The 144,179-nt window shown below is 42.9% G+C and overlaps 2 protein-coding genes and 2 long non-coding RNA genes across 10 annotated transcripts; 2 read left to right on the forward strand and 2 right to left on the reverse strand.

Annotated features, from left to right (window-relative positions):
* The first annotated feature begins 28,757 nt into the window (after window positions 1-28,757).
* API5 (apoptosis inhibitor 5) lies at window positions 28,758-47,787 on the forward strand. Its single transcript, XM_083434483.1, has 14 exons — window positions 28,758-28,972; window positions 30,444-30,605; window positions 31,689-31,782; window positions 33,521-33,586; window positions 34,593-34,744; window positions 35,710-35,916; window positions 36,859-36,963; window positions 37,395-37,484; window positions 38,902-39,083; window positions 40,692-40,785; window positions 41,452-41,508; window positions 42,079-42,155; window positions 43,429-43,565; window positions 45,536-47,787. Exons 1-14 carry the CDS (start codon window positions 28,904-28,906, stop codon window positions 45,613-45,615), a joined length of 1,572 nt encoding a protein of 523 aa, XP_083290609.1. The 5' UTR covers window positions 28,758-28,903; the 3' UTR covers window positions 45,616-47,787.
* LOC310681960 lies at window positions 43,933-50,250 on the reverse strand. The gene is made up of 2 exons (XR_014513688.1): window positions 50,115-50,250; window positions 43,933-44,282 (listed from the first exon to the last, which is right to left on the reverse strand). It is a non-coding gene; the product is annotated as an uncharacterized lncRNA (long non-coding RNA).
* TTC17 (tetratricopeptide repeat domain 17) lies at window positions 50,121-107,620 on the forward strand. 5 transcript variants are annotated; one of them, XR_014507529.1, is made up of 25 exons: window positions 50,121-50,388; window positions 59,575-59,664; window positions 60,750-60,919; window positions 62,210-62,321; window positions 64,222-64,353; window positions 65,654-65,763; window positions 66,646-66,790; window positions 67,264-67,403; window positions 67,703-67,863; window positions 68,646-68,758; window positions 69,538-69,684; window positions 70,294-70,409; window positions 70,888-71,062; window positions 72,052-72,129; window positions 73,655-73,879; window positions 74,717-74,903; window positions 88,191-88,358; window positions 92,922-93,178; window positions 94,410-95,648; window positions 96,088-96,904; window positions 99,131-99,290; window positions 100,598-100,681; window positions 103,021-103,140; window positions 103,976-104,119; window positions 106,603-107,620. XR_014507529.1 is itself a non-coding variant. In XM_083424788.1 (25 exons), the coding sequence occupies exons 1-25, from the start codon at window positions 50,155-50,157 to the stop codon at window positions 106,732-106,734; spliced, it is 3,687 nt and encodes a 1,228-aa protein (XP_083280914.1). In that variant the 5' UTR covers window positions 50,121-50,154; the 3' UTR covers window positions 106,735-107,620. The 5 variants fall into 5 exon arrangements, 4 of the variants coding, with proteins under 4 accessions (XP_083280914.1, XP_083280915.1, XP_083280917.1 ...); XM_083424788.1 differs by having other exon boundaries at window positions 94,410-94,575; window positions 96,784-96,904; XM_083424789.1 differs by having other exon boundaries at window positions 50,158-50,388; window positions 67,315-67,403; window positions 94,410-94,575; window positions 96,784-96,904.
* LOC310681091 lies at window positions 107,005-111,373 on the reverse strand. Of its 3 annotated transcripts, none has more exons than XR_014513112.1 (3): window positions 110,073-111,373; window positions 108,198-109,740; window positions 107,005-107,582 (listed from the first exon to the last, which is right to left on the reverse strand). It is a non-coding gene; the product is annotated as an uncharacterized lncRNA (long non-coding RNA). The 3 variants fall into 3 exon arrangements; XR_014513113.1 differs by having other exon boundaries at window positions 108,198-108,961; window positions 109,159-111,373; XR_014513114.1 differs by having other exon boundaries at window positions 108,198-111,373.
* Window positions 111,374-144,179: the final 32,806 nt, after the last annotated feature.

Genomic DNA, 144,179 nt, shown 5'->3' on the forward strand with positions numbered 1-144,179 from the left:
GGAGGGGTTCTTGAAAATCACATAGAAGGAAAGTAAAAAAGGTTCCCCCCCCCACTCAGTCCCGTTGTCAACATACCCAGCCTTTGGTGTATCTTCATCGTAAAATATTCCTGTTTCTCCAACTCATCGTCTTCTTTTGCAGAGGTCACTTAAATTAGCAGACTTCACTCCCCTTCTTCACTTGAAATACGTGCATTTGCTTCTTTTGTAATTAATTATTCCAAATTGCTGCAGCTAGTGCGCGATCAGAGACAGCGTCCAGGAGAGCCGAGGTCCACACGGGGGCATTCTGCCTAGTGCCCTCACCCCCTTCTTTCGAATTAGGGGGTGATTTATGGGCACAGCAGGCAAGGGCAGTGTTCCCCATTTCCTTGGGGCAACAAGGGAGGCTGCCTACTCCCATAACAGCCTCTTAATTACCCCGTGTGGGTCGGAGAGATGGTATTGTCAGCCATCTTCCAATGCGCCCCTAGTGGCCCCCCTATTCCTTTAATTTCTTAATTACATCTTATTCTTTGCACCAAAACTTCTAAAGCTAATATAAAAAATAAAGGTGACAGTAGACAACCTTGTCTAGCGCCTTTAGTTATCTTATAATTCTCAGTCAATACATTATTTACTATCAATTTTCCCTTAACTCCTTTTATAAAAGTGTCTCCACAGCTCATATATTCCAAAACTTTAAAGTCCAAGAAGAGATTGGCCAGCATTCTTAAACCCGTGCCATGAGAAGAGAGGCCCACAAATTCAAATCTGAAGCATTGTGAAATAGTCTGCGTTATTGCTATAATCAACTGTAGAGTTGGTTTGGCAGGGAGTAGCATGTTGTTTTGCTCAGTGTCACATTGCCCTTAAAATAATTTCTATGCTAATTGGGAATATATATTCCAAGAACATATTCCAATTCACATTTATTCCAACCCAGAGTTCGTTCTTCATCTGTTGTGCTTGGAAAAACCTGTAATTTGCTACTGATTATCTGTAGATTTAGATATTATACTGAAGCTGCCTGGTTCACTTCTTCCTCTTGAACTTTCAGCCCTGGCTAGCTGAGGACCCATACCTCACAGCTGCCAAGGTTAGTGAGTGGCACAATGGTGGCAAAAATGCATGCTAACTCCTAATTTTTACCTGATTTTGGAGGTTGGGAGGTAGAATTACATGGCTTATGTTGCCCCCCTTTTTTTGGACAAGTGGGAGATATCTACCATTGCAAGAAATCCATTCCTACCCTTTATTCCTCCCAATGCAACATTTAGATTTCCAGGTTCTTAACAGTGTCCCTAGTTTAATAGATGGCATGGTTTTCTTATATTTTACCTTTTATCAGGAGATTCATGTTCTCAGCTTTGTTCAATCTTCTATATGACAATGACATGTTAGAATGTGGGCTTGTTGCTGATGCTATCACAGTGGAGAAGAGGTCAGACCGATTGAGTTACACTGATTATAGAAGTACATGGTAGCTGCTGATTTTCCAGTGATATTTGTGTGTTAAATCTTCCCTGTGTTTCAGCACATTGACAGATTCACGCACACACAAGACTACTTCATATAACAAAACTCACTAGCAGGTGATAATTCATCATGTAAAACCAGTTATGTGAATTAGCCTTGACATACAAATTAGAGATCTATAAATAAAATTGACTTGAAATTAAAAAGGTAAATGGTATTAAATTTTTGCATTGTTGCACTTCTGCATATTCCATACTGTATTGAATTGAATCAATTGCCTTTCAATAATTCCTGCAGGAACTATATGGCTGTTTTTTAAAAATGGGATATTCTTCTAGGTGTCTCAATTAATTAGTTATTTTTCAGTGTCCACAGGGTGATGGTTATTGTTGTTTTCTAAACAGTTTTTCTGAATAAAACTTTGTTTTTCTTTACCTGCCTAGAAGCTCAAACTATACCAGTCTTTATGGGTTTTTTGCTAAGCTCTGTAATAGCCTGTTGTTATTGTCCAGCAGGGAGCCCCAGGTGGGATCTAGGGCTGAGACATCAGCTGCTTAAACAAGTGGAACGGCTGCCATTAATCTCTGCTTGTGATGCTCATAACAAGAAAATGGAGCAAGCAGGGAATTGGCTCTCAATAAAAGAAGCGTCCTTCAGCCTTACACAGTTCCATGTCCAGTCACTGATCAATATATATATCGTGCCCATAGATCATAGATCAAAGCAGCAGAGGTTGAGGAATTGCCCAAACTAGAGACCTGTGCAAAGTGGACAGTGGAGCATTTCCCAGTCAGAGAGTGATAAAATCCATCTCATGGGGACAGGGCTCTAAGAAAGATCCAGGCAAGGACTGGGGTGATGAGAGCTGGACTTGGGAAGCAAATGTTTTGTTTTGTTTTTTATATGTGTCGCTTCCCATGAGGTTTGTCAAATCATTCAACAATATAATGACAAGTATAAAAACAATTGCACAAAAACATTTTAAAAGACAACTATAAGTATAAACATATTTTAAAACAATAACACATACGTAAAATATTTTTTTCCTCTCTCCCAACCTTAATTGGCCCCTTTGGTTGGGTTTGTCCCTACCTTTCCCTCAATGACTTAAGACTTGCTTAGTTAGGCTTTGTATAATGGAAATGGCATTGAGCAAGATCCACATAGTAAATGAGAACCTCTGAAGGGGCCTAAGGGGAGGATTGGCTATTGTCGTGGGCCAGGAGTCAGCTTACCTGCTCAGCAGCAGCCTGAAGGAACAGAAGGCAAAGTTACCTGCTACTGATCAGCCTTCTTGCTCCTGATGAGAACCACCTGGCTCCAGCTTTCTTAAGCAGGGTCTCCAGCCTCAGTCAGTTGCTGGAAACAACATTCATCATTGCTGGCCAGACCTTGTTGCTTCTTGCTTCTCGTGACCTTGGACCCTCGGCTTTCTTGACCCCCGGATCATCTGACTACGTGAACTGAGATAGTTGTGACCTTGGGACTGGACTGAAACTTGTATATGGACTCTGCCACCAGGCGAGTATCCCCCTGAGTCTCGGCTGGTTGGCTGGCTTCTCCCTCCACTGAGCTCTGCCCTGGCTGGCAGCACAGGACTACAGCTATGACTTGTGCTAAGCTTTGGTTGGGGCCTCTTCCTGGTTGGAATCTCTTGCCCTGGTCACTCAGTAAGGCCCTGGATGCTTGGCTTCCACCATGCCAGAGCTCAAGACTGAGTGATTCCCATGTGGCATGGGTTGGAGCACTTCTCAACCCCAATCAAATGCCATTATATCAACATGGGGCAGTAGAATGAAGAACAGGATCCTTGTCATGTCAACCCCACTTGTGGCTGTAGTTGATAAAGTTTTGGCTTGAATTAATGAATGAGAGAACTATATTGTAATTTCCACTGACAATAATAATATAATGTCACCCCACCTCTCGTTTATATTGGCTTTGGACCCAATGATCAGTGCTGACCTTCATCAGACCAAAGCCCATCTCACAACAGCTAGCCAAATTCCTATGAGATCCTTCTAAGCAGGACATTAGTGAAATACCAGCATATGGTATTCAGAGGCAGATCACCTCTGACACTGGACGTAGTACACAATCGTGGCTAGTAGCCATGCACTGCCTTTTCCTTCATGTATTTGTCTATCATCTTTACTCTAGTTTCATTGGGTGCTAAAGACATGCCTCTTCTTTCAGGCCATCTTGAGGTTGTTGCAACTTGGGCTCAGAGAGAAGTGATTTATAGCGATGTTTTATAGTGGAGCCAAAGTGCTGTCCTTCTGATATGACCACCGCTGTTGTTTGCTTGGATGGGGCTGTAGTGAGGCGATGGTGAGGCTGAGAATGTACAATAATGCACCAGGAGGGACCACTGACATCAGTCTGTTGCTCCCATCGATGTACTTGGATAGCCCCATAGTCTCACCCAAGCCCATTAGCAGTGCTAATGTTGGAGTGGTGGCTGCACCACCCATGTTGCTACTGTTTGATTAGTAGAACAGTCTCTGGAATTGTTGACTTGGCTCTGTTAAATATTTGACAACTCGATTTGTGAGCCACTCTGAGATTTTTTAAAATTAAGGTAAGCCTTTAAATTAACTGAATTAATACGAATACAAGAAGAGTCTGATGGTTCAGGCCAATGGTCCATCTAGGCCTGTACCCTGTTCTCACAGTGGCCACCCACATGCCTGTGGGAAGACTGCAAGCAGGACCCCAGCACAAGAAGAGAAGAAGAGGAGTTTGGATTTGATATCCCGCTTTATCACTACCCAAAGGAGTCTCAAAGCGGCTAACATTTTCCTTTCCCTTCTTCCCCCACAAAAAACACTCTGTGAGGTGAGTGAGGCTGAGAGACTTCAGAGAAGTGTGACTAGCCCAAGGTCACCCAGCAGCTGCATGTGGAGGAGCAGGGAAGCGAACCCGGTTCCCCAGATTACGAGTCTACCGCTCTTAACCACTACACCACAAGAGCACTCCCCTCCTGTGGTTTCCAACAACTGATATTCAGGAGCATCGAGTGTGGAGGCAGAGCACTCCAAAGAGCATCCCTCTGCGGAACGCCCTCCCTTCAGATGTCAAGGAAATAAAGAACTACCTAACTTTTAGACGACATCTGAAAGCAGCCCTGTATTGGGAAGTTCTTCATGTTTGATGTTTTACTATGTTTTTATATATGCTGTAAGTCGCCCAGAGTTCCCCAGCCAAATGGGTGGGGTATAAATAAAATAATAATTAATAACAATAATAATCACAGCTACTGTGGCTAGTAGCCATTGATTGCCTTATCCTCCATGAATTTGTCCAATTCTCCCCAAAAGCCATTCACGTTGGTGCCCATCACTGCCTCCTGTGGGAGTGAGTTCCACAGTTTACACGCTGCATGAATAAGTACTTTCTTTTATATGTCCTGAATCTTCCAAAGTTCAGCATCATTGGATGTCCACGAGTTCTAGCCTTATGGGAGAAGGAGGCAAACTTCTCTCTCTCCACGTTCTCCAGACCATGCATAATTTTATAACCTTCTATCACGTCACTTCTTATAAATTTTGACATTGCCTGTGGATGTGATGATGTCCCTTAAGGTACCATAAGATGCTTTGCCTTTCATTGCCCAGCCAAACATATTCGGGTGAGAAACGTGACAGCCTCTTTCTCAGGCTAAGAAGCTCTTGGTTGCTAGAATGCAAACATTAGCCAAGCTAGCTTGCAGTTGAGCTTTGGATGTAGGACAGGTTTGGGTTTTCACAGGAGCAGATCAGTCTGATGCTGATCTTGTTTTAGCTCAGAAGAGGTTACAGCAACAGGCACTTGAATTCTCAGAAGGGCAAAAGCTATTCTGGTTGCATTACCAAGACAAATAGTGCAGTGAAATCAGCTCATACAGGCAAGAATGGGTCCCTGAAGGTTGGCTAAGTAAATTTTCAATCCAATACAATCTCTATGGTCCCCTGGTGTGTTCTAATTTTTTCCAGGCAGCATAGTGTGTGGCAGGCTCCCCACATTTTGAATAAGAGTGTGTATCTCTTTTCTTATGTTCATATCTTTCTCCTATATCTCCATGGCCAGCAGTTCAAGACCTTATGATTTGTTGGCACTAAATCAGGCATATTGCTGTCCCCCATATCTCCAGCTTGACAGCTGGAACACTGAGGAATTCCAGTCCTATCTGATTTTCACTCAAACCAGCTTAACATTTTGCACATATACATCTTTTAAAGGTCTCTCAGCCACCCAGGGTTGAGGAACAAATTCACTGGCAGGAGCAATTCATCAGAATTTGGAAAGGGGACCAAAAAAAAGAACTGTCATTGTTCAGAATACACAGGTCTGTACAAATGCCCTCATGGTTAATAGTTTTGCCGTGTGTGTAAGGCAGAAATTGCTTGATTTTACCCCCTATATGTACCATACATTTTTCATTAGAAAATAAACACTCCATACCTTTCCATTCTGTTACTACAGTTCTTTGAGTCACAGGGTAGTATCCAGCTAAGTCATAATCAGAGTAAACCCATTGAAATCAACTGGTATGACTCACTTAAGCCCATTCACTTCAATTTGTTTACTCTTAGTTGGATACAGCCAAGGGGCTAAATACACACTATTTAAAATGCATTGTGATCCCAGGTGTTGTTTTTTAACCTAAGGGGTCCCTAACCCGGATCAGGACCATAATATGAAAAGAGGGGAGATTTAACTCTCTCTTCCCCCACCACGACCCTGAAAAAATTGTTACCATCACAAAGCAAATAGCAATGATAATTTAAGCTTTGTTTTAAAAACCCACTTTCATGGGCACCACTGGGAATTATTTTAATTACTGCCATTGGCTTAAACCTCCACTCCCCGCATGCAGTGGTCTGGTCCAAGAGCCTCATACTTGGTTTCAGTTTTTTAAAAGCCTTTGTCTCTTTAGGGCCCACATTAAAATTAAGATGTAACTAGGCCTCAACATGTCAATGCAGTAATTTAACACATGTAGGAAAGTAGTTAGGTTACATGTCGGATGTGTGGACTAAGGGGCCCATAGTAATGTGATTCAAGTTCAAGGTGAGTCAATATGAAATGGTAACATTGGGACAGTTGCAGGAAGTACTGTCTCTTTGAATTAACTGTTGCTGATAACATCAAATCATCTTAAATGTTTTTAAAACGGAAAACAAAAACGAACAGGAAACTGAGTCTACTGAGCGAGAGCAAATCATCCCATTGACAATGATGACTGGCTGGTATTTGGAGCAGGAAGGTGTTTTTGCTCAGCAAAGGTTATCTTGAAACATATGCTACAATATTGTACTTCTCTCCACCTGCAGTTCCTAGCCACTCCTGAGTGATGGATGGTGTCTCAGAATGGATTCTCGTGACCATGAGGTGTGCTGTGGACTGATAAGCCTGGCCTTGCCCTCTTCCCTGTCGGGAACAACTTGGGTCTGTAATATACATGCCCACGTAGAACGCTGATTTCTCTTTAAGGTAGTGAAGATAAAAGTACAGGCACGTGGTGAGGAAGAGGCACCAAATTATTTTGACAAGGCAGCGATTACTTGTCCAGAATTCCACTCTTGTGTAGAAAAGAAGAAAGCGTAAGAAAGTTCAGTGATAAGGCAGGCCCGGTTGGGTTCCATAAAAGCTTCTGGCATGCCGAAAAGCAACAACAGAAGCAGTCTTCCATTGGGGGCTGCTTAGGGAAGGGAATGACAATAATTAGACGTTGCATCAAATCACCATCCCAATCTTTGCAAAGCCCTTAGTGTCTGTCAACTGAAGGCAAATGGGATCTCGGAATTTATTATCAACATTTCCCTCCTACTGCTTTTCAGCTCATAGGCACTCGGATCAACTTAGATACATTGCAAAATAATAATTTCATAAATTTAAAAGCAATGCAATTTTAAAGTCGCAATTGGTTAAATAATCAGTTTAAGACAGCAAAACATTGTGTTCAAGATCATTCCAGGGTCTGAAAAGAATGTATTAGGTTAGACAGATTAATGATATTGTCAATTCCAAGGTGTACATTTGCAAACTATGAGGCTTTGTACTTGAGAAGAACGCAAGAATTGCTAGATGTGTCTTTATTGGTGTATACTTTGTAGTGATGGTATTCTGTATTCTTGAATATGTCTCAGAGGAAAAAGATTCCCAGAATCTAGAGATGGGGGAGAAATTTGATTTAGTTAGGATTTAAAGATGAACTTACCTAATTCGCACTTTTGGAACTATATGCAAACCAAACCACAGTCATCTTTCAAAATGTGCATTTCTCTGAATTTTGTGGTTCAGGTCTTCAGTAAAGTTATTGCACAAAAATGCATATAGTAGGGTAAAGAATGCATTAAAATGCACATATTCATGAAAATTGCATACAAATATGCCTAAAATTCAGCAAAATTGCATTTAAACATGTGCATATTAGGAGAAATTTGCACTAAAATGCAGGTGAATTTTTGGAAGAACTTCAAAACAAAAAAGCTTGTGAAACAAGAGAAACTGAGAGAAACCAAAACTGATGGTCACCCAATCCTACTGAAATCCCGAGATAAAGTAAGGTTCTTTGTAGGCTGCCACGTTCTGTAGACATTTTGTTCTGCAGTTAGTGGGGGAAAGCGTCCAAATCATGAGAAAAGCATCCAAATTTGATCTGCTTTGATCAGATTCTGGGCAATTCAGTTGAAGAAGAATATCAGCACTGGAACTTATCAAGAAAATAGTCGCAAAGATAGTGAAGGGCCTGGAGACCAAGTCCTGTGAGGAAAGATTGTAAGACCTGGGGGTATGCAGCCTGGATAATAGATGGTTAAGCTGCAGTTCCACTCTGTAGGTGGAAGTTAGTGTTACTCCTTTGCTTAGTGCAAGCATTTGAGTTTGCCAGGTGGAACTATCTCCCCTCTCCTGCCCACTCCCATTCTGTTCTGGGTGTTCTCCAGACACCCTGCAGAGCCATAGGGGTGGGGGGAGGGAGTACAGGGGCACGTGAGGGAATAGAGGAGGAAAGCCCTACTGCTCAAGTTACACTCTAGCTGCCACTAGCACAACTATATTGTTGACTCTGGCCCTATGATTCAACTCTGTTGGTCTTACTGTTCAGTGAAAAATCATTTACCCCTCATGTTAATGCCAACATAATTTTGTATCTTTTTATCCCCTTCTAATGTAGGGAGGGAGGCACAGTTTTAACTAACACTAACTAGCTTACTATGATGTTGATGCCATGGAGAATGCCCTCTCCCAGGCCACCACAACAACCCCCTGAGAGCTTCTGAGAGTGACAGAACTACCAATAGGGGCCCTTCTGTCAATATTGGTGCCTGAGAGGTTCTGTAGTGAAGGAGGCTGTCTTTCAGATATTTAGGTATTTAGGACAAGAACTAGGAGTGAACCTCATAGCAACAGTTCACTGAAATGCTATACATTTCTGTCGTGAGTCTGAAGTACAACTCTCCTTTCAAGTATAGTTCAACTATATGATGAAACAAAAAGGTTTTTGAATTCAACTTCATAACGTATGCAGCCGGGAGGAGTGAGGCAGACAAGAGCCCATCGGTGGTGTCAAGGGCCTTGTACTGCAGACATTTTATTGCTTTGGTGAAAGCTCCCAGTCATATCGCCAAAATCCATGTTTACACAGAAATGACTTAACCAGGACTCGATATTTACTCATTCAGATTATATCAGTGCAGCTTCTCTATGCCTGTGGCGGGGAAGAAAAGCTATTTGCCTGTATTTGATCAGATTCTCTGTAAAAAAAAACTCCACATTCTTTAGAGCAGAATAGAGTTTTATTCTATAACTGTAGAGAGTTTTATTGTATAACACAGCTAACGTCAAAGCAGAAACGGAACATACAGTGGTACCTCGGGTTAAGTACTTAATTCGTTACAGAAGTCCGTACTGAACCTGAAACTGTTCTTAACCTGAGTTACCACTTTAGCTAATGGGGCCTCCCGCTAGCGCCGCACCGCCAGAGCACGATTTCTGCTCTCATCCTGAAGCAAAGTTCTTAATTCGAGGTACTATTTCTGGGTTAGCAGAGTCTGTAACCTGAAGCGTCTGTAACCTGAAGCGTCTGTAACCTGAGGTACCACTGTATATGCATTGTTGAACACATTACTGCTAGACAACAGCATTGCAAAATCCAGAGAGTAGCAAGTTTCTAAGGTTAGCTATTTTTCAACCTGAATCATATGTAACCCGAGGTACCACTGTATACAAGATACAACTTTCACTTTTTATGCTAAGTGCCATAATGGTCCCCTATCTATCCTATCCAAATATATAGCTAAAATGACCCAGCCTCCAAGACCAGTGCCCATATTTCAGTTTTAAAATATGTGAATTAATGATAGACCTGGTTTACCAATAAACGGACTTAGGGCAATAAGAAGCCATGTTCTGCAAAGAAGTGGCATATCTGGAAAAGATGAGAATCGTGTCTTCTTTTGTCTACACCAACATGGCCAATGATGAGGAATGGTGGCAGTTGTTGTCTAGCAACATCTGGAGGCACAAAGTCTTTGATCCACACATTGGTAAGTACTGTCATTCCGTCACTACCACCACCACCTCCAGCATGTGTAGAAGGAAGAAGGGAAGGTCTGCTTAAGATGCAAACAGGGTTCCGAGTCTCTTAGACACAGTGTTGCAAGCCTAAAGGGTTAGGGTTTGCAAAGTATGGAATGTTTCATGAAGCTCCAGTTTTATGGCCTCTCTAGCTTCCTGCCCAGCCATGGGTATTATAAAGCTACAATCGTTGCTGCCCAGGATACCTGAATTGCAGGAGAGAAAAAGGCTTATATCAAGGATGGGTAGATTGACCTATTTCCATTCTATGTCACAACTGCATGTGCTCACCCATAAGTCTGTTTTGTAATTTCCACAATTTAATCTGCAATTTAAAAAAAAAAAAAAAATCTGCACAAAATTCCATGTTTAAATACGCAATTAAATATTCTGCCAAAATACACAGGATTGTACCTAAGTCATACTTAGAGCAAACCAACTGAAATTAATGGGCATGACTAACTTTAGTTCTATTGGTTTTAATGGGTCTACTCTGACAGTGTTTAGTTGGAAACAACTAAATAAGTTTCTTTTAAAAAAAAAATCAGTGATGATTTTCTAATGAGCGTATGAGAGAAGTCATAAATATCCTAGCACAAAATATGTGCTGCAACATATTTTGGAACAATATCTGTAGATGGGGTAAATAGCAAGTAGGATAAATAATGGCACATTTCTGCCCGTTGGGGCCTGCCATTCTAGCGAATTCCCACTACAGACCAAATTCATTTTAGCAGGAGAGTTTTAATATATAACATTAGCCTCAAAACTCTTAGAGGAAACCTCTATGGTGTGAAAGTGTGTCATTAGTTTCTCACATCTACCACACAGCTCTCCATGTGGCGTCTTGACGCCATCCTTAGAGCACCCGATGTTTCCAATTAGGAAGAATGTAACCCAGCTTTCATGTCTGGGAGAAAAATCAGTGGCTTTTGGATTGCCTTTGCCCGCAAGCCTTTATTATGTACTTGTTGAGTCCCTACTGATAAACACATCTCCAGCCAAGAGATGTTTCCAATGTGTGGGGAGAGTGCATAGATCCAGTGACTGGCAATGAAATAGCCCAAGGCCCAACTGCTTGAGGTGGGGGTTTTTTGCTACAGAAATGCACAATACAAAGTGTTTTTTTCTCATTAGTCTTATCAGCCCTAGTGAAGCACTCCTGCTAATCCTCGCCTCCTGCTGTTCAATCTGGCCCTTCGAGCAGCCACTTCCAATGGTCACGGATTAATGATACACACAACTTGAAAAGGGATAAGAGAAAACAGAGAGATGGAACACTAAACGCAACGAAACAGAAGCTTGAAAAGTTGGTCAGGAAAACCTGGAAGGCTTCTCAGCAAAGCAGCATATCATAAGGCAGGCTTCCCCAACCAGGAGCTCCCCAGAGGTTTTGGAGTACAAATCCCATCAGCCACACAGTGGTGGGTGGGTTGATGGGGGTTGTAGTCTTAAACTTCCAGAAGCACTGTATAAAATAAGCCTTCCTTTTCACTCTACAAACTATAATCTGCAACGATAAAGCAAGTGAGTGTGGTTAAGCAGAAGCCTAAATGTGTTTCAGATGAGATAAAACAGAGGACCTGGGTATCATAGGTAAAGGTAAAGGGACCCCTGACCATTAGGTCCAGTCGTGACCGACTCTGGGGTTGCGGCGCTCATCGCACTTTATTGGCCAAGGGAGCCGGCGTACAGCTTCCGGGTCATGTGGCCAGCATGACTAAGCCACTTCTGGTGAACCAGAGCAGCACACGGAAACACCGTTTACCTTCCTGCTGGAGTGGTACCTATTTATCTACTTGCACTTTGACGTGCTTTCAAACTGCTAGGTTGGCAGGAGCAGGGACCGAGCAACGGGAGCTCACCCGGTCACGGGGATTCAAACCGCCGACCTTCTGATAGGCAAGTCCTAGGCTCTGTGGTTTAACCCACAGCACCACCTACATCCCATTAGTCACTAAAAGTTCCACAACACTTTAAAAAGAAGAGGCAGTTGGTTCTCGTTTCCAACGTGTGAAGCCAAACCCACAGTTCAAAAATGATTATTTCAGAATGTAGCAAAATTCCTGCATGACACTTTTTCCAGAATAGAATTCCGTGTTCTTTGATTACTTCCAAGCAACCCATTTCTTGAGCCTTTACCTTGATTTGTTTACATGAAGTTTGTCGGTAGGTTATATGACATCCTCTGTTAACTGAGCATTCATTCTGATTGGTTTGCAGGGAGTTTGCACAAAGTCAAGTTAAGCGACTGTTACCCTGCACTTTTATCCTGCCATGGAAGATGTTGCTCTCAATACTCATCCCATTAACACAAAGAAAATAATTCTGCTGGTGACTAGCTCAGGTCTGCCTCCTTTCAGTCTGAGCTCTTGCTTAGCGGTAATTCAGAAACAAAACATATTGTGACTATGGATCACTGCCAAATTACACCAAGGTGATTTCTAACAAGGGGGAAAGCCTGTTAGTTGACAAGCAGCTACAAAGAATACTAGACTATCCCATCCCTTTCACATGCTGGCTCATTCCCACCCACTTTCCACCGAATTGGCAGCTAATTGAAAATTATGTTTTTAATTCAAAGCCACTTCTTAATTCATCATTGTTTCAAAGCACTTAGGGATCCTGTCTCTTATTGAATCCATTTTTAGGGAAGTCAGGAGAGGGTCTTGTCAACATTTTACTGGCAGGGCTTTCATCCAGACTTGGCTGTTAATTGGGAAGGGCTGATCCATGTGTTTTGTACACTTGCACTTCAATCATTTGGCACAGCACTTTAGGGATTCAAACCACTTGCAAACGCAGGTTGGGCATCCTATCTTATATACCAATAACAAACTCATTTTCCAAGTACTTATCCATATGTAGAACATAACAGGGACATGACTTGGAGAAGCACAAGCAAAGTGACCCTAAGGGAGGAGAACCTTCACCCCCCCCAAAAAAAAAAAACAGTCCAGTGAGGACTCAACATGCTCAGCAGGCATGGGAATATGACTAATTGTCTGGGGTGTGGTTGAAAACCAAGGAGATGAAATGGGGAATCCTTGAAAAGGGCATAATCTCAGAATTGTTTGATGAGTTCCTAGGACATGATTTTGTTCCTCCAGCAATGAATTTGTTCATGAACTTGTTGGGAAGGAGCCTGTGTGTAGAGATAGCAGTGTATCTAGAAACAATAGCTGGGCTATTGGAGAAAGCATTTTCCTGGATTGCAAAATAGGTTCAGGAAATGGAAACAAGGTAACTATGTTGGGCAAAAATATTCCTGCATTGCAGAGGGTTGGGCTAGGTGTCTTTCATGGTCCCTCCTAAAGCTACAGTTCTATGATTCTATATATGCTTATTGCTTTGCTCTTCAAGGCAAATAAAATAAATACTGTGGAAGTTTAGGCCAAAATCAGAAAATAAATCTGAGACTGTGTGCCTCTTGCTGCTCTAGTTCACACATCCAGGGTTGAGTAGCAAAGGACAAGTGCCAAAAATGACTCTCTGGAGCCATCTCTGTCAACCACATTCAAGGAAAGCCATTAAGTTCAAACTAGTTCCAGATCCTTAAATTCCCCTGTCAGTTTCTGTGGTTTTTCAATCACATTTTCCTACTAATTGAATTTCTTTCCTCAGCTTTGCTCCTGTGCGAGTCCCCTTCAAACAAGAAAGGATAAGCTGACTGTAGATGGTAAAAAGGCAGCTTGTCAGAGATTAACAGGAGCTCCAACGCACATAAAAAACAAACCAAGCGGCTAAAGATTCACGGATAGCATTCCCTGTGTAGCCCACTTCAGGTGACCCCAGTCTGCTGAGATGTTCTCCATAATGCAGAGGAAAGCAATATAATTTATTAATTCTGAGATCTGGCACCCAGCACTCCATGCAGCTCCTTTGCTTCCCCCAAAGCAAGAACAAAGTAGCAATGCCGAAATTTGTCAGCACAGGGTCAGAATACAAAGTTACCCAGCTCATAATGCTCTCATCTGGATCATGGCCACCATTCTATCCCCAGAAGTTCGTCTCTGACTTGGAATGCTAATTGAAATTATGGGGAAAGAAGGTGGAGAGGAGAGAGTGTTATTAGGCTCAGGTTCTGCTTGTGTGGCAGGGGCATCTGGTGGGCCACTGTGAAAGCAGAATGCAGGACTAGATGGATCCTTGGTCTGGTCCAGAAGGACTCTTCCTATGTTCTTACCTGCACACTGAACTGAATCCTCTCCCAGCTGCTGATTGTCCTGCTGCCTAAAGGTATTTTTCCCCTGCGGGGCTAATGACAACTAGAGGAGGGTGATTTAGATGAAGAAAATGATGTGTATCAGGATGAAACATCCGTTCTCCCAGTGTTGCTCCTCTGATCAAATTTGGACCAGCATCCCAGCTGCCTATAATTTAAATTTTAAAAAATAGAGCCATTCACAGATCTCCCACGTCATGTGTGGTCTGGCCCTTTAGTAAAAAAATATAAAATGTGATTTCTAATTATGTTCACAGGAGACTATGTGCATTCAGTCAGAAGGAAATCTCACAGAGTTTAGTGGGGCTTATTCCCAGAGAATGATACATAGGATTGTAAATGTACAGCACAATCCTTTGTGAAGGTGGGCGTACCTAAGCCCACTGAAATATATCATATGATCACTATCAAGTGCAATCATGATGTCAGGCTTAGGGTGCAATCCAAGCTCTGCCAGGAAGTCAGATGAGGAGGAGACAGGAAGTGGTGTAAGAGACAGTTGTGTGCTGGCACAATAACACACTGCTGGAAGTCGCATCCCTGCCCTTCAACCACCTGCATGCTGGTGGAAAGCTGCACCATTGTAGATGGGTGTGCAGGCAGTCGCAACAAAATGGCAGAGCAATGGATGTGGTAGTCTTGAAACAAGCAGATTCCTTGTTACCCTACACCACCATGAATGTACAGTGGTACCTCAGGTTAAGTACTTAATTCGTTCCGGAGGTCTGTATTTAACCTGAAACTGTTCTTAACCTGAAGCACCACTTTAGCTAATGGGGCCTCCTGCTGCTGCCATGCCGTCGGACCACGATTTCTGTTCTCATCCTGAAGCAAAGTTATTAACCTGAAGCACTATTTCTGGGTTAGCGGAGTCTGTAACCTGAAGCGTATGCAACCTGAAGCGTATGTAACCCAAGGTACCACTCTATGCTAGGATTGTTCTACGTATGAACTCTCCAGGATAGAAATGTTAGAACCTCCCCCTCTGGAAATAGCCAGACACATTGAAGTCTGCAATCCACAAGTTGTAAAGTTGCACAAAAGTCTATTGATTCATAGAATATTTATTAATGTTCTGAATAAATTGTGGCGGTTCTGCCCTTTCTCCCCTCTGTTTTCAGTGTGAGCCTGCCTCCCATGCAAAGGATCAAGATATTCTGTCACAGTCAGACTTCTCTGCTGCCTGTTGTTGTTCTCCTGGCAGTGTCACTGTCATCCCCAAAAGACTTTGCTTCCCACTATATTCCTAAAACCTTTTTTTAAAAAAAGAAAAACCAGATTTTTAATCTCACAAATAACCATTCCTTTCACCGCCTCATTCATCTCTGTGAGGAAAGATCCATTGGCTCCTTGATTGGCCACTTAATTACAATTGCTAGAAGCAGCCACCACCTAGGAGGTTAATTGTCACAGAGGGACTTCAGTCAGCTTTTAGAAATAGGGAGGGAGGGGGGAATAAGTCCAAACAGAAAATCAAGAAGCAAAGAACAGACACACCTCTAATGACATAAGAATATTTTGGAAGGCCTTCAAGCAGAAAATATGTAGTGTAATGAGCAGAAGGGCAGGCTAGATAACAGGGCAAGAAAGTAGTTTAGTAGGAGGATATAGGTGATTGTTGTGTGTCTTTGCTGCCTTTGTTTTAAAAATAAAAGTGTCCTTTTTCATCTTCATTTTCAGGTTCCCTTGTCTGATTTTGAGTGTGACTCTTTCCTACAACAAAGGAATGTAACTTTTGAAACTGTCGTCCTCACTTATCTCTTGGAATAGAAATTAAGCAAATGTTGCTCTTATCATATTGCTATTGATAAGCAGTGGTTATTGTTACTGTACTGTGAGGTACTCTTAGATTAGAAAAGAAAGAAAGAAAGAACCTTGTTCGTTACAAGTCTGAACAATCGTTTCTCTTAATACTTTAGGTTTGTATCATATTTCTTGGGAGATGCCTGTAGTAGGGATGGAAGTGTGGATATTGAGTGTCCCCTGCTGGGCAAATAAGATAGAACAGAAGGAACTCAAATTTTACTCTGTGCCACTTAAACAGCCCAGGTCAAGTTCAGAGCACCTGTTTATTGAATATTTGTCTTGTTGGATTTGCACAAAGTTTGTGGGAAGGTCAGATGGCAGCAGTTACTTTTTATGCATTCATTCTGATTTGCTTGCAGAGAAGTTAAACAACATTGTGTCAAGCAGTTGTTATCCATGCTTTCCAGGACAATAGGCCATCACTTGTTGTTGTTGTTGTTGTTGTTGTTGTTGTTGTTAATTGAATTTGTTGGTTATAGAGGGAAGTTTCTGCCCTGTGTAAAGCTGTCTGCAAATGGGGAACCACTGCAGAAAAGGCCTGTTCTTATGTTGCCACCCTCCAGACCTCTTGAGGAAGGGGCTTACATGATGCTTGCAGAAGCCAGGTTGGTTCACGTGGGAAAAGGCAATCCTTGAGGTACTGCAGTCCTGAGCCATTTAAGGCTTTCAAAGGCCTTTCACTTTCCTTATTGCGAAAAGTTTGATTTGGGGGAGGAAGCAGGTTTGTTGTGCACCAACAGCAAATCAACTTTGCCAGTAGATGATAGAACCCCACCCAAAAAATAACAACAATTTGGTAGCATTCCCACTCCACAAGCCATTTAGCCTAGCAAATTAGATATAACCTAATTTATTCCCATCAAAAATCATAGTTCAATTCCAAAGAGTCTTGGATTACACTCTTGACTTTAAGGCTGCAATCCTAAACATACTTAAGCACTGTTCAAGCCTTCCACCCCAGGTGAGTTCAATTGTGTGAGGTGGAAGAGCCAGGATACTTGCTCTGTATCTGCCCCCTCTGTGGCATCACTGTCACCAAATTCATCACCCTCCAAACACTGGGGACTGAACATCCACACCAGGCAGCTTCTTGTACAGTCATACCTCAGGTTACAGACACTTCAGGTTGCACGTTTTCGGGTTATGGACATGCCGAAACCCGGAAGTACCGGAACAGGTTACCTCCGGGTTTCGGCGCTTGCGCATGTGCAGAAACACTAAATTGAGCTTTGCACATGCGCAGAAGCGCCAAATCTCAACCTGCGTATGCGCAGACGCAGCACTGCAGGTTGCAGATGCTGCGGGTTGCGAACGTGCCTCCCGCAGGGATCACATTCGCAACCCGAGCATCCACTGTACTCATTTAGGTGCCCCATGTGATTTAAAACCCTGGACAGCTAGGATCAGGTGTAAAGGAATGCCTGAAAAGAACTCTACTAGGAAGCAGCTCCCATCAAAGTCAGTGTGACCTACTGCCAAGAAAGTATGCATGCAGCTTCCTGTTTCCTGTGCGCCAGGGGATGGAAGCCTCTCCCAACACCACGGAGAGAGAGAGACGGAGATAATCAGAATATGATGGGGGAATTGCATTTTCTGCATTCCTCTTCAGTTGGAAGAGGAACATGGCTCTCACCCGCAGTTTGCCTGGAAGTCTGGCACTCACTTCCCCATTGAATGCGAGGACAGGCAAAGGCACTGGGTACAAGGAGCACTCTGGCTGCCACAACACCCCACCCCACCCCCAATCCCATTCCTGGAAGCGCAGGTTATCCTGCTAATTGGTTTTGGGTTTTTTTAATTGGAGTAAACTAAAGGTGCGTGCTAGAGGTGATGGGATAAGAAACTGCGAAAACGAACCCAGCTACAAGGATTTAAAAGGTTTGGACTGAGAGGGAATTTCATTCAGTGAAAGAGACAATGGGGGAGGGGAGCATGGTTTGCTTATATCAAAGTTTTTCTCTACATTTATGATATGGCAACCATCCCTGGAATGTAAGGTTTTTTAAAAAAACAACTGTACAAGTGAAGGAAGAAATTGAAATATATATATGGAATTTAACAAAACTGGAACTGTGTGTGTGAGGGAAAGGAACTGATAGGGAAGGGGAGGGAACGCCATGCTTTGAAAATATGGAACAAAGTCCTCCCTAATTGCCGTTATCCACAAAGGAATGTGTCTGAGATAAGAACAATTGGCCATAAATCAAGCAGCAGGGAAGAAAGGAGTTTACCAGCTGCAGGAATAGAAGCTTTTGGATTAACTATTTCATAGAATCATAGGATCTTAGAGTTGGAAGGGGCCCAAGGGTCATCTAGTCCAACCCCCTGCAGTGTAAGAATCTCAGCTAAAGCATCCATGGCAGATGGCCATCCAACCTCTGCTTAAACACCTCCAAGAGTCCACCACCTCTTGTGGGAGTCTGTTCCACTGCTGGACAGCTCTTACTGTCAGAAAGTTTTTCCAAATGTTTAGTCAGAATCTCCTTTCTTGCAACTTGAAGCCATTGGTTCATGCCCTACCCTTCAGAACATGAGAAAACAAGCATGCTCCCTCTTCCATGTGACAGCCCTTTAGATATTAGATATTAGAAGATATTTAGATATTAGAAGATGACTATCGTATCTCCTCTCAAAAGTCTCCTCTTTTCCAAGCTTATTTTCCAGACCCTTGATCATCTTGGTTGCCCTCCTCTGCACATGTTCCAGCTTGTCAACATCCTTCTTAAATTGTAGTGCCCAGAATTGGACACAGTATTCCAAGTGTTGCCTGACTAAGGCAGAATAGAGTGGTACTATTATTTCCCTTGATCTGCACACAATACTTCTCTTGATGCAGCCTAGAATAGCATTAGGGGTTTTTTTGCTGCTGCATCACACTGTTGACTTGTGTTAAGCTTGTGGTTCACCAAGACCCCTAGATCTTTTAGACATATATTGCTAGTAAGCCAGATGTCCCCCATCCTATATTTGTGCATCTGGTTCTTCCTGCTTAATTGCATAACCTATTTGCAGTCTGGATTCAGACCATTCTTCCTAGGCTGGAAAAATGGTGAAGACTGCTTGTTTACTGGAAGCCAAATCACAGGCCGAAGTGATGCAGAGACTTTTGGAAACTGTGAGATAACAGCTTCTCCCGAGGCATGATGGGAACCATCAATAGTTGTAGCAATGAAGGATATGGCACCATATGTGGACGAGAAAACATCATGGGGGAGAACTATCACACTTCGAAAAGAGTAGGGATTACAGTTAGAGTTCCTCACTTGAAACTTTATAAATTACCTAATATACCAACATGAATGAAACACAAGATTGTAGCTGTTATATAAGGGATTATTATATTGGAATGGAATGGAAATTTTTAAGATTTTGGAGTGCAGAAAAAATCTAGAAGAATGAAGTCATCAAATCTTGCACGCAGGGAGACCAGTTTGATTAAATTGTATAATTTGACATTGGAATAATTGGCATTAATCACTGTATTATTTGGATAAAATTGGTATAGTTATAATGAGGCTGCTATTGGAATGATATTGGAAAATCAATAAATACATATTTTGTTTTTAAAGAAAGTATGCATGCAATCAGCTTCATGTCTGCTAGCAGGCACATGGAATAGATTCATAAATAAATAGAAGTTGCCTTTCAGGAATAAAGACTGGAATATCCTTAGAGAAAAGTCAATGAAGGGATTCATTCAGTGGGCAAGCAACACAATAATTGGTTGTATTAAACAAGAAGTGAGGGAATAATAAGCAAAGTATCATAACACTCTACTGTGAGCATATGTTATGCCCTTGCTTTGAATAATTCATATCGTCTGGAACATTTCATATTCAAGAGACATAATATGAATAGCAAATTTCCAGAGAATGGTAATAGCAATTATTGGAAGCACTAGAGGAAGAAGGAATAAAGTTACTGTTTACAAGTGAAGCAAGTTAGCACTCCTAGAGCATCTCTTAATATCTCCCTACAACCTCATGAATCTGATCACATGAGAGCAGTAGCACAGAATTATCTGAGTGTTTTAAAACGTTTATTGGAAGTGAGTGTGCAAAATCCTTTGCTTGGAAAGGCCTAATATTCCCTTAATGCCTTGCATTCACCCAGAAATACTGCTTTCAAAAATAAAATAAACAGTCATACATTCATAGCTGGCATAATCACCAATGATCATCTAGGAGTTGATAAGATGCTGTCTCATTTGGGAGAAATGTCCTAAGAAATGTGCTAGAAGCTTGCAGAAAATCAGGTTCATGATTTAATCTGGTCCTTATGAATCGAATAGTTATACCCTTTCTAATAAAACCCAGCAAATGTTATACAGTCGTTATTGAATGGCTTGTTGCCCAACAAATCGGCTCCTGAACACCACAAACCTGGAAGTAAGTGTTCTGGTTTGCGAATGTTTTTTGAAAGTTGAACTTCCAACGCAGCTTCCACTTGACTGCCAGAAGCTCCTGCAGCCAATCGTAAGCCGTGCCTTGGTTTTCGAACGGTTTTGGGAGTTGAATGGACTCCCAGAATGGATTAAGTTCGAGAACCAAGGCACAACTGTAAATTTATTGCCTTGCTCTTGCCTTAGAATCTTGCAGGGGCACCAACTTGCCCCCAAGATTGAGGTGACCCGGCACACATGATGTCACACGGATCGCACGTAGTCTGAAAGAGGCCAAACACTCTGAAGGAGCCAGCCACTGAAGCTGTGCTTGGCTCAATGCTCGGCCTCCTCTTCCCCCTTGACATTGTGGGGGCTGAAGACACCTAGAGTTGACACGCCTTGAATCTTGACTTCTGGACCCTGTGGTTCGTGCTGAGCCTGTCCCACTATAAATCTGAACAAATAAGAGTCGCTGTCGTAGTGTTTTGGGGCAGGACCCTGACATAAATTACTGTGGGGAAACACAGACAACTGTGTTGGCGCAGAGGAAGAAAATCTAGAATGTACTATAGGGCAATGACTTATTAGGACCAAGCGTAATGGCACAGAACAGAGAACAAGCTTTCTAGAACACTTTGACAGGTTGGATGTCCAGCAAAATGGTGGTGAGGGAGGAAAAAGATGGTATGATGTTAAAGCTATGAAGTCAGCCGTTGCAGGTAGGATGCCAGATTTAAACCTGGGAACTTCTGCACTCAACGCAGATGCTTTACCAGGGAGCTATGACCTTTCCATTGCTGACAGGTTTTAGAGACAAAGAAATAACCATTACATATTCCCCATTTTTTTGGAAATGTGAAATCCAGCCAGTATTTGGACCCAACTCCAGCTCTAAGTGAAAGGCATACAGGTTCCTTGTGAAGCAGTAAACAGAAATAAAAAAGAAATCAAGTTCTATTTTATATTAGTAAAGCTGGAGATTAATTGCAGGTAGACGTTGAACATTCACTTATTTATAGGGTTTTGTTGCATTACCCTGAAGAAAGCAGGAAAGGGGCTAATCGTTTAAAAGTCAAAACCTAGCATAACAATATATAATTAAACCTTATTAAATTATAAACTGTAACTGAATTTTTCAAAGTTATCCTTTGATTAAGGTGGTACAGCAAATGTATCTGTGCAGCTCTGAAATGTCCTTCTGAGGGTTTCCAACAAGGCAGCTCAAAAGTGCCATGGGAACCCACCATTGCAAGTTTTTGTTTCTTTGTGTTTTTCTTACCAGCCAAGGAATTTTAATTTTTTGCTTCCCACTAGTGCTTTATTTCCACACAAGATAAATTGATACAGTGCCAATGCTTGGGTGGATGAAGACTGCCATGGGCTCTTACTGCCACCTAGGGGCAATCAGTTACATTCAGCCTATTTCTGCTTATTCGTGTCAAAATGGTTAAATGCTACCAAAAAGTACAGGTTATGCCAGAGTCTATGGCAAAAGCATTTTGAGATTATGCCATGGTAACTCACACTTCGTTTGCACAATGGTAATAACATATTTTGCCTTCTAATTTTTAAAAAACAGTTTCTTCTTTTCTGTCCAATGAAGTTTATATATTTAAATAGGGTTGTTATTCATGTGTTTTTTAATACTGGTGTTCCTTTGGATCCAATAATGTAGCCCCAAAGTACCATCTGCTCACAATAGTGAGGTTGAGGAAATCCTGAGATTTGCAACAGAAATATTTAGGGGGGGGGAAATCCACAAGGAAATCCCCAATGAGGACTGAGCATGCTCAGTGGTTATAGAACCCTGACCATCTTTGGAGAATAAACAAAGGGTATGGGGAATTTGGTTGCAACACTGAAAAGAAGCACTCTCATGCATATTTTACTGCAGTTATTTTATTATTTAGTTATTTTTAAAATGTATACAACACCCTTCACTGAAAGGCCACAGAGCAGTTTACAACATAGTAACATAACAGATACTTAACGTAAATACAAAACGTAGGCTTGTATCCAAAATTAGTTATGCTCAGAGCAGACCCATTGAAACGAGTGTGCATAAAGTAACTTGAGGTTAATACCAGTTCCCACTATTTTATTTAAACGCACGCACACATACAGATAGTGGTGGGTGGGTGTGTTACGCTGAAATGCTATTGCAACCCATATACTTTGGGTCTTAAAAAATACACACACTCCACAGTTCCAGTGCCTTTATGCAACATTTTTATTAGTCCTTGGGTCTTTTAAAGCACAACTGTGCAGTTTTGGAGCAGGATGGCTTTTATCACAATCATTCTCCTTTTGCTATTTTCCCAGCCCTCAAACAGCAATGTTTTGCAACATCTGCTACCAAGATGTACTCTTCCTGTTGTTATTGTTGTTGTTTAGTCGTTTAGACGTGTCCAGCTTGAAATATACTCAGAGTCGCAAAGTGATTTCATGCTCTTTATTCAGCTCATAGTGGTGAGGAGGAATGGATGAATGTCCCCTCAAAGTATCTGCTTATATACATTATTTACACAATGGGCTGCACATGATTGGCTAATTCTGGAATTCTACTGTAAGCCAATCAGGTTGTGGATTCACTTATATCTGGAGCATGATTGGGTGGTTCCTGCCAACCAATCAGACTGCTGCATTGTTCTAGGACCAATCAGACTGATGCATTCTGAATCCTATTGTTCTAGGACCAATCAGACTGCTGTGATTTGGATCCTATTGTTCTAGGACCAATCAGACTGCTGCAGTTTCGATCCTATTCAACTCAGTACATAACACCCCTCCCCTCTAAGTTCCAGTCCTGCCCGGGAGGTCACATTCATAGTCCTCGAGGTACGCCGGCGGCCTACGTGTGCGTTGCGGCCTGTGGTGTTCCCTGGTCCGGGGTTCAGGTTCTGGCTCGTGTTCCAAGGATGCTGGTTGTGATGGGCCTGTTTGGTCTGGCGCAACCGGCTCGCTCAGTCGTGGTTCTGGTTCCGGTGTCCTTTCGGCCTCGCGGGTCCTCTCTGTATTTACTGATTCTGCCTCTCCTGCTGGCCCCTCCTGCTCTATGGGCCTCACTGCCGCTCTGTTCCCTTGGGACTCCTCTGACCTTTCCTCCTCCTGGTTTTCTCCTGGGAATCGTCGCCGTATCTGGTCGCAGTGGCGGCGCCAGCATTGCCCCCCATCCGTTAGCACCTCATATGACACGGGGCCAGTGACCCTGGTGACTGTGGCGGGTACCCATGCTGGGCCTGCCCCAAAATTCTTTGCGTACACTGGGTCCTGGGCCTCGAAGGTCCGGGGGTTCCTGCCGTCCCCCACCCCTACCTCATCCTGAGCTCTATCGGGGTGAAGGCGGTCCAATCTGATTGCAAGGCGCCGACCCATTAGTAGTTCAGCGGGGCTCCGGCCAGTCGTTGAGCTGGGGGTGCTGTGCTGTGCTAGGAGGAATGTGGCAAGGCGGTACTCCCAATCCCCTTGCGTCATGCGGCGAAGGGTGTCCTTGGTGGTCCGCACCATGCGTTCTGCTTGGCCATTGGTGGCAGGGTGGAATGGCGCCGAACGGATGTGGCGGATTGCGTTCTGCGCTGTGAAGGTTTGGAATTCTCCTGACGTGAATGCAGTCCCGTTGTCTGAGACGAGAGTGTCAGGGAGCCCGTGGGTTGCAAACAGCCTGCGTAGTATCCGGATGGCTGCGGATGTAGAAGTGGACGGTACCAGTGCGACTTCCAGCCATTTGGTGTAGGAGTCCACCACTATGAAGAATGTTTTCCCCTGAAAGGGGCCAGCAAAGTCCACATGCAGGCGTGACCATGGTGCTCGGGCGGACTCCCAGGACTGGACTGGGGCCCTTGGGGGATCTGGGCGGGATTCTTGGCAGGCCTGGCAGTGTTTGACCCAGGCCTCTATCTCTCCGTCGATCCCCGGCCACCACACATAACTCCTGGCCAGGGCCTTCATTTTTACTACCCCTGGGTGTGTCTCGTGTAGGGCTGTGAGGACCCTTTTGCGGAGGGGCTGGGGAACAACGACCCTGCTTCCCCATAACAGGCACCCCTTGTGGGCCGACAGTTCATGTTTGCGGGTTGTGTAGCCAGCGAATTCTGGCCCAGGGCTGTTGCTGGGCCATCCCCTCCACACCCAGTCCAGGACCCGGGAGATGACCCTGTCTTTCTTGGAATGGTGTGCAACTTCTTGTGCCTGAATGGGGCGGTCGGGAAGCAGCTCCAGGCTCATAACCTCTTGTGCAGGTGCTGGGTCGGGGCCTGTTTCCGGTAGTGGTAGCCTGCTGAGGGCGTCCGCATGGCCCATCGCCTTCCCAGGTCGGTGAATCAGTGCATACTGGTAGCTGGCAAGGAAAATTGACCACCTGAGGACGCGAGGAGACAGCACTTGGGGGGTCTGCTTTTCGGGGGCAAACAAGCCAAGCAACGGCTTGTGGTCAGTCACCACGGTGAAGGGCCGCCCGTACAAGAAATCATGGAATTTTTTTACTCCCTTCACAATTGCCAGCCCCTCCTTGTCTATTTGTGAGTAGTTCCGTTCGGTTGCGCTGAGTGTCTGGGAAAAGTATGCTACTGGTACCTCTCTTCCATCCGGGAGTTGGTGTCCCAGGACAGCGCCAATGCCATAGGGTGAGGCGTCGCATGCTAGCACCACCGGCAGCCTCTCGTCGAAGTGTGCCAAGACCGAGTTTGAGACAAGCAAGTCCTTGACTGCCTGGAATGCAGCCTCCTGGCGCTGGCCCCACACCCAAGGGGCCCGCTTGTCCAGAAGTCTGTGTAGGGGCTCTGCTACCGCCGCTTTGTGGGGAAGGAAGGAATGGTAAAAGTTCAATAGTCCCAAGAAGGCCTGAAGTTCAGTCTTGTTCTTGGGCACTGGGGCATCACAAATGGCCCGTACCTTGTCCCCAGTCGGGTGGACCCCTTCTGCGTCCACCATAAATCCCAGAAAGTCCACCTGAGGCACTCCTAGTAGACATTTTTCCCGCTTCACCTTGAGACCCGCCGTCTGGAAACGGTGCAGAACGGTGCGGAGGCGGTCCTCAAACTCCTCTGGTGTGGGCCCGGCAATCAACACATCATCGAAGAAGGGGGTGACGCCAGGAATTCCTTTAAGGAGAGAGTCCATTAGGTTCTGGAATATGCCTGGTGCCACGCTGACGCCGAATTGCAGCCGCTTTACCCTGAACGCTCCTCTGTGCGTCACAATCGTCTGTGCCTCTGCTGTGGCCTCATCTACTGGTAGCTGTTGATATGCTTGGGCCAAGTCCAGCTTGCCAAAAATTTTTGACCCAGCCAGGGTGGCAAGGACATGGCTGACCACTGGCACTGGGTATGCATGGGCCGTGAGGGCCTTGTTTATGGTACATTTGTAGTCTGCGCAGATGCGGACCGAACCATTAGGCTTGACGGGTGTGACGATTGGGGTTTCCCAGGGGGCATTAGGCACCGGCTCCAGCACTCCTTGCTCCACGAGCCGGTCCAATTCCTCGTCTATACGGGGTTTCAGGGCGAACGGGACCCGGCGGGCCTTGAGCCTGACTGGTCGTACTGCGGGGTCAAGCTGTAGAGCAATGGGGGGGCCCGTATACTGTCCCAATTTCCCATCAAAAACCCCCGGAAATTCCTTGCATATGGCATCCACGTCCACTTGTAAGCTCGTGTTGTTCACCCCGGTGACGGCTAGCCCCAGTGGTCCAAACCATGCCAATCCCAGTAAGCTAATGTAGGGGCCCTTGACCACAAGCAAGTCCAGTTGCCGCGTCCGCCCTCGGTATTGCACCCTGAAGGTCCCTACCCCCATTGTGGGGACCTTACGTTTCTGGAAGTCCCGGAGGGTGAATGGGGCCGGCCTGAGTTTGGGACCCCCAGTAGGACACAGTTTCCTTAAGGTCCTTGCCGAGATTATGGATAGATTTGAACCCGTGTCAAGCTCCATGCGGCATGGGGCCCCCTCTATCTGTACCTCTACATAAATTTTCTCTACGTTGGGGTGGGGCAACTGGTATACCTGGAAGTCCGTGAGCTCCGTTGAGTTGCCTTGGTGCGTTGGGCCCCGGGACCTGGGGCTCTTGGATTGGTCATCTGATGCCTGGCGTCGGGTGGGCCGAGCCCGACACACCCGGGCGATGTGTCCCGATTTTCTGCACTGCCTGCACTCTGTGTTGCGGAAACGGCAGGTCCTCCTCTCGTGACTTTCTCCACAGCTTGCGCAGTTCCCTCCTTCTCGTCGAGGCAGCTGTGGTATGTGGGCTGCTTGAGTGCGCTGCTGTACTCGGTGCACCTCCTCCCTGTTGGATCCTGAGTCGTCGGTGAGGACTTCATGGTGGACCCTCGGTTGGGACGGCTGGCTCGGCCGTGCCTCTTGCGTCGACTTCTCAGCAGCTTCCGTTGCCAGGGCCTCCTCCAGAGCGACCTGGAACGTTAGGTTCTTCTTAGCGTAGAGGCGTCGTTGCAGCTTCTCATCCCTCAGGCCACCGACAAGGCGGTCACGAAGCATGTTCTCCAGCTCTGAGAAGTTGCAGAACCGGGCGGCTTGGCGGAGAGAGGTCACAAACCCAGTTATGGTTTCCCCAGGGGCTTGCCGCTTTGCGTAGAAGGCATTTCGACGAGCCACCACTGAGGGCTGTGGCGAAAAGTGCCCCTTCAGCTGTTCCATTATTGTTTTGTATGGAACTGTAGCGACGTCTTCAGGCGCAAGGAGAGCCCGGGCGATTTCAAACGTCTCCTCTCCGCAGACGCTGAAGAATATTGCCCTCTTCTTGGCGTCTTCTTCATCGGTGACCCCTTTGGCTTCTAGGAGGAAGGTGAAACGAGAGGCGTACGCTTCCCAGTCTCCAGATGCTGGGTTGAACGGCGAGAAGCTGCTGTTGGTTGCCATTCTGAGTTCCTTGTGTCCCGGAGCTGAAGCCTGGATACACGGTGCGAGGCAGCGGTGCGGCAGGTGGCGGTGCTGCGGTGCGGTGTGTGGCAGTCAGCTCAGCGGGATCCCACCTTCGTCGCCAGTGAAATATACTCAGAGTCGCAAAGTGATTTCATGCTCTTTATTCAGCTCATAGTGGTGAGGAGGAATGGATGAATGTCCCCTCAAAGTATCTGCTTATATACATTATTTACACAATGGGCTGCACATGATTGGCTAATTCTGGAATTCTACTGTAAGCCAATCAGGTTGTGGATTCACTTATATCTGGAGCATGATTGGGTGGTTCCTGCCAACCAATCAGACTGCTGCATTGTTCTAGGACCAATCAGACTGATGCATTCTGAATCCTATTGTTCTAGGACCAATCAGACTGCTGTGATTTGGATCCTATTGTTCTAGGACCAATCAGACTGCTGCAGTTTCGATCCTATTCAACTCAGTACATAACACAGCTCTTCGTGACCCCATGGACCAGAGCACACCAGGCACTCCTGTCTTCCACTGTCTCCCGCAGTTTGGTCAAACTCATGCTGGTAGCGCTCGAGAACACTGTCCAACCATCTCGTTCTCTGTCGTCCCCTTCTCCTTGTGCCCTCCATCTTTCCCAACATCAGGGTCTTTTCCAGTGAGTCTTCTCTTCTCATGAGGTGGCCAAAGTATTGGAGCTTCAGCTTCACGATCTGTCCTTCCAGTGAGCACTCATTTCCTTAAGAATGGATGCGTTTGATCTTGCAGTCCATGGGACTCTCAAGAGTCTCCTCCAGCACCATAATTCAAAAACATCAATTCTTCGGCGATCAGCCTTCTTTATGGTCCAGCTCTCACTTCCATACATCACTACTGGGAAAACCATAGCTTTAACTATATGGACCTTTGTTGGCAAGGTGATGTCTCTGCTTTTTAAGATGCTGTCTAGGTTTGTCATTGCTTTTCTCCCAAGAAGCAGGCGTCTTTTAATTTCGTGGCTGCTGTCACCATCTGCAGTGATCATGGAGCCCAAGAAAGTAAAATCTCTCACTGCCTCAATTTCTTCCCCTTCTATTTGCCAGGAGGTGATGGGCCCAGTGGCCATGATCTTCGTTTTTTTGATGTTGAGCTTCAGACCACATTTTGCGCTCTCCTCTTCCACCCTCATAGTAGCACCTTTTTTCACCTTTTTAAAAATAATAATAAAAAAGAATGGTAGCACATGAACCTTCTACGTAAGAAGGGGCTGGCGAATATCAGCATTCCTAGCGGGAAGCCGGCTCCTGATTCGACCGCAGCAGAAGGGCGAACGAGAAAGAGATTCCTGAATGTGACTGACATCACTCGCTCCGCTTCCGCGCCGGTTGCAACGACACCTCCGCGACGGCAGGGGCCGCTGTAGGCGGGACGGGGGCAGATGCGCTCTCTTCCCACCGCCGCCGGAAGCCGCGCGCGGCCTGACTAGGCGGTTCCGCTCGCTTCCGCCCGCGGGTTGGAGGTGGCGTGAAAGGGAAAGCGGTTGTTTTCGTCGCAGCTTCAGCCGGAGATTGAGAGAGGCCGGCCGTGAGAGGACCATCCGCGGCACGATGCCCACCGTGGAGGAGCTGTACCGTAATTACGGCATCCTAGCCGACGCCAAGGAGACCGCGGCCGAGGTGCGAGCGGGAGGGCGGGCGGCTCGGACTGCGCGCGGGGCTCCTGGGCCTAGGCGGCGGCGGGGGAACATCGGCGCCTTTATGCGGCGGAGGCGGCTATGGGGAGGGGGGAGAAAGGAGGACGAGCCAGGCTCCCCACGCTCTGCCTCTGCTCACCTCCCTCCCCCCGTCATGAGTCTGGATTCGGACCCCCCCCCCCCCTTTGAGGGGCACCTCCTCCTCCTCCGCTAGAAATCTTCCATTGAGAAGGTGCCCCTTCCTTAGCTAAACAACCTGAGGGTAGGAGCTTGAAATCACGGCTGGGCCGAAGGCTCTTGGCAAACGCCTGCTTACAAAATTAAAATGATTTCCGGTTCTTTTTCGTAAAAGGATAAAGAAGAGGTGCTTTGTGAGGGGGGGACGGGACGTGCAGTGTAGTAATCCCGTGCTCGCTTCTCCCAGCGCTCGTTTAGTTCAACGGGTTTTTTTCTCCTCAAAAGTAAACCTGTTTAGAATTGCGGCCGCAGCATACCATGTGCTGCCTGCTGCGCTGGCTTATAGAGGCAGGGTTGTAGTCGTGTTTATGTGGGCGTTCATTCAGAAATCCGTAGTCGCAAGTGATGCGATATAACATCTCATTTTGTATAACATGTAGCATTACGTTGTCGTGAGTATGCATCCCTACAGCTCAGCCCTATGCATGTTTACTTACCATTCCTCCTGTGTTCAGTAGTGTGTGTTTTAGAATTGTGGCCTTAGAGACTTGTGTGCCATGCATCCTCTTCTAACGCCATTGCCCCAAGGGATGCCCTTTCCCCAGTGCTGTACTGTACTCACAAACACAGGGTTCCCCCCCCCCCAGCTCTTCTTCTTGTAAACATCTGTGTTTGCTGTGTTGTACCTTGATGTGTGTAAAAGACCCGGGGGGGGGGGGTCTTCTTTTTTTGCACTATACTTCCACCCGCGATGATCCATGGCACTGTCTCCTTCAACACTTGAGACACCTAGCAGTAGGCTATGAAGAGCATATAAAGTATCCATCTAAAATTAAACACTGCACACATAATGGTAAAAGTGTTCAGCGCTTTCCCAGATTAAGCCTGCTCCCCAAAAGCTAGGACAAATAGGATGATATTGCAGTATTTGTAGAAGATGCTTGCAATGCAATCCTATACATGGCTTACTGAATGGAGTGAAACTTACTCCCATGTACATGGGCATTGGTTTGCAACCTTAGACTTTTAGGAAAGGTGGTTTTATAGTTATCTAACACACACTAAAAATAACTTTATGGATGCTGTTTGGCACATGAGTAGTGGTGGTGAGATCTGCAGTGGATAGTGGTGATATACTCTTGGATATGCCCAAGCTATAAATATCTCATTCTTTATATGTAAATTTATTCAGAGCCTTAGAACAGTATTCTGATATTGCAGTACATTATTGCATCTGTTAACTGCATAAAGCATAGAGTTTCTATCTTCTGTCTTAGCACAAAGATGCTTACCAGGTGATCTTGGATGGTGTCAAGGGAGGTGCCAAGGAGAAGAGATTAGCAGCACAATTTATTCCAAAATTCTTCAAACATTTCCCTGAACTGGCAGATTCAGCTATCAATGCCCAACTGGACCTTTGTGAGGATGAAGATGTTTCTGTAAGTATGTTTTCATCGGCAGTTAGCACTTGCCTCTTGTTCCTTCTGATTTCATCCGTTCCCCTCTCATCCTCACCCCACTATCAGATTGACTGTAAAAAAAATTGTGGGGGAACAGAACACTTTTCACTCATAAGGTCTAAACCAGGAGAAACTGCTATTACATCTTTGGGTTTTTTAACCAGGATTGGCATGCTTGTCAATGGATTGGTAAATTATTTTATGAAACAAAATTATGGGAAGTTGATAGTGTATTTTTTTAAAAAAAATGTACCATATAATCATCTGGGAGCAATCAGAGTGTGGGTGACTTTTTTACCTGTTCATCAGGAGTTGGGGTTCATACAAACTTTATTTAGGCACAGGCATCACTTTTCAGAAAGTATTTTTCATATACAGTAGTTTATTTATGAATTTATAAGCTTCTCTTCAACATGTGCTCACAACATATATAGTGTAAAATTTAAAATGAATTAACAAAATAATTTAAATACCAATTTCAAAATAACTAAAAGAACAATGCAAACTAGCAAAACCAAAACAGGAATAACTCCCAAAGGCAGGATGAAACTACATCTTTGCCTGTTTATAAAACAATGACATAAATTGAGAAAGTTGTACAGAAAAGGTTCATCCTTAAATCTGTTTTAGTTGTTGAAATGTTTAGCAACAGTGCAAGAGGAAATTTGTCATTTTAAACTTGTCTGTGTTGTAGTTTTATTTGGGTGTGTGTTAACCTCAGTAGATATTGATGTGACTTTTAGACTGTTCATCTGTTGTACTGTGATGATCTAATGACAGATAAGCATGTCATATTTACATATCTACCACAAAGTAAGTCCCATTTTCAGAGGAGCTTCCTCCCAGGTACATTGATATAGGATTTCAGGCTAAATCCCTTAGCGGAGCCTCATTACAATTAAGTAACGGTGAACATAAAAACTGACAGCACAATCAGACAATAGTTTGTGTCTGACTTTCCCAACCTTTTTTTTTTTTTTTTTTTTTTGAAGCTTTATCATCTGTGTAAGAGAATTTTACTTCCTTGGTTGGTGAATGTGTGTGTCTTTGTTTTGTTTATAGATCCGGCGCCAAGCAATCAAAGAATTACCTCAGTTTGCTACCGGTGACAACCTCCCCAGAGTGGCAGATATACTCACCCAACTTCTTCAGTCAGGTAGAAGAGATTGGTGTTTGTATTTGTAACCTTACAAGGTGTAATCAGAGCGAGGATATAGAGTCATTGCTATGCTTGTCTTCCTTAACCATCTTGTTTTTCCATGTCAATATTTGCAGTTCTGTATTCTAGCAGTCTTCACCACCCCATAAGTTTTGCTGTCTTACCTACCATTCAAATTCCTAAATGCTTTGAACCTCTTTTGTTTGAAAACTCAACATGTACAGGGAGCTGGCTGTCTGTACATTCTAAAAGGTGCCTATCAATCTGTGGTACATAGTACACAGTGCAGGAAAGGGCTATGCTAATGTACCACTGCAGGCAGAAAAGCACAGGCATGCCTCAGAACCAGATGGAGCCCGACCATTCTGTGTCTTTCCCTCATTATTTCACTAGAAGGTGCCCTCTTCTAGTGCACTGGCACAGCAGCTGGTACTGCTACTCTGGCTAGTGCAGGAATTCTTCGTGCTAGCTTCTTGGGGAAGAAGTATCCACAACCTCTAGGTCTTTGTCTTAAAAGCTGCATAGGTTTGTTGGAAACAATGCTGCTTCACATGTTGCAGTGAAACTTTTTGCTTGCCACAGTTAAATGGGATAGATAGATGTACGCTATATGGCTTCTAGACATTGGGTGAAATCCAGTGGTGTTCATTCACTGGTGGAATGTACACTTTTGGCAGAATGAATTCCTTCTCCTGCTCCTATCACCTAAAGCAATAGATTCCCTCTGGAGCAGAGGGGCGGGTGCATTGGGATATAAATGAAGGAGGAGGTCTGCTTGTGTGGTGTTGTATGTTGCCCATTGATTAAACATTGTTGTCTTTCTAAGTTTGTTCTGAGTATGAGCTTTCATGAGCATGCACACTTCTTCAGATATTCTTCAGTGTGCATGCACACGAAAGCTTATACCCAGAACAAACTTAGTTGGTCTCGTAAGGTGCTACTGGACAATTTTTTAATTTATTTCAACTGCGTCAGACCAACACAGCTACCTACCTGCATCTAGAATTGTTGTCTTTGTGCTTGTTTCTGTTGTATTCTGCTTCTTTTGTTTGTTTCTGATGTAAAATAAGCAGTGTTATTTATAAATTATAAATTCTTTATAAATTTATAAAGAATATTTAAAAACAACAGTGCCCTCAGGCTAAAACCTGGACTTGCTTTGATTAATTTTTGCAAACCACAATATGGATTATAAGAATAGTATTCAGATAACAGAATAAATGGTGAAATGATTAAAGAAGCAGTTTATTAAGCAGATAAGATAGACCTGCTTTGAGGAAGACGGAAGATGAGGAATTGGGGAAGATGAGGAATTGGGAATTAAGAATATGGTGGCATAAGTTCTTTTGTAAGAACATATGGCTTTATGGATATATGTATTGGTTTTTTTGTTTATCATTTTTGTTAATTTCTTGTGTGTGTTTGCTAAGTAAGAAAACTAATAAAAAGCATATTAAAAAAATAAGCAGTGTTATTATTATGCTATCATTGTGCATGTCTTATATGCTTCTTGGAAGGGAATAAACATAAGTCAGCCAGATGGAGCTTTGTATTTGTACTGCTATGTTATCTGCCTTCTGTTTTTCAGACAATGGTTTTGCCACTTTCATTCTTCACCTGGTTCTTTGAATAATTTCTTATCACATGAGATTCTAGTTTGTGTCGATTTCCAGTGCTTCACTTTATTTAGCTAGAATTAAAATATTTTTCATCTTTAATTTTCTCTTTTCCCCAGATGATTCTGCAGAATTCAACTTGGTTAACAATGCTTTGCTAAGCATATTTAAGATGGATGCTAAAGGTAAAGCATGCCTTATATCCTGACATTTATAAATTGTTTGTACGCTCTGTTGGATCTTTTGGGATGAGAATTGACTATCTTATGGGAGATACGGAATAGTTACCAGTCTGAATACCTTTTTGACAATAATAATAGAATAATTTGCAAAGCTACAAAGAATATAGTTTTGTGTATTACAATAGATAGCTATTCCAGAGGAGGGTGTAGATCTTTTAGAAGCAACAGGATTTTTTCTACTAATGTGGTATATAACATTTACAATTATTTATGCCATTTCCATGTAGCTGACTCATGCTATTCTTTGGTGATCACTTGTAGCCAAGTAAGATTGTCTTCCATAAACACGGTTTTAACAGTGAGTCCGTTAATGGCGGTGGAGGCCAGTTCTGGATCCACATGTCCTTCCACAGTGGCGACATAGGTTTCCAGGCGGGAGTTGATCACAGTGAGGGTTTGCCAAGCATGCCTTCCTCTTAGCACATTTCTCCCTTTTGTCCTGAGCTTGAACGTCTTCAAAGCCCATGACACCTTTGGTAAAGGCTGCTCTCCAATTGGAGTGCTTGCAGGCAAGTGTTTCCCAATTGTTGGTGTTTATACTACATTTTTTAAGATTTGCCTTGAGAGAGTCTTTAAACCTCTTTTGTTGACCACCAGCATTACGCTTTCCATTTTAAAGTTTGGAATAGAGTAGTTGCTATGGAAGATGATAATCAGGCATCTGCACTACATGACCAGTCCAACGAAGTTGATGTTGAAGAATTATTGCTTCAACACTGGTGATCTTTGCTTCTTCCAGTACACTGGCATTAGTTCGCCTGTCATCCCAAGTGATGTGTGGGAAATTTTTGGAGACACCGTTGACAAAATCTTTTGAGGAGTTGGAGATGGTGTTTATAACATAGAACATATGTTATATAACATATACTTGGAATACTCAAATATCTAACAAAATTATATTCCTTTCAATTGTAAAGGGATGCTTATGTGATATTTATTTCTATTTTAGGAACACTGGGTGGTTTATTTAGTCAGATTCTTCAAGGAGAGGATATTGTACGAGAAAGAGCCATCAAATTCCTCTCCACAAAACTCAAAACACTGCCTGAAGAGGTGTTAACAAAAGAAGTAGAAGAACTCGTACTAACAGAATCAAAGAAAGTGAGTACATTAGTTTAGTTAAATTACGTTCTTCATAACAGAATTGCTTCCTATCAGAACACATTAAGTACCACCTATGGGTGTAAATTAAAAATGTAGCTAATAGTGTAGCTTCACCAGTTCAAGATTCTGAAACATTTTAGTTGAGTCTAACAAAGGTATGCTATTTTTCCTGTTGGGTGGTTGCTGACCCCCCCCCCCCCCATGAACTATCAAGACTACAAACATTTTTGTCTGCTTTGGAGAATACCTAAGTTAGATATCTAGGGGGGTGATACTGGAATTGGAGGAATAAATTTTACTACCTCACATACCATATGTGTAGGAAACACGTTGTCAAGCCACTTGATAATGTTACCCATCTAACATCTATTGAATCTTACATTTTGCATTATCTAAAATTGAATATCAGCTTTGCTAATAAAAAGACTATAATCTTCGTATTCACTATTCTTCACAGCCACATAAGGGTCATTTTCCATTTAGTGCTGGAGACGCATCCAAGTGACAACTGGCATTTATTTTAATGTGGAGAGGAGCCATTGTTCCTTAATCCCATTTTTATATTTGCTCAGAGAAAAGTCCCACTGAGTACAGTAGGGCCCAGGTAAATTTGCAAAGGTTTGCTGCCTTAGACCCATTGTATTAAATAAAACCAGTTAATTTGCAACAGCACTTAGGTTCTGTGTGGTATAATGTACAAAGTGTTGGATTCAGAATGTTCGCCCAAGATTCAAATTCTGCTCAGATATGAAGCATTGGGGGAGATCATTCCATCTGACTTTTATTGCATGGAAGCTTTAATACTAAAGGAAAAGCTTTTTAAAATGGTTTGTACACTGAAATGTGCTGTAAAAAAATTAAGCGAGGAATGATCATTTGCAAGGAAAAATAACACATGGGCACTTGTTCCCACCTGCATTGGTATGATTCTTCATTCTTTTCTATTTTTCTCTTTTCTTAAGGTGCTCGAGGATGTGACAGGAGAGGAGTTTGTCTTATTTATGAAGATACTATCAGGCTTGAAAAGCCTGCAGACAGTGAGTGGGCGGCAGCAGCTAGTTGAACTAGTGGCTGAACAAGCTGATCTTGAGCAGACCTTCAATCCATCTGACCCCGATTGTGTGGATAGACTCTTACAGTGTACTCGTCAAGCAGTCCCACTTTTCTCAGTAAGTATTTATGATGTTTTGTTTTTTAAGTGTTGTGACTGTTGTGTCAACACAGCATGGCTGTATTGGTTGTGTCAGAATGACTATCCCATAATACAATACAGTGGTACCTCGGGTTAAGTACTTAATTCGTTCCGGAGGTCCGTTCTTAACCTGAAACTGTTCTTAACCTGTAGCACCACTTTAGCTAATGGGGCCTCCCGCTGCCACTGCACTGCCAGAGCACGATTTCTGTTCTCATCCTGAAGCAAAGTTCTTAACCTGAAGCACTATTTCTGGGTTAGCGGAGTCTGTAACCTGAAGCGTATGTAACCTGAAGCGTATGTAACCTGAGGTACCACTGTACATGACTGTGAAAAGTTGCAAGACCGTTGCATGTGTCACTGATATATATTTACAAAATAGCTTGTATGTTACTTTTGTCCCCTCAAGGACTCTCCCAATAAATAGAGCAAGGCCATCACTTTCATTGGATCTGCCCTGAGTATGATTAATGTTTGGTATCACCCAATAAAATCTAGTTAAGATAGATTAAAATCAAGTGCAGAATAAAATCAACCAAAACAAATCAGGGAGGAGAAAACAAAATTCAAATCAGATTAAAATGAAGTGGAATTAAAATACCTTGGAAGCTGAGTTTAAAGCTTTAAAGAAAGGAAACCAACCCATTTAAGGTACCTGTTTGCTAGAGTTGTAGCTTTCCTATCTCTCACTGTATGTAAGTCACACCACTGTTTTATCTGAGCATGCTTGCTGTCTAAAATCTTTGAAGGTGTTTCAGTCTTGGAAAACAGTGTCATGTTTACTTAGTAGTATGCTAACTTAATGATCTTGTGATTAAAAAGGCTTTTAGTGCTAGCTGTTATCAAATGAAAGATTGGAATTGTGCAACAAAACATTGGAAAATGTTGCTGTTACAGCTGCTATTTTGTTTTTCTACAGAAAAATGTTCATTCCACAAGATTTGTCACTTACTTCTGTGAGCATGTGCTGCCAAACTTGAGTTCCCTGACCACCCCTGTTGAAGGCCTTGATATACAGTTAGAGGTAAGCTAATCTGGAAATATCTCATGGAGCCTGAATTATAGTTATCCAAGGTATGCCAAAATAAGATAGGAAGAAATTTATTGCTGATTTGGACCACAGACAAGGCTGATTCTGCTTGTCTTATTTTATACTCTCTCCTAAAGTATTATATAGATTTGCTTTTTTTATCATGTGTGCTGCTGTGCAGAACAAAATTCAAACAATTTATGCACATAGTCTGCAGCCTGAAAGAATGCTATTCAACTAAGATCCTACAGGAGGCACTATCTTCTGCCCTCTAGGCACATTTTCTGATTTGCACTGTCATATCCAGGAATGAGCCCTTTCTTTCTGTCTTAAAATCTGTTCTTTTTTTAAAAAAATTGTCATGGTATAAAGCTGCAACTGTTAATTTTCCAATGGCTCTTTTCCTCTCTCCCCGCCCACTGTAGGTGCTGAAACTGCTTGCTGAGATGAGCTCCTTTTGTGGAGACATGGAAAAGCTAGAATCAAATTTGAAGAAGCTTTTTGATAAACTACTGGTAAGAGGATTATTAGTCTTAAGAGAGAGAGTGAAAGTTTGTAATTAGATTTCATTATGCCTTTTATTTGAATTGAAAAGCACCTAGTGTAATGATAGTACTTCCAGAGGGATAACCGTGTTGTAATAGCTAATTGCTTTAGCAGATTTGAACACCAGATGTTGACTAATTTTCATACACAGTGTGTTTACAAGTGTGAAGAAGTTCAATTCTCTGTGGATAGCACAGCACTTGAAAGAAGCTTGAACAGCAGCCGGGAGGAAATACATGCTTGGCTTCAGTAGTAGAGAGCAGGGACTCACAAATTGTGTCCAGCTTTGGTAGCTAGACCACCAAAACACAGGTGGGCTCCTGATGTCATCCTCCAACATTGGGCTCCCCCGCCCCCTGCCTTGGTGTAATCTGTAAGGGAGCCATAAATTTGTGGGGCTGGGTGTAGTCTTCCCATCTCTGTCTTCTAAGTGGGCTGCAAGAGGAGGATTTATTATTTATAATCTTTTGCATACTGCCCTTCATCCAAAGATCACAGGGTGGTTTAAAATATAAAAACACAAAAATATATACAGTGGTACCTCGGGTTACAGACGCTTCAGGTTACAGAGTCCACTAACCCAGAAATAGTACTTCGGGTTAAGAACTTTGCTTCAGGATGAGAACAGAAATTGCGCGGCAGCGGGAGGCCCCATTAACTAAAGTGGTACCTCAGGTTAAGAACAGTTTCAGGTTAAGAATGAACTTCCAGAACAAATTAAGTTCTTAACCCGAGGTACCACTGTATCACAATAGCTAACAATAACCCCACCACCACCTTTTATTTTAAATGTCTCTGTCCTGTGGTCTGAACTGATTGCCGAGGGTCCCCACCACCACCACTTCTTTAATCACTCCCTTTCCCTATGTTTCCATCTGGGCTCCCTTCACCGATATGAAATTGGGGAAGAGTCCGCCCACCCCTGTAGTAGGCAATGGGAATGAATTCCATCTGAATACATGCCTGTGTCTTTGTCTTGCTGCCGAGGAGAGTGTCAGGAGGAGAGCAGATAAACACTCTGTAGAGGTCAAGATGCAGTGGGAAACGGCAGAGAAAAGCAGACTAATCTTGACCGAGTTAAGTAAAAGGGAACGTTTAAAATGTTACTACCTATTCTCACTCAGTCAGAGAAATAGAAGGGAGGAGCAGGGACAGAATAATAGGGGAAATGTTGGCAGTTTGTGTGTTCTGGTTTTTAAAAGGGCAAATATGGCTTGAGATTGCACCCTCATTCTGACAGCTGGGATTAAATATACTTGGCTGTGCAACCATGTTTGTGAACCTCTTTCGGAAGGCGATTTGGTAACGAATACATAGTTGAGGCAATGACATCTTAAATACTAGATGAAGTAACAAGTGTCAATTCTTCTGGTTTCTGTTTCTCAGGAATACATGCCACTCCCTCCAGAAGAAGCAGAGAACGGGGAGAACGCTGGCAATGAAGAGCCCAAATTGCAGTTCAGCTATGTGGAGTGTTTGTTATATAGCTTTCATCAACTAGGTCGAAAACTTCCAGACTTCTTGACAGCCAAGCTGAACACAGAGAAAGTGAAAGACTTTAAAATCAGGTAGCATTAAAGTCTATGCATGTGCAGACTTCATTAGAATAGCAGTAATGGAGTCATGTAGAATCCTGCTGATCTTTTCTCTGCCAATTATAATTAACCATATGATTAATAAGCAAGCATTAGCCAGTAATAGAAAAGGTTAACTAAAACTTCAGAAAATATTGAAGATACTGTTCCTAGTTTTCAGGGCAATAGGGAAATGTCTATGTCAGAATAGCTGTATAGCCCCAAGCTGACATTTCAAACTCACTTCTGGCCCTCTAAAATTAATGAGAGAATTCTTCTCAGTTTTCTTATTAAAAGTTACTTGTTGGATATGTCATATTGTCTTTCTGTAACTCAAACTAGCCTGTACTTGTATAGCAATGAAATGAATAGTTTACTGGGCGGTGAAACAAAATGCCTTTAGCTTTTTAATATGCACCGAAGGCTTATCAAGTATAAAAGCTGTAATGCTTCCAACAAAGAATTACCTTTACGTTTGTGACCTGTAGCATATTAATACTGAACTGCAATTTAAGCTGCTCTTGAAGAACTCATAAAGGGCTCACATGTTCCGAATTCTCAGATCAAATGGCACTTTGACCAATAGTAACCGAAATGTGTCTAAGGATTATTTAATGGATTTTAGTGGATCTCAACATTTGTGTCCCTTGGTGACCCTAGGTTAGGGCTTTGCTCTGAGGTTTTCTGCTAACCTCCATGTGAGATTTCCTCCATGCCTTTGTTCCATAATCAGTTTCTAAAATTGATAAAGGAGTGGTTAGATGCCAAAGACTACATAATTCTTTCAGATTTCTCTTCAGCATCAGAACAATCTTCTCCATGGTCAGTGACAGCATCTGGCATCCTGGGGGTAGGATCCATCCTTAACACCTGCCTTAGACACTTTGATTCCCTCCCGACCCAGTGATCCAAGCAGCACAGAGTCTACCCAGCATTTAAAATTGGCATTATGGGAAGCTTTTCATATATATTTGCATTTTCTATTTTACATATACAAATGAAATAAAAACATAAACATATAAACCCCTTTATAAATCAGGGCTTGCCGTCCACTGCCATTCCATGGTAACCTGGAAGTCATTATGGGAAATTTTTCATGGTAGCTGTCGCAACTAGGACCCCCGGTAGACTAGAGAGCCAACTTTGATTTTAGTCGCATTTGGCACCAGCTTGGCTGCAGGAGTTGCTGGAAGGAGACGTACAAGGCACTATCCATCCGTCAAAAGGGACTCCACTCTGGGTTTGTGTAGGGTTTACACCTTAGCCTTTCCTTCTCCTGGAAATATCCTTCAAGGCAGTGAAGGTTTAGGATCAAAGTTCCGCTTCTCTCAGTAAAATGTTCTTGGTTTTGATTGATGTTTAAATTATATTTGATATTAAAAAGTCTTGATTCATAAATCTACCCCAAAGTTTATTCCTTTATAGAGACACCTTTATTTAGGACATTCTACATAAGGTCTCTTACTTAGGCAAATTCAGTTTGCCAAATGTCTTTCTGTTGAGGCTTTTCTTTTTTCAAGATACTAGCAGTTTTCCTTTTTATCATCTTGATTTCACTGTGTGTTGCATAACTTACTGTTCAGCTATTCTCTTTTGTTAAAGATTACAGTATTTTGCTAGAGGACTGCAGGTTTACATCCGACAGCTTCGTTTGGCGCTCCAGGGCAAAACAGGAGAAGCATTAAAGACAGAAGAGGTATGTAGTCCTCTGTAACGGCAGTACCTTAGCTGAATTTACCATAATGATTTTATCATAGTATAGTCTGATGGATAAAGCTCGTGACAGTGGCTTTGATCAGTAGTAACTGGGGGTGTTGCTGACAAAAAATAGTTTTTCCAAATTGCCCTGTGCCTTCTGAAAATCTGCTCCCGAGGGTGGTGAGACTGTCAGGATATGATATGGGAGCTGCACAAAAGGGGAATTGATGAAAATCGGGGATGTCTTTTTCCATGAGCAGAAGTATCTCTCCACTTAAGCAAGCACCCTTGGATTGAACTAATTGAAGAGTGTCACTGTGTCGCTTCTATTTTTATGCATCCACTCTGTTTCACAGAGAACAGAAAAGCAGTGTGTTGCTAGAAGTGTAGCAAGAGAGGCGGGGGGGGGGGGGAAGGTTTTGCACCAATCCTCCACATAAGCCAAAGGGCCATAACTAAACTACATGTGCATGTGATTATGCATGAAAGATTCCAGACTCTAGCAACTGGTAGTGTTTCAGATGGAAAATAGTTCTCCTCAGTGTTGTTGTTCATTTAAAGAAAAGAAAAGAATGCACTGAGCTTCATTGGAAACATCTTAAATATAGACTTAAAAACAATTTAATTTTAACATTTCTAAGATAGCCTTTCTCCTTTTTTGCAGAACAAAATTAAGGTGGTTGCGCTGAAAATTACAAATAACATCAATGTTTTAATCAAGGTAAGGCCTTCTATATTTTATTACTGGATTTGTTTAAAAAGGATGGTTTGGTGAAGATATTAGTCCTGAAGCTATTTGTGACCAATCAATTCTGTGGCCCTAACTCTGTTCTTTCTGGAAACCGGAATACTGTTCCAGTAACTTTTGCTGGGTGCTGCTCAGCCCAGTCAGATGGGTTGCAGTATTATTATTATTATTATTATTATTATCATCATCATCATCAAATGTAGTAGATTCTTTCCTCACCCTGTTGTGCTTGAGCATTATACCAAACTGTAGGGAAATTTAGTCTGTTTTCAAAAACAGTGCAGGAAACAATGGAATTTGATCAAATCCTTTACAAGAACATAAAAGAGAAGTGAGTGAGAGAGAGACTGAATTAATACTTAATGCTTATCCTAACGATGGATGTTCCCAAATGTGGATTTTGGAGTGAATTTTTTTTTTAAATCCAGGAAATCTGTCATCATGCAATAAATTTTGAATTGGGGAACTTTAGTTTTTAACATCTATTCTTCAGCTGTTTAAAGTACTATTCCCAGAAACATATAATTCCTATATTGTCTCTAGGATCTCTTCCACATTCCCCCTTCATACAAGAGCACAGTGACGCTGTCATGGAAACCAGTACAGAAATCTGAAGCTGGGTAAGTTAGCAGTGAATGGCTTCCAACTATTTATGTATTTCTCTCTTGTCTTTCTGCCCTCCAGCAGATCTCTGTTAATGTAATGTTGGAATCTTCTTTTAAATCTATTTATACATCTATAAAGTTATGCCAAAAATGTTAATCTGCACAAGTTATGATTTTGTATACATTCATTGATTGAGTCAGTGTGTTTGAACATCCAAAGGAGAGTCAAGATAAAAGGAATAATAGAATTGTAGAGTTGGAAGGTACCTCGAGGATCATCTGGTCCAACCCTGCAATGCAGGAATTTCAGCTAGAGATGGCCACCTAACCTCTGCTTTAAAAAGAATATACTTTATTTAGCAAAACAAATAGTCCCTTCAGCAATTGTAATAACTTTACTCTGGAGAGAGAGATGGGTTGGGATCCAGAGAAGTTCGGCAACATGTTCCCATGCACACAGGAGAAGTACAGGGGGCTGATAATCTTTGCGTTCCTTCTAGAAGTACCCACTCCTGGTGAGGAGCTGCTCCAAAAAGTCCTTAACCTTTCGGAGACTACTGCTGCTAGAATAGGGAGAGCTGAGCAGAATACCATATGCAGTGCCTGGGATCCTGGCATCTTGGTCCTAAAAAAGATGGCTAATCTAGGGGTCACCTCTTCTCTAGGCAAAACATAAGGCTACCTAGTATCTTCTTTACTTGAGAATATGCAGATGGTGGGATTTTCTTTTTATAAAAATAAAACTAAGCAAGCTGCTTTTATATTTTTCTGCTATTGATGTCTGGAAATAAAAGTAAAAGCCCACCTGTTCTTGCAGAGGAGCAGGCTTTTCCAAACTCAGGGTAACCAAGATGGTGTCTTCCAGATGTTACTTGACTTGTAACTCCCATCATCCCTGGCCCGTAGCTATGCTGGCTGGGGCTATGGGGAGTCCAGCAATATCTGGAGAGCACTTTGGTTACTTACCTCTGCTCTAAAGAAAAATAGAAGCTTTGGTTATTAAGGTGATGTTCAGTTTTATCAATTTTGTGACATATTTGCCCTGAGCGCTCTCATTTTATTTTAATTTTTAATTTTACAAACAAATGAGCTCGAGAGTAAGGTAATAGGAATCTTCTTGCTTTGAAATGCTAGGAATTTTTGTTCTGTGCTATTAATGTTGCATGTCTGTAAATTAATTTTATACGAAAAGCCTTCATTAAGTTTTCCATTGCTGTACATATTGGGTTCATTTTTTTTAAGTCTTACTTGTCTCTGCAATATTTTTTCCCCCCTATTTTCTTTGAAGGCAAAAAAGAGCAAGTGAGGATGCAGCTTCAGACTTGCCAACAAAGAAGGCTCCAGCAGGACCAAAAAGGGATGCCAGGCAGATATACAATCCACCCAGTGGGAAATACAGTAGTAACCTGGGAAATTTTTCTTATGGTAAGCGTTGCAAGAGATTGTGTTATTCTGTGCAAGGGAGAAATAGGATTCTGTTTTGTGTTGTAAGATGAGTTGCCAGGCTCTGTTGCCTTTGGGTGGTGGTGTTCTCTGGTATTCCTGTTCATGAATTTTGTGTGTGCTTTTTCGAGATACAATCTTGGCATGATTTTTATTTACATATCATATTGAACAATGTCTAGACAGGTGTAGCAAGCCTGTGGCCCTCCAGATGCTATTGGACTGCAGCTGTTATTAGTCGAGCAACATCTGGAAAGCCTCAGGTCTCCTGTCTGTGGTCTAGTACAAGATATTTATTTTAGGTCTCATTGGCATTTACCTGTATAAAATTTCAACCTGTCACATCCAATTCTTGAGTCAGGTTTTATTCACATTGAATAGGAAGGGGGGGTTGTAACATGATAGGAAACTCTTCATTCAGATTTATGGGAAGGTCTTCCATGCCATCACTTAATTCTTTCATGAAATAGCAATCCAAACTCGTATTCACTATGCCAGACACTATGCTCTCATATGACAGCAACGGACCTGATCCAGGCTTCTTTGCTTTGCCAGCCTGAGCACTGGTGCACCACAAAGGCTTTTTGATCTGTCCTCCCACCTTCTTTCCTGGCCAGGGCTGTAGGAGTGGCAATGGCTGTGTTCAATGAATCTCTGCCACTGTTGGTCAGTAGGGTAGGACTGCAGCCTACTATAATGCTGGAGAAACGAAATAAGAATTGGAGAGATCACTATAAGCAGCTTCAATTAATGCCCTTTCCACAGAACATTTTTTTCTCTTTAAAAGGCATTGTTCAGCTTTCTCATTCAGTCAAGGGCTAAAAAAATGGTATGTTTGATATTCACAAACTTTGGCTTTCATATGCAATCAGTGCTTTCATATACAATCTGTTTACTTAACAAAGACATTGTCTGGAGTGCATATCGGCAATTAGTGCTTCATCGGAAGTTCCCCAGAGTTTTGTAAGTGGCTTGTCTAGTGTTGCAAACGGCTGCAGGCATAATGAGGAACGCTGGAAACTATGACGTGGACACTTCCAGAATAGTCCCCTTTGATTCCAACACTTAATAATATACAGGTAGTCACATGTTCCATAAGTGGTAAAGTTATTTTCTATTCTGTTAAACAAGTTCTGCAAATAAGTCCGCAAAGAAATGATTAGCCTACCTGTACCTGTGTAGCATGATTGGGGGGGTGGAGAGAGCCAATTGACTTGCCATTTGCAAAACCTTTCTTGGAATGAGTTATTACCATAGCTAAACTGGCAAGCGCCTATTTTCAAGTTTGTGTTCAGCTTAGACATCTTGCAAGCTGAAGTAAATTGCTGACTATACCTTCCACTATCTCAAGTTTGTATGTTTTAATGTAACTCAGCCTGTGATCTTAAGAGTAAAGGATGGTTAAGAAATAATGATAACAACAGATGTGCAGTATGTGTAAAATATGTACATACAGAGTAATTATACGGATTACTACTACTTTTTCTATGTATCAGAGACTTTGATGTTAAAATAGGTTTACTGGATAAGGAGGGGTAGCACGCATGAACATGCTAAATATTTCATACTCAGAGTTGGGAGGCACATACGAGCAGGTTTATATTCTGACTTGAAATATAGTTACCATAGGAAAAGCTATTCAAAGGCAGGTTCACACTGTCCTATCCCTTGAGTGGTTGTGTAACTGGGAGAATGACCATGTGGATCAAGCCTTATGTAAACTGGGCAGTATGCCCTGGGAGCTGGTGTGGTTCTTACTGGTCTTGCTTCACACAGTTGGGCTCCGCATCTACTTGATTAGAGAGTATGTTGCAATTCTTACTGTCATGTTTGTTTAAGTGCCACTTGTATTTAAAAGCTAGAATTATAACTAGGGGTAGTTGCTGTTTTCCTTCTAGTCAATCAGAGATCTATATGTTTTAAAACAGACCTTTATTTCTCTTTATTTTCAGAGCAGAGAGGTGGTTTCCGTGGTGGACGAGGGAGAGGATGGGGTGGCCGTGGTAATCGCACTCGTGGAAGAATCTACTAAAATCAATGGTGTTTTCATTGCCATGATCATCTTTCAAGTCTTGACGAATTGCCTGGAGGGCTGCATTGTTGAAAGAACTGTCTTCTTCAAAAGACTGATTTAAATGTTCTTATACCTTTGTATGTATGATCTACTTTTCTAACGGACTGCAGACTCACCCACAGTGAAGCTACAACTGTATTTTTGGATGTTTAGCAGCTGGCAGTTTGAGTTTGTGTCTGGGTTTGTTTTTTAAGCATCTTCAAGACTTATTCAGGAAGAAAGCATGGGTTTTCCTGCTGATGTTACATTCATCTATAAATATGGCTATACAAAGTAGGCTCCTTAGTGTACAATAATTTTCATATGCTAGATAAGAGGTGGAAATGTTATAACTGAAGTTGAAATCAGCGGTAACCCTTCTCCAGACAAAATCGTATTTTTATTTTATTTTTTGCAGTAAGTGGGAAAGAATGATATTGCAGGAAAAGTAGTATAGGCTACCAGTGGTGGCATTGATTGTTGATAGGAATCCTTGATTTTTAAAATGTGCAACATGGATGCAGAAGAATCTGTGCTCTTTATCATAAGTCAGTCCATTTACTTGTTGGGAAGGGTGGGAGGGAGCAGGGAAGGCCAGGTGTTAACGTGAACACATTTTGCTCTTCTCCATATATTGTAACATAATGTGTGTTTTGCAAATGGCTTTTTAAATGTTCTCTATAAATGTGTGTGTGCATATATATATTTATATATATGCCATAAAATTATAGTGAAAAATGAATAAAACTGCTAGAAATGCTACCCCAAGAATGGCAAATTTGTGATGCTGTAATAACTCTTTCTTGTTAAAGAGCTTGGATCAGTTTAGCCCTTAGAAGAAGCTCTTTTGTTTTTGTGTTTTTTTGTTTTTTTTAATTAGTTAGATACCTGTGTTTACAAATATTAAGCATGGCATTAGGCACTTGGAATTACTGCTATTCAGTTGCACTTGGGTAAAAAGTTAAAACATCTTGGTAAATCTTACGTAATAATGGAATCATCATAGTGATAAGGATTCTAGATATTTTATTTAAAATAATATGATGTAGCAAACTTGATTCTCACCTCCCCCCAAAAATACTTCCCATTAAAAATGTATGTTGGGTCCTTAGGCGTGGGAGGAGGAAGAGTGAGCAGCATAAAATGTCAATATCAGTAACAGATCATAGGAAAATTTATAACACTGCAGGAATGCTTAAGTTACCCAGTGTCAGGCTTTATTTTTAAAAATTGCATATTCATTCTTCGCATCACCCCCCATTCCCCTCTAGAGTTTGATGCCTGTACTGAAAACCAACATTTTGTACAAAGCATATTTCCAGCAAGCCTCATGTATATCAGAGAGAAACAGTTCATAAACTGGACAAATAAATCATTTTAATCATTCTTTGGGCCCCATCTGTGCTATGCATTTAAAGCAGTATCATACCACTTGGAACAGTCATGACTTCCCCTGCCAAATAATCCTGGGCACTGTAATTTGTAAAGCAGGCTGAGAGTTTCCTAAGGAAAGCAACTGATTGTTAACCACTCTTGAGAATTGCAGTCCTGAGGAGAATAGGTGTTTCCTAACAACTCTCAGACCCTTTAACAAACTACAGTTCCCAGGATTCCTTAGGGCAAACCATGACTGTTTAAACCAGTATGGAACTGCAGGTGAAGCCTTGATGTGTACAACCTTGTTTCGTTTTTCTTTCGATGGCCACAAACATGATTCAAATTAAGGAGAAACATCTACATCTATTCAGATTTTTGTTTTAGAAACTGGCCTGGTCAAAGTACAAATAATTGATCAAAATGGATTTTGAAATATTTTTGGTTAATTCAGTATGCTGCATATTTTGATTACCATGGCAATTTGAGGTCCTTTAATAATGTGAAAGCCTAATTTTTAAGGATGGGCATTCAGTGATTACTACTGTGCCCAAGTATCTTTGGACAGGGAGTAGGGAGGGTCCCCTAGGTAACAAATTGACTAAAAACTATTTCTATTCATAAATGATGTGCAGATTGTCCTTAGAAACAGCTAGCTTTTTCACTTTTTGTTGTGGCTGCAGTTACTTCTTTTTGGAGACACCCATTAATCACATTCTCTTTGTAAAATTTCCTTTATGCCTTTGCAATAAATCCATTTTGTAATTTTGTTAGTGACTTCTTGTTGCTTGGTCTTTTTTAAATGATAGCTTCCTGAAAACACACTGGCCTTTAAGAAAATATGTCATCTCTAGGTTTTAGGGATAATCTAAATGTAAACCATTTTTGTGTGTTCTTATGAGTTGGGTGTGATGGAAAAGAGAGTTAAATATAATTAATTCACTTAAAAGAGCTTGGTTGGGTGTTGGTGATTCTCTACTTGGCTCAGTCATCAAGGGATAATGCACTTGCAGCATGGTGCTTTTGCATAGAACAAGCAATGCTCATCTGAAGAAGGTAAGAGTGCAATAGAGAATTTCCTACAACAGCAACATCCTTTCTCTTCCTCGTCATTCACAGCAAATTTTCAGCGCTCTTGGATAGGCAGATTGTGAATAGGATGGCCAGGTGAGGGAGGGGGTTCCTGCACTTCGTTGTGAACAGGGATTTCAGCAGGTGTAGCTTTCATGACAAGCCACTCCATCTTCTACACAACTATTAAAGGTGCGGGAAGGTTCTGTCCTTTTTTTCTTACTCGCCTGCCTAGTTAGGATGAACATGCCTGAAGACCATGTTGGTAGACATTATTGGGACGCTGCCTTAAACTGAATTAAGTCATTGGATCTTCTAACTCTACTGATTGCCAGCAATCCTCTGAAGCTGTTTGGGGGGTTGCAAGAAGGCTGCATGAGGAGAAGGGAAGCCCCATCGTGGAAGATCCGTACCCTTGGTTTTGACACCTGAGGTGTATATTTTTAGGACCCACCTTACATTTTTGAGATGGTACATTGTTTTTAATTGTTTTTAATACTGTGTTTTAATGTAGTCTGCCTCGGATCAGAGGGTGAAGGACATGTAATAATGTCCACTCACACAATCACCCATTCTATGTATTTCTAAGGGTATTCTATAATCCATAGCTATATTCCTGGTCCTGCAGTTATGTTTAATCTTTAGCCATTGACAAATGAGTCTTTCTTTTCAATGATGCAATGACTTGCATAAATCTCTGGATGGTTAGGAATATTCCTAAATTCAGGTTTGAAAATCCCTAAATTCTTGTATCTTTAATTAATCCTATTTGGTAATGGGGTGTGCATGTGCAAGTGTTCATCCTGTCAAGTGACAGACCCTGTCATCCCCACTGTATTCAAGCTGTTGAATGCCTTAGATAACTTAATGTGTTGTGCACATGGCACACATTAAACAGCCCCATTTAACTATAGATGCATACTGGAAAGGTGGTCCATTCCTTCTTACTAAAGTCAATTAAAAATTCAAAAATATAGTACAAAAATACCAGTTTAAAATTGATTAGATGCAGAATGGGGGAGTAACTCACTTCCTACGTTGAGGAAGAACCTTGTTTTTCATTAACAGCTTCTAAGATTAGCAGCAGTGTCTAGCAAGGCTGAAATGTTTCCCTGCTACTTTTTGAATATTGTCATTTCTAAGGGCATTTATTCTTTGGAATCTGGCCCCTTTGCCCTGTGCAGAATGCAGGTGAGCCCGATTCTGTTCGGTGCTGTAATAGTGGGCACGGGGCCAGGGTAATCTATGTCTGCTACGGGTTTCGGCCCCTGTGTCAGTATATCTCTTATATGGCCTGCTGTTGCTGGGGCGTTTTTTTCAGATTGGGGGGCAGCCTGAAATGTTCTTCCATCCGGACGGGCAGGTGCAGCAGCCTCCAAACGGGCACATGGTCCCATGTCAGAAGCAGTCCGTCTACTCTGGCCCTCCGTGAAAAAGGGCTTCCTCTCGGGAAAGCGGCCACAGGATTGCAGCCTAAGGCACACGTGCAACCAAAGGATTGCAACGCGGTCAGCCAGCTGGCGGGTGCTCCCTTCGCGGAACAAAAAGAGCGCGCCTCGTATTCACCTTCCGATGACAGCGGCTGCGAGCCTGTGATTGGCTGCTGCCTCTGAGCAGCACGTGGGAGGGCGTGGCAGAGGATGCGTAGAGGGCGCGGCCTCTTCTCTACTCCCGGCGCCCTCCTTTTGTAGGCCACGCCCCCTTTCGCCACATTCTTTCTCCGCCTCCCGCTCTCAGGGGCGCAGCCACGCGAGACGTCCTCCTCTGTTTGACCCAACGCTCTCCTCCCCTTCCTCCGGCCTCTCCCGGTCACATAGAGATAGGAGAGGAGGAAAGTTAGAGTGACACGCGCACGCAGGACTTGTGGTCTTAACAGGGAGCTTGCTTCTCCCACTTCACTTACAAGGCAAGTTGACTGAGGGCAGAAAAAACTGCTATGCTGCTGCCGCAGAGAATCCATCCGCGCACAGCGGCGTCTCGAAACATCTAAGCATACAAGTTCGGGCTTCGCGCGAGTCTACACCTTTTCGTACCTCTAAGCTTTCTGAGCGCGCGCACACTTCCTTCTCCAAAATGGCGCTGAAGGCCTATCCGCTTCCGGGTGGCGCGGGTAGGCCGGGCTTGAGGAAGATGGCGGTAGCAGCAGCAGCAGGAGCAGGAGTGTCCGGGCGGGGTGGTCGAGGGCTGGCGTGCGCCTCTCCGGGCTGGGCGCTGCTGGGCCTTTTCCTGCTGCTGGGCTCTGCGGCTCAGCCTGGCGCCGCCACCACCCACTGGGTGGTCACCGAGGATGGCAAGATCCAGCAGCAGGTGAGGGAGGGGCTCCTCTGGCCGCTGTGGGAACCGTCGCCATAGAAACGCTTCCTCCCCCCCCTTCCCTCTGCATTCTTCTCCCGGTGCCAAGGAGGGTCCGTCCCCTGTGTAGGGAGAGAGAGAGAGAGGCTCCGCGGGCGCGTTGCCGGTGCCTGAGGTGCAGCCCCTTCCCATCCCTCCCTTCCGCAGGGCACTTTCCAGCGCCGCTTCCCTTGCTGGCTCGAGTTTCCTTCCCTCCCTCTCATGTCTCCAGGTGCACATGGCCGCGAGGTTCTTTCTAGAGAGGTGCGTGAGCAGATCCTGCAGGATCAGGCCAGTGGCCCAAATAGCCCAGTGTCCTGGCTGAGGCCTTGCCTGTGGGAAACCAGCAAGCGGGGTTCGAGCACAAAAGCAGCTCTCCTCCTCTTCCCCTCCTGTGGTTTCCAGCAACCTCGTTGCTGCTGTTCTTGAAGCTCTTCCTTTGATCAGCGTTTCTGTGGTGGTGACCTAAGAAGAGCCCAGCAGGGATCCCTTTAGGACAGCAAAGTGCCTCTGAGGAAAGAGTGTGATGTAGGAATAGTGTCAGCAGGCCTTCCTTGTTGCTTTTCTGCCCACACCCCTTCTGGGCGGCCCACGATTTGGTCTTCAGGTGTATACTGCCTCTGCTTATGGACATTTTCCATTTAGTTACGGTAAAGGTTGACCTCTGTGAATTTATCTAAGCTATCACCGTGACACATTATGTAGTGGTGAATTCTGTAAGTAACCATGTGTTACATGTAATAGAGAGATAAAGGTACTATCGGCCGACTGTCACTTTCATTGGGACCTTCATTCCGGAATAATGCGAGAGGTGAACTGAAGACTCCTCAGTTTCTCCACATGATTTTATTAACCTGTCATGTGTCTTCATAGTAATCTTTCTCTAAAGAGCCCCAAATGTCCTAGCTAGCCATTCCTTGTTTGGAAGTCCAGCTCCCTGATCACTTTAGAAGCTCTTGTCTGTAGTGTTTTAAATATCTCCTAATTCCCAACATTTAGTTCTTCTTCCCCCACCCTAAAGTGCTGCACCTTCTGTTGAAGCTTTCATTTAAGGTTTTCTGTGGCACACAGTCATCTTCCACCTGAAATGCCCTTTTTGAGTCCTACAAAATCTCTTTCAGGTTTCATCTACAAGCATGGCTATCTCACGGCTCACCCTAATTCCATATCATATAGGAATGTTAAATGGCAATGGACCCAGTACAGAGTTTTGTTCAGAACATTTTGAAAATGTTCTGCTTATTCCTACCCTCTTCTGCATGATTTCACAACCAATCACCATTTCACAACTATGACTACTGTTTACTTAGGAGCCTTGTTGGAAGTCCAAGTATGACTACTGAATCTCCCCTACCTTACATGCTTGTTGACACTCGAAGAATGAAAAGCAAAACATCCTTTGCAGAAGCCATTCTAATTAATTAATGTTGTTTAACCATCTAGTTTCAGTAATGCTTTCTACTAGTTTACTTAGGGCAGTAATTAGGATAAGTGGTCTGTGATTTATCAGAGCCCCTCTGGCTCCCTTTTTAACAGGCTTGATTTCATAGGCAGCCATGTCAGTTTCACCTTTGCCCTCATTCAGTTTGTTCTGTTTCTTTCTTTCTTGATGGAGAGACTTGGGCAGAGGTTGATAAGTACAAAGTTCCATGTCACTCTCTATTTCACACATCACTGCTTTTGAGTGAGTTTTGTAAGTGAACCACAGAGCCATCTAACCCTCGCTTTAAGTATTATCTGGGCTATACCTGGGTGAAGCATTGCTCATTTATCGATAGGAAGATTTTCTGTTTCGAATGGCAAGGCATCAGTCCACTAGATAGCAATGACTAGGCAAAGTATAAAAAGGTAAAGGGACCCCTGACCATTAGGTCCAGTCGACTCTGGGGTTGCGGCGCTCATCTCGCTTTATTGGCCGAGGGAGCCAGCGTTTGTCCACAGACAATTTCTGGGTCATGTGGCCAGCATGACTAAGCCGCTTCTGGCGAACCAGAGCAGCGCACGGAAACGCCTTTTCCCTTCCCGCCGGAGTGGTACCTATTTATCTACTTGCACTTTGATGTGCTTTCGAACTGCTAGGTTGGCAGGAGCAGGGACTGAGCAACGAGAGCTCACCCCGTCATGGGGATTCGAACCGCCGACCTTCTGATCAGCAAGTCCTAGGCTCTGTGGTTTAACCCACAGTGTCACCCGCATCCCACAGGCAAGGTATAGAAGGTGGTAAATCTATTCAGCAGGTACAGTTCACCAGAAATGTAGTTTGGAAAAAGAATATCATGGCAGCTTGATCCCCCTGTTTTATAAGTTAAATTTTTGCCAGCAGCTTGGAGCATTCCTACCAAATTAAAAGGACTTATCTCATTTGAATTGCTTTTCTGTTATAAGTTGATGGGCTTTCATATAAAAGGTATTCCCTTTTATAGATGAATTCAATGGTTACCTACATATAATAACCTGTTTTTATAGGGCTTCCTGGTTTTCATTAGTATTACAAATCACATATTTTGTTGTTACCTAGATTTGTTGGTTCTCTTCTGTGCTTTATAACGTATGTCATATGGTGGTGGGGTGAAAGTTTGGCTATGCTTAAACTTCATTGTACATTGTTGAGGTCTGCAACTAAATTTGTTTTCTGATCATAACTCTCTTACTTGTTACAAACTGTTCTTAATCTAGAGCCTCTGCTGATCACTTCCCAGTTTTGCTAGCTTTCTGATTTTCCTGTAATAATTAATATCCATACCATTTACCATATGAGATATTGAAAGTGACTCTAGTACATTGGTACCTCGGGTTAAGTACTTAATTCGTTCCGGAGGTCTGTACTTAACCTGAAACTGTTCTTAACCTGAAGCACCACTTTAGCTAATAGGGCCTCCTCTGCTGCCGCACCACCAGAGCACGATTTCTGTTCTTATCCTGAAGCAAAGTTCTTAACCTGAAGCACTATTTCTGGGTTAGTGGAGTCTGTAACCTGAAGCGTATGTAACCTGAGGTACCACTGTATTTATTACACTTCTAATGCAATCTCCTTAAAGGGTACAAAGTCTGAGAGTTGGACTTGCTTCCCTGCTATGCAAAGTTGCCTCAGGTTTTGGTTGGTCCTAGTAAAGCTATTGCCTAACCATGAATTTTAGATATAAAACAGATGGTAAGCAACAAGTGTTTGTCTGCTACTGGACAGAATTAGTCAGCAGAATGGGGAGGGGGGCAATTCTTGGTGTTCCCTTCCTGCTGCCCCTCCTTGATCTTCTCTGGAGGGGACCCTTCGGAGCAGATTTCTGGGGAGCTTCAGGGAGTGAGGGGACAATTGAAATTGTCTCCCTACCCAATCTTGCTGACAGTTTACCTTCTAACTGATCAAATACCAATGGATGTCATACTGTATTAGCTATTCTGGTGTGGAGATGCCTCTTAATTAAATATTTAATATTTACTTATTAAAATGTGTATACTGTCTTTTATTTCAAATAAATATTGAGGTGGTTATAAATCAGTAAAACAAACAGCATATAACAAAATATGATAAAACGATATTAATGAAGCAGAAATAAAACATCAGGATCAGCTGCAGTAGCCAGAAATGCCAAGAATCAGTATTAACTCTTGGGCTGGGGTTTTCTGTTGCGGGGGGTTGTTGCTGTTCTTTTTTGTTTGTTTGTTTCTTTATTTTAGATCTTGCTTTATATGAAAATTGTTCCATTTGGTTCTGTATTTTTAATGTTTTATTTATTGTTTATAACTACTTTTGCTATGTTGTAGATATGTATTTTTTCATGTTGTAAGCCATCTTGCGCATGGTTTAAACTGTGGAAAGGCAGCATACAAATAAAATTATGTATGTGTGTATGTCAGTTGGGAAAACTTTGGGTAAAGAGCTATGTTTTAAATTGTTGGTGAAAGCTTCCAGGAGTTGCTGTGCACCTGATCTCCATAAGGAGATCATTCCACAAGTTAGGGACCACTGGGGAAAGCCCTTATCTGTACATAGACATCTTCAGGCTATGATAAAGTTAACCAGGTCAGTTCAGCAGATCACAGTGCCTGGGCTGGGCTGTGGTGTTAAAATCACCTAAAATGAGTAGACAGTCTTTTTTTGAGATCATGGGTAGAAAGGAAGTTGGTGCTGAATGGTGCCAGCAGCAAAGGTGGACTTGGGGCCACATTTCTAACATCTCTTTTTCTCTCCCTCTCCACTCAGCAGGCTGCTGAAGGAGAGACAGATGGTAGCCATAGGACAACATAGGGCCCACTCTTGACTTCAAATATTACTGATTGGTAGATCAGTTTAGTGAATATTGCATTTGGGGGAAAATATCTGAATAATATAATTGTCAAATTATGCTGATTAGATGCTGCAAAATCTTCAGCTGTAACTATTCAAATGTCTTACAATATTCACACCACAGCTGATGTTGTCTATTACGTACAGTATTTCCAGGGCTTTTTAAAAGAGTTGACAGAATCTCCTCATCTCAGACCTCTGCATTAAGCAAGTTCTGATGTTTTTGCGTAAGCGGCACAGTGCTTTTGCAACTTTGTGCTTATTTAAATTGCTATTTCTCCTTTTGCCCAAGCCATAGTGACCCTTTTTGATTTCCAATGGAACTTGCATATGAGAAAATGTTTAGAGTCTTAAATCCTACGTTCTCTTGGTTGAAAGTTGGATCCATGGAGATCAAGAGCACGCATTTGCACAGATGTAATTAGGATCAAGGATGCTTTCCACCCACAGTCACATAGGAATTGTTTTTCCGTCATGTAATTTTTCACAGTTGGGGACTGATGTGAATAATGCAATTACATGGGTGGGGCAGATTGTGTGGTCTTTCTATCTACTTTCTCTTTTCCCGTAATTCATGGATTCTATAAATGTTGCTGTTTTCACTGAAATGACCTCTTTACTTGTGTAAGTGAAGAATAGTTGTAGAAATTCACAGTCCAGTTCATATTTACTCAGTGTAAGACCCAGCGGGGCTTAACCTCAAGTAAGTGCGCTTGGGGTTATAGCCTTAAAGATCTGTCAAATAGTTCCTTTAAAATACTGTTCCACCATGTTCATTTTGGTATTATTAAAGAGGGTATGGGGAATATTTTGCAGTTTTGTGTTGTGATGAAAAAGCTGGATAGTTGTTGAACACTCTGGTCAGAATAGAGATAGGATAGAATAGACAGGATAGACATATTAAACATGTTTGATTATATGAATAGTTAGCAATAAGGTGACCGATAAAAAGGCACAGGGTGCAATGCCTCTCTGCAATTAAACTCTTCTGAATTTCATGGCATGTTATGGCTGCCTATGCTTCTTCATAGATGTGTAGCATAAGCAAACTTGGCACTTAAGGCCCCACCTATGTTTAGTCATCCTGAGATCCTTGACTAATTCAAAACTAACATTTTTAAGCATGCAACTGGCCTTTCAAAAAGACCTCTGACTATAAACTAATTTACCATAAAAGATTCAGCAAAACAAGTAACAGAATATAAGAATCTAAAAACAAGCAGTGTATCTCAGTTGACTGTATTATATAAACAGATAACTCCCCTCACATTAAAAACCTTTCGGTTAACATAAACTGTTAACGGTAGTCTGACATGAGAACTTACCTGTACTGTATCATTTGGTTGTTATTTTGCATGCATTGCCTAAACACTATCTTCTGATTTAGGGTGGGATATTTTATTTTTTATCTTTATGATCTTCTTAATACTCAAAAGAAAGCTGCTAAACCATCCAGGAGCGTCAATGGGGTCCCACCCCCCATCTCTTGGCAGCTATCAGAATTCAACCAACATCATCCAAACATCTAATTGAAATGGGTTTGGAATGATCTGTTTCATGCAGGAGTATCTTGAACTGCTTAACAATTGCCTCCCCTGCTCATTTGTGAGGAAAGGGAACCTTATACATATTTGTAATTCTGCAAAACAAGAGGATCTGTGAAGACTGTTGGATGGATAGATGGATAGATGTGTGCGTTTGCACACAAGTTATACTACTTTATCAGCAACTTTCTGAAAATAGATGTTCTATTTCTGCCCTAAGGTACAAAGGTGGATTCATGCTAAATGGCATTATTCCATGTCCATTGAACCCTGCTGCCTACTATGAAGTAGAATCCTTTCCCTACTTCTATTATTATTTGCAAGGGTCCATTTAGGTGTGCCGTCTGCTTTCAATGTAAATGTGATCATAGCCTAGACTACATGAGATATCCTCCAGGGTAAGAAGAGCCTCCTAGATCAGGCCAGTGGCCCTCATCCAGCATCCTTACAGTGCCCAGTCAGATGCCTATGGGAATGTGCTAGCAGGACCTGAACGCAACAGCACTCTCACTTCCTTCACTTTCTAGCTCTGGACCCCTGCCCACTGGCTGGGCCAGGGAAGTGATTAATATTTCAGCAGCTTTTGATACCATCAACCATGGTATCCTTCTGGGGCGGCTTTGCAGTAGTTCTAGTCTGGGGATTTTGCTTTGGCCCTGTGGAGCCTTCAATGTGGGGTTGCTCAGGGTTCAATTTTATTCCATATACAGTGGTACCTCAGTTTACGAAATTAATCAATTCCGGAAGTCCGTTCTTAAACCGAAACCGTTCTTAAACCGAGGCACACTTTCCCTAATGAGGCCTCCCATCGCTGGTGCCCTTCCGCCATTCGGCTTGCGTTCTTAGACCGAGGTAAAGTTCACAAACCAGGACACTACTTCCAGTTTTGCGGAGTTCGTAAACTGAATACAGTGGTACCTCGGGTTAAGAACTTAATTCGTTCTGGAGGTCCGTTCTTTTCTTTTTTAAAAACTTTTTTATTCAAAATTAAAACAAAACATATTGCCCAGAAACACATCGTCCTTATTCCCCCCCCCCCCCATTTTTCCTCCCTCCACCCACCCTCCCCCATAAAACCTGCCCACCCCCACCCCCGGCTTCCCTCAGTTCCAGTCTTTTATTTCTCTAAGAAGGCTGTTTTCTGCATGTTACACAGTTGTATAGATCCTCAAACTATTTCGCTGATTATTATCAATAAAAAGTCTGTTCTTAACCTGAAACTGTTCTTAACCTGAGGTACCACTCTAGCTAATGGGGTCGCACCACCGCCGCGCAATTTCTGTTCTTATCCTGAAGCAAAGTTCTTAACCCGAGGTACTATTTCTGGGTTAGCAGAGTCTGTAACCTGAAGCGTCTGTAACCCAGGGTACCACTGTAGTTCATAAACAGGACTGTTCTTAAACTGAGGAAGCACTGTACTGTTCAATATCAACATGAAATTGCTGTGTGGGGATATCTGGAGTTCGGAGTACATTGTCAGCAATATGCTGATGACACACAGCTCTGCTTCTCCTTCACATCTGCAGATGTGGCAGTGGGTGTGCTGGACCTTTGTCTTTCCTCAGTAATGGACTGGATGAGAGCCAACAAGCTGAAGCTCAATCCAGATAAGGCTGAGGCACTGTTAGTGGGTGGTTCTCTAGACCAGATGGATGGGAGGTTGCCTGCTCTTGATGGGTTTGCACTGCCTTTGAAGGAGCAAGTATGCAGCTTGGGGGTACTTCTGGAGCCATTGCTGCCAGTTGAGGTTCAGATAGCCTTGGTGGCACAGAGTGCTTTCCATCAGCTTTGGCTGGTGGCCCAGCTTTGCCCCTACCTGGACAGGAATAGCTTAACTTCTGTCGTCTATGCTCTGGTAACCTTTGGTTACATTATAGTAGGCATCCCCAACCTGCGGCCCTCCAGATGTTTTGGCCTACAACTCCCATGATCCCTAGCTAACAGGATCAGTGGTCAGGGATTATGGGAATTGTAGTCCAAAACATCTGGAGGGCCGAAGGTTGGGGATGCCCACATTATAGCAACATGTTACACATGGAATTGCCTCTGAAGATGATTCAGAAACTTCAGCTGCTGCAGAATTCGGCAGCCAAAATTCTTGCTCACTCGGGGCATGATGATTTATACATATAAGGCTAATCCTGGCCTGATTGCATTGGCTGCCAATTAGTTTCCAGGCCCAATTCAGTGTGCTGGTTTTGACCCATAAATCCCTAAATGGCTTAGGGTCACAATACCTCAAAGACCACCTCCCCCCATATGGACCAACCAGGACCCTGTGATCATCATCTGACACCCTTCTTCATGTGCCCCCTCCACAAGATGTGGAGGATGGCAACACAAGAATCAGCCTTTTCTGCAGTGGCTCCCCATTTCTGGAATGCTCTCTCCAAGGAGGCTGGCCTGGCAAATTCATTACATATATTTGGGGGCTCGGCTAAAACATTACTCCTTAACCAGGCTTTTGGCTGATTAACATTCTATGTCCTTTTAAATGTGTTTGGGAGGGGGGTTGTTTTTGTTTTGTTACGTATTTTGTGTTCTCATTTTGTATTTTTATGTTGTGAACCACCGTGTGATCTTCAGAAGAAAGTCAATATACAAATTTAATTAATAATAATAAGTGGTGATTTTCCCCTTCATAAATAACCCTCAGAAAATGATGGAGTCAAACTTCTACTTTCCTGTACAGCAGCACTAGCAAACCCAATGTGCATATCAGGGAAAGCAATTCACTGGCATTTTAGCAATGTGGATCTAACTTATCTTTTATAGCTAGATAACTATTATTAACGATTAACCTACTATACTAAGTGTGAGATTTTACTCTTAACAGACCTACGCCCTTACTAAGTATAAAATTTTAATCATACATTCAGTAGTGCTGAAAGTCTGAGAAATCGGAGAGATATGACGAACTAATTGGGGTGACCCTATCTCCCAACAAATATTGTCAAAATGTAAATGTTCAGACGCTATACAATTGTTGGCACACACTTTAGATTATAACACAGAGTATGTTTTTAACTACTTAATCCTCGTACCAAATTGCCCAACATTATGTAATATGCGTAATTACTGAAGCTAAGCATCGGATCTTGTCAGTACGCAGGTTCCATGAAGAAAGAAAAGTAGGATATAAATATAAGAAAACAAATAAAAACAGCATTATGTTTCAATGCCCTTTATCCTAAGCTTCTGAAAGTTGCCTGTAGCCATTTGGCAATTTATAGTGTTCAGAAATTCCTCAGTGCTGTAGCCTGTTACCAGCAAATGCCTGAATATTCAGTTTAAGGATGTTTAATAATGCAGCTATTCTGAACTGTCTTCTAGGTCGACTCGCCAATGAACCTGAAACATCCTCACGATTTAGTAATACTAATGAGACAAGAAACAACTGTTAACTACCTCAAAGAGTTGGAGGTGAGGCTGTTAATGAAATGGTCTTGGAAACCTGCTTTGTAGGTACTGAAAAGTATGAAATGCTAATTTCCTGATAAAAGAAGTGCATTTGGAGAGTGATAAATACTGATGCTGGAAGCTTTAGCATCAATAGTTTTTTCTTCATATTTATTATTTCAGTCTCTATGCATAAAACCTGCAACTTAAATAAAAAAGTGTTGAAGCTTTTTGGCTTTCCTTTACTATTGGAACTGTAAAGCGTGGTCAGGTTCCAGTGAACCATGGAATTTGTTCTCTGAGTCCAAAGGGCTCCAAGCTTTTTCCCCTTGAAGAACAGCCTCTCTCACCTCATGAAAATTTCTTTGAAACTGAGTGGCATTTCAGAAACTATATCTGACATGGTTTTCATTTTGATATTCCAGACACCAAACATCTGAACCAAAGCACAGGCTCATGAAAGCTCATGCTTTACTACAGTAACCCCAGCTTCTACACATCTCCCATCTAAAAAGAGGGACCAGTCTGAAGCTTGAGCAGTGCCAGAAAAAACACGCTAGTTCTCTGCGTGTTTGTCTTTCTTAAAGAGCATCCCATGTCTGAAGCCAGCTAGCAAGTTTATAATGTAGCTAGGATTGGGGGTTCTGCTGGTTAAAGAAACCAAAGCCATACAGATAATTCCCAGCCCCTTCAGCAGACATAAAGAAATTTCTTTGCATCCTAGTCAGAGACGTCAAAAATAAGTCACTATGTACTGCTAAGAGCACTCTTGGCCCTGTTTTGTGCAGATGATCCTACGTACATACATATCACTGTATTTTGGATCTTAATCACTAAAAGAATGAGTAGCAACCTTGATCCTTTATGAAGACTTGTTCACATGGCAGTGATTAATTGTGGCTCTCAATGTTTGAAGTGTCCAATCTTTACACTGGGATGGGGGGGAATTAAAGTCTTAAGTGTTGTATCCTGAAAAGCATGAGCAACAGAGCTGACCTACCTTCCTGCTTTCACTGCAACCCCTTGCAACCCTCCCCAAGAAGCCTTTTGAAATGCCTTGGTATGCAGTTCTGTTTCAAACAATGTTTTGTTTTTTGTATCTCTTCTAGAAGCAATTGGTTGCGCAGAAGATCCATATAGAGGAGAATGAAGACAGAGACACAGGACTGGAACAAAGACATAATAAGGAAGATCCGGATTGCATTAAAGCAAAGGTGCCTTTGGGGGACTTGGATCTCTATGATGGCACTTACATCACCTTGGAGAGCAAAGATATCAGGTAGTGAGATGATTAATTGTATGGAATTTTTGCAACAGCTGTAATTTCAGATTGTCGGATTATGATTGTGCCATTGGGAATCAGGTTAAAATAATAAGTGACTGTTAAGGTAATGAGTAGCTCTCCTGAATATTCCCAAAAATATATTTATAGTCATCTCAACAATATTTGCTTATGTGTCTTTTCTAAGCATTCCTAAACTTTGTTGCATTCATTCTTGGTGAAGTAGGCTTTCTCCAGAGCATGATTTCAAATGTACAGGCAACACTCAACTTAGGCAGGGGTAATGTTGTGGGATAGCACATAAAGCCAAAATTGCATATAGTCAAAACCCATTGGGTTCCATGGTTTGCCAAAGTATTTTCCTGGATGTCTACCCCCTTAATTTTTTTTAATGCCAAGGGCATAAAGCTTTATGTGCACAAGTTAAATGTGTATAAGTTGTGAGTTACCTCTATTTCAGAACTTGATTCCAAACCTTCTTTATTCAGCGTCAGTATGGCAGAAACCAAAAGAGTTCCTTAATGTTGAATATTGTTCATTTTAATTATTTGAGCAAGGATATACACTTCAGAAAGTACCCACTATATGATCCTAACTGAATTATTTTGTGCCTGCTTTGGAGGGTGTCAGGGAACTGCCATCAGTGTCCGAGGGAGAGAGCAAGCTCCGAAGGGATCCCAGAGAGCGTCCCGGGAGTGGGAGGGGCAGCCCATCTTCTGGGGGAGAGAATCAACGTAGCTCCAGTGGAGAAGGGGGGGAGATGGGGGAATCGGCGAGGCGATCCCATGACTCCTTGCCGGGGACCAGCAGGGAGAGAAGGGGTCCTCCACTGCCCATGCCCTCCTTGCGCAGAAGGTTTCCGCGCAGGGAGAGTAGGCGGAGACTGGGCATCAAAGAACTTCTTTGCTGGAAGAAGTTTAAGAAACGCCCACTGACGGATTCTGCCAGCGATTGAGGCGGTCACGGGCGAGTGGCTGCCCGGACCGGAAAGGTTCACTCAGGCAACCCAACCAGACGTTGGGACAAGCTTACGCACGAGCAACCCCTAGAACCATTACAGGGGGGAAAGAGATTAGTACTAGTTTATAGTCTTAAACTGAAGACTCAGCAGATACAATTTTAATGCAAGTTGATCTGATGTAGATAGAAAAATGTATAGTGTTAGTTGACTTAAAACAGATAATGTTAATCAGCATTCCTACATGACTTAGTTCCCATTCCTAGTATTTTGTGATCTTTTCGACTGCAAACAAATATGCTAATGTTTGCGTTGCTATTTGGTTTTAGCCCTGAGGACTACGTAGACACAAAGTCTCCTTTACCTCCAGACTTAGAAGAGCCAGAATGCACAAAAATTCTAGATCTTCCATATAGCATTCATGCGTTCCAGCACTTACGGGTAAGTAATTAATGATGTAGTCTTTCGTTACTTTACCTCTAATCTGCCTTTCTTCCTGAGATGTCCAAGTAGATTCAGATAGTCAGGACTGCTTTGTCTTACAATCACTTTAAAGTATGTTATCTGTTAATTGAAGTAAATCTGAATAACTTTTTTCTAAAGCAGCCTAATAATACTTGTAGCCACATTACTGAACATTTTGGGCTAGACTTGGAAATCATTGCAAAGCTTCTAGTGATGATGCTTGCAATTCCCTCTCCAGCTTTCTGGCCTACAATGACTACTGTCTCATATTTCCTCCCCCACATGCATCCTAACTTCAGTTTCTATCACTTAATAGCTTTTTCTTCCCCACGCCTCATTTTGTCAGAAATGTTCAGATTTTTTTTTCTAAAAGAAAAATACAGTGGTGCCCCGCAAGACGAATGCCTCGCAAGACGGAAAACCCGCTAGACGAAAGGGTTTTCCGTTTTGGAGGTGCTTCGCAAAACGAATTTATTGGGCTTGCTTCGCAAGACGAAAATGTCTTGCGATTCCTGGGGGTTTTTTTTCGCTCCTCACCCCCTTTTTCTAAGGCACTAAGCTGCTAATAGCCTTTTAGCAGCTAATCCCTTAAGCCTTTAATAGCCGGTAATAGCTGCTAAACCGCTAATAGCGCTAATCCGCTAATGGGCTTGCTTCGCAAGACGAAAAAACTGCTAGACGAAGAGACTCATGGAACGGATTCTTTTTGTCTTGCGAGGCACCACTGTATTGGAAAATTTTGCTGGTGCAGAATTTGGATTTTTCTAAATAGGTAGCAAGTAACACAGTAGGCTTGGTTATCTTATGCATTGTAACAAACATTGTTATTCTGCTACAGCACTTAAAGCAGCTGAAGTTCTTCAAAATTCCCCACTAACTGCAGCCTAAATTGTATGTGGGTGTTTTAGGATAAAAATAGCTGAAGGTATTGATGGAACAATACTTAAACATGATTTTATATGGAATACTAGAACAATACATTTTCTAAATAACAGATGCAGCAATTTTGTGCGCTTATCTGGAAGTAAGTCTATTAAATGTTGTGGGGCTTACATCTGAGTAGACTGCTATAGGATTCAGTAAACTAGATATTGCCTTTTCAGAAATGATGCTTTATGTGTTGAAATTTTGGGGACGCGGGTGGCGCTGTGGGTAAATCCTCAGTGCCTAGGACCTGCCGATCGCATGGTCGGCGGTTCGAATCCCCGTGGCGGGGTGAGCTCCTGTCTTTCGGTCCCAGCTCCTGCCACCTAGCAGTTCAAAAGCACCCCCAAGTGCAAGCAGATAAATAGGTACCGCTTTATAGGGGGAAGGTAAACGGCGTTTCCGTATGCTGCGCTGGTGCTGGCTCACCAGAGCAGCTTCGTCACGCTGGCCACATGACCCGGAAGTGTCTCCGGACAGCGCTGGCCCCCGGCCTCTTAAGTGAGATGGGCGCACAACCCTAGAGTCGAACACGACTGGCCCATACGGGCAGGGGTACCTTTTTATTTGCTAAATTGGGGAGTTGTGGGTAAATTTGACATGAGGAATTACTGGCTACCTTCTACCACCTTATAGGTGATTCCTGCTGATTCCTGGGTATTTCTGTAAAGAATGCTGAAATAGGTGGACCTGTGTATCAAAGCGTTACTTATTTTCTTAAGCAGAAGTTTATATTCAGTATTCACAAAGATTAGCTAACTGTTAAGAAATTCTGAATGCACACTCTTGCTATGAAAATGTGAAGACATTACTGGACCACAGAAGTTTTTGTAAAATGAAAAAAAGCGGACAACAAAAGACCGAAGTCTGTCCACCTTGATAGTAGAGAATCCCATTTTATTTATCAGTCACTGACTTTTTTCTTTTTCTATCCTCTCTGTCCCCCACCCAGGGTATTCAAGAAAGAGTTAATCTTTCTGCACCCTTGTTACCTAAAGAAGATCCTATATTGACTTACTTATCAAGACGGTTAGGAAGAAGCATAGACGAGATAGGCCACCGCATTTATGAAGGTCTCATGAAGGTAACCACCTTGTGTGTGTCCCCAAAATGAGTGTATAGAAGCTTTGATTCAACATGAATATGCTTTATATTTAGCAGGCACTTAAATCTTCACATGCCTTCTGTCTGCTACTTAAGGAAATACATCCCAATGGATGCTTACTTACCCTAAGTGCTCATCAGATTTTTATGTGGCTTTTCTTCCTGTGAACCAAGACAATCTGTAAAGTCTGCAAATTTCTACCAGTGGCCATTTAAATGAGGACCACTATAGTGCCTTGAATCTTAATTTGCGTAATTTTTAATTTGGGATTTTATGTGTTCTGTTACATTTTATGTGTGATATGTGTTTAGTCATTTAGTCGTGTCCGACTCTTCGTGACCCCATGGACCAGAGCTGTTGCCTTTGTCCATGGAGTTTTCTTGGCAGGGATACTGGAGTGGCTTGCCGGTTCCTGCTCCAACATGTGATATACTCTTTGTATAAATTGCAGTGAGTAGTGGCTGCTGCAGATACATTTCTACCTATCTGTAGCAGATATATAGCCAACTCATTTTTGTTTGAATCAGTGGGCAGGAATCAGTTAACAAGTTCCATTAGTGGAAGTTTGTACAATGACTTCCACTAACACAGCAGGACTTCCCCCCCTCCACCCCTGAAATTGGCCTGGGGGGGGGAATCCCTAAGCAGTGCACAAGGGGCAGTTGTTGTGTCTCACAAGCTTCTACTGACAGAACAATTGCCACAGCACCATGTTAAATTCCTTCTAGAGTTTTTATTTCATTAGCCCTCCCAAGTTTTCATATACTGTGAAGACTAGAAGAAAATGGATTGCATGCAGGTCCCGGTTTCTGGATACAATGCCTCCCCAGAAAATCGTTCGTTAGGCATTCACATAATGAGCTGGCAATTTCCTCTTTTTCCTGTGGGAACATTTCTAATCCAGTCTCTCTCCCCACTTCATCCATGGTTTCTTCCTGAAATGGCTTCAGCCAACCAGCAAAAGGAAAAACTGATTTGTCCAATCTCTTTCCATCCCTCCCCCCTCCCCACATGGCTTCTGCTCTAAAAAGACTGCTACTGACCTGCGGAGCACAAACAAGTAAGGAAGTGGACAGACTCTGGCTGTTCATAGCTGAATCAGCCATTCATGTAGCAAGGTTTAGGCATAACTCTTTATATTCACATGACTGAATTTGGGGATAACAGGCATTCTGATAGTGCGTGTATGTTCAGAATCCTGTTTCAGTCACCAACAGCTAAAAAGTTTAGTAACTTAAAAAAAATAATTAATATTTCTTGTGTCTTCTGTTCTTCGCAGAATTCTTCTTCTTGGGTATTATATAATATGGCTTCCTTCTACTGGCGAATAAAGAATGAGCCATACCAAGTAGTGGAGTGTGCCATGCGGGCTCTCCATTTTTCTACAAGGTGAGGCAAATGGATTTTTATTAGCAGCATAATACAGTCTGTTGTATGATTTGAAAATTAAGCTAATCGAGGGTGGCAGTTGCTTCCCCAGTAGGATTGACAGGCCAATGCAGTTATACAATGGAGTTGTAGATGCATATAGATATCTAGAGATTCTGCCATCTCTTGTTTGACTTACACTAGGCTCTTTGGATGGGTGTCTCTTGCTTTGTGCTGTTGGCTTATGTGAACCATATCACAGTGAATGCTAAATAGTGTGCATGTGTATGTTGTCCTGCACACAAAGATGTGTGGGAATAATAGGCTAGCTTTGGCATGTTCCCTGCTCCGTAACCAAAGTTACTTAGTCGTAACTCACTTCAGAATATTATTCTTTATCAGCAAATGATGTTGAAATTATTACTACTATTTATAACTTACTGAACTACAATAGTTAATTCTGGTTTTAGAACCAAATAAGGAAGAAGACTATTTATACATAATTGTGCGTCATCTGATGGATGTACTGGCTGAATTGCTCTTCAGTATAAAAAAAAAAAACCAGCAGCCTTCTCCAAAACCATTGTGCTCAGTCAACCCATGCACTTTTAGACTACTGACATTCCTAGCAATAGATAAAAGTATAAGACAGCAGGATAGATGTACACGCTTTTGGATATAAAAAGACACTTCATATTAGACCAGTCGCTTAGGAAGCTCTGGGCTATTGTTATGTCTGAATTGCATTTTTGCATAGATTCTGGCTAGTAGCTTCTCAATAGTTCTCACTTTCCTGCATGCAAGTAACCAGAGATCGAACCTGAGGCCAGAGGCTTGCCAGTTGCTTAGAAATGCCTTAGGATATCATCTTAATGACCGCTTTGTTTTTTCCCTCTCTTTCAGGCACAATAAAGATGTTGCACTGATAAACCTGGCAAATGTGCTACACAGGGCGCACTTCTCTGCTGATGCAGCCATTGTGGTCCATGCAGCTCTGGATTACAGTGACGTCTTCACCAGCTATTATACTTTAGGAAACATATATGCAGTAAATAATATCTTATTTTTCAGTTATCTAGAAAGATTATACCACATTGATTAGCTCTCTTACAAATTGAACAGTGAGACTCATGCATCTTCAGGACAAGAACTTACCGAAGCAGAGGCTTGACAACCATATGTCAGGAGTGCTCTGATGGTGTTTCCTGCTTGGCAGGGGGTTGGACTCGATGGCCCTTGTGGTCTCTTCCAACTCTATGATTCTATGATTCTAAGAATGTTTTGAATTTGGCTATCTTTGAAGATCTTTAAACCGACAGATAACATTTATTTGCATTTTTGCTGCTGTTGTTGTTTTGGGGGGCCTCACTAAAGCAGCCATGATGTATTAAACATTCTATTTCCAGAGCAGTCACATGCTGAAACTCGTAATCAATATGAAATTCAGAAGCTATATTAAATGTTCATATTACATTTGAATGCTGCTAACGTGTCTTTTCCCCCCTCAATCCCTTTTTTCAGATGCTTGGGGAATACAACCACTCAGTACTATGTTATGATCATGCTTTACAGGCAAAACCAGGGTTTGAACAAGCAATTAAAAGGAAGCATGCTGTCCTATGTCAGCAAAAGCTTGAGCAGAAACTGGAGGCTCAGCACAGGTGAATTTATCCTCAAAATTCATACACAGGCTTGTTCAGATTTACTTTCTTGTTTACTACTTCCTTAAAATAAAATATAAAACTGCATAATTTTAAATCTAAGGAAAATTAAAGCACACACTGCAGCATTGAAAATCAGCTGCATGGTAGCATGCTGTAACTTAACTATCGTTTAATAAAACCTAAGAAACAAGTTTACAGAAAAACCAACCTTGAAAGTAAGTACTGACATAAGTGTGTAAGCAAAAGCTATTTTAAGCAACTTAAATGTCCTTTTCTTTGGTGTTAAATTTTTCAAGATCACTTCAGCGAACATTAAATGAACTGAAGGAATATCAAAAGCAACATGACCATTACTTAAGGCAGCAAGAGATCTTAGAAAAGCACAAGCTGATTCAGGAAGAACAGATCCTGAGGAACATTATCCATGAAACACAGATGGCGAAAGAGGCACAACTAGGTATCTGTTGTGTAACAAGATGTTCATTGGGAAATGTAAAAGCCGAAATGAAATTTGTATGTTTGTCCAAGGAATTCTGTTTCAGGTAAAACCAGGGCTTTTGAATAAACCAACTCACTGACTAGAACACTTGCTGACGGCATATTAAAAATGCCAAAAAGTTGCATTTTAGTGTGTTCTGCTCTAACAAACAGACTCTCCTTTTAGCATGCAGCCCCTTGTCTCCACTACAAAAAGCCACTTTTGAAGGTCACAGGACCTTCTGGAGTAACATTCTGTTAAACATGAGAGTCTCTGTTTAACAGAGTTTCTGTTTAATTCTGTTAAATTCTCTGTTTAATTCTGTTAAACATTCTGTGAAACCTGAGAGGAAAACCAGCAACCTTCCTTGTTCAAAAGAAATGTGTCACATGCATGGGCCTCTGAATTCTGCCTGTAAATTCAATGTGCTCCAAAGTACTAAAAATGCATGTTTCTTAAGAGCCCTGTAGTCTGGAGCCAAGGTTAGCAAATACATTTCTTTCTGGCAAAAACTGAAGTGCTAGCCAAGATAGCCAATATGCACAAGCTCTGTGTGGACCAAGATAGTGAGTAATTTAGTATCTAAAATGCTCTTCCTCCATGCGGAATCGAGAAACATAATAAAAAAGGGAAATTAAGAATCATTTGTTTTCGGATGCTTAGCTTGGAAGAGATCTGTTAGGTATATCTTCTTGATCCTAAATGCTGTCAACCATAATTTTGTTAGCTTTTAACTTGAATTTTATGTTTATATACTGCAGGAAACCATCAGATTTGTCGCCTGGGCAACCAGCAGCACAGTTTGCATTGCCAGTGGGACCAACCTGTCCGTTATCACCGTGGTGACATGTTTGAAAATGTTGAATATGTTGAGGTTTGTCTGTAGAGCATTGCTCTCCCTGCTTCATGATCTATAGTGAGGGGTACACATCTTCCTGAGGTGTCTAAAGATGAGGATATTCCTTTTATACCTATTTCTATTTACCCTAGCACAAGATTTTAAAACAAAACTGGGGTGCAGGGAGTTCCAATCAATCCAATATGTAGGTTCCCTTTGGAGCCCCATCTTCCATCTTGGAAGGCATAAACTGCCTGGCTCCTAAACACAACAGACATTATGCATTCATTCCAGGTTGCTGATCACTGTATCTTGTCCTGAGCATCTGACGGAAAAAAGCACCCAGATATTGAAACAAACTTACTTTGTGGCTCCCTGCCTCATCTTTGGACTTTGATCATCAAGAACTCCTTCATGGTGTGCTCAGACAATAGATACGTGATGAATGGGTTTCAGGGAAAACAAAACTAACTTTCACACTGTTCATCAAGAGAAGGAAATTGAAAGTATTGTCTGGCAAAAGGTTTTTGTTTTTTTTAATGGTTTGAAGAAAGATTGTGCCTGCTTTAGAACCTGTAGTTCTGAAGTTTGGGGAGGTGATTTGCACTGCTGCTTAAAATTATTAATATCAGGGCTGTTGATTTTCTCAGCATCTCGTGAGGGGGCTTCCCACATTTTCCAACATGCTCAGAATTGCACTGCATGCAACCCAATGTAGTTAGTTTTTAGTAAAGAAGTATTTTTTTTTCTTAAAGAAGTCTCCTTGAGGTGTCAATTTCATGCTCCAAACTTTTATTTGCATTTTCTGTTTCTAGTTTGGCAGTGATTCTTCCATTTCCAGTATGACATCCATGAATTCTGAACTTCATGCCAACCACAGTGACTTTGGCCATTCCTTGGAGTCTTCCCCTTTGGTCCATTCTGTCTTCTCATTATGGGGCCTGGAATCTGAGGCTTACAGGGTAAGTGGATAGGGTAGCTATTACTTTTCTTTCCTAGGCAAGGCCTCCTAGCCAGGTTCATTGTTTGCTAGTGGTGTTCTGCTAAACACAAGTACATAACGTAACAATATGCATAAAATAAAGCTAATCTATTTTGGGCCTCTTGTTGGCAGTGGTGTCTGTGCACAAGCAGAATGGACTTCCACTCATCCAATAGGACTTCTCATTCCTTTCCTCCCCCTGCATCCCCGACCCCATTTGCTTCCTCACGGTGAAGTCCCATTGTGTGAGCGAACGTCCACTCTCAAAACGTTAGATTCCTCCCAAGGTACCTTCTGGGTCGCTCTGGTTTTGTCTCTTCCCAACTCTGGTTTTGTCTCTCCATTCACAACTCTGTCTGCCACCAAAACTGCAAAGATGTTATGATAGTAAACCATGGTGAACAGAGTTCAAAACTGCAGGGCAGCCATCTGACTTTTGTCATGGATTTTGCTTGATAAACTGGGAAAGTATTTAGAAGTTCTGGTTTCTTGAGTTCTGGCGAATTTTCTCTAGCAAGTAGAAAATCAGAGAGTCATAACTGGTAAACCCACTTCGTGATACCTTAAGAAATATTTTCTCTGTGATCAGGAGAAGCAGAATATTTTGTGGCCTAAAAGATCAGAGTGTGTAAAAACCTATCCAGCTATCCCCTCCCCAGGAGAACTACCAACTTATTTCCTGCATCCAGAAAGCAGGGGGCAAAGGTGAGTACTGTTAATAAATTAATTCATCTGTCATTTGTATGCAAGTGTAGCCAAAGCAGCTCACAGCAGCAGCAACATAATAATAATAGTATAATATAAAAATACAGTTATTGAAACATGTAATATGCCTAGCACTGAAAAACCAACAGCAATGAGACTAAAAGATGTCACATGTGATGTTCAGTTAGAAAACTGGAAAATAGGCTGCAGTCCTTTGCATGCTACCTTTAGAGTAAATCAGAATGAGTTCAGTGGGATTTACTTCAGTGGGATTTTCTTTTTCAGGTTACCTTTAGTGCTGTGGCATAGTAAAGAGTGCCAAACCAAAGGTACTATTGTCTGACAGTAATGAACATTTGTTCTGCCTCTCTAGTTTATAAAGCAATTTAATTCTGCTATGATTGTTGCCTTTCAATTGGTACTCCTGTAGTCTGAATCATATTCTTATACCTGTGTGGTGTTTGCTTAAATTTCTTAGAATCCATTCAATACTTAGCAGTCCAGGGGATGACGATGCACAAACAGAGGTCTATGAGCCAGATTGTTCTTCCATTTCTGATGCCCATAACAGTGACTCTATGCACTTTTTGATCAAAGAACTAGACAGCCATCTGGATCTGAGGGTAAAGATGCCAGATGATCATGCCAAACAAGTAAGAGATTTTGTGATTATATTTGAAGATTGTTAGTATCCTTCTGGTCTTCTCTGTCCTATAAATTGTCACTTCCAGACTTGACAACCTCTTGAAAGCAAGAGGTCTTCCCACATAAAATTCAGTTTGGAAATGGCCAAGTCACCAGGGAAGGGAAGCCTGTAGCCATTACAACATGTTTGCTTCAATTGACAGTCACCTATCCTCAAAATGTTTGAGGCAACACCCTGCTTTTGCATTATGATCAGATTCTGTGAACTTGGCTTATTCGGTTAGTTGACATGATACAGGTGCAAGGAATCATTAATGCACTCCAAATTAGTGGTGCTTTACATTGTGGTATTGCTGGTGGCTAAGAGTGTGAGCTGTGAATTAGGAAATCCATAACTGGCATCTTACCACTGCTGTGAACTTGCTAGGTGGCCTAAGGCAAGCCAGTTTCTCTCAGTCTTAGCACTGAACCACCCCAGCAATATGGGCAAAATTATTACCTCCTTTCCCTCTGTAAGGGACCAGAAGTAGCTGTTGCTAAATCAAGCCAGCTTAGGTTATATTACTGGACTTGCGGTTTCTGTTTGTTTTCTGTTGGATTTTGACTATGTTGTTTTCTCCAAACTCTCTACCAACAATAAGCCTTCATGCAGATAGCATAAGACTTATCTGGTTTTAGCCAAAGTTCAGGTTGCTTGTTTTCAGTTCTACGATCATCATTGTCTCTAAAAGCATAGTACATTATTTGTTTAATTTATGAGGTTAACATGGAGTTGTTGATTTTTCCAGTTGAATTGCAAGGATTTTTCCAGTCTTTGCAATTTAGCCATAACCATCAAAATAGAAAAGTAGGCTCTCTTGGATTTTCATTTTGTGATAAAACCTGCTGATCTTTTAGATCATTAAATTTGAATTACCAAACGTAAGTTTTCTGCATTAAAGTCTTACATTCGATAGGTTCAAATGTATGGTTTTAAACACTTCTCTGTCTTGCACAGATATTATACTCTCGTGTCAACAATCAATCAGTTACACAGCAGCAAATAGGATCATTCATCTATCATGCCATTGTAAAGGTAATTCCAATGACCGCAATGTATGCTTTTTATTTTCCTCTTAGAGTATATGGATTTTTTTCCAGAATCCCAAAGGGCCCTCATGTACAGAAGCAAGAATCTCTTTAATTTATTCAGAGTGTTCCACTTAAGTCAACTGTAAATCATTCCACTTCTTTATTTTTGTCAGAAATGTTTGTGATTTTTGTGCATGAAAAGTGCTGATTTGGTCAGATTTTACAGCCTCCATGAGTGATTGACATAGAGTGAAATAAGGACAGACAAAGAATATAATACCACGAGTACCAATGATGACTAGAAATTGAATTTGTTTCAAGCTATTCTTGTTATGATTGAAAACATACAGGGGCCTTTTGTCAAAAAATATATTGATAGCTCTGAAGTCTTGGATTGACAAATACTGAAGGCGATTTACAGGTCAATATTCCTGCTGTACAGTGAAAATACTTGTATGGCTATACCTATGATTTCAAGAAATAAAGCAATCTAGGAAATTGTAGGAAAGAAATTCTGCTGCAGTGCTGCTCCTTCCGAAAGAAAATGTACAGTGCCAGCTCTGGTAAATGTTGGAAATGTAATAGTATATTCTGAATTATAGCATTTTAACCATACAGGAGTGCTAGAAGGATAGGGTAGGTATCCCAGAGACAATAGAATTGTGTATTTGCTTTATCTATAGAGACTTCCTAATGACATATGTTCTATGGACAGTTCACGATATAAAGGAGTAAAATATAACAACAGCAGAATTAAAATAGCAGCATAAAAGCTTTTAAACCCACAGAAAGGAGACATAACTTGTAAGAAAATACATGCACATAGATACTCATGTTGTAATGTGAATTGTTTGATTCACAGAATACTAGCACTCTTGGTCTGTTTAATTACATATTGTATTCTAAGCAAGATTCTCAAGTAGCTTTTGTTTCTGTAACATATATATTTATGTTATGTGGAACTGTGAATCAGCAGGTATTTTGAATGAATATATATATATATATATATATATATATCCAAAATACCTGCTGATTCACAGTTCCACATAACTGATGAGATATTAAACAGATCTTAGACCTTAGACATGGGCCTTAGAAATACAGTAACACCTTCCACATTATATAGGGCCATAATCTCGCAAAACTGCAGTTATGCAAGTCTGTTCTTTTATTTTAGTGCTGCTTTTGATGCAAGCCATAAATACTGCAGAAAGCACTTGGATAGCTGTGAGATGGGGGCTAAACATGCTCCCTGCCTTTGGAGACTCCAGCCATTGAGAATCAAGCCTGCTCTCGCCTGCATCAGCACATCCTATGTTCCTTGTTTCACTAGGGTGTGATAGAATATTGGGAAGTGGTTAGATCAATGTTTTGCAGTGTGCAGCTGATTTGTATGTGCATGACCCTCCGGCAGTGATCTCTGCAAACACCTGTAGCTGTAACATCAAGGGTGTCAAGGGTAGTCTAACATGGTAAAGCATGGAATGAGATTAATGAGGTAGCCTTTCTTTTTTTGTGGTTAATTTCAGGCAAGGGATCCCTTATGGTTGGTTCTCAATGAGGCTGGCCTTTACTGGCGCGCATTTGGAAATGGCACCTTCGCCTTCACTTGCTTACAAAAGGCCTTTAACTTGACCCCACATGAATTCCAGGATATCCCTTTAGTCAATCTAGCCAACCTTCTAATTCATTATGGTCTTCATCTGGATGCCAGTAAGCTTCTCCGAAAAGCTTTAGCCATCAATGGTTCTGAGGTGAGTCTTCGTTTTTGTTTTTTCCTGTTCTGTTCTGTTTGCTTAAGTAGGATTGAAGCAGAAGTATTTCTTTCATACCCCATCTCAGTGTCCAGAAGTGAATTAGTAGGAGTGGTTTGTTACATTTGAATCTTAGGAAGTTGCTTGAACGTATTGATGTAAAAATATAATGACTCAAAGGTGCCCAGCACATGTTTGCTAACTTCACACAAATTAATTCTTTAAACCCTTTCTTCATTTTGTTCAGCTGCTGTTAGTTGACATGGTTGCCCATCGCTCCTAACTAGTCAGAAATATTTATACAAGAGTTTCAGAACACTTCAGTAATGTTCACAAACCATTGAGTGGAAGGAAGATCACACAAGTGGGGTTTGGTCCCATCCAACCCCCTGTGCCCCTTCCAAAGCAAATCTAGAGGATCAGAGGACCTCTTGAACAATTGGGAGAAGTGGGAATCTTGAATCCACCCCTTACTGTTCGGAGGATCCCCATACCACCTAGAGAAGCTTTTGTAGGAACAGTGGGAACTGTTGCAGGGCATGCAAAGGACCCCTTGAATGAGTTTCCTTCTACTTTAGCTACTTAAGAGCCAAACCAATAAATGTATATTGTGTCTTATAGGCTTGAATACTGTATTAACAGTCTTAATGTAAAAAGATACTGATATCTTAAAGGGCGGCTTTAAGTACATATGCGTGCATGCACACACATATTTGAAACAGAACTCCCAAGATGTGAGCATGCTTATTGTAAATTTCCAGTTATTTTGACAACTGAACTGAAATCTGGGTTTTGCCTATGCCTGTGCTGATGGAAGTTTGCCTTTCGCCTTTTTAGCCTCTGACCTTCTTGAGCTTAGGAAATGCCTGCTTGGCTCTGAAGAACGTCACTGGGGCATTGCAGGCTTTCAGGCATGCCCTGGATATTGCGACAAAGTGTCTGGAGTGTGAGAGGAGCCTGAAGCTGATCCGCTGTTTGCAGTTCTATCCATTTCTGTACAACATCACCTCTTCTGCCTGCAGTGGTAAGCAGCTGCTGAAAAAGTCCCCAAATTAGTAATTTTATCCCTTCAACACTACCTGCAGAAATTGGACTACTTTTCTTTCTCTCCCTCATTGATAATCTCTTTTTCATCTGCGCTCTCTCTCTCTCTGTCCAATTAGAAAAGGGAACAGTGGTTTTTTTTTCAGTTAAATCTAATTGAGAGTAATTTTTGGAAAGCTGTCTTCCCAGAATTCCCTACCTGATTCTCCTTGCAAATTGGGTGCAGTGTTTACTAATTAGAGAATGCTAGGATAGTTTCAAGCCCTTCAAGAGCATTGCTCTGCTGTAGGGTTGCTGAAATAGTCCCATGTTTACACCTCATCTGTTTTCTTAGCAGATACCAAGAACCAGGGAAACAGGGAGAGAATGGCCCTAAGCATGGAATAACATATAACTTTAAACCCATCTGCACCACTATATAAAAGCAGGCTCCCTGTTCTTCAGAACCTGCTGTAAATATTTGAAGAGTTTTAGCTTCCTGTTCAAGTAAAGCTGCGAAAAGATTAAACAAATTCTGCCTTCACCTATAGCTGCTAAATCTCCAGTGCATTTTTGCTCCTTAATAGCACTAAAATTTTATTTGAATATATGATTGGAACTGAACTAGTATAATCCCTTTCCAATTATCCATATGAGCCAACACATTAGGATTATTTAAGCCAATGGTTCCCAACCTTTTTGATATGGCAACCTGTAAGTCCAAATTTACTTAGAATGGTGACCCATTATTTTATTGTCACATGAATTTTATTTACCCATCATTTTACTGCCACATGAATTTTGGACTTTGGTCTTCAGCAGCTGTCTATTTTGTGCATTTCAATTGCAAGTCTGCCTACTTTTAAACCATCACTTGAGGCATCGAAGCAAATTCAACAATACCCCTATTAATGTGGAGTTTAATTTATTGAAATATTTATAGTACTTACTAAATTATTACTGTTTTGTTTGTGAGAATGTAAGAACACCAACCATCAAATTGCAGGGTATTGCCTCATAAACTGTAAAACTTTTTTCTAAAAGCATAGTTACACAATCAGTGTTAGATATAATGAACCACGAGCATCTTAAAGTTTTATTTACGATAAGCCCATTTTGACAAGTATCAGTGGGATGGCTTGAGCTTACATCTTATTACCAAGTAGGTGAATGGAGGCTTTGATGGTTGTTAGACATAGTCTCACATTAGTTAATACACAGGATGCAGGTATTTCTTATTTCAGCTAAGCACATTTCAAATCACCCTTGGCTCAACTATTTACTCAACCTCTAAAATGTGGGTGTTTACAAGCACCTTGTGGCAAGTTATCACCAGATCTGCTGCAAGCCGCCAGAGAAAAGTTTACTACCATTACGATGTGAAACTTGACCCTTTCTGGCATTTGGTTACAAGTATCAACACAGCATTATAATATGCCAAAAAACCCCAAAATGTTACCTGAGGTATTATACCACTTAAGGATTAAAAGCAATAATCCTTTTGGGTTTATTTATACAACCGATGACACATTTGCACAAGCATCACAACCCACAGGTCGAGAAACGCTGATTTAAGGGATGGAGTTGCATGGCATTACCCTACTTAAGTATCTTCTCTGTGCCAAAAGTTTATTTTCCCATGTTTCTTAAAGAGATACCTTTCAAGGGATTAGAAACAGGACTGCATATGTGCATCCAGGTTCTTAGCATAAGTGCAGAACCTAGAGTCAGACTTCTCAGAATCCCAGCTTTCAAAAAGGGAAGTTTTCCGTTTCAGTTGAAGGGAGAAGTTTAAAGCTATGCTTTTGTACAAGGCTTAAACCACTGTGGTGCTGAGCAAGACTTCTTGAAGTCTTGAGGGGGGTAGGCAGTTTCCTGTAGTGTACAAGCACTTTTTTCCCTCCTCTCTGGCTGGTGGCTGTTAAGACTGTTGGCTTCCACTTCATCGTCCTCCCAACGCCCAACCTTCATTCTTCTCTTCTCTTTTTGTCATACCTGACATTGTCAAAACATTTCCAAAGTCTTAGGGTGCAAGTAGAACCCAAAGATGCAGGAAATGTTTGTGAGCTTCCGGAACCAAGTGAAGAAACTTTCCTTTACATTCAGTGCTGGTTACAGATTTTCACTACTGACTGTTATTCAACCCTTGGTTATACAAAGTGTTAAAAATCACACATATATGCACTTCTGAGTAGTTTAGGATTGCTAAATTCAAGGCCATCTACTGGGAAAGCGCAGGATCAGAATACTGACTAAAAACTCTGCCTTTGTAACTTGAGATTCTCATGACTGATAGAATATGTGAATTTTTCATGTTCGTCTATCTTTTGAAGTAAAATCCCAATCTTCTGTTACATTTTCAACAAGTATGGCAACAAAACTATGCACAGAGTATGGATTTTATTGAAATACGGGCTGTAAGGACTGCATCATTCTGATATGTTAGTTCTTTTGGTTGCATGGCTGTTTGTGGGAAGGAAGTAAAAAGCTTTCTTCTCTCTATTCATAAGAATGATGGTCCCAATGTAGTTGTTCCCAATTTGACACTAATCTGGGTTTATAAGGATTATATTTCTTCCCTCTGTTCATAACTATTAATAGCTCTCAGAAAAATAAATAAATCAAGATCTACCAGTGGGAAAGTGGACAAAACATTGGTTCAATATTGGAAGCTTCCATATTTACATTGTTCTCTCTCTCTTGCTCTTCATGTGCTGTGTTCCTTTCTTTTATAGACTACAAAGGTGGGCAACACTTCAGGTCATCTTGTCTATCCCCTGCTAATGTGAGAACATTAGACATTTGAACATGAGAAATGGTGTGGACATTTCTTTTGTTGTTATTTTTAGAATGTGAAATAAACATTCTAATGACTCCAGCTTCTGACACTTGATTTTTTATTTTTTTATTTTATTGCGGGATTGAAAAAAGGGAAAGTGAAAAGAAGAAACCAGGAATTTGCCAGGATGTCTGATGATCATTGTTCTGTGTTCTATCTCCCCCCCCCCCCCTTAATGGGCTCAAAAAGAAAAGAAAAAAAAACCTCCTTATAGGAATCAAACCTTTGAAAAATATTTCAGCATAGTTGAAGCACAGGGACACCCGGAACTGACCGAGTCCATCTAGCTTCTTATTGTGGATGTCATCCTTCCCATGCCTGGTGCCCCCCAGATGGGCTACAACTCCTGTTGGTCCCAGCCTGCGTGAACATGGGGCAGGGATGATGGTGGATGAAGTTCAAAACATCTGGAGGGCACCAGTTGGGGAATGCCAGTCTACCTTGACTGGCAATAGCTCTCCAGGGATTGAAACAGGGATCTTTCCCAGTCCTATATAGAAATACCAGGGATTGAAACTGGGATATACAACATGTAATGCATATGCTCCACCACTGATACACAAAAAGTAGATAGTGTAACATTGGTGTAGTGAAGTTTTGTGCCACGTAATCAAATAAATAAAACCTACATGTAGGGTTTGCTTGCATTTCACACGTTACTGGTGCTAACTCCTATTTAATGGAAAGTCATTACTTTGTGGAGCGCAAGTCCGGTAATCTTGAACGCATCCGGATTAAGATTCAGTAATAATACACAACTAAATACCCAGGGTAGTTGAGTATCACCACTATGGTACTTGTTGCTGCGCCAGTTAGATATGGGGTGAGAGTTAATCACATTGATGAATTACCATCTCTCTGAGCTCAACTCTTCAGCATTCTACTAATTGAACTGACCATGGTGCAGAAATGGGATGGCATGTTGTACAGGCATACCTTGCTTTATTGCGCTTGACAGATGATTGCTTCTTACAAAGACGCAGTGTAGCTGCAAGCATTCTGGCTGCTTCCAGGGGAAGGAAGCTTTGCCCTGCCCCTGCCATCCAACTTCTGGCCACGGGAGTAGAACTGGCTAGGGCTGGAGCTGGAGCTAGGTTTCCCCCCACCCCTGCAGCTGTGGGGTGTGTGGCTTAATAGACTACAGTATCATGTAAACATAACTTGCATATGCACTAAGAAACAAAACAAAAAGTGCTTTATTGCGGTGTTCTGGAACCAAACCTGCAATATCTCCATGGTATGCCTATACACTCCCATTACTTTTGGTTGGAAGAATGAAAGGGCTTCGGTAGCAATAGATCCTACTTCTCCCTTGACATACTGGTTTAGCAGTGTGATAATGAGTGATTTTTATCTGAGGTAAATAAATAAATTTATTTCTCAAATAACATAAGAATAGCAATTAGGCACAGGGCTGTGCTTTGCCCCTTAGACACTGTCCCAGGTAAAGAATTACGCGACAAAAATTAATGGTCACCAGATCTGCTCCAAATATGTCATAATAAAAATAGTTTTCACCAGGGTTAAAAATCCTCTCTCTCTCTGTGTGTGTGTGTGTGTGTGTGTGTATCAGACCTAATAATGCAATCATATACATACAGTATATACTTACAAGTGACTCCATGTTCAGTGGGACATACTCCCTTGTAAGTGAATTTAGGATATATCCTAGGTGTTGCAGTGTTTGCCACCTTTTCCTTTTCACTCAAGTGTTTTGCAGAAAAGTTGTTAAAAGTTTATAATGCAATTACGTACATGCTTATTCAAAAATAAGTTCTGTTCCCAGTAAAGCAAGTGTAGGGTTAGAGCCTTAAATTTGCTCGAGCCAGACAATTCTCATGGCCTCCAGGTGTTTTGGACAACAGGCGCCATGGCCAAATAATGGTCAGGGTTTATAGAAGTGTTCTCCAAAACATCTAGAGGACAACAGGTTGGAGAAAAGTTTGGTAGGCCAAAATAAATGTTCAACCACAGTAACTGTTTCTGACTTCCAGTCCTTGATGTACCTACTTTCCTTTATTAACATGAATATCAGGCGCTATTGTTTGGGGGATTACTCTGGATGGTCCCAGACGGACTTTCAAAAATTAACTTTGGCGATATGCTCACGCTTCCCTCTTTCATCTGCCATGATGGTGGCTTCCTCTACATTCTTTAGGACAGCTTTCTCCAACTTGGTCACCTCCAGTTGTTTTGGATTACAACTCCCATCAGCCCCAGGCAGCATTGCTAATGGTCAAGAATGGAGGCAGTTGAAGTCCAAAACATCTGGAGGGAACCAGGTTGAAGAAGGTTGGCTTGGACTTTGTGTTTATGCGCCCATACATGGTGATTCTCATTCTGTAGCATTTTAGCTCTGGTTTTTCTTAGCTTTTTTCTTATTATGAAGCTCCTGTTCATTCCCTATCCTATATACATTTTCTCATTTCATCTGAATGTTCCTACGCTACATACATGTTTCTTTAAGCAGCATCTATACTGTGCTTTCTGAAAATGCTGTGTTTTCTGATGCCCTCTTGTGGCATAAGCTATCACATTTCCATTTAGCAGAACGTATTTCTTCTATGAGCTTTTTGGAATAAGCTCCTTAGGTAGTTTCCTTTCGGTGTTGTTTTCTCCAGAGCTATACTGGGAGAATTTATACAGTATCAACCAGCTTTTAGAATGGGGCAGACATGGGAGGAAGCTATTTTTAGACTAGTATCTTATCAATTTTACATCACCCACACCACACATGAGGCTTTGAAGAACCTTCAAACATTCTTTTAGAAAAGCAAGATTTCCCAAAGTTCTGGCGAGAAATTGTAATTTATAATCCTGTTTTTTCCAGTTTGGACAAGAAGAACAGGATAATATTATTTGGATAGATGCTAGTGAGCTACAGTTAGCAACACAATAATGTCTTAAAAAATTAGGTGCTGGCTCCCAAACGCCACAAACCCAGAAGTGAGTGTTCTGGTTTGCAAACGTTCTTTGGAACCCAAACATCCGACGGGACTTCCGAATGGCTGCAGGAGCTTTCTGCAGCCAATTGGAAGCCACGCCTTGGTTTCCAAACATTTTGGAAGTCAAACGGACTTCCAGAACGGATTCCGTTTGACTTCCGAGGTACCACTGTATATAGAGTAAGGTTTCTCTCAGAATAGAAGTACTGTTACTCAGAAAAATATATCTATACCTTACTAGATATTATTTAAAGCTTGTATCGGGTGCAGTACACAGTATAATAACATCATAAATAGTAAACCATTTCTTTAAGGGAAAATGGTGAAAGGACAAGATAATAGGTAGAAGCCAAGTGGGGGATCCCTAAAAGCATCTTCATGAGAGAGTTTTCAGTTGCTTTCTTAGAGTAAGAAAGTAGGAAAAACACAACTAGCATGTGGAAGCTGTCTGCCATCATAGGCATTCTTTTGGAAAACAATCTGATCACTACCAGCTCAAATTGTGCTTCTGGGATTCCCATGCAGCGGGTGCTATCCAGCCACAGTCAGCCACAAGGGAACTTGCCACAAGCAGGACTCTTGTTAGAAATATGTAACAAACCCAAATCTGACAAAACAAAAGTGTCTGTGGTTGCTACATTATGCACATTTAGGAATAAGTTCCAGTGAATTTCGTGAAACTTTGGAGTATACTTTGCTTTCATGCATCAGATTTGCTATTAAAGTTTGTCTCTGAGCCACTATGAAATGTGGCCCTCCTGGCCACGCAGATGAATTTGAAGATACAAGAAGTGCTGCTGAATCACAAAGAAGGCAAGTAGAAAGAAGATCAAATTTACTTTGCTTTCAGCTCATCAGTCTATTTAGCAATACTTTTCAAGATTTGAAGTTTTACACTTCTAGGTGTGACAATCCTAAAATAATGCTGCAGGCCAGATTGATTACATTTATGAAAATGAGAGGCAAATCTATTGCTTAAAAAAATATAACTATAATGCACATTAGTGGCAGTCTTCCATCACATGAGACATTCCATAGAGGTGGGTCTGTATTGTTGAACAGGTTGCCCATCTGCCTTAACACTAAGATCCATTAATGCAGCTTCCAAGAAGTTGTCTTTTTCTCTCTAAGATGAGTTTTTCTGGTCCTGTGGCCATGGCTCAGGAACATTTTCAGGTGTACTGCTTGGGTGTTTTAAGAGAAATAGTACTGAGCAGATATTTTACCCTAAAAACAAGGAATGATGGTTGGACTCAGGCCAAGTCATGGTTTACAGCCATTGAAATCAATGTTAATGTATCTACTATCATTCTGGCTTGCTCTAAATAGCAGTAGATAGATAGAATTGGTTTACATAAATATATAGCCATAGAACCCCACCTCATTTTATTGCGCTTTGCCTTATTGCAGTTCACATATATTGCTCCTTATGAGGTTGCGGGTGCAGTTGCAGGCAGCCCGGCTGCTTCCAGAGGAAGGAAGCCCCCCACCATCACTGCCCCTCTTCTGGCCACAGAAGTAGAGCTGGCTACTGGTTTCCCCGTCCTGCCCCTGCAGCCAGGGGGCCTGGCTTAATAGGCTACCACAGCATAGGGTAAACATAACTTTAATATACACCGGGAAACAAAAAATATTGTGTTACTTGCTTTATTACGATAGTCGCTTTCTTGCAGTATTCTGCAATATCTCCAAGGTATGCCTGTATTTAGGAAGATAATGGCTGAAGATGGGGGGTTCTCCATACAAGAAAGGTTGTGGACATAGATAATATTTTATTCTGGAAAGAGAAAAAACAGAAACGCATACGAGAAACTGTAATACAAAAACCAAAGAAGTTTTCCGAGAACGTGCCATCGCCATTCTAACGGTCTGTGCGTTTCACCCTCCCCTGTCTTCTAAAGGACATCAAGTTATATTTGAGGCACTAATTGAAATTCAGGCCACACCACTGCTTAGCCTGCTGCTCTATATGTAGCATCAGAGTACCCTGAGAGGCATTGCAAATAGCATTTCCTAGTCTTTCTTATCTGCTGACGATGTTGGAGAGTTAAATTTAGAAACCATCTTCCATGTTGGGCCTCGTTCCCAGACAGGGCTGAGAACACGCTGTGGTCTCTATCCGCGTCACAGGGAGAAAAATCCTGTTGTAACCATTGACGAGGTAGGACAAGGGTTAGGGTATGGTGGCTTTTACGATAGCTGCAGCCCTGCCCCATTATTCATAGATCAATTGTGCATTTTTAAAGGGGCTATGGGGTTGTCAGCCATCCCATTGAATTCTCTGGGGGAGGTGGGTTTGTGTACGTGTGTCCCTTTTGTGCCATGTTGTGTTCAAATTTAGCAGACAGACGTTCGCCCTGTTTTTTTTCTTTTCATGATTTATTTAGTGATGGTTTATATTTCATAAGGGTAATTTTTAGCACTATCGTTGCTGGGAACAGAGCCCATTATGCAATTGGTCAGACATTGGGTTGTGTGCCTTGCTGCTGCTGCTGCTACTGCTGCTTTAGTAATGCACAAAAGAAATGTCACAACTAAGTTATATTGGAGTAATATATGTTTTGTTACAGTTTGTCCTATATGTTAATAGGATCAACCTGTTTCTACATTTACATACAACGTTGGGGTGAGAACACCCTAATTAAAAACAAATGTGCACTGGTTTGTTATATAACTAGTTTATTATCAATATAGATGAGGTCGTCCGCTTGCTGAAATGTATATTGATAATGAACTACAGATTACAGCATCAACTAAATTAGTTTTGTTCGTATAATAATATATTGGATCAAAGTATGTGGTATCAATCAAACTGCCATTCATTCCATTATTGCCTTCACAGTAGTGTAGCCAAAGAGCCATGGTCAAGTAAATTAGAGAACAATGTTGGCTAAACTGATCGTATGATTCTGCTTCCAGGATTTAGGTTACTGATGTCTTGTTTGGGATTGAATGGGGGAGTGGAAGAAAAGTACACAAGGACTAGAAATACCAACGGGATGGGGAATGGCTAGACTCTGAGCTCCCCTATGGGTAGCTTTAACAGAAGGGCATCATGACATCAGGTGATCTATTTTTCCATTGTAGCATGGCATGAATTAGGACCCCTGCCAGGCCTAATTGGAGTCACGAGCTAGAGATCCCCTATCGCAGGAATAGCAGAACAGTAGGGGGACTGGTGCATATTACCACCATGAGAGACGGACAGGGAGCTGTGGAGGGCGCTGGGTTCCTACTCCATGGACATTTGATATCCTGATTAGGACTCTTCTTTTTGAGCTCCCATAAAGTCGCAGGAGGATATACTTTGGTTGAACATTAAGAGAAACGTCTTCATGGTCAAAATAGTTTGACACTTATACATGCGAGGGGGAGATCTGGGAGATCTTCAAGTAGACACTAGGCAGAGGTTTCTTAAGTTGGTATTGGGGAAAAGGTGAATAAGAGGGTGCATGATAGAGGTATATAAAATTATGCTGTGTGTTGAAAAAGTGGATAGAGATAAGTCCCCCTCTCTCATAACATTAGAACTGGGAGACATCCAATGTAGTTGAATTCAGGACAGATGAAAGAAAGCACTTCTTCCACATACTGTGTAGTTATAAACTATGGAATTTGCTTCTACAGGAGGTGGTGGCCACCAACTCGGGTGATTTTAAAAGAGGATTGGACAAATGTCTGGAGGATGACACTATCAAAGGCTATGTTCTACCACCACTGTCAAGAGGCCGTACGGTGGTGCCTCGCAAGACGAAAAGAATCCGTTCCGCGAGTCTCTTCGTCTTGTGGTTTTTTTCGTCTTGCAAAGCAAGCCCATTAGCGGATTAGCGCTATTAGCGGTTTAGCGGCTATTAGCGGCTATTAAAGGCTTAAGGGATTAGCGGATTAGCTGCTAAAAGGCTATTAGCGGCTATTAAAGGCTTAAGGGATTAGCGGATTAGCTGCTAAAAAGCTATTAGCGGCTTAGATCAGCTGATAAGCGGCTTAGATCAGCTGTTCAGCGGCTTAGCGAACAGCTGTTAAGCGGCTTAGGGGCTTGGGAAAAAGGCTGGGGGGGGGGAACCCCAGGAATCGCAAGACATTTTTGTCTTGCGAAACAAGCCCATAGCAAATTCATTTTGCAAAGCACCTCCAAAACGGAAAACCCTTTCGTCTAGCGGGTTTTCCGTCTTGCGAGGCATTCATCTTGTGGGGCACCACTGTATGCCTCTGAATGCTAGTTTTCTCTAGAATGTGCTTGCCCAGATCCTTCAACCTTTTTTCACCAAAGAACATGTCTAGCATCCTTACTGCTTTACTATCTATGTTGCTTTCTTTGTCATTTCTGTGGTTACTTTATAATGTTAAATTAAAAAGTATTATATAAATTGAAGCTTTACCATTGTTGAGAGGAAACCGCCCACAACTTGGATTGATAAATTGGATTGATTGGATTGATAAATTATAGCTGATCAAAATTACCGTTGCCCTGATTTCAACAGTATTATGGTGTACATTGGCTCCTGTTCAGCTGATGATCTCTTAATAGAGAAGTAAGGAACCAAATGCCTCCTTGCCCTTCTCAAGTGCTTTTGCTTGCCTGGAATGTGCCCTTGAACTGTGACGGGGCTTCTTGCTTGGCTGGATGGACAATACAGAGTTGGGGACGTGTAGAAACCTCTGACTTTTGTTGGGCTGGATTGTAGACTTCGTGCAAAAGTCAGAGTTGCTCCTGTTGGCCCACCCATTTTTGCCTGTGGCCCTGCCCACCCTGCAAGGTGCCTATGAAGGGAGCACAGCTATCAGGCTATAAAGGGTTCCCCACTTCTGTTCAACTAGAAGTCCTCCAAAGCAGTGCCATTTTCTATTATTTCCCCCACTTGATGCCACACACTGGCAAATGGTGTCAAGAATTCCAGCATCTGAGATCTTTCCGTGTTAGACTTTTTAGATCTAACGTCTAACACGGAAAGATCTCAGATGCTGGAAGTCTTGACACCACTTGCCAGTGTGTGGCTCTTTGAGCGCTGCTACTGGTTTTCAATACTCCAACTGCTTTTTCTGTAAAAGTAAAACTGCTTTACTTCTGTAATGTAAAGTAGGTTTCATGGCTTTCTTACTACAGTCATACCTCAGGTTACAGTCGCTTCAGGTTGCGTTTTTTCGGGTTATGAACCACCAAAACCCAGAAGTACCAGGACGGGTTACTTCCAGGTTTTGGTGGTCGCCCATGCGCAGAAGCGCTAAATCGCACTTTGCACATGTGCAGAAGCGCCGAATCACAACCTGCACGTACACAAACGCACCGCTGCGGGTTGTGAACATGCATCCCGCGCGGATAACGTTCGCAACCCGAGCGTCCACTGTATAGCAGGGCTTCATCTTCTAAAAGTGGTGCGTGCCATCAACTAGTCCAGGCATGTCCAACAGGTAGACTTTGACCTAAACCCCCAAAAAGGGGGTAGATCACTGCCAGTTTTTAACTTTGTGAGTAGATCGCAGTTTCTTGGGAGTTGGACACCCCTGATCTAATCTATTTAAAACGAATAATAAAGATGGTGCTAGCTTAACAAGCATATTATTCTAGAATTTCATTCCTTTCCAATTTTGTCCTTCCCTCATCTCTTCTCCACAGTGTTCTTTTTGGTGTGGGTGTATATAAACACACGCATGCACCATAAGGCTTTTCCATAGCATCCTCTTATTTATTTTTTTGGAATGCTAAAGTATCCAAGGTTCATTCTGCTGAAGGGCATCTCACAGTGTAGTCTGGATCAGATGTCACCAAAAAGGCCGCATTTCTGTGTTGTGGTCCTGTGCTCACTATCTCTGATGAATTATACATGAGGCTGCATAAAGCAGATTTAAAAAGATGAAACCAATTAAATTTTAATGGGGGGGGGGGTGAGATGAGTTGGGGGAGGGGAGGGAGGTGCAGTGCTGAGACCAGGGAGAGATGACAAAGACAAATGTAATTGTATAGCAGATGCTTTACAAGCATGTGAAGTTCAGCTGCTTATGCTACTCTGTCATTAGCCTACATTGTAAAATAATTTTGGTTATCATCTTCATTCTGTTACTGAATAGAATACCACTCACCAGCAAATTAAAGAGGGAGGTTCTTACTGAGGCTGCATGTCCTTTAGATCTTGCTGTGTTTCATTTTGGCCTCTCCCTAAATAACAAAAGTCTGGCCTTATTTATGTGAGATCCTGAGCTTTCATACTTTCTCATATTTCACTTGGAGCAATGGATACCCAAACCTAAAATTGCATTTTACAGCTGAGCATGTTCCCAGTATGACTAGTTCACAAACGTTTTCATTGATCTAGTTGCCCATGCATACTTGTTTCTTTAAAAAACAACAACACCTCATTTCTTAACATTATTAAATATTAAACCATTTGAAGTTCACTTTACTTGTTCCAAAATCGTTAACTGGTTTGGCTGAAACAGGAAACTGGTTTAATCTTGACTTGTGCAAAAGGAGGAACAAAAGTCTGTGTGGGGATGAAAGTCCCAGTTTTTTATTAGATTTGTGAATTTTATTCAACATTTCCATGGATTATGTGGCTTGAGGAGATATTTATAGTGGTACCTTGGTACTCGAATGGCTTGGCTCCTAAACAAATCAGCTCCTGAACACTGCAAACCTGGAAGTAAGTGTTCGGTTTGCGAATGTTTTTCAGAAACCAAACGTCAAATGCGGCTTCTGCTTGAGTGCAGGAAGCTCCTGCAGCCAATCAGAAGCCACGCCTCGGTTTTCGAATGGTTTGAGAGTCAATCGGACTCCTGAAACGGATTAAGTTTGAGAACCAAGGTATCACTTTATTTCACAACTCTTACCTATAAACTTACATTGTAAGGCTTTCCTGAGCAGATTTGTATCAGTTAAAGAGAAAGAGAGACAGTGCAGTATTTGAACTTGGCCATCAAAATCAACCCAGTAGAAACCAACTGAGAGTCAAATAACAGGATTTTCAATAATAGGACCAAGCCTTCATACTGCAGCAGAAAGAAAGAGCGAGCAGGAACATCGTTGTGCTCTCTGTGTAGTCCAACATAATGAATTCTGTGTATGTTCAGAGTCTCACTCAAGAAGCTTTCAAAGCTTGGCTAGAGTTTGGGATGGGTGTCCTGTCCTCCCTTCCGTGTGTGCACATCAGGAGACATGGTTTTTGTCCCCCACTCAGTTCTGTTTCAACTATGATGTTGTAGGACTTAGGGCACTGTCTGTAGGGTTGGTTTCTAAATAAAAATGCATTCCATATTTTTATTCTTGCTGTCGTTCTCCCTCTTCCTTTTGCACTTGTTGATTTTCTACTCTGTAGCCCATCCAAGTGCTCCTCTTCCCACTTGTGATTGAACAGGTGAGATACTTCAGAAAGTGTGTCACTTAATGACTACCATTAATTTCCAAAGCATTGTACATGATCATCCTTGTTTGTAGACCATTTGTGTGTATCAGTAATTCAGGTGATTATAGTAGCTTGGCCTAAGGGAGTCATGTCTGTGTGTTTCACAGGCCACTGTCACGAGAAGAGCCAAGGCAACAGCCATACCAAGCAGAAGTACCTTGACAAGCCCAATTCTGAGATCATATCCATGGAAGAAAATCTTGTGGCAGTGACTGATGACGATTCCACAGATCTTCACAGCTCCACAACAGAGTCATCCTCTTTGACTTTAGAAAGTAAGTGAATATTGGAATAGTGAACACAGCAAAGGGGGGTTGAGCCTTTCCTTCTTTTTCAGAGCAGTTATTACTTTGTACCTTTCTAAATTTGGAAAACCCCTCTTTTTCATTGTTAGCATTAAAAAGTGTATGAGAGAAGGAATTTCATTGTGTGCAACTTCTCTGCAGCAATTTGAAACTTCCCATTACAACCATTAAGGATACAAGGACCGTAATGTTGAAGTTGACCATCTCTGCTCTACCTACACCCTTGACCATCTCAGCAGAGCAGGCTACAAATAAATCCCTTGCACGGAAATGCATATGTTTAAATGCACTTGCCATATCTGCTGGTTCATTTGTCCATGGCATACCTGTCTGGACCACAAAATAAGTCACCGCACCTGTTGAGTGCTTAAAAAAATAGTAGAGCACCAAAAGAACACATCCTTGCCTATGGTCCATGTCATGTATAAGTCAGGCTTCACTGAGCTACATACAATTTGATTTCAGAACGATTAGGGAAAGTAGAGACATATTGCTTGATTGCATAGGATTGTAGTTTAATTCCATTGTTAAAGGACTTTCCCATCTTTACCACCGGGGCCTTGTAAAGACCCCAAGATCTCCTGCAACGATTTTGCAAAGTTTTTTGCAGATAAAATCACTCATATTCGGAAGGAGCTAGACACCACCGTGGGAGCAGGGCCGGGGCGGGAGAGTGCTAGAGCTCTGTCTGGTCAAGTTGCATGGAATCAATTTCAATCCGTTACCCCCGAGGATGTGGACAGGCTGCTTGGACGCGTGAAACCAACCACCTGTCTCCTTGATCCTTGCCCATCCTGGCTAATAAAAGCAAGCCGGGAAGGGCTGGGCGATGGGCTCTGCAGGGTGGTGAATGCTTCCCTCCCTGAGGGAACATTCCCAGATCCGCTGAAAGAGGCGGTCATTAAACCGCTTCTTAAAAAACCATCTTTAGACCCGGCCAGTATGGCCAGCTATCGCTCAGTCTCAAACCTTCCATTCTTGGGCAAGGTGATTGAGCGCGTGGTTGCTGAACAACTCCAGGCACGCCTGGAGGATGCAGACCATTTGGATCCCTTCCAATCGGGATTCAGGCCTCACCATGGGACTGAAACTGCCTTGGTCGCGCTGGTTGATGATCTCCGGCGAGCTAGGGACAAAGGTGAGAGTTGTTTCCTGGTTCTGCTGGATCTCTCAGCGGCCTTTGATACAATCGACCATAACATCCTTCTGGACCGTCTAGAGGGGCTGGGAGCTGGGGGCACTGTTATACAGTGGTTTCGCTCCTTCCTCCTGGGCCGTGTTCAGAAAGTGGTGGTGGGGGATGAGTGTTCAGACCCCTGGGCCCTCACTTGTGGGGTGCCTCAGGGTTCCGTCCTCTCCCCCATGCTTTTTAACATCTATATGAAGCCGCTGGGAGAGATCATCAGGGGGTTTGGACTGGGTGTCCATCAATATGCAGATGATACCCAGCTCTACCTCTCTTTCAAATCAGAACCAGTGAAGGCGGTGAAGGTCCTGTGTGAGTGCCTGGAGGCGGTTGGAGGATGGATGGTGGTTAATGGATTGAAGTTGAATCCTGACAAGACAGAAGTACTGTTTTTGGGGGACAGGAGGCGGGCTGGTGTGGAGGACTCCCTGGTCCTGAATAGGGTAACTGTGCCCCTGAAGGACCAGGTGCGCAGCCTGGGAGTCATTTTGGACTCACAGCTGTCCATGGAGGCACAGGTCAATTCCGTATCCAGGGCAGCTGTCTACCAACTCCACCTGGTACGCAGGCTGAGACCCTACCTGCCCGCGGACTGTCTCGCCAGAGTGGTGCATGCTCTGGTTATCTCCCGCTTGGACTACTGCAATGTGCTCTACGTGGGGCTACCTTTGAAGGTGACTTGGAAACTACAACTAATCCAGAATGCGGCAGCTAGACTGGTGACTGGGGGCGGCCGCCGAGACCACATAACACCGGTCTTGAAAGACCTACATTGGCTCCCAGTACGTTTCCGAGCACAATTCAAAGTGTTGGTGTTGACCTTTAAAGTCCTAAACGGCCTCGGCCCAGTATACCTGAAGGAGCGTCTCCACCCCCATCGTTCTGCCCGGACACTGAGGTCCAGCTCCGAGGGCCTCCTGGCGGTTCCCTCATTGCGAGAAGCAAAGCTACAGGGAACCAGGCAGAGGGCCTTCTCGGTAGTGGCGCACGCCCTGTGGAACACCCTCCCAGCAGATGTCAAAGCGATAAATAACTACCTGACATTTAGAAGACATCTTAAGGCAGCCCTGTTCAGGGAAGTTTTTAATCTGTGATATTTTACTGTATTTTTTGTTTCTATGGAAGCCGCCCAGAGTGGCTGGGGAAACCCAGCCAGATGGGCGGGGTACAAATAATAAATTATTATTATTATTATTATTATCTGTCAGACATGCTAATGGTGTCACATTGCTCTGAAAGCGCATGTGCAGTTTGTGATAGAATGGGATCCTTGATTAGATTAGATGAAGATCCATCCTCAGTCTGGTCCTGCACCCTCTTTCTAATAGTAGTCCACCATACCACATGCTTCTGGGCGATCAACAAGTGCCCTACTCCTCTTGTTAAGCTCTCAGCATTCGCAGTTTAGAGACATACTGCAAGTAAACTCTGGGGACTCCCATTTAGTGATCATGCCTTGGTAGGTACATAGGATGCTTGCCTGATACCCTCTACCCAAATTCATCCTCTTGCCTTAATATGAGGCTTCCCAATAGGAAATCACACTCGCTAATTATTTCTTAGTCAATATCCCAACACAAAAATAGGAAGTAAAAGGGAATTGATTCAGATCAGGGCACAAAAGGTACAATCCATATCTCAGTCATGTGAACAGAGCCAAGCAACTGCCTGTTCCTCTCCCCAATTGTACAAATGAGCAATTTGCACTTTCTGCAGTTGCCACATCATACTGAGGCAATGCGCATTGCCCTTGCCATTCTTTGTTCAGTGGAAGGGCAAGTCCACAGAATTTCCTTCTTGTCATGCCAGCAGGAGTTTGTCTGTGAACAATCCCTGTGTGTAATCCCCTCACTTACATGACTTAGTGAAATGCTTCAGTTTCTGAGAACTGCTGCTCCCTTCAACTAATGGGAACTTCTTGCAGATTTCATTAAGAGAAGCATGCAGCTCCTTTTGATGTATTTTGCCTCTTGAATGATAGCTTTACCGGAGACATTTTTTAGAGGAACTTAATGGAATCCCCTGCAAGGTGGCTTGAGAGCTTGAATTATGAGGTGAATACATTTTTAATACCTTTTAGGTTCTGAGCTCTTCAGGTTGGATAGTTCCCGCCCCCCTCAAAATGGGAAAGGGTATTTTCCAGATAACAGAACATTGTCTGATTTTGAAAAATTAGCAATCAAAAAATAATTTTGATTGCCTAAAAATACTCATTCCTGGAAAATACAGTGGAAAGAAATGATGCTTGTGCCAATCAAGCATTTTAGATCTGTCCTTACAATGTAAACTTTCCAAGCAGGGTCGCTACCGAGAGCTATTCAAATTATTGCTTTCAAACCAACAAACAATTTAATGAGAGGGCTTTGAAAGATCAGTCCTTTTCAGTCCAAAGTGACAAGTTGTAGGAAATAGATCTTTTAGTGTAGCAACACCTATACTTACTGACATCACGCAGGTTCTTTCACTTTACTCTTTTCAGCACCTGCTAAAACATCTTTCTTTAAGCAAGTATATCCATACACAAAGATGCTGCTGTTTTTTAATCCCTCTTTAGTTTACTATTGGTTTCAATGAACTTTTAAGTGTTTTGAATTACTTAAATCAAACTTTTGAAAATATTTATTATAAACCGCTTAGAGGTTTTATTACCATCAGCCTGCATTTAGATCATTAAAAAAACCTATGTGTAAAATTGATTCCCATAGTCTTGGTTTCAGACAAAAACAGAATATGGGTGGGTTGAGAATATCATAGTGCTGAAAGTTTTAATCAGTTCTTAAGCATTGGATCCTTATGCAAAACAACTCTTCTGTGTTCTTGTTTTACTGGGGGTGGGGGGGGGAATGGTCTTGCAACGAGGATAGGTTCACACAGTCATGCCTTTCACACCATTATTGTAATTAATATGTAATCTTCCATAATGTCTTGGATATTGTGACTTGACTTTTCAACATATATAGGCTGTTATGTATGGCAAGGAAAGGTTATGGATTAGTTTAGTCATAAGCAAAAGCAGAAGTGTGATGCCATCCTGTCTGGCATCTAAGCCTAATTATAATAGTGGTACCTCGGGTTACATACGCTTCAGGTTGCATACGCTTCAGGTTACAGACTTCGCTAACCCAGAAATAGTGCTTCAGGTTAAGAACTTTGCTTCAGGATGAGAACAGAAATCGTGCTCTGGCAGCGCGGCAGCAGCGGGAGGCCACATTAGCTAAAGTGGTGCTTCAGGTTAAGAACAGTTTCAGGTTAAGTACGGACCTCCGGAACGAATTAAGTACTTAACCTGAGGTACCACTGTACAGCTTTTGATCCAAGTGATTTATTTTGTCGCTCCCCCTTTGCAGGCACCGTCATTGCCGAAAGCAATGGTTCAGAAGAAGTGGAGAGTTTGGGAGATGCTCAGATGTCCGAAGAAATGTTGGCATTGGTTGACGAGTTTGAAAATTCGTGGCCCCTTGAAGCCTTTGAGGGGGCCCTGGAAGTAAAAGGCCATCGGATGGACTTGCAAGGGATCCGTGTCCTCAAGAAAGGTTCTCAGGACGGACTTCCCAGCTCTTGTTTTGGAGATTGTGGAGATGATGACGATGACGAAACTGAATGGGTAAGAACTCCCATCAGCAAGGTCAAGCTGCGTATTTCTTGTGCAGTGTCTCTGGATTATCTATAGGCTTATCAGCTCAGGCATGCTGATAATCACATGAGAGAACATTCACACAAGGTGTGTCCCATGGGGCATAGGTTTCTGGGTGGTAGTTGATCAGACAGGCTTCCTCTTAGCTCATTTCTTCCTTTCATCCCGAGTTAGTGGTTCTTCAAAGTCCATGACAAGGGGGCCAGACCTTCAGAACACATTACTCAAATTCTGTATTGGTTACATTGTCTGTTTAACATAGCCCATTATATAGAGCCAGTGTGGTGTAGTGGTTAAGAGCGGTAGTCTCGTAATCTGGGAAACCGGGTTCGAGTCTCCGCTCCTCCACATGCAGCTGCTGGGTGACCTTGGGCCAGTCACACTTCTTTGAAGTCTCTCAGCCCCACTCACCTCACAGAGTGTTTGTTGTGGGGGAGGAAGGGAAAGGAGAATGTTAGCCGCTTTGAGGCTCCTTAAAGGGAGTGAAAGGCGGTTTATCAAATCCAAACTCTTCTTCTTCTTATAGTCCCTCCCTGTTTGCTCCTCTGAGTTTGCAATGATCATTTTGCTTCAACATTCCAATAAGTCAATCACAGAGCAAGTTGTATTTTGATATAGCATTCCTTCTTAGACCTCTTATTATTGCCTGATGTATATAATATATAGTATATTAATTCTGTGTTTCTCAGCTGTACTAATGTGTGTTTTCATTTATGTTTATCAATTGTAATTGTCAATTGTTATAAAATGTTATAAGCATGACTGCATTAGTTTTCCATTAGTTTCAGTAGGTCTTCTGTAAGTAAAATTTAACTGAATACTCACCCTATGGTCCTCTTTACGCTCGCCATGTTAGTCCTGTGACAGAGGTGACGAACCACAGATCCAGTGGCCCTCCAAACTTCTCTCTCACCCGTGAGACTCTCCATGCAGTGTTGATTATGTCTTGCAAGTGTGGTCCTCAGTGCTGAATTGTTGCCCAACCTTGTGTTAAGTGAATTATTTTTATATACTTACGCAATTTGATGAATGAAATGCAATCAGAAGGAGGAGGGCCAGGAGATCCAGGGAAAAGAGAAACTGTCTGGAAATTGTCCTTGAAATCAACTCAGACCACCGAAAGCCAGTTATCTCTTTATTCTCAACAGCACGCATGATATATTTGGTTGCTAACCCTCATGATGTTTTTTTTCTTTGACAGATAACATTCCAAGTAAAACGTGTAAAGAAACCCAAAACGGAGAACCTAGATCCACAAGAGCCAGCAGGAAAAAATGGAGAGGAGGGAGTAAATGGAGAAAATGATAACCTTTACCAAATGGCATTGGAGATCAGTGGGCCAAAAATACCCTCCCCAGGACCACCAGGTATATATATTTTTAGGATTTTTAAATTTTTTTAGAGCTTCAGGTTGTGTTTTATTCATGACTGATTCAAGTGAAGCATAAGAAACGATAGAAATGATTACATAGGTGAGAAGTGGGGAACCTTTTTAAAAAAGAATTTAAGTCTGTTGACCCTTCTGTCCTGAAATGACAGTGTAGCCTCTTGCTGTAGTCAGTGAGATAGTGTTTGATATAACATGATACAATATTTCCCAATAGCCAAAGTCACAGTCATGCGAGCAGAATGAACACAAATAAAAGTGTGACTTAAGACCTGAGGACTCCACAGGTTATATTCATCATACATGAATTAGGGACAAACAAGTAACAAAACTGTGAGGTTCTATGGGTTAAAATGTGGCATAGGGCTTAATTAACCTTTTGTCTAAATTACTTCAGAGTAAAGCTCAGAGTCAAACTTGGGTTTCTGAAAGTATGTATTTCTGTGTAGAAGAACTGCTATCTTATTCCTTTTACTTATCTCGTAATAAGGAGCGGGGGCTTTATTCATGTTGGTGAGGGCATTTAAAGTACTTCTTGATCTGAGCCACCTAACCTACCCTCGTCTCTTTCATTCTCTCTTTAGTAGCATGATTTTGTTGGAGAAGCATTCATGTTACCATCCTGGGACTAAGAGAAGACCAAGCAAGCATGCCAAATGCCATGGCTAAATGCAACTTGGGAGCAAGGCACCACCTGAGCCAAACTTAACAAACATAGCATGGCCAAGAGAGCATAAAAATAGTTGGTCCTAAACCCCAGAGTAGGGATGGGATTATGGCGAAGCAGGGATAGGACTGTTGTTTCCTAAGGGACGTCTGCCAGCTTCTTCCACCTGTGTTGTCTGTTTGCTGCCTTTTTTGGTAATACTACTACACTTAGCAGCAGACTTCCAGGACTCTTGGTCTGATGAACTAAGACTGGGCTGAGTGGCGCCTTGTGTGATGCCAAAATTCAATGCCCAAACCCTGCCTTTTGCTTTCCACTTTATATAATAGTTGTGGAGCCCCCAAGGCTCTGTATCCATGCTCCCTTAAATCCACCTGTGCTGGACAGTAAAAAATCATGGAACTTTGAAGTGTCAGGCATAGCTCTAATGGCTTTAGCCCAAACGTAGCAGAGTTTTCCTGCACAGCGAAGAAGCTAGTTGAGGTGGAAATGACTAGTCAGCTAGACTCAGAATAACTATTTACAGGATTTATTAAAAGGGAAAAGAAACCAGCAGAGTTTCTGCATACAAAACAAAGCAAAATAAATCCTTTCTCTCTCTCTCTCTCTTAACCATACACAGCACTTCTACTCCTAACACACCCAACACACCAAACTGTGCTAGCATTCCTAGATAACAGAGTTGAGTGCTGGTCGTTAACCAATCAGAGTCAGTAGTTTCTAGGTCAAGCAGACCTTGGCTTTCTGCCAAGAGTAAATTGACACTGCCTTGAGTTAATTGTGTGAAGCCAGAATCTGTAAGTTTTCATGAGAATCAATTAACAGAAACTGAACAAAAAAAAAATTCACACCAAGCCACACCAACATGGGGCACCAACTTGAATAAAATATTTGGGGGGGGGGAGCAAGCCCTGCCCCACATAATCGACCACATGATGCAGTGCACACACACCATTTGAATGGCAATGCCCATCCACTTTGGGGAGGCCGAGCCCCCTCACATATTGTACTGGCGGGCCAAAGACCCCTCGCCCCCTAGGAGTTGGCTCCTATGTCTCCATACATGGATCTGAGCAACAGAGGTCTATTCACAATTTGCTGTTCAAAAAGTTGCAAAGTAGAATATATTCAACCATTGTGTAAAGAAAATGTTGAAGCTTTTCATATTGTGTGTGTGGTTGCGGAATTTCTGGATAGAGATCCCAAAGTTCTTTTAACTTGGAGTTTCCTATGACCTCTTACCTTAGGGCCAGTATTGATAATTATGTTGTTATCCGTTTATTTTCCCATGTATAAATTATTATGCATTTTGTGGTGTTTTTTTCCAGACTCAAGTGTATCCATCATAATCTTCTCTATGTCTCCCACTTCAGATGTTGACCTGTTCGCATGATTAGAACACTCACATGAGCAGTTATTTGTAACAGTTAGCCAGCTGCAATATCCCTTATTTTGCTGTGTGCACTGCATATTTTCACTGTGTTTAGGCTTAATACTAAAAACCTGTTTGCTTCTTTCCAGGGAAAAGGCGAGACTACCGCAGCTTGGGTTGGCCAAGTCCTGATGAGTGCATAAAACTTCGCAGAGTAGAACTTACTACAGTAGCCAGCACATGGCTTGCTGTTTCTGCTAAAAATATCGAGTGAGTGTTTTTTCTTGAAAACAAACTGGGTTAGTGCACAAACCAGTACAGATAATCTGTGGCGCCCGTCACCAGCTGGGTGCCCTCCCTGCATTCTGACTGGAGCTGATGGGAATTGGAATCCAAAACAGCTAAAGGTCACCAGGCTGGTGAAGACTGATCAGTGTTCTAAAATATTATGAGCTGGCGCACTGAATTCTGCCTACTCCCGCCACACTGTTATAGGGAGGCTAATCTTGTCATAAAAGGGATGCAGGTGGCACTGTGGTCTAAACCACTGAGCCTCTTGGGCTTGCCGATCAGAAAGTTGGCGATTCAAATCTGCGCAATAGGGTGAGCTCCCATGGCTCTGTCCCAGCTTCTGCCAACCTAGTAGTTTGAAAGCACACCAGTGCAAGTAGACAAAATAGGTACCACAGCTGCAGGAAGGTAAACGGCGTTTCCGTGCTCTCTGGCTTCTGTCCCGTTGTGCCAGAAGCGGTTTAATCATGCTGGCCACATGACCCGGAAAGCTGTCTGTGGACAAACACCAGCTCCCTCGGCCTGAAAGTGAGATGAGCGCCGCAACCCCATAGTCGCCTTTGACTGGACTTAACTGTCCAGGGGTCCTTTACCTTTTTACATAATCATGTCATCCATAGTATCCCAGGATAATCACCTTTGTCTCTTTTAACGCACAATATGTCACCATCTGTTAACAGTGCCCTCCAGCAGTATCCCCTGCCCTGCAGAACTTAAAAGACCACGATTCATAAATGATGTGATGTTAGGAATGAGCAGTGAGGTAGTCAGGTTATTAGATAAATGTTCAAGATGGTGACATTCAAAAGTAAATTCAGTGTTATGACAGCCACATTCTGCCCTAGTATCATTCTGTCAACCATCTTCAAAAGCAGTCCCGCCTAGAGCACATTGCCATAGTTCAGGTGGCATGTCACTAAAGCAGCAGTGTATCTTAACTTGAGTATTTTTATATGTACCTCTCAACTTTTAAATCATATTTGGAGCTCTCTTAACCTGAAAGATGTGTGAGTTGCTGCCAAGTGTGGAATGCCACTTTTTAAATAATATATTCTCAGGTAGCTGGCTTGAAATTTTTGTTGCTAAAGCCAGGACCTAAGCCCGGTTTATATCATACAATGCGGAGTGAGCAGGAATCATGTCATAACACAATCTGTTAACTCTGGAACTTACTGTCTGGCTTATTAACAGATTTCTTAACGCCTGTGGAGTTTCATTGGCAGTATCAGCATTTGTACCATCTTACTGTGGGAAAGTGAAACCTAATGCTAAAGGAATGCATTATGAAGGAATTGGAAGCTTGCTGTTACATATCCACATACTAGGATTGGGAAAGCTACCAGTTGTTTTCTTGCTCCATAAGTAATCTCTGGATTTTGCAAGGAATGGTAGCAACAGATTTGAGTAACCTGCTTCTCCCTTATGCATTATTATAAGAGTATTTTGCAACAAAAGCTCTTTGTCTAAAATGAAGATAAAATCTATCCCCTCCCTTTTTTTTAAAGGAAGCTCCTTTTTTTCTTTACTATCTTAAGATGAATCTCACTGAAAACTGAGAAGACTTGTGCAAGCATTCAAAGCTGATTAGCTAAACTTGTTTCATTTGGAGGATCGTGGCAATGAAATAGAAGCATATATCAATCCTTTATTAAGTAACTGACAGACTACTCAAAGTATAGCTGTACTTGGAGGAGACGGTGGGCTCAGATGTTCCAAGTTTTGACACAAGCATGCAAATAATAATTTGGGATGCTGTCCACTTTCTCAGTGCAAATGGTTGTTCCAGAACGCAGAGGCAAGGGGTAGAAGCAAACGGAACATGCCAGTCCTCAGTCCCGATGTAAGGCTGGTACAGGAGCAACTAGCCAGCCCTGGGGTGTGCCTCATAAGATGTCTGTATTAAGATACAATTAACATCTAGACTAAAGAATGGATTTTTAGTGCTGAGTTTTAACATTGCTGCTTATTTACTTATGTTTTAAATTTTATTTATAAGCTATTGGGAGGAGTTCAATTATAAGTCACTGTAGAAACATGTTTTTTTTAAAAAAAAAAACCTAAATAAATAACTTGAAATCAGCTGGTAGAGTGCAGACATACAATGTGTTATGGAGAAGCTATTGCTGCCCTGGAACTGTTGCTCCTTCAACCTCTTTCTCTGAATACTTCATTTATGATGAGATTTGGCCTTCCCTTCATTTCTAGTATTACAGAACACATAGATTTTGCAACCCAGCTGCAGGAACCTGCCGTGGAACCTCTCTGCAATGCCAACCTACCTGCCAGCATGCATACTTTGGATCACCTTCAAGGTGTTGCCAATCGGGCTAGTCTTCATTACATGGGAGAGAGTCAGCTAAAAGAGGTAGGCTAACCTGTGGGCTTCACACACACACACACTGGTAAGAAGCTTCTTTGCACATTGCAGGTAACATTTCCTATTGCTGTCTACCCAGTGCTAGTGGTAGTTTAGCAGCATGTGTGAAACAGATGTTGACAGATGGCAGTGCCAACGCAGGTTTCTTGTGCTTCCAGGTTGCACTTTAGCATTAAAACAGATGTGCAGGACACCTGTGGGGAAAGGAGGTGCAGTATGAAAAGTGTGCTCATAATTGCCTCTGTTCAACATTTATCCGATGCCAATGGTGTGCTAATGCACAACATTGTGGTTTGAGACGGTGTGCCTGTACAGAACGAACCTTTGTTGAGCTATCCTGCCATGTGACCCAAGTGAATCAGAAGTTCAAATCCCATGAACCTGACTCCCCCAACAGCCCAAATAAAATCAGGCAAAAGTTCTATATTATTATTATTATTGTTATTATTAATTACTTAAACCCCGCCCATCTGGCCAAGCTTCCCCAGCCACTCTGGGTGGCTCCCAAAGAAATATTAAAACACGATGAAACATTAAAAACTTCCCTAAACAGGGCTGCCTTCAGATGTCAAAGTCAGATAGTTGCTTATTTCCTTGACATCTGATGGGAGAGTGTTCCACAGGGTGGGCACTACTACTAAGAAGGCCCTCTGCCTGGTTCTCTATAACCTCACTTCTCACAGGGAGGGAACCGTCAGAAGGCCCTCAGAGCTGGACCTCAGTGTCCGGGCTGAACGATGGGGGTGGAGAAGCTCCTTCAGGTGGTCAAGGCCTTCTAGGGCTTTAAAGGTCAGCACCAACACTTTGAATTGTGCTCAGAAACATACTGGGAGCCAATGAGGATCTTTCAGGTGTTATATGGTCTCGGCAGCCACTCCCAGTCACCAGTCTAGCTGCCACATATAGACTATCTAGCAGAAGTACCAGTAACTGAATGGTCTTAGGTCAGGGATAAGAAACATGGTGCTCGTCCGCTGTTGGATTCCAGTTCCCATCAGCCCCAGCCAATGTGGCCAATGGCCAGGAATGATGGGAGTTGTAGTCCAGCAAAATCTGGAAAGCACAACACCCTTGTTTAGACACTGACCTGGCTTCTCATCACTTTCAGAATAGAAGTTATTATTTTCTTCTGGTTCGTGTAGCTGCATTTGCAGGATGCCGGAAAGCTTATACACAGATATAAGAGCACATTGCCTGTCGGAACGGAACAGATTTTATCTTCGAAAGGGAATATGCAGATTTTAAGATGGCATTGATTGTATTACTCTAAGCTGTTGCCTTCTCTTGTTCCTCAGGTGTTGCAGAATCTTGGGAAAGACCATTATCCACCGCAGTCTTTAGAACAAGTTGGGACTCGAATAGCCAAAGTTCTAGAAAAGGTAGGTGTGAACAACTAAGAGCTTACAAGTTCATATTGTCTTAAATTTACCTGGTTGATAGCCATCTCTGTAACCAGTAGTATTGCCTCAATACCTGCGATACAAATCAGAGCTTCTGCTTCTGCTCCCCGCCCCTTACTGACCCTGCATACACCCCAAAATTGGCTCTGGGGTGGTCGGGAGAAATCCCAGAACAGTACACAGGGTGAGGAGGTATCATTCTGTCTGGCAAGCTGGGACACTTGCACAGACAGAACAATTGTGAGAGTGCTACATTGAATTCCACCGCAAGGCTAGATTCTCTCTCTTTGAAATATTCTTATAAAGTGGCTCCCAATACACATTTTTAAAAATCAACAACAAATATAAAATTAAAGCCATCATTGGGAAGAAGAGTTTGGATTTGATATCCCGCCTTTCACTCCCTTTAAGGAGTCTCAAAGCGGCTAACATTCTCCTTTCCCTTCCTACCCCACAACAAACACTCTGTGAGGTGAGTGGGGCTGAGAGACTTCAAAGAAGTGTGACTAGCCCAAGATCACCCAGCAGCTGCATGTGGAGGAGCGGAGACGCGAACCCGGTTCCCCAGATTATGAGACTACCGCTCTTAACCACTACACCACACTGACGTGTTGGGAGCATTATTTATCAACTGAACACCTTCCTGCAGCCTCTCTAATGTGATTTACAGTGGACGCTCAGGTTGCAAATGTGATCGGTGTGGGGTGCATGTTCTCAACCCACAATGTTCGCAACCCGCGGCTGCTCACGCGTGGGATGTGATTCGACACTTCTGCGCATGGGCAAAGTGCAATTTAGCGCTTCTGCGCACCCGCCAAAACCCGTTCTGGTACTTCCAAGTTTTGGTGGTCTGCAACCCGAAGAAACTCAACCTGAAGCAGCTGTAACCCGAGGTATGACTGTACTCTGGCAGACTTCTGGGGAGTGGTGACACAATTTGGGGTCAGTGACTGAGAAGGCTTGGCTTCTTGTGGAGGTCATCCTTACTTCCCATAATGATGCCATGCCAGCAGAGGACCTGTTGAAAACCTTAGCTGATGGGAAAGAGGCACATATGTGGAGAGCTATCTCGGAAGGCTTGTAAGGCTTCAAAGGTTAAAGCCGGTAACTTGAACTGAGCCCAGAAGCTGGCTAAAATGCTCCAACTTCCTTACATTCTCAGGGAGGTAGGTTATAGCATTCTGCACCACTTGAAGCTTTTGAGTCCTCTTCAAGAGCAGTTCCAAATAAAGCCCACTGCAGTAGTCATTCCAAGGGGTGACATGTATGAGAGGAGGTTCCGCAGTATGTTGAGGAAAGGCAATGATAAAACAATGGAAAGCAGAAGCTAACATGCATTAGTAAATCATTATTATTCTCTTTCTTATTTGTGGGTATTATATTCTGGATTGTAATAGTAATCATTGTTTAAAATTTGCTTATAAAGTGGTACATTCTTGTAAATGGTGTAAATTGGATGTTTCTTTGTGTCGATTTCAGTATTATATTTATTATTTTAAACGGAAAACACTCTAAATTAGACCAGAAACCTCTTACACTGTCAAAGGGCACCTATTTACCATTTCCCTTTGGCACTGCACCAGAGTCTCGGGTCTCCCTAAATCATGAGTAGGCAAACTAAGGCCCGGGGGCCAGAAGCAGCCCAATCACCTTCTAAATCTGGCCCATGGACTGTTCAGGAATCAGAGTGTTTTTAAATGAGTAGAATGTGTCCTTTTATTTAAAATGCATCTCTGGGTTATTTGTGGGGCATAGGAATTCGTTCATATTTATTATTTTTTTTCAAAATATACTCTGGCCCCGCACAAGGTCTGAGGGACAGTGGACCAGCCCCCTGCTGAAAAAGTTCCGTGACCCTGCCCTAAATGTACCTTTTCAGAGATTATAGAGTCTTTGTTGGTCCTTTTGTAAAACAGGCATGCTGGCATTCATCCCAGGCTTATTCTCCCCACCACCCCATCTCTGACCATCCAACTCCTTCGAAACACCTCATGGGAAACAGAACTCTTAACCAGTAGTTAAAATAGTTACTGAAAATCACCAAAGAGTGGCAGCATTTCTGCACTAAGCAAAATACGAGGTTCTGCTCTTGGAAGAAAGCACATAGCCGTTGTACCCATTGCAGACATCCATTAGCACCCTTTGATATAATGTTGTCTATATAGACAAGATGTGCATTACTAAGTTGTTAAGTGCCTTAATTTTTCAATAAGCTTAGGATGGATGAAGGAAAATAATGAGGTCCTTGTGCAAATGTGAATGATGTATGATATTGTCCCCCCCTCCCACCCCAACTTGTGTTTTTTATGCCACACCAGAATCAAACCTCTTGGGTCCTCTCCAGCATGGCAGCCCTTTACTGGAGGGTAAAAGGTCAAGGGAAAAAAGCAATTGACTGCCTCCGGCAAGCTCTGCATCATACTCCCTATCATATGAAGGTAAGTGTTGTATTACCTGTGTGTGTGCCTGTCTGTGATTTCCAGCTTTCAGTTTGTGTGTCTAAGTTTATGTGCTTTCACTGTTACTAACGCCTCCAGAACATCTCCCACATGAATAAATAACTGAATACAGAAGTTTCAAGACAACCTTAAAGTATTTTAGGGCAATCATCTACAGTTGCCTTCCAGTTGCCTTCAAAATAGATATAAAGTGTGGCAGAAACACTTCCGCTCACAATAATAAGATTGGCTTCCTGTTTTCAGCTCTTGGCTGCAGCCTCTTCCCCCACTGGAAAGCTGTTATGGATAGAGGGCAGTGTGCAGTGCAGTGTGGAAGATTATAGCTGGGGAAACGTCCACCTCCCAAAACAAAAAAAATGCAAGAGAGCATTTGGATCCAACCTGTGTTTTGTTGCTTGCAGTAGGCACAACAGAGGCTAGCTAAGTTCTGCTCCCATAATGGAACACAAAACCAGCTGCATGCCTGCACATAGATGACCTGGACTTTTCAGGATATCAGGCTACCAAACTCTTTCTCCCAAAAACAACAACAAAAAGGCACTGCCTTTTGGACAGTTCATAATCTCAGCATGATTTATTTGTTTAGGAAATTCTGTTGGCACACTGTCAGTTAAACAGTTGTCATTTCATTTTGCCATTATACATTAAAATCTGTCTTGGCAATGCAAGAAAAGAAAAGAAAAGCCCCCAAAATAGAAGCTGACCCTAATAAGCAAAGCCGGTTCTTTCAACAGCTGTCATTTCCAATGACCTGATTCGGCCTAAAGCAACATACTCTTCTCACTAGATTTGTTCCACTTTTCTTCTCTTTCAGGATGTGCCACTCATAAGCCTAGCAAACATCTTTCACAATGCAAAGCTTTGGAATGATGCCATCATTGTGGCTACAATGGCAGTAGAAATTGCCCCACACTTTGTTGTCAATCATTTCACACTGGCTAATGTCTATGTAGCAATGGTAAGTGAATAATCATTAGATTCGGTTCCCTTTCCTTTCGCAGCATCCTGATGCTCCAGTGTTACAGATAGGTAGAATTTAGGAACAAGGAGAGAAACTACAGTTGTGTGTGGAGACAGCAATTAGTCATGTAGCTGGTAGGTAGAGAGTTGTCCCTTTTGGTTTTGTTGGTTCTGACAGTTGATATCATCTGGCTAATTCTCAAAACACTATGTTGGTGTCACCAGCTTCCCAATTCAGATCAAGTTGCTCTCTGGTTTGGTGCCTGTGGTGCTTGCCTGCCCCAGTCCCAAGCATAAGGGTGGGGACAGCGTCCTTTGTGCTTTGTCATGCCACTCTTCCTTTTTCTTCCTATAGTAGAGTTTTAGGCACCCTTATAGCACGTGACCTGTTCCCCATTGGCATGAAGCCTGGCTAGTATTTGATAGGACACTGTGGGCTGCAGAAGCATCTCAGTTGATGGGGGAGGCAATTAAAGAGCATTGCATCACTGGCAACCTGGAAACAGCACCATGGTCGTCGTCTTCTTCCCATGTCACTCTCTGTTGCCCTGGCAACCACCATATCTCCAGCAGCCACCAGAGGCACTGGCTGGCTTTGTTAAAAAATATAAATAAAAAGCTCCTCCTGTCTGGGATGATCTGCTGGGAGGGTCATTCTTACTCTGAACAAGGATAAGGGGTATATCTTAGTCTGCCTTTACACATATTTGTATGCACACAGTTGTGAATAGATGGGAAAACATCAATCCATTAAGTTTTGCTGGCAGCAAGTTCACATAACACACAAGCGATGCCTTACCAACATTGATAGAAGTTTTTGTGTGAAGACGGGTCACCATAGGAGCAATTGCAGAAATGGCAGCAATTCTGCATTTTGATAAATGTAAAGGTGTTATTAATGTCAAAAATCTGGCCTTAATTGTAGGAAGTTGCATTCAAATAAAGCATAGTTAAGGGGCAAAATGCAGTGGATTGTGACCAGTCATGCCCTTCTGCCAGTCTAATGTTTGAGTCTAGAGTTTTTGGATCATCAGGAAGTGCAATAACCTCATGAATGAGTACATTGGCTGTGAGGAGCAACTTGACATGAGAACGCTAGCAGGTTAGAAGTGTTCTCTTCCGGTATAAGAACAGCAACGAGTAGCAAAGGGGAAAACAGATCTTAACTGATGACGCCGTGAAATTCTGTGGCTTTTAGTTTTCCAATATGATGCAACTGGTTGTCCCGTCTTGACATGTAAAAATTCCACATGATCCATCTCTTCCTGACACAATATACTTCATAAACTGATTTTTACCATTCTTAATTTTTTTCATTTAAAAACTAAGCCTTTTTAAAAACAACAACACAAAAACTTAAAAATCTGCACCCCTCAGCAAAATGTGACCATATTATTTCCATTTCCTGAAGGTAATGCTAAACTGGAAATAACTTGTGCTAAGTCATTGAGGAGCCATAAACTAGTTCCATGACTTCAGGCCAATTACAGTGTTACCTTGATGACACTGTCACTGGCAAAAAAACCATAAAACCCTGGTCCTCAAGGGAAGCAGTTTGTATGCTGGCTTCTTATGCACTGCTGGTGTAGTTTGAGCTGATGCATACAGTGCATTGCCTTGCACAAATAGCTTCTCATGTGGAACAGTATGCATACAACTCCCATTTTTCAGTGGCTATCGTAACACAAAAATAAGATACTGAGTCTCAGGCCCCTTACGTAATGTCTTTAAACAAAGGACCCAATTGGATATAACCCTTAACCATATTTTAGCACTACAGAAATTAGCAGAAGCAGGCCGTAGACTTCCTTTCCCCTTTCCCATTTCAAGCATTGCAGTGAGCAAGAGATTCAAAGCATCTACTTCTAAGTTTACCTAGTTACTTGCAAGCTTACTTTAAACTACGGTTTATTGAAAGGTGCCAGAATTCAGCTGTTGTTTTTGTTCCTGGCTCGATCCAACAAGCAGCAGTGTGAAATTTAGCCTGATGTTCAACACCATGGGGACGCGGGTGGCGCTGTGGGTTAAAGCCTCAGCACCTAGGACTTGCCGATCGAAAGGTTGGCGGTTCGAATCCCCGCGGCGGGGTGCGCTCCCGTCGTTCGGTCCCAGCGCCTGCCAACCTAGCAGTTCGAAAGCACCCTCGGGTGCAAGTAGATAAATAGGGACCGCTTTCCAGCAGGAAGGTAAACGGCGTTCCGTGTGTTGCGCTGGCTCGCCAGATCCAGCTTGTCACGCTGGCCACGTGACCCGGAAGTGTCTTCGGACAGCGCTGGCTCCCAGCCTTTAGAGTGAGATGAGCGCACAACCCTAGAGTCTGGCAAGACTGGCCCGTATGGGTAGGGGTACCTTTACCTTTACCTTTACCTTTACCTTCAACACCATAGCCTTGCTATTGATAGCATGGTACCTGTTTGGTAGGTGCTTTGCTGGGTCTTATGGTACTTTGACCACTAATCATTTCGCATCTGGGCCCTACAGGAGGAGTTTGAGAAAGCCATGAGATGGTATGAATCAACATTGAAACTCCAACCCGAGTTTGCACCAGCGAAGAATCGGATCCGTGCCATTCAGTGTCATTTACTCATGAAAAAAGAAAGACGTTCTCCTTAAAGATCACAATCTTCTTCATTTTTCCCTTTTGTTTTTAAAAGACAACCGAATCATTCTTCACTATTATGCTTGTAATGAGGTGTGCTAATATAAATTGGGAAACCAGGATTTTTACTAAGAATTTGGGATTGTTTTTATTGTTCAGAAACGGAAGCATCCTTGGAAGCATTACAGAAAAAAACATTTTTACTAAACATCTGTATAATTAAATATTGAGCCCAGAAACTTTCCACATGCCTGTGACCCAAACATCCTTAGATTTTTTTTCCCCCATAAAACAAATTGGTGCCAGCATAGAATGTAACCTGCTTCTTGTCTAGCATATCTATGAAATGCAAAGCACATCATTGCACCAGACACACTACGTAGGAAGATTTTTATCCATCAGAAACTCACATGTTACCATTTCTTCCAGTCCATGTTACAGCATTACCAGCTCAGAGATTGATTGTGAGATAAGAATGCAGGTGGCTGCAGACCCTTTTTTGTACTGTTTTTAGGGGGAGGAGCGGCAAGCACAACATCTAGTTGTAAAATCATTTTTATTTTGGTTACCTGAAGAAAAGGGAAATAAGACAAAACATTATTTAAGAGATTTTATATCCATATATATGTGAAACCCACTGCAGCCCTTAGCCTGTCTTTACTAATTTTTTGTTTTACCCAGCTGAGTGCAAGGTGCAAATGTTAAAGGCATTTGTCCACATGCTCTGTGACTCTACCTGTTAGAGAAAGTGAGAGCATTTTAGCAAACAAGGCAAACGGTCTGTTTCCAAATCAGTACCCACCTTGATCAGTGAAGGACTTGAAGCTCCATGTCTCATTGTTGAATCAACAAGGGCACATAACTTGGAACAAAAATAAAGAATTATGTTAATGAAGAGAATGCCGGCCTCTTTTTTTATATAGTCAAATGATTTTTACAACAAATGTGGTGCAATTGCCTTAAGTTGTATTGAATGTACAATAGGGATCAGTTTCAGCTTTGTTACACTGGAGTACAAGTAGTCTTTGGATTGTGTTCTATATGTGACTCTCTGGGCATTTGACTCCACACACTTCCAGCTGCATTGAGTGGGAGAATAGGTTCACACGTGTCCATGTGCTGCAAATTAGAATGCAGCAGTCTCTGAACTTTTAAGACACAGGGAAAGCTTACACCCCTAGAGCAAACTTCCCTCCTCAGACTTTTTCTCCTCCTCAGCAAACAACATATTGCTAAATCTTTCTAAAAGTTTGCATTCATTACATATGATCAACTAGGAACTAAGAGCAGCCAGCTCCTGCCTACTGTCAACTTGGAGATCAGGCATGCTAGACCCTAGTTACTGCTGAAGGCTTGAAAACGCAAATGACAGTGGCTCCCACTGAGCTAGACGTACATGTAGGTCACAACTGATGGTCCAAAACAGAGGCTCACAAGTTCCTTTAAATATGGTAGGCAGGTGCATCACCATACATACCTTGCACATCCAGCCTGCATCTTCAGCTTCAGCAAGATAAGCACACATGGAAATCTGCTCCCACACTCATTGCCATTGTTGGATTGCAAAGCAGTGAGGACTAGTATAATTACATTTTTGCCAGATGAGGCCAGAGGACATTCTGTAGTGAGGATGATCCTTCCCATTGGACTTGGTAGGGAGGATCCTTAGAACTGTTCATCTATAGCTCAGTAGAGCATGAGACTCTTAATCTCAGGGTCATGGGTTGGAGCCCCACATTGGGTGAAAGATTCCTCATGGTCCCTTCCCATTCTATGACTCAAGCTATTCAAGTCCTTTTCCAGGTGGAATTGTCCTTCCCGCCAGACTTACCCTTTTCTTTCTTGTCTTGGGGCGGGGGGGGGGGTGGATCTATCTGATTGATCCTTTCCTGCAACTTATCACTGTTCTTTTTTCCTTATGTTATCTCTCCTTCTCTAGTTTGTTGTCCTCTGCTGCCTTCTAGAATTGTTTTTCTGATTCTTTGCCTTGGTTATTTGTCATATGGCATGTGATATTTAGTGCCTTTCTTTGTCCTGAGGTTGTTTTCTTCACCCCACACCTTTTTAAAATTTTCTACATGGTTCCTGAGATTCCAGGGGTGGGGTGAACATTTTCATCATGGGGTTGAGGAGCTTATTATGGCTCTGCTGGTTTGGTCTTGAGTGCCACTCCTCTGCCTGGAGACCCTGCCTACGAAGTATAGTGGGAGGCACCCTCTCTCGAGTGTCCTGCAACATAACCTGTAAACAGAAATGCACAGTTAGAACCAAGTTCCATTTTCATTAAGTTATGATAAGTAACCAGTAAAACTCGGGGTTGTGTGCCTTCACCTTTTTTCTAAATCCATAACTTACATATTGCTAATTTGTATGCAGCAGAGAGAAATACTGAAATGATATTTTCCCAAAATAATTAAGAAGCTTTCAGTCTCTTTCACCTGAAGAGCAGGAAAGGTCAATCATGGCATTCTAGCAGATCAGGTCATTGCTCTTTCTCTGGAAAATGGTCTGGAGGTCTGCTTTCTTGCACCCGGTTTCTGTTCCCATTGCACTTGCTTCCACCACTTGAGAAACCATTTTTCTGCCTTTGCCAACCACTACCTTGTACCTAGCGCTGCTTGGTGGATCTCAAGAGTTTTTATAAAAACAAATCCCACAAGCATAGAATCTGCCCATGCCTACAACATCTGCCATTAAGGAATATGATGAGGTGATGAGTCCATGAGATTTGATTCCATGCTTCTTGATGTTTTGGGGCATCAGAAATGAAGCTGATGTATGTTCATGCATATTTCAGAAGAAGATTACATGGATCTTCTATATGGGACTATTGTAGAATTTAATCAAAGATAGGCACCAGGTTACAGTATTATTATGAGTTTGTGGGTGCTAATCCCTAAATTATTGGGTTCAGTAGGTATCAGAATCTAATTAAGGCTCAGTGTTAAAACTGCTACGCCTGTGTGTATTTAAGCCTGTGTATTAGATGCTTCTCAATCTTCTGGAATTAGCATGTGGCGCTGTGGGTTAAACCACAGAGCCTAGGACTTGGCAATCAGAAGGTTGGCGGTTTGAATCCCTGTGACGGGGTGAGCTCCCGTTGCTCGGTCCCTGCTCCTGCCAACCTAGCAGTTTGAAAGCACATCAAAGTGCAAGTAGATAAATAGGTACCGCTCCGGCGGGAAGGTAAACGGCGTTTCCGTGCGCTGCTCTGGTTCACCAGAAGCGGCTTACTCATGCTGGCCACATGACCCGAAAGCTGTACGCCGGCTCCCTCGGCCAGTAAAGCGAGATGAGCGCTGCAACCCCAGAGTCGGCCACGACTGGACCTAATGGTCAGGGGTCCCTCTACCTTTACCTTTAAGTTTGTCTAATCTTCCTGTGTTGAGGTAGTCACCTGAGGAATGGGCCATTAGGACAACAAAGCATCAAAGAAACTCTTTGAGAGATGGCAGAGGAGTGGGGACTCTTTCACTTAGGAGATAAAGCCAAAAGCTTAAGAGAAGAGCGAGAGGAAGCAATGTGGGCCAAAAGCTTAGAAGGTAGGAGTAATGTGACAAGCAGAAGGCAGAGAGATGCCTGAGGACAATTTGAATCCAGGACTGCATCTTGGGAAGAAGCAAGGCGCTCTTGGTGTGTGGTACTGGGAACCTCTCCATCGAAAACTCAGGTTATATATCTGTGTAAATAAACCATATACTGTATCATAAAGACACCACAATATCTACTGTGCCTCATTTTTCCAAAAGGAAACACAGACCCTGGAATATCTCACTGCTGAGAAGATTGGGATAGTGCGTAACAATATATAGACATGTTGTATATCTGTTGATAAAATGGCATTCTTACCTTCCACAGATTGGAGTGAAAATAAGTAATAAAACTCAAGAATTTGAAAGTGTGCTCATTTTTCCAGGAAAATAAGGTCTGTTCACTTTTTCAGAACAAACCTAATAAGTGACTCATAAAAACAGATACCTCATCTTTTCTTTATGCCCCTTCCACGGGAAGAAACTTGATCTTCCCATTGAAAGGGTTTCTTTTACACATGAGAGATACTATCCTACACAGTCTCCTTCTCTAAGCACCTGAGTTTAAACACTCTTGACCACACAACAGCTTCATCTTCCTGAATTTTGATAACTTAAAGGACCCTTGATGGAAATAAGTAGAAAGTGGCCATTTCACAAGGGCAGTATGGGTTGTCAATCTTTTATACTAGATTTCCACAACTAATGAACAGCCACCCTAACTGGGGGTGTTTTGAGGCACAAGGCTGCCTCTCTGAGGATCTAATGACTGGTTATGGATTTGCTGTTGCTGGTCACCACCTTTGCATATTTATAAATAAACATTACAGAAATGCCATTGGACACACCCCGAAAGTTCTGCTACTATTCAGAGAAGCCAGGAGCACATAACAATATAGGACTCCAAGGATGCATGGTGCCTCCCTATCGTGGAAAATCCAAGGCTTGCAGATTTCTAGAAATGAGAAGAATTCTTCCCCAGTACACACCAACACCACATTAAACTATGAGGCTGCAGAGCAGCCAAAAGTGGTGAAGGGAAAATGTAGTCAACACTTCTGGAATCCTCCAGGTGGCGGCTGGATCTATTTTAAGCACAGCTGTGATATAAGCAGGACAGACAAATACTCATATCTATAAGCTGCCTCTACTCACCTGCAAGAGCTAAATCCATGAGGATAACAATATTAAATAAATAAAAAAATCAAAGCCAAGGAAAGGTCATTAGCAATGTGGATAAATTCTAACGTGTAGATTTTGGTTTTGGCTTTGTCCTTTGCTCTCTGTAGAAAGATTACAGTTAAAGACACCAAGAAGGTGGGGGGGGAGGGTTTGTCTTTTTCAAAAAGAGGGTTAAGTTTGGGATTCCTCTGCCATATATGTAGTTGAAGGTGGCCTGAAAAGGGATTTCCTGCCCTCCATCCTCATCCCACTGATAAAGAATGAAAGACATCTTACTGGCGTCAAAGGTGACCATTTTTTCCTAATACATTCATAGTTGAACTTGTTGCCCATTTGTTGGGAGTCGGTGTGAGAGAGGAGTGTTCAGCTTGCTTATAAACCTAAAAGTGCTCACCACTACCTCTTCCTTCACTGGTTCCCCAGCAACATTCTCCCATCTCACCTCATTTAATTCATGTTTTGTTTTTATATTTTTAAAAAAAGGTTTTTGAATTCAACTCTTGGCAGCATACTTTGGTCTTGTGTTGTGGGCATCGGATGCATATAAAACAGTAAGGAAAGCTAAATGGGGAATGTGGAAATTTTGAATAATCTGATTGAGCATTTATGTTCCTAGCTGCACAGAGAAAGAGATGCTTTTTTTTGGGGCACAAGAGGGCACCATTCTAAAAGGACTGCTTTGGCTCTATATCGGAGCAGAAGACATAACTCCGATGAAGACAACAGCCCAGTGAATATTAAGGAGCTCCTTATTTCCCATGTACTTAGGATGAGAAAGATTCATGCAACCAAGTCCGAGACAGAAAAGGCTGAAGTTTAAAACACACACTCATAATCCTTCCAGAGGCTTAAGCAATCAGAACGATTTGGTTGCAGTGAAAAGCTCCTCGACGCCACTGAGTCATACAATTTAGCAATGGAAACATTAATTAAAGAGATCTGGTCAGGAAAGGTCTGTCCTCCAATGCAATATATTCCTCAGGCAATTGTCCTGTGGATTTCACCCCATCCATGTCCATATTTACCAGCCGGTCTTATGCCTTTGTCCCTGTTAATAGTTCTCAGCTACAGCCCAGGTAGTGAACGTGGTGCCCACCATAATCCCTGATCATTGGCCATGCCAGCTGGCACTGGTGGAGGCTGGGGTCCAACAACGTCAAGAAGGCATTGCATTAGCTACCCCAAACTAGTGATTCCTGTCCTTGAAACAACATGTTGCTTTGCTGTTCGTAGCTAGGCTAGACTCTACACATAACCATACCCAACTATCCCCCATTTCACACCTGGTACCAAGGTGACTAGGCATTAATGGAAGCAAAGCTACAAAGCTAGCTACAAAGGCAGGTTTTTCTGCATTGAATGAGACAATTGAGACAGATAGACCTCTTCACACATTACATAGCAGCAAGTGTGTGTCTACACAATGTGTGGAGATGTAGTCACTTCCAGCCTCCTGTTGTGTAGTTCACCCTTCACCCACACAGCTGGAAAAAAAAACACCTGTCATGCACACACGTTATATTATTAGGTGTATACATAAAACTTTTAAAAGCCTCCTGTGAGGAGTGACCCAAAATCTCCATAGCCCAGGTATCTCTGCACTGTGTGTCATATCGACATCTAAATGCTGCTTTGGACGTTTGGAAGAAGTGTAAGTGAACGTGAAGGATCATCTGGAGCAACCCCAAGATTGAAATGCCATTTAACAGTCACCCTTTGCAGTTAACTGGTATAGAAACTATAGAACCTTGTTGTTAAGGATAATAAAGTTTCCTCTATTCTGTGATACGATGTTAGGTCCATTTTCAGTCGCTCTGAAGATTACAAATGCTATGATTCTGTCAGTTTAGGGTTTTTTTCTGATGTGGACTGCATTTTTTTTACATTTTAAAAAAATTACATTTTTAAAAAATGTTCGTTTTTCTCTTTTTAGTTAAAATAAAATGTAAATGGGAGGGAAAGGTGTGGTCTTTTCTGCAGGCTGTGATGATAACACTATAATGCGTAAAGCGTAAGCAGTGGAGAACCAAGGCTGGTGGTGCCTTGCCTTCCCTATGTATACTAAGTACCTGCTCACTGGAAAAAGAAGACAGCAGTAAATCTAACCTCTGTTGCCATGCTTTAAAGTGTGGTTCTTATAAATAGGAAGGGAGGGGAACCCACACCACTAAATGCAAAGAAATCATGAAAAATAACAAGGAACAAAAGCTCTCAATCCAAGCTGAGCGCTGCACAGACAGGAACCTGCTCTGACGTACATGAAAACCCCACAGGGATTAACTCTTTCTTACCCAGGAAAGCCAGCCTTGACGTATCTGCTTTGCCGTGTGTTTCGTGTTCCTTCTGTTATAACCACAAATACATTTGATCTTGCTACCTAGCTTCTTTACATTTAGATTTTTGTATGCAACATTAATGGATGTGTTGGGGGGGGGAATCACTCTCCATCCATTAATTCTTTTTGCACATGTGTTTATTGATGCAGGGCTCATCTAGTCACAGATTGTACTTTTTGTATTTTGTTGTCTTTCCATTTAATCTTGACTCTGCAGTTGATTCAGCTCAAGTTGAAGTACCCAATGCCAGATTCGGTGATTGTGGGATCGGTTTCAGTTCACACCGTCTGCCGATGGGGACAAGGTGCCGATGGCAACACATCCCACCATGTGCCCCCTTAGCCCCTGTCCCTCCTGGATTATTTAACCCAACAGAGGAGGTCTGACTGGTTGAGTCCAGAGCATGGTTAATGCTTCATTGTGCAAGGGGCTGGTCGCTGCTGCCTTGAAAGATGCAGTTGTGTGGCAACTTCTAAAGAAACCAGGTCTGGACTGGAACAACTATTGGCCATTTGCAAAAACTCTCTTCATGGGGAAGGTGGTGGAGAGGGTTATGGTGGGGCAGCTGCAAATAATCTTAGATAGCACAGATTTAGATCCATTCCAATCTGATACAGGTCTGACTATGGTACTGACTCATCTTTGGTTACCTTGTTGGGTGACCTCTGCAAAGAGTGGGACAAAAGGAATATGACTGATTGGACTGCCTGAATTTCAGCCCTACATCTGTTGCTATGAGAGTAATCCAACACAGCCACGATAGCAGATATAGGAGCACAGCTTCGAGAATAGCCCCATGTGCTAGCACTAGACTATATCAGAATCATGCATTGGTTCTGCACATACTCAGAGTGATTTCCCTAAAGACCTGGTGTCTTCATAAGTAACCAGAGAAGCAACAGGGAGGGTTTCCTACTTTGCTAAAGAAAAAAAAGATGCAAAGAAAGAAGATCTACAGCATTTTTAAACCTTCAACTATGAACTTAAATTTGAAGAAAACTATAAGATAACTCTGGGACGCGGGTGGCGCTGTGGGTTAAACCACAGAGCCTAGGGCTTGCTGATCAGAAGGTCAGCGGTTCGAATCCCCGCAACGGGGTGAGCTCCCGTTGCTCAGTCCCAGCTCCTGCCAACCTAGCAGTTTGAAAGCACGTGAAAGTGCAAATAGATAAATAGGTACCGCTCCAGCGGAAAGGTAAACGGTGTTTCCGTGCGCTACTCTGGTTCGCCAGAAGCAGCTTAGTCATGCTGGCCACATGACCCAGAAGCTGTACGCCGACTCCCTCGGCCAATAAAGCGAGATGAGCGCCGCAACACCAGAGTCGTCCGCGACTGGACCTAATGGTCAGGGGTCCCTTTACCTTTATAAGATAACTAGCACCCCTCTGTGCTCTCTTTCTCTCTGTGTGTGTGTGAGCTTGTCCTGCTTAGCTTCCGAGGGAAAGAAAGGCTGGGGAAAGAGCCGTCACTGCTCCCACCTACCCCAAGCTGAGCCCTTTCTATGTGAGATAGTTGTTTTTCCTTCCTTGGATACAGGGGTCAGATCTACTGCTAGTGATCGGCCAGGCAGAGGAGCTGGATGGAACCATCTAGAAAAGGCATCCCCAACCTTGAGCCCTCCAGATGTTTTAGACTACAATTCCCATCATCCCTGAACACTGGTCCTGTTAGCTAGGGATCATGGGAGTTGTAGGCCAAAACATCTGGAGGGCCGCAGGCCTGATCTAGAAAGTCTTTCCACCACTGAAAATTTATTAATGTTATTGTGTGACAGGAGGAAGATTGAACCATGGCTTTGGAACTTTTGGTTAATTCTGAATCTTGGCAGGGCTTTGCCCCACTTTGCTTATAAGAGGGGCTTACCCTGAGGTCTTGCATTCTGGGAAGGTCGAGAAAGGCTGGCATTGCTTCTCACAGGAACTTTTCTACTGGAAGTTCAGTATCGAAGATTGCTTTTTCAAACCGTGCACAATTGAGGTGGGGTGGGGGACAAGACAGAAGTTTGATAAAGCTACTGTTTTTTATGGAGCTGATGGGACTAGCACAGCCAGGGAGTCAAACAGCACTGTGCCTGACCCAGCAAAGAAGTATGTTCAGCCACGGGAACAGCTACTGGGTTGGCCAGTAATGATGATGGATAGATCCATAAGAGCCAGCAGAAAAGCAGCAGCTGGGGATCTTGCAAAAGTGAAAGGGTACTAAGAACCAGAGACGGAGGCATGAAACATTCTCCGAGTTCTGGTTAGTGCTGTCAGGCAGCAGTAAAGAAAGTCTTCCAAGGATGCCAGTGGCAGCAACAAAGGATTGCAAAAAAATTGAGGATTGGCGCCAATTTCAGCATCAGCATTTGAAGCAATTGCTTCATTTACTCAGGGGAAGGCCCTGCACCTATTCACAGTTACTACTGCCTGAGCCAATCAGAGAGTAAGGGCAGGAGGCCATTTGGCCTAAGCCTGAAACTCAAAGAGGGCCTCAAATTTGGACACGTTTTGGTTTTTTAACCATATTTGCCAATTTATTGCCAATTCTCCCAGTTCGGAGTGATCCTTTTGGAGTTCCTCCTCATCCCTTTTTTGTCTGAAACACTTTAAATATATTATTTGGTGTCATCAGCAGACCTGGAGGCCACTTGTTCTTACTGCTCATCCCTCACAATGGACCTTTCCTAATCCCAGTCCTTGGAGAACTCTGGTTTTTACATTCCTCCACTGGGAGAACAGTCCATTTATTCCTACTCTCTGCTTCCTTCTTTTTAAGCAATTACCAATCCATATGATGACTTTGCTTATCCCTTGAATGCTAAGATTACTTGGGAGTTTCGGGTAAGTGATTCTTATCTAAAGTTTTTTGGTACAATGCAGGTAAACAAGTTTTTTAGATCTCTCTCCTCCCCCCCCCCCCCGCAAACAGTAGCCAATATTTGCCAGGACTTTCAAAAATGTTTTTGAGGGTTGATGGTCCACTTAGGTGCAAAAAGAATCTGACAATCTGATCACTGATTCAAGACTTGGGTACTGCTACCGTGTATTATTAGATCAACATACACTGACACAAGAGCTCCAGAAAAGTCCACGTTGAACTGTGGAGGCTTAAATGTTCAACAAGAGGGCACAAAGTGAAAGGTTTAAAATATCCGCACAATGCACCAAATTATTTGTTCTGCAAAACACTTTGGAGAACAAGTTGGATGGCCATCTGTCATCGATGCTTTAGCTCAGATTCCTGTGTTGCAGGGGGCTGGACTAGATGACCCTTGGGTCCCTTCCAGCTCCAAGATTCTATGATTCTTGAGGTTGATGATCCTAACCACTAAGCCAGAAGACCATGCAGCACCTCAGCCAAGAAGCTTAAAACCCCTGGTTTCCTGAGTTATAATCTTTGGGCTGCTGCCATGACCACGATATCAGAGATTCCCCTTAGCTGATTTCCTTCAGCCCCTATTCATCGTGCTCTCTCCATTTGTTAATTGTGAATACGAAAACATGATACCTGGTAACCTAATGCTAAAACCTCACAACTCTCCAGCCACCAACATAATTAAATTGCAAGAGATGTCGTTTACCACTCACCATCTAATTCTTGGAAATGGGTTTAAATGCATGGCATATGTCCAGTAACATGAGTCACTATTTATTTATTTTTAATCTATCTAGATGAAAATAGCAAATGATAGTTAGCATGGTGCCAATGTGACACGAGAACAGTGTGCCAATTTGTGGGCACATCAGAGGTTCACTCCCATGAACATCTGTAGAAATGCCTAACCGTGGTTTATATAGGACTTACACATCACCTCAGTTATCTGGAATCACACCCTCCATTGCTGCATTCTCACTACCATTCTATTCACCTCATTCAGCAGTGCTTCAACAGTAAAAAGCATATCTAGACAGAGTTTGTGTGCATCACTTTCATGGTGAGGGCTCCTAGCAGTGCACCTACAGCTTCCTACAGCAGATTAACTGTGGTTCCCGTTGTGCTGTAGAACTGCACCAGCTTATCCTGACTTTGTATTATTGTATTTAAAAGAAGATGATTCTTTTCTGATGCAGAGGACCCTCAATGTATTCCAAATGCTTAGTTCCTTTTACAAAGGGCAACTGCATAAAGCTCTTGGGTTTCGTATAGCTATTATGGCTAACTGCCATTAATAAACCCTCCATGAATGTATCTAATTGACACTGAAAGTCATCTAAGCTGTCGCCATCACATTTTGTGGCACTGAATATCAATTTAAAGAATTTATATCCCACCCATTTCTCAAAAAACGCTGCACTGTTTTGTCTGTTCTAAATCTACAGCCAATCTAGTATTAGGAAGAAGAACATTTCTCTATCCACTTTCTTTACAACAGGGATGGGGAGCCTGCAGTACTCCAGTAGTTGGACCAAAGCTCCCAACATTTGTGACCATTGGCCATGCTGACTGGGGTTGATGGGAATTGAAATCTAACAATTTAAGGAGTGCTCCATCACTTGTCTACACCATGAATCATCTTCTAACATGTGGTCATCATTCCACCCTCCCTTAGTTGTATCTTATCTGTTGTTGTTGTTTAGTCGTTTAGTCATGTCCGACTCTTCGTGAACCCATGGACCAGAGCACGCCAGGCACTTCTGTCTTCTACTGCCTCCCGCAGTTTGGTCAAACTCATGCTGGTAGCTTCAGCCAACCATCCAACCATCTCGTTCTCTGTCGTCCCCTTCTCCTTGTGCCCTCCATCTTTCCCAACATCAGGGTCTTTTCCAGGGAGTCTTCTCTTCTCATGAGGTGGCCAAAGTATTGGAGCCTCAGTTTCACGATCTGTCCTTCCAGTGAGCACTCAGGGCTGATTTCCTTCAGAATGGAGAGATTTGATCTTCTTGCAGTCCATGGAACTCTCAAGAGTCTCCTCCACACCATAATTCAAAAGCACCAATTCTTCGGCGATCAGCCTTCTGATCCAGCTCTCACTTCCATACATCACTACTGGGAAAACCATAGCTTTTACTATACGGACCTTTGTTGGCAAGGTGATGTCTCTACTTTTTAAGATGCTGTCTAGGTTTGTCATTACTTTTCTCCCAAGAAGCAGGCCTCTCTTAATTTTGTGGCTGCTGTCACCATCTGCAGTGATCATGGAGCCCAAGAAAGTAAAATCTCTTACTGCCGCCATTTCTTCCCCTTCTATTTGCTTATCTGTACTAAGCTCCAAATGCTTTAGTCTTGCAATCTTCTGGTCCAAAGAAGCACAGGAAGCTTCTGTGAATGCAGCAGGATATCAACCTTCCAACACTGGCTCCATTGACCAACAAGCCACTCTTGAAATTTGAGGGACTCCCAGGAACAGTCTCTGATGAGCTATGCCTAGATAAAACTAAGGAAGTCATGACACACATACAAAGTCACACGTATGCAGCTGTTTGGTAGGCCTGGTAGAAATTCCCACGTTCAGAATTTCTGGGTGTGATCGAGGACTTGTATTGACATACCTCCAGCTGAGCTGGGATGAGGGACTAAGTTTAGCAAAAGACCTGCCTATTCCAAATTCCTCTTATTTCAACTGATCTTCGATTTTTATTGCTCTGTAAATTGGAATACTGGACTGCCCAATATAAGACCATGATGCCAAATTTTATGCTGATTAACTAGAATGGTTACAAGTGACACCTAAAAGGGCAAATGACCAATGAGAGGAATCACCTTAAGGAAGAAGTACAATGAAGACCAGACATCAATGCGGAGTCAAAGGAATACTGGTTTGATACCTGGCTGGCAGAACATGGTGATATGGAGTCTGCTATTCCCATGTTTTATTATGTCAGGCTTCTCAAGTTCAGTGATTCTTAGCAATATGTTTTTTTTAACTATCACTTTCAACTATCGCTTTCCTTCCAACGCCTGCAAATGTACTTATTTTTCTTCTTTCCAGTCTTCACGTCACTGGCAGACTTCTGGTGGCTTTGCACATAATGCACCAAACGTGCATTTCAGTTGTTTACTTTTAATGTATGGGACTGCTCACCACACACAACTGCCTGTGTAAAACACTTGCTTCCAAAAATGAGTACATGCCACTTAAAAACTCCACAAATCCCACCAAAACAAATTGGAAGGTGTTCCCTTCCAAATGCAAATAGCCTGTGTTTTTAAAAAAATATATATAACCCCATGATTGCGATGTTGAAGGTAGTCACTATCTGAGTTTCAAAATATTTGTTCTCTCTCCTGCCTTGTCCTTTATCTCTCAGGTCTCCATACGTCACTAAAGCAACATTCACTACTCACAGCCAGGGCTGCCTTGGTGAATGTGTTCCACTGTTATTAATGGAAGCAAACTCTGTTCCCCTGTATTAAAAATACACCTTCCTCTAAATATAGGCAATCTCTGTGTGTCTAACTACTACAATGGGAGAACTGAAACGGACCAAAATATTGACATCCACTGGGTGTTGATAATTTGTTTTGGTTCATGCTCTCTTCCTGGGTATTATCTACACCTTCATGGAAAATCTGTTATTATTTAGCAGGAGGAATGTGCAAGGCGTTGTTTAGATGTGGGGTTGTTAGATGGAGTTTCCTCTGTTTGTTTTTCCATGCTCTGTCCAAGCCATGTCAATGAGAAAAGCGTTTACTGAGCTATTTATAACCTCACTTCTCTCCCTCTCCCTCCTTCCTTCCCTTTCCCCCTGCGTGGCTGTACCTTTTTCATCCACATTGCAGAAAGATGGCATCGCTAGCCTGTGAGGGGAGGGCTTCTGGGGACATGGTTTGCCTAGTGTGCAGTATGGGGAGAAGTGGGGGGGGGGGATGAGGACAGACTGTACCTGACAGAAGAAATTGGGGAGAAGCAGGCACTTGGTAGTCAGGGAAATAATGAAGAATCAGGGAGAGAGAAAATCTGGGGAAAGAGAGAATAGCAGAGGGAAGCATGATGACCTGGCATTAAAAGGATGTGGAAGCTCCATGTTCATTCAAACATTGTCATGAATGACTCTGTATCTCATTCACTGCCAGCTCTCCACTCTTCTCTCCGCTCCTAGTTTGCAATTTCTATCAATTTCTTAGCATGTTTTGTGCGATTGTATGAATGGGTGTGGTAGCAGGAAGAGGGATACTTGATTCACTGATTTGCTAGCGCTGCTGTCAGGGTTGTTGTTTTTAAACCAGGGCAACACAAAGCAGTTGGGGCAACCAGTCTCTGAAGATTTAGAGAGGAGACCTTAGTGCAGTTTGCAAGGCGCATAGTGTTAAGTAAAGGTAAAGCTACCCCTGACCATTAGGTCCAGTCATGGCCAACTCTGGGATTGCACTTCTGGGTCATGTGGCCAGCATGACTAAGCCACTTCTGGCGAACCAGAGCACCGCACGGAAACACTGTTTACCTTCCCGCCGAAGCGGTACCTATTTATCTACTTGCACTTGATATGCTTTCGAACTGCTAGGTGGGCAGGAGCAGGGACCGAACGACAGGAGCTCACCCCGTCACAGGGATTCAAACCGCCAACCTTCTGATTGGCAAGCCCTAGGCTCTGTGGTTTAGACCACAGCACCACCCGTGTCCCTACAGTGTTAAGTAAGCACATGTTAAATTAGATCTGTCCGTCTCACCTGCTCTATGCAGGGTATGTATATATTGTTGCATGCAACCCAAATTTCTGAGCGGTGTGAAATTCCAGCGGTTCTAGGTGCTTACTCAGGGTTCAGTTTCCTCAGACTGACATACGGTTTATTTACACATATGTACCACCTGAGCCTAAGATGGAGGGGCTCATAATGTTACCATCCCAAGAATGTCTTGTTGCCCCCACAGCCACAGCCTCGGCAGAAATCAGGCATGGCTGTCTCTCAACTGCCCAGCCTACAGCCTGCTTCTAGTTTACATACACCACTATTCTCTGGTCTTTGTCCTGGATGGGGGCCCCATCCATTTGACGTCTGGCACAGAGCGACTTCTTTTGTTATCTTAGGACCTATACATAGGAGGCATTATGGCCCTTGCCTGGCTAATTCAACAACTGCATCTTTGCTGAATTGAATCCAGGAATTAGAAGGGACTCAAATATCCTGCCCAACCCCATAGCAATATGCTTTGTCTTGTGCACATATGTCAAAATAAAGAGGCTAGTGTATGAATATGTCTTTCTGATTTTATACATGCAGGTCTTATTTTAAAGCACAGGGGAAGGACCTATAATAAATATTCATGCATGCATGCTGCTAATCTGGCTGGGTTGCCCCAAGCACTCTGGGCGGCTTCCAATGATTTATAAAACCACATCAAACATTAAAAACTTCTTTATTTAGGGAGGGTAGTACCTATGGCCCTCTAGATGTTGTTGGGCTCCAAATCTCATCAGCACCAGCCAGGATGACCAATGGATGATGAGAGCTGTAGTCCAACAACATCTGGAGAACCACAGGTTCACCACCCATGGCTTATAGGGACAGATGAAGCTACCTTGCACAGAGCCAGACTACAGATCAATGTCTGTTACTGTCTACTTCTGAATGGGTTCTTTTTATAAACAAGCTATCTCTGAGGACTGAATCACAAAATCATAAGGGACCCCAAGGGTCATCTAGTCCAACCCCCTGCAATGCAAGAATCTTTTGCCCAACATGGGGCTCAAACCCACAACCCTGAGATTAAGAATCTCATGCTCTACCAACTGAGCTACCGAGGCAACTTTGAATGTTCTACATGTGCTCTGTCATTATGGTTTTGAGCCAGGACCTACCTCAGCAACCTGTTTTCAGCACCAGAGTTTAGCTCTTGGACATGTGAAGCAGTCATAGTGTGCCTCTGACCATATGCAGAGTGCCCTTATTTCACCACAGAGCAACCTAACCACAAATAGCCACAAATGATAGAAATCAGTCAGATAACAAGACTCCTAAACAGGATTGACCCTGGCCCTACACCTTCCTCATTTTAGAAATTAAAATGTGGAGGATGTAGACATCACAGAGTGATATATGCACTGTACTTAGATACAGGCATGTGTTTATCTATAAACATACAAACACCTACATCTATATATTATATATTACCAATTCTGTTTCCTGGTCATGCTTCATAATCAGCAACAACACCGGGCACTTTCTCTATGGCTACTCCCTCCATTTGCAGATAGACCCTGTGTTGAGAGCAGTGGAACCATCTCGTCGGTTGCTATGCCATCCTCCTAGGACATCAGGTTTGGGCAAGTGCTGTCAGGTATTGCCTGCTTGTTCTGTTTGGAGGCTGCGGTAAGTTGTGTGTGTAAACAAAAATATGGGGGCTCACACCCTGTATCCTAATATAATGTAGACATCGCCCTTCTGGGTTATATTGACAGAAATCATAATGAGCCCATTCTGAGTCAAACACAGCTGAGAATTATAGAATTATAAGGGGGAAAGCAGCTTGTTCTCCCAGCCCAGCATGCTTGATCCCTGCGCCCATCTTCCTCATGGAACAAAAAGGTATTTACTATGACAGCTGCAAGACTGTTCCACCCCAAATTTCCACCCACCTCTATGAATGCTTTCCCCACCCACTGTGCACCGAAGGCCACACTCCAGAATATCCTAAGGCTGAGTGACCTTGTCTCCAGGTCCAAATGGTGGGCCACCAGTATTGCACTCTGGGCACAGACTTGGCCCTCCCTAGCTCCAGGGGTGTCTTTTCTATGGGGCACATCTCTTAGCAATGAAGTGCACAAACCAGCCCTGCAGTTTGTTCCTGGCCACGAGTGATCCTTCTTTCAAATCATCCTGCATTTAGGTCTGAGGTATAAGCCAACTCCGTCACAACAAACGCTTTTAAAATTTCGTTGTGGGGTTTGGCGAGGGTTAATATTTGCTTTTCCTGCAGAAGCTTTGTTTTTGCCATTTAAGCTTTGCCATATCCCAGAGGGGGGCCTTTAGCCATTGCTTCCCCCCTCCCCGGAAACTTCAAAGGGCACGTCTGTGTGTCCCGCGATGTGCTTAAAATTCGACATCGTGGGGGAAGCGCATGGATGTGCCTCAATCTCTCGCACGGCGGCTCTCGGCTTGCGCGGGAAGTGGGCAATTTTGGCGGGGTCCCCCGTCTTCCTGCCACTGCTGCAGGCCGAGGGATTCTGCCGGGCTGAATAAGCAGGCAGCGCGCCGCTGGCTCGCTCGAGCTGGCAGAGAGGAGGCGGCGAGCACGGGGAGGGGGGCAGAGAAGGGGGGGGGACGGCCAGATGGAGGGCCGAAGGGAGGGGGGAGCGCTCGAGGCAGCCGCGGGAGGGAGGGAGCGAGCGGAGGAAGCGAGACACCTACGCAACCACCGAGCGAGAGGAGATCCTTGGATGCAAACACAGGCGTCCTCCTCTCCCTCCCCCCGCCTGCTGCTCACATGCCCCTGATTCATTTCCACATGCCGTACACGTGACATGCTAATTCAGGGCTACTACACAATTCCAGGGCGGTGGGAGGAGGAGGAGGAGGGGCGTGCAAAAGCGAGGCGCACGCTGCAAAGCCAAGACTGCAGCTTCCTTCTCTCGTGCGCGCAGGGGAGCTTGGCTGGCTGGCTGGCTGGCTGGGGCGCATTTTTCAAGCAGCCCCCGCAGCAGCTTGTGCCCCCGTCCGCCCCACCTCGTCAGTGTGTCTCCCTGCGAGTGCAGGCGGCGGCGGTGCCTCAGCAGCGCCCTCCCGTCTCACCCTTCGTGGGGACACGGGGTGACGGCAGACGGAGGCGCCCTTCGCCTGCGCTTCCCGGCGGCGGCAGCAGCAGCAGCAGTACGAGGGGGTCGGAGAAGGCGGGGCCAGCTGCTGCTGTTGCTGCCGCCGCCGCCGCCCGCCTCTGCCCTTCTCCTCCGAAGTTGGGAGCCTTAGAAGGGTTGAGGCTATATTTAAACACAAACAAACGCACGATCTTATTCGCTAGGGAGAGGCGGGCGGGGGAAAGGGGGGCTCGGAGCGAAATACGCAAACGGGCTCAGGCCCCTCCCCGCGCTCGCCTGCAGGAGGAGAAAGAAGGGGGGGCATGTGGAGACTGCAAGCCTCCGGCACGTTTCCCTGAGACTTGGCTCCACGGAATTCAGTGGGGCTGCCTGGCGAGGGAAAGAGAGGCGCGGCGCTGCAAAGAGAGAGGAGAAGGCTGCGGAAGGTGGCCCAGGCTGTTTGTTAAACTGAATAGATCATTTTAACCCGCGGGGAGCGGGGCTGTCTGAAAGGAAGGAGAAGGGAAATTCCTCAATGGAACGACTCGCAGTCACCCGTAGCAACGAGTGCTTTTCATTACTATTTTAAGATCAATAAATACGCGCCTCGCTCACAAATGGCTTCGGTCCATCGGGCTGTGCCACAGATGACAGGGGTAGGACGCAGGCAACTCTCCGCAAGAGTCCAGATACATCGCACTTACTAATTTATTATCTTTATTAGTGGCTGCATGATGGTCAAGGGTCTCTGGGCGATGAAAACGATATAAAACCGCGATCCAATAAAAATAAGAACAACAGCGCACAAAATCCCCAGTCAGTGACAAGAGATTAAAGGGATTCCAGTCACATTCGTGTGGTCTAATAGCAAGCAATGCCTTGGTGTGTTCACAATACATCACTAATCGGTTGAAAATTGCAGAATCCAGTAATGACTTTGCGTATGTGAGGTGGCCTTCACACGTTTAACACTGCAGAACTCTGGCATCAGGTCAAATGCAATGTTCAATAAATCTAGAGTGCAGAAATACCAAATAATATGCATGCAGGTGTGAGTCAGCCTTGTACGCAACATATACCTGTACTGGGAAGCAGCAGCCAGGTTTGCAACATATATTCACCATAGTTGCACATTGTGAATATAGGAGTTGTTTCAAACATTTTTTTTTTTGCATGATTTCCAGTTATAATACATATTTTGGGTGTTAATCCAAGACACATGAACCCTGCTAGAGTGGCTGACTAGCATGTGTATTTCTCATCCCTCCTAGAAAAAACTTTTGATACTGCCACATTTATTGTTTCTTTGTTGCTAAGACATGACAGGAGGTGTTCGCTTTGTCCCAACCTATCTGGCCTCAGGTAGCCTCCAGAAGAGGTTGGAGAGCTTGGTGCGCCCAAGGGCAGTGGCCCTTCCTCTGCTCAGAGAAAGCTGTCTCAGGTTGCTGGAGTAGGATAGCTCCTGGTATTAGTGTCTGAGTCAGTGCATGGAGCAGACGGAAGGGTAATGGGAGGCCTGCTGCAATGATACCAGGCAGGGATGGCCCATCAAACAAGAGGGAGATGCCCACATAGGTTGTCTGGGGGGAGGGTGGGCTGAAGGGTTGATTGGCAAATGCAGGAGCCAGTCTCTTGATCCACACAACACTACACCTGGAGTGGCTTAGTGAGGCTCATTGTGGGGCTTTCCTTTCTAACGTAGGACTTTATCCTGGATTCAAACCAGCCCCCTCCACCATGCAAAATTTTAGCTGTTCCACCACACCAGAGCTCTTCCTATAGCTTTCCTGGTTTCTGTGACTTAGGTGGGAGAGAGGGAAGCCAAATGCCCCATGTTATGTACAATGCCTCTCTCTCTTTTGTTGGTCATTATTGCATTTCCTTTTGTGTTTTCCTCTTTTCTTCCCAAGCTCAGCATGCCTTGGATACAATTATCCCCCACTCTGCATTGCTGAATATAGGATGACTCTGCCCATTTTGGGGGGTATGTTTGTTTTAAAATGCAGTTATTTATTACAGTTTTTGAGTAATACAATTAAAGTAACATTGAAATATAAATGGAAAATTAATGTGTATACTAAGAAGCCATCATCTGTGTTGTATTAGGGAATGATTAAGCTAGTGCATTTAATGGACACTGCGTACATTTGCCAGATGTGAGGGTTTGACTCAAATATCTATGTTTATGCTTCTTCTTTTTTTAACTAGTTTAAGAGTGTACAGGCCATGAATTAGTGTTTAATGCTAGCACAGTCAGAAAACTTACCCAGGTCAAGAAACAATTGATCTCTGAGCCTCCACTAAGGATTGACTGAAAAAGTGGGTGGTATAGCCATAAAAAACCAAAGACTAAAGATTTGCTTTTCTATTAAAAATAAAGTATTGTGGTGAAAATCTAGCATATTAGCAGGCAGGTAGACTTGTACGGCATTTCTGTGCGCTGCTCTGGTTCGCCAGAAGCAGCATAGTCATGCTGGCCACATGACCAGAAGCTGTATGCCGGTTCCCTCAGCCAGTAAAGCAAGATGAGCGCTGCAACCCCAGAGTTGTCCGCGACTGGACCTAACGGTCAGGGATCCCTTTACCTTTTTAGACTTGTACCTGTGTTCCTAATATGCAAGTTTTCAACTGAAGGAAGCATGATATTCAAGGAAAGCATTCTAATATATGACCTTCCAGCATCAGTTGCATCTTCTGCATATTTGAACTGATCCTGAATGCAATGTAGACATGATGCAAAGCCTGTCCCCCACCAACAAAAATCCTGGCTACGACCATGGGGAGCAAGCTTTGGTTAGGAGGGGGGAAACCTCAGATTTGTATTGATTTTGATTGATTGGGGGGGGCAGCTGCCCCCCTGCTTCCCTTGGCTATGCCCATGACCATGAGCTTAGTAGTAATAGATTCAGAAAAGGCTAATATAACTTTGCAGTCAGAACTACTATCTTGGACATGGAGCCAGGCAGGTAATCAATGGAAAGGGGAGAGAAAAGGGATACCTATATCTATGACATGAATCAAATATCTGTTAAACGGAGGGCAGGAAGGCAAAGCCACATTACAAAAAAAAGGGGTCATTCAATTGTCTCAATCGCCATCAACCAATGGATTTATAGAAGTGCGTGCCTGCCTGCTTTAGACTGATTAGTATCTGAAAAGGTATCTGAAAAGGTAAGAACAGTTCCATGTTCTACATCCCAATCAAATCAAGATATACAAAACACCAGGAGGAAGAAATTGAGAAGCAATTTCTGTTTCCTCTAGAACAGGGGTGGGGAACCCCAGCACCTCAATATAAGCTTCTTGCCGGTTTCATATACAACTTATTTCTGTTTTTTGTTTTGCTTATCCTTAAATATGGCACAAGAAAGATAGAGCCAGATCATCTTGGATTACTGAACACTTGTGTGTACTTCCATTAGGAACGTAAGTGCATAAGAACTGTCCTGCAGGATCAGACCAAAAGCCCATCTAGTACTTCATCCTATTCTCACAGAGGCCAACCAGAAGCCTACGGGAAGTTCATAAGGAGGACTTGACTGCAAGGGCATTTTCCATACTTGTGATTCCCAATAACAAGTACAGTGGTACCTCAGGTTAAGTACTTAATTTGTTCTGGAGGTCCGTACTTAACCTGAAACTGTTCTTAACCTGAAGCACCACTTTAGCTAATGGGGCCTCCTGCTGCTACCGTACCACTGGAGTACGATTTCTGTTCTCATCCTGAAGCAAAGTTCTTAACCTGAAGCACTATTTCTGGGTTAGCAGAGTCTGTAACCTGAAGCGTATGTAACCTGAAGCGTATGTAACCCGAGGTACCACTGTATGCCTATGTCATGCTAGCATAGTTACTTGTGAACCCTGGACACCATGCTTAAAATCAGCCTAAAACTGCACTTTAATATGAATATACCATGATACTTCAGTGCTTCTGCCACATTCAGGCTTTCATTGTCTATTCACACATGGCAAAACCAAGCATCATGTGTGATGCTCTCCCTCCTACTAAGCGAATATATGTTCTCCTGCTCTCCATCACTCTTGCCTTGCAAAAATAAAACATAATAAAGCAGTATTTTCTCTCTCTCTCTCTCTCTGTGTGTGTGTGTGTGTGTGCTGCTACTGATCTCATTTGTATAATGCAGAATTTCTGTAGCACCAAGTGCTGATTCTCCATGGACCACAGTTAGTGACATATGCTTTCTTGATTCTCACATCCCTTTTCTTTATGTCTTGCCTATGGAACTCCAAGTAGTATCTCTCATTAGTTCAATGAGGGGCAACTCAGGACAGCAGCTGGCTTGCTTGCTGCTCCTGAAAACCTCCCAGGCACAGAAGGTAATTTCAGTTCAGTCATCGCTCAAGGTCTTCCTGGGCAAGGTGGGTGTATGTGTGCATGTGCCCGTGTGACCAGCTATACCACCTCTGCCTCTGTGGCTCAAGAATGGGTGATTATTGCTTCTTATCCCAGTCCAGTGAAGTGGATGTCTAGCGTTCCCATTATACAGACAGTGAACCAGCTATGCATCTTATCTACAATTTAAATTAAGGCCACCCTGTTCCAGAACCAACACTCTATGCACCTTAGGACTGGCTTACCCGTGCCAGTACAACACTTGATCATTCAGTGTTTGATTAATCAGCAGTGCACTTTGAAGCAGAATATGTGGTCTTGAAAAGCACATTGTTGGATATGATGAGCTCCAATAAAACACAGACCAGAACAGATAGCACCAGCCATGATCATCTGACCTAATCACAGAGAATTAAACCATCTCATGAGGGCTAAAGCACACTCTAGCCATCAGAAAAACAGAGGCTAAAATACTAACAGGAATATTCAAATAATGTTAAAAGGCACACGGTTGATGTTAAAAGGGCCTGGGAGAATAAAATAAGTCTTTGTGTGGTCCTGGAAGGACATGAATGTAGACACCAAATGAGACACTCTTGGGAGCAGGCCCAGACAGGGGGGGGGGGGCGTATGGTCCACTTGGCCCAGGCCTCCGATTCCAAAGGGGGCCTTGGTCAGCATATTCACAATCGCAGGGGATGCACTGGGGCGAACGCGGAGGTGCAAAGGCGGCAGCGGCGGTGGGCGGATTCCCTGGGGCCATGGCTGGCAGCGCGAGAGCAAAGCTTCCCCAGCGTCCATCAAAAGCACTATTGTATATCTATATTTTCCATTTTGTCTTTATATGCAGATACGGTTCAAGCCTTGAAATAAAATTATTTGTCAGCATAACTTTTGTGAAAATTATTTCTTTATACTTATTTATAAGACTTCAGTTATCCCGGGGGGGGGGGGGGTCACACATTATCTACCTGGCCCGGGCCTCTGCCTGGCTCTGCAAGGCCCTGCTTGGGAGGGTGCATTCCATACTGAGTGTGGAAGGCACTGCCAAAGGGCCCACTCCCTTGTAGCTGCCCTCCAGTTTGAGTGGTTCCCTCAAGAGAAGGGCATCCCTTGGGGATCTCAGGGCTCAAGTAGGTACGTATGGGAAGAGGTGACCCCCAAGACACGCAGCACTTTTAATTCGAAATACATTCCATGCTGCCCAATTCAAAATAAGTCCTAGCATCTGAACCCTAGTTCTGCTTGAACTGAAATCCTGGGCACTGAGGTTAGGAAAGGAATAGAAGGAAAGAAAGTCTACGATGGCTGAGTTGAAAAATGCTCATCCTGAGCTTCAGACAGAAATAGTTGATGAGGGAGAAATGAAGTGAATCAAAGGCAGGTTAATAAGGCTTCGTAAAAGGTTAGAGCAAACTATTTAGGATCTGTGAAATCATTGCCTAGCCAAGGAGTTACATGCTTCATTTAAGTCTGGGACAGATCTGGGTTACATGTCAGACTTTAAATTCTCAGAAATAGGGAGCAACTAGGAGCAAGCCATAGCAGCAGAGAGGGACTCAGTCTTGGAACTTCTATCAGTTGATCTCTTGGCCTATCAGCCTAATTTTTGTGTCCCCCCTTCCCTCTCTCTCACTGATGATGTACTCTGTGGCTAGGAGTGCTTTTCACCAGCTTCATTTGCTTCATCAGTTCCGGCTGTTCCTGGACAGGTACAACCTGACCACTGTAGTCCATGCATTGCTAACCTCAAGGCTGAATTATGGCATTGCACTCTATTGGGGGGTGTCTGCCCTTGGGTATCATTTGGAAGCTCCAGCTGGTGCGGAATGCAGCAGCCACTGCTGATGGGTGTATTTGGCCAAGAACATGTGACACCATTGTTAAAACAGGTGCCCTGGCAGCCCATCTATCATCCTTGTATTAACCTACAAAGCCTTGAACAACATAGTTCCAGGGTACCTCAGGGATCGCCTGAGCCCTTATATCCTAGCTCAGTCACTGAGATCATCTGCAGCAGCATGGTTAGTTGTTTACCAAGTTGGCAAGTCTCACTTGATAGCAGCAAGAAAGAAAGCCTTTACTGGGAGAGCACAGATAGCTCAGCTGGTTAGAGCTGAGCATGATGCTGGTAACATCAATGTTGCAGGTTCGATCCCTGTATGGGATAGCTGCACATTCCTGCATTGCAGGGGGTTGGACTAGATGATCCTCAGGGTCCCTCTCAACTCGACAATTCTCTAATTCTTTGTCTAGTGTCCTCAGCCCAGTATTGTGGAAAACTCTGCTGACAGAGATTCATCAGGTGTCTTTAGTGTAAAAGTTAAAACCCCTGCTGAAAACTTTTCTATTCCGCCAGGCCCATGCAGGCAATTAAGAATACATATTTCCATATATTCCCTTTGACTCTGCAGAGTCGCGACCCCCCTCCCTCCCCACAACTGGTATATTTAACCCCTTTCCATCGCACACATCATTCTCATATTAGTACTATGTTGGAAAAGAATATGTAAGGAAAACAATAAAAATTTAATTAAAAAAAGAAAAAAAAGAATACATATTTCCACAACGGTTAATTGATGTTTGCTTTTAACTTTTTAAATAAGTTTACTGTGTGGTTTTAAGTTTGTTTGTTTGTTATAAACTGCTCAGGAATATTTTTATGAAATATTTATATAAATAAATACATATGGAACTCCACGTGCCTCATACGTTTTGGAGAACACCACAAAAGCTTTGGTTTTGTGACATTTTGGCTGGTTCCAATAAAGGTGTTACCCAATATTGTGGATTTTAGCACATAGGAGTGCAGATTCAGGGACTGGTAACTAATCTGGAGTGCCAAGTCTGGTGTATAATGTGGGCTATTTACAATGCAGTCAAACCATGTGCTAGACAGGCACATGGCAGGATTTGAAGCTCAGAGTTTTCCTGTAAGTTTGCTACTGCCTGTGTTGCTCTTTCCCCTCCCTCCCTTAGCAGCCTTTACCAGCTCCTTTGGCAGTTCCTTTCTTTCGGCTGAGCCCTTGGATTTTTGCGGGTCAGTCGCTCACGCTGGACAGTTTGTTCCTGCACGCGCTGCCCTCCTTTAAAATCTGCAGGCAATGCCCGGGGGAATCAGCAAAAGAAACCTTTTCTCCTGCCACCCTAGCCCCAGTGTCACCAGCTCGGGCGTGGAAGGGGCTTGCATAGCAGGCAAGGGAGCCAAGGCAAGCCACAAGGGGGCATGTGCTGTTCTAATTCATAAAATGTGCATTCATTGACAAAAAGAGAGAAACCCATCGCTGAACGGTGAATGGTGTGTGCATAAGTTAATACTGCGGTAGCCGAGACTCTCGCAGGTGATAGCTGGGGGGCTGGGGCTGGGTGAAAAACAAGAGAAAGAGGAGGGAGGGAGGGAGAACAGTTTGCAGATGAGAAACTGAGAGCCTAAAGAGGCGAATCTGCATGAGCCTGGCAGATTGGGGTCTGAGCGTGTATCTTGGGCTTTGAGGGATATGATGGTGTTGGTGATTTAGTAGTAATAGTGAATTCATGGCTTTGTAAGTCATCATCACTAGAACGAGGAGTATTAAATCCATCACTTTATAAATTTAAAGCAACTAAGACTGCAGTCCTGTGCAGTCCTCCTTTCCCGGGAGTAAGCCCCACTGAAAACAATGGAACTTATTTCTCAGTAGGTATGTACAGGATTTTAGGGAGGAGAGGATGCTAGCCTCTTGTGGTTATCAACACCCCCTTCCACAAAGTGGGCAGGACCCTCTACAGAAAGAGGGGAGGGGGAGAGTTATGTATACAGTCTACACATGCCTCCTTAAATAGAGTCTTTAGAGCCAAGCGGGGGAAACACACACACACCATCAAGAGCTGCCGACTCTTTCCCAAGATCGGGGGTGGGTACAGCGTCATACATGTGCGATGCTGAGCTCCATGCTCAGCCTCCTCCTGATGCACACGCAACATTGCCAGCCACCACCACTACTTCCTGTCTGCAAACGCAACCCAGACCACTGCTGCCTGCCACTCACCCACCTCTCTGCTTCTGTTGGTTCTCTGCTGCTGACACAGTGACTAGGTCAAGGCCACTGACTCAGTCATAAGGCCTGCACTGAGGCCTGCTGCAGCCGCAGACATATTTCTGAAGTGTGGCCCAGCTTCTAGAAGAACACCTGCGGCTGCTGTGGACTTCAGTGGAGCCTTTGCAGCAGTGGCCTTGGCCTAGTTGCAGCAGCAGAGCCAGCGAAGGTAAGGCGATTTGGCAGGCAGACTGGCAGTGGCAGTGGCAGCGGTTCGAGGCAGTCAGGCATGTGTTTGTAGGCAGGGCGGGGGTGGCAGGGCATGCTGTGCAACACATGCATCATTAGGAGAAGGCCAAGGAGGAGGCACACATCATTGTGGGGGCTCAACCCTGCCTGCAAATATTAACTTCCCCAAAGAATCCTGAGAGTTGTAAGGGTGCTGATGATCCTCTGTTGGAGCACCACCATCTTTCCACAAGGGCTGACATTGATGCCGAAATCCAGCATCACCTGAGCGCCTAAAGTGCAGTTTTCTCCCAATTGAAGTGTTTGGGGACCTGGACATTCACAGGGAAACCAAAATGCTTGTTTACAAAGCTATTGTACTACCAGCTTTACTATACACTTGTGAAACGTGTAGCACTTATAAATGCCATCTCCAACTCCTCAAAATATTCCATCAATGGTGTCTCCGGAAATTTTTACACAGCACTTGGGATGACAAGCAAACTAATGCCAGTGTACTGGAAGAAGCAATGATTACGAGTGCTGAAGCAATGATTCTTCAACACCAACTTAGCTGGACTCGTCATGTTCGTATGCCTGATGATCGTCATCCAAAGCAACTACTCTATTCCCAACTCAACAATGAAAAGCAAAATACGGTGGACAACAAAAGAAGTTTAAAGATGGTCTCAAGGCAAATCTAAAAAAATATAGTATAAGCACTGATAACTGAGAAACACTGCCCTGTGAGCATTCCAATTAGTGAACAGTCTTTACTAAGGGTGTTGTGGACTTTGAAGAAGCATGAACTCAGGGCGGAAAGGAGAAACGAGGTAAGAGGAAGGCATGCTATGTCCCTACTGTGGAAAGACGTGTGGATCCAGAATTGGCCTCCGCAGTCACCTATGGACACAAATGTCAATGGAAGACCATCTTACTCGGCTACCAGTGATCGAAAAAGAAAGAAAGAAAGAAAGAAAGAAAGAAAGAAAGAAAGAAAGACTACATTTCCCAGGATTCCCTGTAAAGATGGAATGCTCCACATCAACTGATTCAGAGGCATAATGATTCTGAACACTGAGTTAGTGTATAACATCATAGCTAAAAACTGCCCATAGAGATGTAGGAATGGATATAGGCACTAGGATATTATATATTACAGTAGTACCTCGGGTTACATACACTTCAGGTTACAGACTCCGCTAACCCAGAAATATTACCTCGGGTTAAGAACTTTGCTTCAGGATGAGAACAGAAATCATGTTCCGGCAGCGCAGCAGCAGGAGGAGGCCCCATTAGCTAAAGTGGTGCTTCAGGTTAAGAACAGTTTCAGGTTAAGAACAGACCTCCAGAACGAATTAAGTTCTTAACCCGAGGTACTACTGTAGTCAGTTATTATTGTTCCTGAGTGAGATCAGCAGAGTACCATCCTTGTATCTTAAACTTGGAAGCTAAGACAAGGTTGAATTAACCTTCTAGAAACAATAATCCAGAATGCTTTAAAGCAGCCTGGATTTTCCTGGTAGTACACCCTTTGCTCTCCTTTAAAAACAACAATCATATACACATTGTTTTGTGAAGAAATAAAAGTAGTATTTACTTACATAATCTAGGTCATAAAGCAGAAGTTACAGTAGAAAAATGAAAGTAGGTTTATATCTACTAACTTACAAAAGTGCAAAATATAAGTTGAAAATCGTGCCTGAGCTCATGCGCATTTGGTCAGCTTGGAAGCATGATGAAGAAAGAGAAGGCTGCCTAGGTAGGGAGGAAGTATGTAGGGATACAGCTTCCTGCCAAGGCAGACAAAGGAAGTGATCTCACAGAGTTCTCTCTAGCAAATCTTACAGGAAAGCTCTTTGAGCTTCAGCCCCTTCATATGCCTATCTAGCAAAACATGAATTGTTGGTTTGACTGCACTAATGTCCCACAAGAGCCATACTGACTAATCCCTTTAAAGCCTTCTAAATTAAGGTTTGCACAGACAACAGAATCCTGAGTGGACAGTACTAGTTTGGTCTAGCATAAGACCAGCATTTCCCTCTGGTTCTTTGCCACAACAACATGGTTTATATTCTGCTGTTCCCAGTTCCTGTTTTCACTCCTGATCCTGCTTCAGTTCCTTCTCCTGTTCTAGGTTCTGTTCCTGCGTTCCAGCCTCATCAAGTTTCCGTCCTCCATTGAACTGCTACCATTGTTACCATCCATACCCTGGTCCTGGTGTGTCAGGGCTGAACTGCTGCCACCTATGACCTGGACCATGACACATGGGAACACTGAAAAATGTTATATCCCATATGAGGCAGCTGGTTGGACACTGTGAGAACTGAAGCTCTTAGGTACCCCCTGAGGTGGTATAGTGTATTGTATCACCTCATTATGCTGCACATGTAGTCCAGTTATAAGCCAGTAAGAATCACAACATCTCATGACAGCAATTGAATTGTGCATTGTGTGAAGTCTTTGCTTTTTTTTGTTTACTCTGAATCTACTGCCTCTCAATGTCATTGGTTGACTCAAAATTCTAGAACATAAGGAGAGCCCTGCTGTCTTTGCCCAGCATCCTGTTCTCATGGTGGTCCATCCATCCAAAGCCTTTGAGAAGTCCACAAGTAGGACATGAGCACAACACCACTCTTCCCACTAGTGATTCCCAGAAACTAGCATTCAAAAGTACTCTGACATTGGAGTAGAGGACACAGTCATCAAGGCTAGTAGCCATTGATAGTCTTATCCTCCCTTTGTCTAAATACCTTTTAAATCCATTTAAATAACTTTGGGAACAATTTTGGAACTGTTTGCCATTTGGTTCCACCTTTGTCAGGACCCAAGAGAACACTTAAAATTAGCATATCACTGGTATATGTGTCCAGTCAGATTAAATAAAGTCAGCCACAATATTCCAAAGCTTTGCTGGTGAGGATGCAAACTGCCTGGGTCTTTACGCCATATGTGGTGGCACTGCCTCAAAATTATCTGTTTTGGTAATTCCCCCCCCCCAACAAATGACAACACAGTTGCTACAACTGAAGACTTAAGATGAAACCAATAAAGATCTTATTCACCACTTCTTAAAAGCAACCAAATTAGTGGTAGAAGAATATCCAACTCCAAAACTTTTTGAAGCCTGGCTCTCACAAGTATGGAACATTGTTCTTAAGAACAAATTAACCGCTTTACAAAAAGAACATGATGGAGGGAAGGACCTTTTATGCAACATGGTATCCTTTTATTGACTGTCAAATAGATTGGACATGATTTCCATCTGTATCAATGCCTGGAAGATTATGGAAAGACACCTTTATTTGATTCCTTATGTTGGAACACAAGTGATTGCAAGCTTCCGCTGATACTTACTTTTAATATTCTCCAAGTTCAGTATTCCTTTTGATGACTACAGTGGTACCTCAGGTTAAGTACTTAATTCGTTCCGGAGGTCCATTCTTAACCTGAAACTGTTCTTAACCTGAAGCACCACTTTAGTTAATGGGGCCTCCCGCTGCCGCTGCGCCGCCAGAGCATAATTTCTGTTCTCATCCTGAAGCAAAGTTCTTAACCCGAGGTACTATTTCTGGGTTAGCGGAGTCTGTAACCTGAAGCGTATGTAACCTGAAGCGTATGTAACCCAAGGTACCACTGTATTTACTATTACTTTATATGTTTATATTAATTGAAATTCAAAAATCAATTATATATATTTAAATTGGTAGAATTAAACCCCTTTTAATTCATTTAAGTATGCATCTTGTAGAAGCAAGTTCCAGAGATTAACTATGCACTGTATGAAGTACTTCAGTTTTCGAAGATAATCCATTCCGGAAAACCGTTCAACTTCCAAAATGTTCGAAAACTGAAGCATTTACTTCTGAAAGCATTTACGGTACTTATGGGAAACTCAATACGGAAGCCACATGGCATGTTTGACTTCTAAAAAGCATTTCAAAACCAAAGCAGTTACTTCTGAGTTTTTGGCGTTTAAAAACCAAAATGTTCAACTTCTGAGACGTTTGAAAACCGAGGTACCACTGTACTTCTTTTTATCCATCCTGATTACACAGCAATTGGCCTCGCTGAATGACCTCAGTTCTGTTTTCCGTACTACTGATAATCTTATTCGCCTCTATTGCTCTTGCTGTTTTTCTACATTAAAAAGTCACAAATATCAGGTGAGTGACAAAACCCAAAATATTAGGAGAGTAGGGAAACAATATTTTCATTCACTTTCTGCACACCATCCAAAATTTTATACACCTCTAAGTAGAGTTTAGTCCATCAGTCACCTTTCTTTTCTAAACTGGAATATTCCCCCATGCTTTAGCCCGTCTTCGTAGGAAAGCTGCTCTACGTCCGTTGATATTTTGCGTCGCCATTTTCTGCGCCTGTTCCAGCTCTACAATATCCTTTTCAAGATGGAGCAACCAGAACTGTACAGACCTGTACAAGTCTACGATACAAGGGTATGACATTTCAGGCTGTTTTATTCTTGCCATCCTGGAAAAAAGTGACAACTAGGGTGCTTCAGGGTTCTGTTCTGGGCCCAGTTCAACACCCTAACAATGACTTGGGTGAAGGAATAGAAGGGGTGTTTGTCAGATGACACCGGACTGGGAGGCGTAGTTAATAACTCGGAATACAGAATCAGGATTCAATATGACCTTAATGGTTTGGAAAGCTGTGCCAAAGCTAACAAAATGAAATTCAACAGCAACAAATGTAAGCGTCTACCCTTAGGCAGGAATAATCAGAAGCACAAATGTAGGATGGGGGACACCTGTGAAAAGGACCTAGGTGTCTTAGTAGATCGAAAGCTTAACCTGAGTCAACAGCAAAGGGGGGGGGGGGACCATCCTAATGCAATTCTAGGTTGTAACAACAGAAGAGTAGTGTCCAGATCAAGGGAAGTAATTGTTCCACTTTAGAGTCATCCACACTTTTGCTTGTCCCACTGCATTAGTGGTAGGTTTATACTGGATAATAATAATAATAATAATAATAATAATAATAATAATAATATATTTTAACTAAAATACAATATTGAATAAACTGTGGGAGGCAGTGGAAGACAGGAGTGCCTGGCGTGCTCTGGTCCATGGGGTCACGAAGAGTCGGACATGACTAAACAGCTAAACAACAACAACAATATTGAACATCTCCCACTGCATTGGTAAAATTAGGCTCAGATCCACACATTTTGATGGAACCCATGTACCTGGTCTGAGCTGTTGCCCAGGCAGCTCAGGCTTAACAATTGTAGAAAACAAAGAAACAAGAAAGGAAGGAAGCTCAGATGCTCTTGCTGATTACCAGCTGAAAGGCAACTGAGAATAATGGGCCAAGAAAAAGGTCACAGTGTATAGAGACATTGCCTGTTGCTGCTCTTTTTTTACGGCACGAAAGGTAGTTGGGAGCTTGAAACCAAATTTCACTTAAATTTAAACAAGGATGCCATTTCAAAATGAAATGTCATATGTTAAATCAAAACTGGAATTTTCCATTAAACCTGGAAAAGCCCAGGAAAAAGAGAACACTCTCTCGATTGTATAGTTGATGACACCAATTTGAAGTCATGGTAGTTCAGATTTAAGTTGGGTAACATTTAAAAGACTACAGTGGTACCTTGGGTTAAGTACTTAATTCATTCTGGAGGTCCGTTCTTAACCCGAAACTGTTCTTAACCTGAAGCACCACTTTAGCTAATGGGGCCTCCTGCTGCTGCTGCGCCACCGGAGCACGATTTCTGTTCTCATCCTGAAGCAAAGTTCTTAACCTGAAGCACTATTTCTGGGTTAGCGAAGTCTGTAACCTGAAGCGTATGCAACCTGAAGTGTATGTAACCCGAGGTACCACTATTATAATTAGGCTTAGATGCCAGACAGGATGGCATCACACTTCTGCTTTTGCTTATGACTAAACTAATCCATAACCTTTCCTTGCCATACATAACAGCCTATATATGTTGAAAAGTCAAGTCACAATATCCGAGACATTATGGAAGATTACATATTAATTACAATAATGGTGTGAAAGGCATGACTGTGTGAACCTATCCTTGTTGCAAGACCATTCCCCCCACCCCACCCCCCAGTAAAACAAGAACACTATTTCTGGGTTAGCGGAGTCTGTAACCTGAAGTGTATGTAACCTGAGGTACCACTGTAGTAGCCTCACAAGTATCAGAGAAAGAATGCTCTGCACAGGATTTCAGCATTAGGACTCTTTTTAAAGGTGGTTTGAATTATCAGTGTGCTGCATTAGATATGTGCTTTATTAGATGTGTTGCATTTGTGCTGCATTTGGGGATCTGTTGCCCTCTCTATTGGAATTAGGTGGCAGAGTTACAAAATGCTAGTCCAGGCCAATCTAGGATGTGTATCCAACTGGCAAACAAGCTTTGCACCTTCTTCCTTTGATCAAGTCATGGAATAGTCTCCCCAGGGACACTCACCGGACACTTTCAAAACTATTCTTTTTACTTTTGGCAGGTTGTAATTTTGTATAGTGTTGTTCTACATGTATCTGCTGTATCATTGTTTTCTTTAAGGCTATTTTGTTTTGATGTTTTACCTGATTTCCAATTACTTGCATTTTTGTGTGCTCCATACTGATTATTTATATGAATGGAAAGAAATGACATGGATTTTATAAACATCTTCATTAGTAAAAAATATTTATATCTCACCTTTGTGTATAAAAAAGACTGCCCTCCAGATGTTTTCAACTGCAGTTCAGACATGCTCAAGTCACAAATGCTCAAGGTAGAAGAAGAAGAAGAAGAGTTTGGATTTGATATCCCGCCTTTCACTCCCTTTAAGGAGTCTCAAAGCGGCTAACATTCTCCTTTCCCTTCCTCCCCCACAACAAACACTCTGTGAGGTGATTGGGGCTGAGAGACTTCAGAGAAGTGTGACTGGCCCAAGGTCACCCAGCAGCTGCATGTGGAGGAGCGGAGACGTGAACCCGGTTCCCCAGATTAGGAGACTACCACTCTTAACCACTACACCACACTGGCTCTCTATACTTGGCTTGCAACCAAATATAAGAGAAAAAGAAACATCTCATAAAATGTCGTAAAGATTAAAAAAGAGAAGCACGGCATAAAACAATCTAAATCTGTTTTCTAATGAGTCAGTAAAAATGCTTCAAAAGTGTAGGAAGTCAGCCAAAAGGAAAAGATGGTGGGAAACCACCAGGAAAGGGCAAGGCGAGTTTCTCTAGACAGGGAGTCCCAAAACAAGGCAAATAAATATGTTTTATGGTCTGGGCAGATGTGGTCTGATTGTTCCAGTTAGGTTTCCATCTATTTCTCTCTTCAAACTTATCAGTGGAAATTAGATCTGCATGCTAGGAATGCAATGCAGGGGGTTGGACTAGATGATCTTCAGGGTCCCTTCCAACTCTACAGTTCTATGGTTCTATGGTTCAAGCCAAACTGCGGTTGCAGCTTTCAGGACTTTTTAGTTTAGAGAAAAGCCGAGTAAAAGGCGAGGATAGAAATCTATAAAATTATGCATGGCATTAGGAGAGTGGATAAAGAAGAGCGTTTCTCCCTCTCTCTTCACACTATAACTTGTGGACATCTAATGAAGCTGAATGTTGGATGATTCAGAACAGATTTAAAAAAGTACTGTATTTTTCCGTGTATAAGACGCTCCCATGTATAAGGCGACCCCTATTCTTTTTAACCCAAAATTAAGAAATTAAGTTGTTTAGCTTTTGGGGGGGGGAGGGCACTTCTGCCAATTGCTCACCCGCCTGCCTGCCATTACCAATCGCTTGCCACAGCCACTGCCGATCGCACACCTCACTGCAGCCGCCAATTGTCTGCCTGCTCGCCGCCACCAACAGCCCTCCCGCCCACTTGCCGCAGCCACCAATCGCCTGCACAATTGCTGCAGCCACCGCCAATCACCAGCAGGCCTTGCCGCAGCCACCAATCACCCGCCCAATCACTGCTGCCAATCTCCTGCTTGCTGCTGCCATTAATCACAATGTCCCCCCTTTGCATTCACTATCCGTGTATAAGACAACACCCAATCTTTGCCTTATTTTTTTTTAGCAAAAAGCATTGTCTTATACATTGGGAAATACAGTACTTCTTCAAATGCAGCAAGCTATAGGCTCCCATAGGAGGCTTAGATGGCTTTAAAAGAGGATTTGAGAAATTTACAGAAGAGAGGGCTATTGATGGCTACTAGCCATGATGGCTATGCTCCACCCCCACAGTTGGAGGCTTCTGAATACCAGTTGCTGGAAGCCACAGAAAGGAAGAGTGTTCTTGTGTTCTGCCTGGTTAGTAACTGTCAGAACAGATGGGCCACTGGGCTGATTCAGCAGACTCTTCTTACGCTTTTCTGAGGTTGCGGGTGGTCCAGTGCAGTGGCAGGCAGTCTGCCACTTCCAAAGCTCTGCTGGTTTGCCCTGAGTAGGGTAGGAAGTGTGTGGTTGTGGTGTGTTTCTTCTCACTAATCCTGCCCAGTCCACCCAACCCACTTTCAAATCAATGCGGGGTACAGAAATGGCCAGGCTGTTGTAAGTAAGGGACTCAGTCCTAGGGCCTTTTAGGAAAATGGAGGGGTTTTGAATGCAGCAGATCTCAGGTCACCACTATGCCTTATGCCTGCTCCTGGTGTAACTCCAGGTTCTGTTGCCAGAAACTCTGCCAGTAGAAGATCTATGCCTGTAGAGCTTCCCATGGGCATATTGAAAGGTGCGTAGGGTGGCAACACAATGGCTCCCTGTCTGTGGAATGCTCTCCCCAGGAAAGTTTGCTTGGTGCCTTCATTATACACCTTTAGGCACCAGGCAAAAATGTTCCTTTTTAACCAGGCCTTTGGTTGATCCAATCTACATCCTATGCCCTTTTAAAATGTGTTTTTGGGGGGCTATTGAGTTGCTGTTTTTATTTTTATTAGGTATTTTATTTTTATTAGGTTGTTGTTGTTGTTTAATCGTTTAGTCATGTGACCCCATGGACCAGAGCACGCCAGGCACTCCTGTCTTCTACTGCCTCCCACACTTTGGTCAAACTCATGTTAGTAGCTTCGAGAACACTGTCCAACCATCTCATCCTCTGTCGTCCCCTTCTCCTTGCGCCCTCCATCTTTCCCAACATCAGGGTCTTTTCCAGGGAGTCTTCTCTTCTCATGAGGTGGCCAAAGTATTGGATCCTCAGCTTCACGATCTGTGCTTCCAGTGAGCACTCAGGGCTGATTTCCTTAAGAATGGATAGGTTTGATCTTCTTGCAGTCCATGGGACTCTCAAGAGTCTCCTCCAGCACCATTATGGTCCAGCTCTCACTTCCATACATCACTACTGGGAAAACCATAGATTTAACTATACGGACCTTTGTTGGCAAGGTGATGTCTCTGCTTTTTAAGATGCTAAGATGCTTTTTAAGATGCTTTATTAGGTATTTTGATTTTATTCTGTGAACCGTCCTGAGAACCCCTGGGTATAGGGTGGTATATAAATTCTAATAATAATAATAATAATAATAATAATAATAATAATAATGTGGTGCCTCGGGTTAAGAACTTAAGGTCTGTTCTTAACCTGAAACTGTTCTTAACCTGGAGCACCACTTTAGCTAATGGGACCTCTTGCTGCCGCTGTGCAGCGGCGGCGCGATTTCTCTCCTCATCTTGAAGCAAAGTTCTTAACCCGAGGTACTATTTCTGGGTTAGCGGAGTCTGTAACCTGAAGCGTCTGTAACCTGAAGCGTCTGTAACCCTAGGTACCACTGTAATGGGGACTTCCTTGGCAGATGTGGCACCACTTCTGGCAGAGCTCCTTTTATGCAGCAGGGAGGCTCATCCACCCCATCCTAACCTCCTCCAGCCAGCAGATCAGGGAATTAGAATTGCTCTGCCTATCTTTAGCCTTATATGAAATCATGTCAAAAGCTTTGATTAATTAAAGAAACAAAAGAGCTACCTGACTACGAAATCACCTGAACTGAAATATTTTGCCCTATAAATTGGAGGGAGTCATTTTCTTTCACACCGGTAAAATTTACACTTTCTTAGAAATGCCCCTGACAATGTAATTGGATTTGTAAATGTCTAATTATCTTGCTTAAGTATCTGGAGCCTCTACCATCTAAGCTAACACACAGTGTGTTCCTTAGCACATTGTTTTATGTTGATTTCTTTATGTGATAAGTAGCATTTATTTATTTATTATTCAAGAAATGCACAACCCAACTTTCAGGGCAGAAACTCTCCCACGGTAGCTTGCAAAAGGAAACAATAAAACATAACAATATGCAGTGCTTTTTTCTAAAAAAAAGTTTAGGGGTACTCTCATTTTCCTATTCATATTGAAATACTGCCCCTCAATGAGGCGCAACTTAGATTCACAAAATGTTTAGGGGTATGCATACCCCTGTGTGCGCCCCCAAAGAAAAAAAGAACTGACAATATGTAAAATTAAATTAAATCCACGCAAAACCAAACGCATGGCAAACCACATCAGTTCTGGGTTAGATCCTGAATTCACTCTCACTGTTGAGAGTATCTGATGAGCAGAGTGGGAGGGGTGCCGTTTTTGGAGATTTCCACTCCCTGGCTGCCCTCAACACTAAATGTTACACAACTCCACTGGAACAGTGTCAGAGGTGGTGCCCAGGTCTGCAGGGAAAGTTGCTAAAGTCACCCAGTAACAGAGACCCTGTAACAGAGAGGTCATGAGTAGCCTCCCTCTTGACACATTATCAGGAGTACTTCTGATCTCTCAGAACTGAAATTGGCTGCTGTCAGCCTTCCTTTCACTCTAACCCTGAGGCAAGGACAGCTCTCAAGGCTCTGAGTAATTAATTTTAGTCATGGAGATGAGGGATCATCCTGCTGGCACCCATCACACCACAAGGGACCAAGCTTTCCTCAGTCAAATCCCACTGATATGGACACACAGCATAAGGCCCAATAGCCTAAGGCAGTGAGGGTGAAATATCCCTTTGAGTCAGGAGCAAATGTACACAAGAGCCCCAAGAGAAACAATATAGTGTAGTGGCTAGAGTAGGACCTGGAAGCTCACTGAGCTAGTCACTGTCCCTCAGCCTAACCTACCTCCAAGTCCCATTGTAAGAATAAAATGGTGAACAAAGGAACCATGATCCTCAACATAGAATCATATCACAACACCAACCAAGTACGCCACATA

The sequence above is a fragment of the Podarcis tiliguerta genome, assembly GCF_965153285.1.
Source record: "Podarcis tiliguerta genome assembly, chromosome: 1".
Lineage (NCBI taxonomy): Eukaryota > Metazoa > Chordata > Lepidosauria > Squamata > Lacertidae > Podarcis > Podarcis tiliguerta.

Coding starts and splice junctions, on each gene's coding strand:
- API5 (XM_083434483.1), top strand. CDS start 28,904: ATGCCCACCGTGGAGGAGCTGTACCGTAATTACGGCATCCTAGCCGAC. Junction 31,783..33,520: donor CACCCAACTTCTTCAGTCAG/GTAGAAGAGATT, acceptor TCTTTTCCCCAG/ATGATTCTGCAGAATTCAAC. Junction 42,156..43,428: donor GTACAGAAATCTGAAGCTGG/GTAAGTTAGCAG, acceptor TTTTCTTTGAAG/GCAAAAAAGAGCAAGTGAGG.
- TTC17 (XM_083424788.1), top strand. CDS start 50,155: ATGGCGCTGAAGGCCTATCCGCTTCCGGGTGGCGCGGGTAGGCCGGGC. Junction 73,880..74,716: donor TAGCCATCAATGGTTCTGAG/GTGAGTCTTCGT, acceptor TCGCCTTTTTAG/CCTCTGACCTTCTTGAGCTT. Junction 99,291..100,597: donor GAGAGAGTCAGCTAAAAGAG/GTAGGCTAACCT, acceptor CTTGTTCCTCAG/GTGTTGCAGAATCTTGGGAA.